Source organism: Grus americana, chromosome 1 (assembly GCF_028858705.1).
Source record: "Grus americana isolate bGruAme1 chromosome 1, bGruAme1.mat, whole genome shotgun sequence".
Lineage (NCBI taxonomy): Eukaryota > Metazoa > Chordata > Aves > Gruiformes > Gruidae > Grus > Grus americana.
This window is the reverse complement of record NC_072852.1, coordinates 17556964-17701142: the sequence shown is the minus strand read 5'-3', so window position 1 is coordinate 17701142 and position 144179 is coordinate 17556964. Positions and strand designations below refer to the sequence as shown.

The following is a 144179-nucleotide window of genomic DNA, read 5'->3' as shown; positions in this document are numbered from 1 at the left end:
GTGATCACAACTGTTTGTGCTCACCCAATAGATTTCATGGCTACAAGGCTTCAAAATGAAACAACCAAGCAATGAGGTGTTTCTCTGGAGAAGACATGTGTTGACTAAACAGTTTAAGATTTTTATTCACAGTAGAAGTAAAATGGATTGTGTGTACCTCCCCAGTCCAAGGCCTGCTCCAGTTCAACAGAAATGCAAAACCAGTGTCCCGTGCAAAAAGGAAGAGACAGAAATCTCACAAAACCCATGAGAGGTAAAAGGTCAGACCCACCAAAAGTTTAGGGCATCAAAGCTGCTGTGAAATCCTGTAGAAGATAGATTCCTACAGTGCAACTTGGAGAAAAGATTACCCTGGTTCTTTGTCAAAGCTGGTGGAAAATGCAGAATAACTTCACTTAGGGCTTAGACCTCTGCAGCACCTAAGAGGATGGATCTGGCCCTGCCATCAGCTCTGCCTGGAAGGTGAGCATGCTGCTCAGTAGCTGTATGAAAACAAGAACTATGAGATGAGGTTGACCAGCAGTAATGGTTCCTGAAATCTTCTCTGAAAACCCTGAGCAGTCTAGCTCCTTCCTAACTGTCCGGACAGGCCAAACCCTGACCCAGGGAGCTTGACACGGGGAAATAAGGAGGTCTTCCCTGCCTGTTCAAGCCAGAATGTATTGTCTGGACCTATCAGCCAGATGAGCAGCCAACAGCATTTGATGAACTTGTCTCTAAGGTTACAGACTGCACCTTGGACATGATGGAGTCTGGTTTTCAGCCTTGAGGTCTTTAAAAGATAGCAATTTCCTGCATGAAGGTAAATGGCAACAGTGACAATTCAAGAAAAAGGAAGATGGGAAACTCGTTCATTGTACTGGAGATGCCTGCTAGTCACACCAAGGCGCCCTTTATATCAACCGGGAAAAAGAGGCAGGTTTAGGGCAGATTGGCATTTAGATCTTTCCAGATCTGCCTTACGTTTCTGGCCATTCAAGTGTCTGTGTGGTCAGATGATTCATGCCTTGCATGTCTAAAGCTTTAAGCAGTGGTCTGTTTTCCTGCTTTGTCCTATGGCTGTAAATCAGGAGTTTCTCCAATGGTCTCCTGGGGGTCCCTTGGCATGGTCAGAGAGGTTAATCAACCCTGTAGCCAGGATCTTGCTAAATTCAGAACAAGGTGCAAGGAAATACAAAACCAGAGCTATACTCATATTTGTCTAGGCAAGATTGGTCTCAACAGGGAAAAACAGGTTTAAAATACAGTAGAAACAGACCAACTGAAAAACATTTAGGAAAAAAACCCCGATGCATTACTTGCACTTGATGTATTTTAAATGTCTAAGAGTAATGAACTGGCACCTCGTTCAAATGGAAACAAAAGAGGAAAAGGTCTCACACGGGGGGAGGGTGTGTGTGGAGGGAATAATCCTGATGCACATGTTGTTCTCTGAATATAAACCTACTTCACACTCCTGTAGGTTAACACAGTCTCCACGCAAACATCATTACTCTGAAAGGGTTTTATTTATGTTCATATAAAAGGAAAACTTCTGTTGCCCGGAAAAGATGAAAGAAAATTAAACCAGATCTGACACAGGCTGCTGGAAATAACAAGAATAGAAAACATAAGGCAGTCTCGGTGATAATTTTACCTTTTCATTACAAGCATTTATCCCCACCTTCCTGGGATGCACATGCTGCATCCGCATCGTGTTTTCTGGGAATGGCTGGGCACGGCCATAGGTTTGAAGGTAGGATCCTAGAAGGTGGGAAGAAGCAAAGGATAACCAGTAAAGAAAAAAACCACTCGTTCATCAAAACCTTCAGCTCACCGCTTAGCAATTTTATCAGCAAAAAGACTACACACAGCTCGTCCTTACAGTGCCTCTGTAACTCAAGAGCGATGGTGGGGATTAGGGAAAAAAAAAGAGTAATCCACTAGATAAATGTTTACTACCTTTTCTCTCTTCTAACCCCTGTGGCCCCAGGCGGTGGGGAGCCCATACAGATCTGTAATGTGAATCGCGCGGTCTCTCGCTCACCCCGGCAGCTCGGTGAGGTTCATCGCTATCTGCTCGTGCAGGTAGCAGCCTGTTTGATATCACTGCTCCCCACCGCACAAAGTGGCCAGGTGCTGCGACAGCTCGTTGGAGCTCTCCAAGTCACTCCGGCAGGGTTTTTTCTACCATTGTCCTCCCACAGCCCCCAGGGATATGATTAATTCATGGAGCATCACCGAAGGCATCTTTCTGTGGCATATGGAGTTAAAGTGTCCTCTTCACAGAGCTGCCTGGGGACAACTGTGGAATTTGTACAGACAATCCCACTAGGTAGTCAATCTTGTAAAAGCACTGATATTACAAAGTAAATACAAGTGATCTATTTGTTTAAGGTTATTACTGTGACCGACAGGGTATTAAAACAATCTTTCTACTGACAAAAGATATCAGGCCTGCACTCCCATTTGATGTTCCTAGGCATGCTTTTTCTTTCTTTCTCAGCCACTGAGCTTTGGGGTGTTCATCAAATTTGACTGATATGGAGATTGGAGTACACTGCACAACCAGTCCATTGAAATTCAATTCAGATATGGGCTTAAATTATAAAAAGAAACCTTAGCTAGTAATAACACTTTGATGTGCAGATGCATAAAAGTTTTAACTTCTACTTTCTTCTGAAACAAATCAGCTTCCAGTCATGCTATTTGATTCATATTTTATCTTTTAATACATCCAAAGCATGAATATTAAACATTGCCCTCTGTGGTCAGGAAAATTACAGTGGGTGCCATATGAAGGCTTCCATTTCATCCTTTTATCAAGGTTGTATACGGACGCTTCCCTGCAACACGAATATAATGCCCAATGTTCAGAGAAAAAAGGTCAGTCCCTTTATATCTGGTCCCTTTTCAAAAGCATACCATTTCTTTTGGAACTGGAAATTTCAGCTAGAAAAGGACATCACCTTCAAAGTTGCATTTTATATTCTGGCAGCAGACAGACCTAAGGAAGAAGTCAGTCCTGGACACAGAGAGGGACCCGGACAGGCTCCCCTCCGCTGCGCTCTTTGCAGCCCATGCCTTGCTCCCCTGGCTACTTTATATTCTGAAGCATGTTGTCCTATGCAACTCCCCGCTTTTCTTATTTATCTATTTTTGCTTTTATTTATGTTTATCCTACATGGGCAGGTCTTGCAAAATCCAATAATGCTCTTACATCTCTGGTCTGCTGTACAAACCCACATCCTCACCCATCCCAGAGAGAGGCACCATTCATTCACCCATACCCATGCCAGCCTCATTTTCTTCCTTGGGATCTGCCAGGATCCAACAGCAGGTGCATAGCCCTTGCTCTCACAATCCCCAAGCCTAGCACTAACCCTAAACTTATCAGAACAATAATTAATTATCACCTAACTATAATCCACACGTCCATGTGAGAATCAAGCTTCATTCTAACTATATGGCTCTTGCAGGGTCCTGTAAATAACCTGTCAAAATTGCACTTTTCTACCTCTAGCCCTCAACCCCAATTCTAGCTTTAAACCCAGCCCAGCAATACCTCTGTGCCCACAGGATTAAACATGAGGGATTCCTTCACACTGGCGCTGACCTTGTTCCTAGCATGATGACTCTTACAGGATCTAGAAATAAACATACCTTATCACTAACCGGAAGACATTTGCCAGGTTTCATCTCTTATTTTAGTATTTCATGCTTCTTCCCATGACGCTAACCCAAACCATGTTTTTAATCCTAAAGGTCTTGTGGTTTGGTCAGAATTAATATGCTAGCATAAGGAAGTGACCGAAGAGCTAGATTTATGTTTCACACATTCAAGGGCTTGGGGTATAGACTTGTGCCCACAGGACTGCTGGTTTCCTGCCTAGCAATACCATATGCACCAGAAATAAACACACAATGGCCCATGCCAGCCCACAGGAGCCTCACAGGGATGCCAGTGCACAACTCTCCTCAGGCCCTTAATTTCTGGTTTTTAAGTTGACCTCAGTTTTAATCCAGACACACAACCTGCAAGAAGGTGCATCCCAAGGGAACCATCCATCACTCTGACCCCTCAGGACCTCCAGCTGTCCCCTCCAGCTCTCTGGTGCTGTGCCCCAAGCTGTGCAGGTGGTGTCTGAGCCAGCGGACTCCATCCATGCCCAGCCAGGGACTGTGCTAACAATTAAACAACACGGTCAATCACATATCCTGGCTCTGTTTAGTTTAGTAGTAAGATATAGCCAGAGATACAGTAATAAATACGACCCTGCAGGCCCCAAGATCAGACAGAATGTTCTTTATCCTGCTCTATCTCTGTCTTAAACGTAATGCCATAAACAATAACTTTGCTTGATAAAATGCAAATCATTTTACCCTCAGGCACCAGTCTTGATCCTAGTATGGAGGATTTGGCAGAGTACAATGCAGATAAACAATAAATTATTCATTTCTCAGGTCCATTTGGTAAATACTAAGTTCTAGGACTGAAAAGATAACTGCAGAACAGTTTAGATGAGAAAGGATGTCCAGCCAGAGGCCTGTGGTCCTACCTCCTGCTCAAAGCAGAGCAGGTTGCTCAGGGCCTTGCTCAAGATGAGACATTTTTATAATTTTATATATATATATATATATATATATATATATATAAAAAAAACAAGTGATGCACAAATGCAATTGCTCACCACCTGCAGAAGAAAAAAAAACCCAAAACCCAATGCCCAGTCTGTTTCTGAGCAGTGATCCTGCCTCCTGGCTAGCTTCCCCAGTTATATACGGGGCATGACATCATATGGTATGGAATATCCCTTGGGTCAGTTGGGGTCAGCTGTCCCGGCTGTGTCCCCTCCCACTTCCTTGAGCCCCCCCAGCCTCCTCGCTGGTGGGGTGGTGTGAGAGGCAGAAAAGGCCTTGGCTCTGTGTAAGCACTGCTCAGCAGTAACGAAACCATCCCTGTGTTACCAGCACTGTTTCCAGCACAAATCCAAACCACAGCCCCACACTAGCTACTGTGAAGAAGATTAACTCTCTCCCAGCCAAAACCAGCACATTCACCCACTTTATGGTCAGTCCCTTCCATGGTCAAAAAGGCCAGATGCCTGCCTGGGACCTGGGCCCCTGCCCGTTGCTTACCCTGCGGCCCTTGATGTGACCTGGGCACAGGTCTCTGAGGTTTGCTCTAGTCATAGCTTTAGAGCAAGGGCTAATGCTCCAGCTAAATCTAGGGCTGAGGGCCCCAGGACATGGACAAGTAGGATTCCTGATGGCTTCTGGGGAGGCTATCAGGGCAAAGGGGAAGGCTGCTATGTGCTGGAATTAACATATACTGGAATTTTTTTTGAGGCAATAACCGCACTTATTGTAACATGTCCAGAGTTAGAATTAGCAGGGTTGTGCAGCTATGGGTTGGTGGGGGTACAATTAAATGCTAGTTGTTAGACTAGGATGAGGACTAGGCTTTTGGTTCAGGTTAGGAGTGGGAACCTCATGAGTTGATGAATTTAGTTTTTCTCCCCTGCCTCTCACAACACATGCTGGATTTGGGCTGGGATAGGCTCCCGTGGACTATTCAGTGTTTTATTTATTTATGGGCTTAACTCCACCAAGTGGTTAAACTTTGTGTTAGATTTTCCTCAGAGGAAAAAGTCTCCTCTGCAGGCAGAAGGAAACAACAAAACATGTCAGACTGATGTGGAAGCTAACGGTGGTGGGACAGATGGAGTCTGTTTAAGGGTAAGGGAGAAGTGGTTCCCTTAGCTTGACTGAAAGCCTGCAGTGACTGCAAGCAGGAATGAAGGTTGGTATGGAATGAGGCCAATAGATCAGAGCTACTTCTAAGCGGTAGTAGCACAGCATGTTGTGCAGTGATCATAAAAAAAAAAATAAATATTTTTCAGCTCCTGATTTCTAAACCCTGCCCCATATCTCTCTATCTCATATCCTAACAAACAAAGAAACACAACCAGCCCTAAAGCAAATCAGTCATCCCAGTGAACACTGCTCCTCATCTCAGCAAACAGGCCTTGCAGGACACAGCAATGGCACAGGCATTTCACTCACAGGAATCCCACGTTTGTTACATGACTCACTATAATGTGCATAATGCCAGTGGCACCAAACTCAAGCAAGGGCTGTATTTTTTTGCAGGGCTCATTACCTACTCATTTTCCAGCCCTGGATTTCACAGGTCCTAAAGTAAACCTAATTGTGAACTAGGTAGCAGCATCTCTAGTTCAATGAACTGCAAGTCACTCAGTCTGTTAGCACCAGTCCTCAGTCCTCCTCAGAGACCCTGACGGCAGAAAGAATCCCTAATTTTTCAACACCTGGTTTCCCATGCCTCACTGAACCATGTAGCTAGGTGAACTATGTGGTATATGATAGGTACCTCAGGGTATGACCTTGAGCAACGTGGTCTAGCTCCGAAGTTGAAGCTAACTTTGAAGCTGGCTGTGCTTTGATCACAGGGTTGAGCCAGGTGCCCCCAGACAATCCTACCACCCTTAATTCTATGAGCCTGCATGTGAACTCAGCTGGCACAAGCCTCTCACCTGAGTTTTGTAATATAAGCCAAGAAATCAATTTATGTGGTCCTTTTGCTACCTGACCATAACGCCAATGCAAGCCTTAGTGAGTGCTGTCTGGTCCAGGTCTGAAGTAGAATTAACCCATACTATTTCCCCAGGGTTCAAAAGTTGCTTAGTAAATTTCTATATCTACATGAAGAAGGAAGGAGAAGCCATCTTTTGCTTTCATGTCATAACCCTCTCATTTACTTTTTCTAGAATTTTTTGAAAGCCCTGCCCATATGCTTCTGTCTTCATAGAGGTTCTTTGACTATGTCTGTTCAACCTTTCCTCCTGCGCTCAATCCATCCCCTATATACTTTTCCACTACTCACAGAGGCAGAGGTGCTGACCGCTCTCCTCTGTGTGATGGCTTGCGTGTGATGGCTCCCTGTCCCCGGCCACTGCACATGCCACGTTCCTCTGAGCCACGCTGCTGCTCTCTGCCTCTTCTCCCTCACCCAAGATACAGAAGCATATACTGCTGGCTTTAGCCTTGTGCCTATCCTTTTTGAGAAAATCAAGGCTTTAATTTTTTCCCCAAAGTCCTCATCTTCTTTTCTTGAGAATGAGAGTAAGGTGAACCTTTGTGACTTTCTAAAAACAAATATCAATTATAGCATTAACATGGCATTTGAAGAACCAGGTGGAAAACTTGGAAGTTAGAGGTCACCTCTAATTTAATAATCAAGTGAGACTGGGATGTCTCTGATTTAATTTGCTCTCTTGGTTCTGCACCTTTTAGTGGAGGAAGAGTTTCCCTTCAGAGCAAACCCAGCTTCTGCATCTGCCAAAATTCAGCCTGACACAGTGCTGGGTCACTGCACCCTTCTCAGCTCCAGGGGAAGGAGGACTTGCACAGTGCCCTTGATGAGGACCCAGGGGCGCAGCACATGGGAAAGCCCAGGAAGGGTTCGGGGCTCCCACGGCCCTGGTGTGTCCCAGGGCACACCCCATCGCAAAGCAGCACGTGGGATAGGGGGATCCCAAATGCATGTTGGTCACAGCAGTTCAGGTCCTTCACCCTCTGCAGCATCATCCCTCATTTACAGCTGAATGTACAAGATCTAAGTTGTCCAGGCGGATGGTCAGTGGCAGGAACCTAACCCACCAGCCACTCGTTCCAAGCTGCAGCTGTGGCTCAGGTTAATTTTCCTGCCAAGTCTTAACTGTAATTTAAATTTCCTACACTATTTAAGCTGAGCAATCTGTACTTCAGATCTCTTGAGCATTAATAAAACTGTTATGAGAAGTTTCAGGATAAAAGGTTAAGCCCATAAAAATATGCAACTCATTTATAAAAAATAACTCCATCAGGTTTTTCACAGACTATAAAGACAAAGGTGTTAATTTCTGCATTTGTAATAACCTTGGGACTGCCAGTGGTAGAAGTCACAGGAGTAGCCCCTCTTTGGGAACCAGCTGCCCCAAACTTTTCAAAATCTGTAGCTAGCCCACGGGCTTTGCAGCACAGTGTCAGTGTGGTATTTTCTACTTCACAGCCAGGGAAGCAACTTGGGAGACAAAGAGACATCCTTGGCCACCTCACGGTGGCTTTTTGGAGTTCACCCTCTTCTACGAGGCTCAGCACATGAACTTCTCCCCCAGCATGACCACAGAGCCTGAATGTCCCAGTGGGATTGTCCCCATTCGCAGGATGGGCCATTTCAAAGAAACCATGTTCTCCATCACCCGGAGATGTTCTTTGCAGGGTCACAGAGACAATCTCCCTGCTTCACCTGACCTGGCAGTGCCACCTGTGGGAGATGCTTCAAGGCATGTCAGACATCCAAAGCAACCTCGATGTCTTCTGTGAGCAGGGATGACTCAGTTTGTGTCCTCTGCGACAGCAGGAACCACTGGGGCTGTCTCAAATACAGCCACTCAGCATTGTGAACAACCTGAGAAGGGTAGGAGGAACCTGTTCTTGTTTCTGTCCTCTCTCAGTGGGGACAACCAAGGCTACCAGTGTTATCAGGTGAATCCAACTGAACACAGTTAAAATATTCCACAGTCATTTATTTTAAGAGTAACTTTGTTATTAGTGGCTCCCATTTGGGCTGAGATTGTGAAAAAGCCGAAGTGTGTTAGCCACCCAGCAGATACACAAAACCAGTGGGGTCTGGAGACGACTTTTTAAGCTATATTAAAAACCCTGATGTTGTGCTATTGCCGTAAAATACTGTGAAAAATGTTTATGTAGTTTCTCAGGAGCTCAGAAATTATTTTAAAATAAATCAGCTTAAAATAAACCCAATAATTCCTTGTTATACGTGATACCATATTCATCCTCATATAAGCAGCTTTTCTCAGTAAGCATTAGCTTGTATTTGCCTATCAATTTTAGAAAGCCTGGTTTCTTTCCACCCAGCAGCCTTTAAAGCCTTTTCCTCTGCAGCGCTTGCTGGACAGTCAGGTAAATGCAAGGCAAGCATACTCCTGGCTCGTTACCGCTGATTACCCGGCTCTGGCCTGTTTTTCTCCCCTGCTTGTTCTGCAGGCCTGGCCTTTTCTGGGAACTGCCATCATTCCTCACGGCAGCACAGCACAGTGAAGCTGTTTAAAAATGCTTCCTTTCAGGGGTGAAAGGATGCTGTGCGGGTGTTGCTCATGGTACGTGATGCCACTCCAGAAGCAGCACGCGGCAGCCCTGGGGTTGGCCGCAAATGCGCGATCCAGGCTCTTTACTAAAAATTATTCAAATTTACATCAAAACTGTGCAAATCTATGTTGCTGTGAGCAGTGTCAACTGCTGCAACAAAACCCAGCAATGGGGGGTTTCTTGCCTGTTTGATGTCTTGGTCAGATGCTGCACCACCACTAAGCTCCAAGCTATTTATTTAGCTTTACTCTGATATAACTAACATCTATGTCTGGTCCAAAGTCTTATTCAGTCTTACTCATCACAAACTACACTTTAGTAGAAATCCCCTCTCAAACCAATAGCTTAATGAAAGGGAAAAGCGCTGTCTCCTCCCCAGCCTGCCTGGGGAGAAGGGGCTGGCATCCATCGCCCACAGCCCCCCCCGGCCGCTGCCCTGGGGATGCAAGTGAGGAGTCGTCAGATGGGAGCAAACGGTGGCTGATGCCAGTGAGAACTTGAGCAGGTCCCAGGAAAACATCACCTCATTCAAACACTCGTAATTTCATATAAGATAGCTCACCATAGGCTGGCCATCCTCCTAGATGTATTTTTTACTTCCTATTTGTGCTAAAAATGAGAGCAGAAGCAGGAAAGTGCTTGAAGCATATACCGTGTGAATAGAAGTAGCAATAATAGTACTTCGCTTTTATGTAGTGGCTTTTCATGTGCAGATTTCAAAGCACTCTCACAAAAGGACATTACTGTCATTCTCCATGTTCTCCTGAAAGGAGAAGGGACATGACCAAGCTCACCAGCACATCCCACCAGCCTCCCACAGCTGCCAGCTCTCATGCTAGCCTCCCCACCACTTGTCCTGGTGTGCCTGGGCTGTGCTGGGTTTCTTCTCACCACCTCCCTCCCCAGGTGCCTACCGGGACAGGGACAAGCGCTAAGCGGGTGGGAGCAGTCTCCAGGTAGGAGATGCTGCCGGGGCACCCAGTGCTGGGTGGTGCAGAGAAAGGGCTCTCTTCAGGCAAGGGCATCTTCCCAGTGCTAAACCAGCTTCTCCAGATGGGCAGCCTGAAGACCTGTTTCTCTACCTCCTACTGGTAAAAAAGGAAACAGTCAATTAGCACCATGCTAATAAAACAGACCTCCAGGATTGTTTGGGTTTTTAAAATTAATGGACAATGCACATACATAATAAAAAAACCTGTACATAGGGGAAAAAGAGTAACCTAGTTGCTCTTTTCTATGTGAGGAGCAAGGGATGCTCTCAGAGCCCTCCTTCATTCATCCCTTCAGCAACCACGCACACTTGCGGGGTGTGCAAATGCTGCTGGGAGAGGGCTGGTCATGTTGCATGAGTTTTGTACCTGCCTGCAGGTCTTTCACATGGACCCGGAATCTCCTGCAAGGTCAGATTCCTTAAAGGTGTTTCAAGACAGCGAAAGGCTGGAGCGCTGATGTTTAAAAACATTTTAAGCCAAGCTGCGGTACTGACTGAGCAAACAGCAGCAGGGAGCCCCCGGCAGCTGCAGGAGGATCTGGGCCTGTTCTTTACAGGGGAAAAATGCACCTTCTGCTTTGCGTCCTCGTGCGCCGCGAATGCTGTACAACACCAGGATTTCCATGGAGATGGAGGCATTGCATATTGTTGAGGCAAGGATGTGAATTTAAAACAGAAATATGATTGATCTCGAAATGCTGCTCAGGGGGCAAGACACTGTTATGCTAAAAAGTATGTTTTCCAGCCCTCTGCCAGAGTGATGGAGGGCTGCCACTGTTAACTTCTTCAGTTCCAAACCCAATAGGCACCTTGACAGTGAGCAGCCTGCCATAGCTTAAAAACTATTCAGAGGTAGCAAGGTACCTGTCTGCCTGATCCCTCAGCTCCAGCTTTCCTGCGATATGACCATTTCCATAGCAGTGTGGCCATAAGTGCTCCGCTGCAAGGTACTGGGAAGCCTCAGTTCCCCGGGGCGTGAGAGGGGAAGCTCAGCATCCTGAAGGATAACACCATCGGGGTTTGGATCTGCAGAAGAAATTAACATGAGGAGTTAACGAAAATGAGAAATATTTTTTTATATGTCAGCCTTCCATTAACTGCCAGAAAATGCAAGGAAAACATATTGTTCAAGCCAAATAAGGATTTGGTGCCAATATTTTCTCCTTTTACATCCCCCGCCTGCAACTCAACACTTAAACTGAACTTGAAACCAGGAGAAAGCAGAAAGAGATAGGAAGGTGACTTGGCAGGTGGTTTCAGTTACTTCTAGCTGAAGAAGGTGTCTCCTCAGATGAAGGTCTTTTAAGCTCTCTCAGGATTAGGCAACCTCAGAAATATCAAAAACAAGGTGAATTGTGCATCTGCAGAAAAAACCTTGGTGTATCAGTGCAGAGGTGCAGTCAGCCTTGCATCAGCCCTCACACGAATGCGGAAGGGTGCTTAGCTAGGAAAGCACGTAGGTGTGATGCTTGGGAGAGAGAGGTGGAGGCAGAGAAGATGGTCACCTCTACAGAAATAAGACAGAAGACTCCCTGCAAGAAGCCACTGAGGGTTTCTGATTCAGCAGGGAGCTAATGTGGTTGCTAAACCTGTCACAAGAAATTCAGCATGGTGGGAGGCAGGAAGCAGCCCCTGCTCCCTGTCCAGGGAAAATGGGCTCTCTGCTTCTCTGGAGGGATGGCTGGGGAAAGGACTCTCTGCTGCCAGCATCCTCCAGCCCCACAGCTCTGCCTGCCACCCAGGACAGGGTCCCCAAGCCCAGGGCTCTGCCATGAACAGGCTACTGCCAGCACCAGGAAAGGCTATAGAGTCTTTGATTTATTTGCAAAGAGCTGAGGACCTTGTGAATATCATTATGAAATTACTTTCTTTTATTTAGGACTATAGGTGGAGGGAGTGGAAGGGGCAATTAGCAACATATCCCGGTGGGCTGCATTTCTGTATATGACGAGTAAAGAAACTCTAGGTCAGAGATCTTTGGGGCTCAGTGTCCTTTGGTCTTCTCAGAGCAGCATGTCTGAAGCTCTACCAGCCCTTTCTGACCTTCAGATTACAACAGCTTTCCCAATCCACTGCCTCCTGCTCCCCAGGCTTCCCCAGCTGCATGGGTCTGTCCACGTGTCGTGGTGTAACCCCAGCCGGCAGCTCAGCCCCATGCAGCCGCTCGCTCACTGCCCCCACATTGGGGTGGGGGAGAGAATCAGAAGAGTTAAAGTGAGAAAACCCATGGGTTGAGATAAAGACAGTTTAATAGGTAAAGCAAAAGCCACACACGTGAGCAAAGCAAGACAAGGAATTCATTCCCCACATCCCATGGGCAGGCAGGTGTTCAGCCATCTCCAGGAAAGCAGGGCTCCATCACATGTAATGGTGACTTGGGAAGACAAACGCCATCACTCCGAATGTCCCCCCCTTCCTTCTTCTTCCCTCAGCTTTATATGCTGAGCCATGACGTCATATGGTATGGGATATCCCTTGGGTCAGTTGGGGTCAGCTGTCCCGGCTGTGTCCCCTCCCACCTCCTTGTGCACCCCCAGCCTCCTCGCTGGTGGGGTGGTGTGAGAGGCAGAAAAGGCCTTGGCTCTGTGTGAGCACTGCTCAGCAGTAATGAAACCATCCCTGTGTTATCAGCACTGTGTCCAGCACAAATCCAAAACGCAGCCCCACACTAGCTACGGTGAAGAAGATTAACTCTATCCCAGCCAAAACCAGCACAGCATGTTTTGCCTGCCCAGTTGCAGATGGAAGATGTCACAGCATTAGTTGTGTGATGACAGGACAAATGCTTCTCTCACTGTTCTTCAGACTCCACAGAAAAAGAAGCATTTTACATGTTCTTGATTAGATTAATGGCCCACCAAAGGCAATCTTCATTAAAATTCCATATACATAAGTATCATTAAAACAGAGCTGGCTTGTCCGCACATACAAATTTCTCAGTGTTAAATCATGGAATTATAACACTTAATGATGTTAGAAACAAAAAAGTTAGTCTGGCAACAAACCATCAGACAAGTACTGCAGGCCTGAAATTCATTGTAAAACTGCTGCTTGGTTGTTGGGATTTATTTTTAACTCTACCCACAATGTCTGGAAACCACAGACTGAAGATTTATTATTGCCGTTGTGAATAAACACAGTGTGTGGGAAGGAGAGAACAGAAAAGCACCAGGGCCACCGTTCGATACGAGAATTTTTGGGGGGCAGGGATCAATCCAGACAAGCGGGTCATGCCAGCTAGAAGCTCAAGGCTGTGGGGGCCTCCCTGTTTGTGGCTTTAGCCATTGCCATCTCAGCAGTTAGGTAGTATGACCTTCATAAGCTGGTCTAGGTCCACCTTAATGTAATTTAGATAATTACATTTCCTCAGCTAGGACACTATTCCCAGATCTTATTCTTCTGATAGGTTGGGATCCTTCTGGTAATTTCCAGCCTGTGTTTATTCAAGACCTGTTTATATCCCATACATAAGTCATCCTTCAGATCAAGTCTCCCGAGGACCATTCCCTGAATATTGTATTTGCAGTGAGCATATCCCCTCTCAGTCCATGTTTTACCAGGCTAAACACAGACCCTTTGCTGTCTTCTTGACTGGCAGCTTCTCCTTTCCACAGCCAGCTGTAAAAACGACCGGGGTTAGCAGGCATGTATCCCAGACACTGGTGATCAGACCTACACATCTGCAGTCCATAGGATGGGTATGGATTTGAAGGTGGTCTAGAAGGTTAATGCTGTCAGTGTAAAAGTAGCCTTACCGGCTTGAGGGACTTCAAGGCTTGAGGTAGATAGCGATTTACCATTCCATTCTCTTTGGCAAAAATTCCCTGGTGGCATTTGCAACTGCAGCCAAGGGAATGTTTTAATAGGACAACCATCATTGTGAGCGTGGGACAGGGTGGGCTGAAAGCACAAGTCCCGGCACACGGCGCTCTACCACCGTCCATGGCTGCGGGCTCTTCCATTTCACACATCCCAGGCCACTGATTAAGTTGGCCTTCATGTGAGCAAAGCTTAGATGCATCCTTGTAATCTGTCTCAGTGAAGATTTGGATGTGACAAAAGAATTCAACATAAAACAAGTTTCAGAGCAAGTGACGGGGGATTAAAATCCAAGCAGAGCATAAACACACAAGGTTAGCATCATCAAAATGAAATTACTTTCTCCTTATTGTTCTTTATAGACTGCATATTGACCATGAAAGTGAACTGTTTTCTGTAGCATGTTCAATTGACTTCGGGAAACTTCCTTAAATCAAATTGGAAATGTTTTGAGATCTCTCAGGAGAATAAATGAGAAATAAATAGCAAAGCAGCATTTTGCTGAAGTGTCTAGTCACCAGTCATCATTAGATCTGACAGACAGAACAAGATGTTTAGAAAACTTATTGAATATGGTCTGTTATCTAGCTATGTACCAAGGCTTTTATCTGATATAACTCTGCTTTTCTTTTATAAAATGAACTCTGTTGTATTTGCAACAAAAATATCTGTTTATCCTAAGGACCTTGTTGTCTACAGTATGTTGTTTCTGAGCACTATACAATTTATTTTATGGCAACATAGTTCTCTCTGTTTTAATATTGCTGTGAAAAATTAGGAACATTGCAGTTTGTCTGGTGAAGGGCAGACAAAAATCTGCTCTTATTTATGCTTGAATAAACCTAAAACAACTGTTGACTTAAGTTGCTCATCTAGATACCCACTGCTGTACTGGAGGAGAAACTCATCCACAGAATGCTCATTTTTTTCCATCATGGCTGTCCCTGCATGGCTGAGCCCAGGGTCCTGATGCATAATGTACAAAGACTTTGAAAAAGTCGTTGTCCTCCAGCCTAGATCTTCATCCTCGCTCTGCCCCCGGCTCCAGCCTTTCTCTGCTACGTTACAGAGTCTCAGAAACCTTTTCCCTGGGTAGGGAGTTATAGGCCATGACCAAGGCACTTAAGCTTCTTCTGGATAAATTATATTGAGCTCTTGGCACTCTCTAAGCTTTTCCAGACTTCAAATCATTCTTGCAGTACTTTTCTGAATCCTTTCCAATTTATCAGCATACTCTTTAAACTGGGGATCCAAGAAGTGGTCAGTTTGTTCCAGTAATGCTTTTGCTAATGCCTCACAGAGTGATAATTTCTCTTCCTGCCTCTCATCAGTATTTTCTTCCCATGCAGCCAAGGATTGCTTTAGCATTTTAGCCACTTGGGTAGACTGGGAGCCCATCAGCAGTCAGCTATCCACCGTGAAACCATTTCTTGGCCATTGCTTGCTGAAATACAGTCCCAAGTCCTATCATTGGTACCTGCATAAAAATATTCCAGCGTACGCAGTTCCGTCTCCAGCATTTCAGCCCACTGTTGAAAGGCACATTATTCAAGGAAGCGCAGACCGCTGTGCCATCAGATAGCTCTGAAGGGCTGCCCTTTATCACCTGCCCCCCTGCTTTTTGCAGCCAGGTCCCCTAGGGTGTATTTGTACCCCGGCTGCAGAGGATGTTGATGAGAACAGGACCATGAGCAGGCACTTTGAGCTCCACTGGGAGACTGGTTTCTCAGATATAATTACTTTCTGAGATCTGTCCATTAGCCGATTTCTGAACCTTTTGATAGGGGTTTGTATTGCCTTGTGTACAGAAATGTGGGAGGTTTTTTTTAACAGAATGTCATGCGTTATCAAACGAAATGCCTTACAGTCTCAAGTTTGGCAATGCTGTTACTTTTATCAGTCAAACTGCATCTCAAAGAAAAAGCAATATCAAGTTCGACAGAAATACTGCTCTGCGCTCATTTGCCTATGCATACAAAAAAGCAATCAATCTGCAAAACCTCAGCAAATAAGAAAATATATCAGTTATTTAAATTTTCAAAGAAAAAAATCTTTAGTTCATCCGCTTTGCAATATTCCTGAAAACAGAAAGGTTTTTACTCCTTCCTGATATTCAGCAACTCCTATAACATCTGAGACAGCTAATTTCACTCTCAAGCCATTTAAAGCAGATGGATTGTAGTCATGCACAAAACTCTCTAATGAATAAGTAAAACTACAGTTACTTATTATATTATATAATAGCCATTTGTAAAGAACTGATCATTGAAGCAGTTGAAGTTTTCAGTTTCTCTCTGCCTTGCTTTATTTAAATGCCTTTGTCTGCCTCGGGTTTGTTGTGCATTTACTGCCATCCAGTGCTTGTGCGAGATATGACTCGAGAGCTAACCCAAAGCAAGAATATTTGGTTCTTAACGAATACGCTGACCTCATTTGCAGAAGAAGTGCTGCAGGTATTTTACAGCAATAAGCCAACGCATCGCTCCGCTGTAGCAGTGTTTTGAAAAGAAGTGGTATCTGACTGTGCTGACAGCTTCGTAATGATGGGACTCCCATTTGCAGACCCTGTGCGTACAGCTCTGTCTGCCCAGCGTTGGAGGGGGCTGATTTGAGCTGCTCTTTTGCAGGTGTTGAAGAGAAGAGGTTTCATGACGAGTACTTTAAATAATGGTTTGCTTTGGTTTTGAGATGTTAATCTTTTGGTTGGGTTTTTGGTTGCTTTTTGTTTTGTTTTTTGTTTTTTTTTTTTAAATTCTCTGCACAGAATTTGCTTTTGCATTTTGTAGTCTGCAAGTATTTGGAGCGTGTGCTACTTCTGCTTCCCGGGAAGATAAAGCTCCTGTTTGAAAAGCATCCATATTATCAGGATTATTTCTTTTTTTTTTTTTTCTTTTTGGACAAAAATCACACTTCATAAGATCCGCACAGGTTTATACAATGTCTAAGAAAGTTGAAGTAGTAAAGATTTCAATTTTAAAAGATCCAAATTCTTCATATTTTCATGAAATGTTGGGTGGGGTTCATAATGAATGGTCCATGTAGCAAAATAACCCCTCTGGTACTCCCACATTTTACTAAGTCAGAACATCTTAATTCTGTGAGGAATAAACCATCTGGGGCTTTGGGAAGACCGAAACTGTTACTTCGGATCTCACGAGGAGATAGGCAGAAGATGGACCAGGTAAAATGAGAAATTTGGGGCTGTGAACTGAGGAGTCAGGCTCAACCCTGATCCTGGCCAAGTCATTCAGACCACATTTTTGAAGCACTGTACGTACTCCTTGATTTGGGTGGGTATGAGATATACCTAAATAGCTTTATGTATCCAGCCATCATCTCTGTATTTTCAGGGTTTACCAGCTAGTAGCATTTTCCTTATTGCAACCATAAAATACATTGTGATGAAAATTTACTTAAGGAGAAATGTGTATTTGTGTATTTAAACCGATGTCTATTTTGGCATTGTATTTAAGGAAGCCAGAACCTGTAGTATAACAGCACTTAACCACTTTTTTTTTAGCGTATGGAAGGTCAAACACTAGAACAGGCTGCCCAGAGAGGTTGTAGGGTCTCCATCCTTGGAGATATTCAAAACTTGACTGGACATGGTCCTGAGCAACCTGCTGTGACTGACGTTGCTCTGAGCAGGGGATGGACTGGATAGACTCCAGAGGTGCTTCCAGCCTCAGCGATTTGTGCTTGCGTGGTACAATATATAGATTTCTCCTGAAACAAAATGTTATATAGACACTGGAAAATATTGTACACCAACCCAAGTCAAAATCATAGCCAAAAAGTTTAATTATGTTCATGAGCTAACTGCTTTTCACTTTCTATTAAGATAATGAACCTTTAATGACATAGCAACTCATAATAGCATTCATAAATATCGCATAATTTAATTTCCAAGATACTAAAATGTTCAAGCCCATGCTTAAGTATCAGAATAATCCTACTGTGATTGATACTCAGATTTAGGCTAAGCATGTGTTAGATGAACACATAAGCTTTACCTCTTTTAACACATCCACTGCTCTGGTGTCTGTATTCCAGACCACAGAGCTGGCTAACAAAGGGCCTCAGCATAGTCCTCATATCCCAGGTGAGTTTGGCCTCAGACTGGAAATACAGGGGATTCGTGCTTCCACAGCTGTATTTAACCAGGAAGGCTGGCATTCAGCTATCCTGATCCAGTTTTCCTGATCACCTGCTCCTTGCCTGGCACAGCACCCCAGAGGTCACCCCCTCCCCAGGAGCACAGCTCCCAGCAGGCACGGCGCTCCACGAGCACCAAAGCCTTCATCTCCCCTTACCACGAATCCACCCCACACGTGCACCTCCTCCAGCCTTCCCTTTCTCCTTGAGCAGAAGGAAAAAAGCCTGCGCAGGTCTCACCTGCGTGCTGTGAATACCCACACCACTGCACGCACCGGAGCAGCAGTGCCGTACTGCCGCTGAATGCTGTTGGCTTAGTTTCTGTCCCGCAGCAGCAGGAGACCGCCAGGAGCTGCTGCATGCAATGTTTCAGTACTTGATTTTGTGCTACAGTGTTATATTTTACTTCTAAAATCATGTTAATTAAAAAGCTTTGCCTCAATTAATCTCCATGGCTTAGAGAATTTCAACTGAACTTTTATAAAAATTCTTTTCCCCTTTATCATTGTTTCTAAATTTGTGTTTCTTTCAGAGTGGTGATTCAAAGAGGTTTAATCTGATTCACTTTGGTTTTTAATTGATTCCAATTCTAGACAGTTTCACATCCTTCAACTGCCTTAAACAGTAATGGCAGGGAAATGCAGATCCTTTCTAGTAACTAAAACTCTCTTGAAGACTTCCACCGGCATCTGAAGCAAAACACCAAAAGCACAAAAATCTCAGACAAGACTTTGCAGAGAAAAAACTTCTTTGCAAAAGAAACCTGAACCCTGGGGAGAAAAACTGCAGTTTTTTAATCCTCAGCAGATAACAAAATAACTTATTACTGGCTACAGCTTAAAAAATATAACAGACGCATAAAAGAAATGGCTTCAGGTTTGGGATTCCTCAGGGCAGGAGGGAGATTGTTTGTTGGTCTGGCTTTTTTTTAAACAAAAGGTAGACTCTGATCCTATCGTTGAATCCACCAGCAGCTCTTCCATCCATGTGAGCCCACGTACATCTCAATGATGCTCTTAATTCTAGCCTGGTCCGAGATTGTCCTGAATGGAATGCTGAGATCCAAATGAGCTTTGATATTGCTCTGCCCGCAGCTCTAAATGGAAAACTGATCATCTAAGCCTATTTAACAATACTAAAAAGAATATGTAACATGCTGAATACTGAAATCACAGTCAAATCACAGAAAATGTTTGCTTTTGAAGAGGCAGGAGAAGACTGGGTTTGGCTTTTCCACAAACCTCTGTGAAATTGGGCAAAGAGAGACCCCTTTGACTTTCCTGAACACATCTTTACAAGACTGTTTGATACGTCATACTTCCAAAGTTTCATCTAACCTGTTCCCAGGTGCCTACACTATTGGTATCTCAGGTCCGTATTTCACCATGGCCTAGTCTGTTATTCATACTGTTAGGTTTGTCACAGTATATCACCTACCTATTCTCACGCTTAGTTGCTTCTCCTACAGTCTCCGAAGAACTCCTGACGTTTGCTGACATGACAGTATTTACAGACTATGACGCTATCCCAGTGACGTCCCTTCCTGTACTGCATCACACCAAGTTCCTTCAGGAGCTCCTCATGTCACCCAGATTTTAAATTCTCCTTGGTTTGTGCTTTTCCTACACATTTAGAAACTCTGTGAATCACATTGATCCCTCTCTCTGCATTTTTAATTTTTTTTCTGGATCTGAAATGAGCATTGGCAGGCAAACATGAATGCTCCACAGCGTTGGCAGACCTGGGCATTAAAACAAGTGAAGGAAAGGAAAAGAAACCTTGCTCTGACTTTAGCCATGAAGAACGTTATCTCTAATGCTTGCTTCCTGTGTGATTGCACCCAGAAATCTCTTTAGTCATTTCACGGTGCCTGATGAGACATAAATCCCACCAAAACTAAAAATATTAATTAGGCCCTGTCTACTGCGAGAGCAATCTGAGAGTCATGAGAAAATGTAGCACAGGTAAATTCATCACATAGAAAAGTGGTAGATTGCATGAATCTCCCTTTTCAAGTTAGGAATTTGATGCCATTACCAAACAAGTTTATAAAGCTCATCAGGACCTTTCTATCAAAAGGGGGGGTTGATTTAGCATGACTGTGGATAACCGATGGGAGACGTAGTTCCACCAAAGAGAGGATCCCCAGGCCCTCAGCCCTTCATATGTTCTCAGGAGGCTGACAAGGACCCACAGAGGTAAGTGAGAGAAAGCAAAGTAGGTTATGCCTAATTGGCATTCCTTCCCCAGGATTTCTGGCTATGAGGTAGCAAAGCCCAAAGACTAATGCCACAGGGGAAAATGGGAGCAAAGAGGACTTAAGCTTGTATCCCCACAGACTGCAGCTTCAGGGACAGGCACATGCTATAGATTGCAGCTTGAAGCAAAAATGTCTAGATGTTTCTGAATTAGACGGTGTTTTTTGAACAATTTGTTCAGATCTTTATGTGCGCTCACATGAATATTCCAGTCTGCATCAGGACAAAACAACAAATGTTGAAGAACTCATTCTTCCCCTTGGGTGAAAAACCTAATTTCTACTTGGCTGTAGAAAACAAACAATCCACAGTAGCTTAGAAGCTTAATTAAAAGCAGACTATACCTGTGGTAAGAACTGGCAAACATCGACTTTTCAATAGCTTCTGTGAGCAATTGAAAAAAAAAAAAAACAACCAAACCTACTTGACTTTGCAGTGTGAGGAGAAATGCAATTCTGAAGAGCAGCTGGGCTTTGGGACCCTGACCTTTGCTGATGGTACCCTTGGAGATAAACAAGACTAAGGCAAGCACTTAAGTGATACGCAAGATAGAAAATATTACCTTAACAAGATGTATTTTATAGAGCTGTGTGTTTTTACTACCGGGCCACGATTAAGACCTAATGAAAAACAGAAATAGAAGTGCTTCTGAGATGGTGGAAACAAAATTTATTACCACCACTGGACGAACAGCAAAGAGATCTAAGCTGGTTTCCCAGCACTTGCTGTGCAGACAGGGAGCTGCTGTGAAGCGATGCAGCTGGCCCCCTCGTGGAAAACGCGGTAATACTCAGCAGAGATTACACGGGCAGGATTTTAAAGAGATGACACTAAAATCTCCAGAGTTTAATTTTATTTTAAAGGATTGTTTACTGTGAACCTTCTAGGAAAGACCCTCACTTGCTCTAAGGGCTGGCTCACAAGTAAATAGAAAGCCATCACTGCAGAGCTGAGCAGGATTCGGCTGTCCGTACTACACGTTCCAATAAGAACAAATAATTAATAGCCTTGAACAGAATAGCAGATGAACAGAATGCAGCTCCTATCAAACTCTCATCCTTGCCACTGCTCTAAAACACACTCTAAGACTCATCCCATTTGTGTGAATGGTTTCTAAATGGCCCATTTGCTAAAAAGTCCCTTTTTGCTGTGCTGAATCTCCCTCCTAGTAAGAGCGCCACATTTCACATTAATAGTAATGCCGCTGCTAGTAGACCCCCTGCAAGCATGGCGCTCATCGCTGCTGCGTTCACTGGCTTGCAATGAAGTTATTCCCATTGATTCATTACGAGGGAGAAGATGCAATAGGAAATTCTTTCAGTCTTGCTGACTTGTTCATCTGTTAGTCAAATAAACCGGGGGGGGGGGGGGGAAGCTTGTTAATTTGGTAACAGGAAGGCTTTCTTCATTGAAACATCACAGGCAATAAATAACCATTCAGTGGGTTTTCGTTTGTTCCCATGAATATTCCATGTCTGTAACAAAGAACTCATCTGGTGTTATGTTTAAATGAAGAAAATATATATATATTCATTTGTACCAAAGTCATATGGGGGAAATCTAAGATGTTTGCAAAGAAAGATTATAATGGAAAATAAAATACATACAATTTATTACTGACTTTAATCCTTTTTCTTCTTTCTTTTAGACAAGCTCATTACAGAAGGAGAACTGAATTTCTGCAGTAGCTGCCTTCGCTCACAGGCCTCTGATGAGCAATCAGCACTGTGCACTGAAGCATGAACTTTATATGTGTACAGAAATTCACAGTTCAACAAATTTCCCAGATCAACCTGGAGATGGAATAACAACAGAATTAGATGTGTTATTACAGATAGTGACCCAACACCTTCATTCTTCATCTTTCATTTACCTTTCCCTTTGCCTGCATCCAAAATGACGAGCTGAGTCTGTCTTTGCTCAGTCACTTCTGTGATGAAGTGTTTGATGAAAATTCTGCAGGCCAAAAATATTATTGCTTTCTTTTTAATTTTGATATTGTTTTTCTTATGTTGCTATTCATGTAGAAGCCACATGTGGATAGTAGAGATAAAGAAAAATGTCACATTGTACAGCATTTGAATTAAAATAAACTTCCTGCATCCCAGTTTTTTAATGTAAGAAAACACATGAAAGATCCTGCATGTCTTCCACTCTTCCAAGAAGAATCACTGGGTGATTTTGTCTTTGCCAGTGAAAGCAGCAACAATTTCAGACTGCAACAGGTGGGATAATTTTAGTATCTGTTGTTGACTGCAGAGCAAACTTCTCATCCAAATATACCTCCTCCCCACAAGCCTGCCACCGTGTCCCTGGTCATCCGAACGGCAGCTCCAGCTCCTCCAGCATGAACCGCAGCAACGGGCGTCTTCGTGACCCCCACAAAGGGCGGCATCTCTGGGCTGACCCAGCACCTGCAGCCAGTGCAGAAGACAACGTACCAGTTCCTGTCAGGGTGATCAGCAATCTGCTGGGGTAGGCAGATATTGCTATTAGTTTAAGGATTTAATTATTGCTAAGGATTTATTAGGTCCAGCATTTTTAGTGTATCTTGGCTTCCCTTCTTCAAACTAGTCTGCAAGGCTTTCAAAGGCATTAACTTCTTTCTGTGGCACTGGGGAAAGGACACCAGTGCTCTTAGGGCAGCGGAAAGCGAACCTGAAATCCGTGGGGGGTTTTTTGACAAGACCCATTCATTTCGTATATGACAAAGTATATTTTATATATATATATTCTGGGGCAAAGTAATGAAAGGGTGGCAGTCTCAATTCTGGATTTACTAAAAGCAGTTCAAGCATGTCTGCTATGGAAGATGGACCCAAGAGCAAGTCTTGCATTAGTGAGGCATTGCTGGGCCACGAGCGACAGCGGAGGGGTTTTCAGGAACGTGCTGCCTGACTGCCAGCTTAGCAGAGCCTGTTTTCTGGAGAGGGACATCTCAACACACATCACATGCTGCCAACCAGGCTGTCAGCACTACGTGTTCATGAACAGCTAACACATTTACCCACAGGTAAAGGGAGGAAGGTCAGGAGAAAACCACCATAAAATCAATAGCTAGCTTTTTTTTCTTTTTCACACCATTTATTACAGCTGGAACAGTGGCAGACAGACCCTAAAGCCAAGTGCTGGGACAGGAGTATTTCCAGTCGTGCCTCCTGCCATGCAAAGGCTGCTGCAGCAGCTCTAAGCAGCAGCCTCCTGCCTCTGAAATTAGAGTTTCCTCACTTGTTGAGTCACCCAGGATATTACAAGATCCCCATTTTGCCTACTTAAGAAGTAAAAAAGAATTTGGCCTTGGAGAACAGGTGATATTTTTATATTTCAGTTCAAACTTTTTTTCTTAGAAGGCAAATGAGAGGGGTTTTAGATTTCAGGTGCCCTAAAAATACTCATAGTAACTTTACCTTAATACCACCCGTCCGTCATATCTGGGACTTCAGACTCCTCTTGCCTCATACAAGTCTTAAGCCAAAGTAACATCAGTGACACTAGCAGAACAGACTCTGCCACTTCATCTTTTTTGTTTTATTTTGTTACCTTAGCTCTTCCCCTTCTTCTTTCCTCCCTCCAGGTCGTCAATACTTTTATGATTCTTGGTCACTAAAATCTCTTTTATATATCCATTAAACAAGAGCTTTTGGAGCCACACCCTTGATGTATGAGCTTAGTAAGGATAAATTTGTAGTGGACCCAATTTGTAGGAAAATGGCACTGCAGGGTGCACCCATCCCAGGGTCAGACCTGTTTTCACATCCCACTTGCGGTTGGCCAAGGGATGATGGCTGTCACCTGCCTGTGCCATCCACATCTCACTGGTACAGCATCCCGTATCATCTGTCCCCATACAAGGCCTGTCAGCAGGGTGGGAGCACCCTTCCAAATGCTGGAGGGCACCACAGCTCCTGCTGGCATCGTAACCAGAACCGCTCTGTGCAATGATTCTTACGGATAAGAAACACATTTACTTCGTTCACTAAAGGGATAAATATGTTATGGTATCTTGAAACAGTCCCCAAAAGACTAAAAAAGAAAGGCAGGACAGTGCCAGCTTCCCTCACTGGTGCTGCTCAAAGGCTCCTGTCCTCTTTCTGCCCCAGTCACCTGCCCAGTGGGTCATCCTCCATGCCCCCTTCTGCAGCCATCGGCCCTGTGGAGCTCACCAGGCACTTCCCACGCCAGCATTAGTGATGCCTTTCATTCATTTAAAGACCCTAGCAAAGGCGTATGTCCGGACAGGCAGAGAGGTGTCCTATGGTGACTCCTGGGGTTCTCTCCCTGTCCGTTCCCCTTTCAAGCCCTGCAGCTGAGGTCTCCTTCTGCCCCCCTTCAGATTCCCAATTAGCTTCCTAATTCAAAGCTACTGGCCCACAAGCACAGCATCACCTGTGCTGTTCTTCAGTTGAAGTGCCGAGGGTGGTGGCACATGGAGTCTCACCACTCAGCTTTATGGCTGTGAGGGCTTGGGGGGCCAAAAGGTTTGGGAACCAGGTTAATACCTTCAGAAGTTTCCCTTCCCTGGTACTGCCACAGCGGGGCCAGATTCCTCACAGAGCACATGTTTGATGTCACACCAGTGATAGAGGATGTCCCTGAAGGTATTTTAATTAGTTCAAACTAGCTCATTCTACCGTAGGGGATCACAAAGGTCCTGTAGCTTTATCATCACAGAGCTCTGAGCAGCCTGCATCAGATCAGTTTGCCATTAAATCATTAGCAGTCCATAAAAATTGAAAATAAATCAGGCTACTATTCACCAGACTTTGGCCATTTTCTGATCTCATGAAACACACAAAAATAGCTATGCTAATGACATTGTTATGAATCTGGTTTTCTTGCTCGTCATTACCATTTTAAAGTGGCTTAAACGGACTAGTAATCACCATAGCAACAAAGCAGCAGCCAGGAGGACTACTATCAAGAGAATTTGGTGTCTTAAAAGGGAATGTGTTTTTTCACATCTTTTCAATGAAACCTGGGTTTCTTCCAATTTTGAACCTGTCAACAGACCAGAAAGAAACAGGAAGAGAATACGAACATTGTCATGATAGCACTGAATATCCCCAAATCTACACTTCTTGTTTACTGAGGCAAAGTTTAAGGGGCATAAATAGAGAAGCAAGTAGGAATTAGTACACCAGGAAGGATCTAAGTATGCATTGGGGTAAATAACTCATTCCAGTAGCAAAAAGGCAACGTTACTCCTGGGAAAGCACATAACTGAGGTCTGGAAGAAGACCACAGCGTCTTGCTGTACCTCTGGCTTCAGGGTTGGTTTTTCCGTAGAATCACAGAATGGTTAGGGTTGGAAGGGACTTTAAAGATCATCTAGTTCCAACCCCCCTGCCATGGGCAGGGACACCCTCCACTAGACCAGGTTGACCAAAGCCCCGTCCAACCTGGCCTTGAACACTTCCAGGGAGGGGGCATCCACAGCTTCTCTGGGAAACCTGTTCCAGGGCCTCACCACCCTCACAGGGAAAAATTTCTTCCTGATATCTAATGTAAATCTCCCCTCCTTCAGCTTAAGGCCATTACCCCTATCACTCCATGCCCTTGTAAACAGTCCCTCTCCAGCTTTCTTGTAGGTCCATTTAGGTAGTGGAAGGCCACAATAAGGTCTCCACAGAGCCTTCTCTTGTCCAGACTGAACAACCCCAACTCTCTCAGCCTGTCTTCATAGGAGAGGTGCTCCAGCCCTCTGATCATCTCCGTGGCCTCCTCTGGACTCGCTCCAACAGCTCCATGTCCTTCTTGTACTGGGGACCCCAGAGCTGGACACAGTACTCAGGTGGGATCTCACCAGAATGGAGTAGAGGGGCAGAATCACCTCCCTCGACCTGCTGGTCACGCTTCTTTTGATGCAGCCCAGGACACGGTTGGCTTTCTGGGCTGCAAGCGCACGTTACCAGATCATGTTGAGCTTCTTGTCCACCCAAGTCCTTCTCCTCAGGGCTGCTCTCAATCCATTCTCCATCCAGCCTGTAGTTGTGCTTGGGATTGCCCCAACCCATGTGCAGGACCTTGCACTTGGCCTTGTTGAACTTCACGAGGTTCTCATGGGCCCACTGCCCAAGTCTGTCAAGGTCCCTCTGCACAGCATCCCTTCCCTCCAGTGTGTCAACCGGACCACACAGCTTTTCATAATGACTTTTTCTGCTTCTGCCTCCTCCTTCCGTTAGTAAACACTCACAGACCCTTAAAATGACCTGTCATGGTATACATCACAGTCTAACATCGTTATTTTAGTGGTTCCTTAGACACTGGCAACTCCAGCCAATTATATTAGAGCTGAAATATAAAAATTAAAAAGAACAGTGTGCTACTGCCTGGCTTAAAAAGTTTAGATCTGTCTACAAAAAATAAAGACATTGAAATGCTATTGTTTATTGTCTCTTTCCTACCCTTCCCTGTTTCTGGAAGACTTCTCAGGGAGAAGCAAATTTAGCCAAAGAGATATAACAAAACTGTTTTAAAACCTTTCTCTCTTTCTCTCTCTCTTTTTAAAAAATATTTTAAATAATTATTCTTTTTCAAATATTGAATCATATCTGCACATATGCCTGACAAACTCTCTGGACAAAAACTCCTCCCATGAAAACCAAGCCAGCTGCAGTTGAGGTTGGAGTGTTGGGATGTTCCTCTGCCACGAGCCCTTCACCAGCACAGGGCAGCAGGCCTGGAGGCCCTGGGTTCTGGGCCGAGAAGCAGGGGGAAGCCAGAGGCCAGTTTCTCGTTGGGCAGATCCTACCCCCTACTGCCTTTATCTTACCAAGCCACTGACCACAGCAGGGATCTGGGTCTCCCAAAAAGAAAGATAGCTCTTCCTCCTCAAAATGCCTGACAGCAGTTGTTGTACTTAGGTGCAAACTAGGCAAAACAGACAGCAGGTACAAGCAAGACCCCTGCCTGCATGCAGGCATCGATTAGCAGCCTTAGAGGACAGGGTTGTGCAGTGCACAGTCCCTTCCGACCCTGTAAAAGGGCAGTGGTGAGTGTTTTGCTCTCTGCAGGGGCTGCCCCTCGGTGTGCCGCAGTGCCACGCAGCACGGGGACTGTGCCCTGACAGCCAAGGCCAGAGGCAGGCGTCCCCTATGGGGTTTGGAGCCCAGGAGTGAGACACAGATGGAGGATGGGCTGGGGGAGCAGTAGACAGCTACTCCCAGCCACGTTGACCAGCCCTGGGCTGTTTCAATTACCGATTAAACACAACAGACATGTCACCCTCGAAGGCAAAGACCTTTTCCCAGCTATTTCCAGTCTGTTCACCTTGCAGGAGCCTGAGGAAGCTGCACACATCCTGCCAGAGATGAAGCCTCTCCATCCCTCCCCACCCTGCCTACAGCTGCCAGGCTTCTGCATCAGGAGGTGCGGGAAATTACATTAGTTCAGCCTTTAGCCTCCACCTTCGTACAACAGCATTTCAGAATTACAGATCACCTGGATTAACCACATTGCTTCTCTTCTTGGAATGTGCAAACATAGTTTTCTTTTTTTAAGGAGCTTGGGTACATGTCAAAAACTTGCATCCAGACACTGCTGTAATCACTAGGTATGGAGATCTTTTCCAAGACCTGCACGCTAATCTGTAGCCAGGGGGTGTTTGCACCTCAGTGCTGACGAGTGTGTGGAAACTGCTGATGAACAGATCTAACGCAGTATGCTTCCTCCGAGTTCCTTTCCTTCATTATTAAATACCAGCAGACGGACTCAGCTTCAGGTTGCACCCAGCCATGCTCAGGGCTCGGGGAGGATGCGGGTCGTCTTCAACCGTGAGCTGAATGCGGTGGGACCCACCGGGTGAGAGCTCCCAGGAAAACACATTGGTTAAAATATCCACCCCAGAGGTCTCAGAGGTGCCCAGCTAAGCAACACTCTGGCCGATGGAGACTTCCAGCTCCAGCACAGCAATCCTTGTACCACATGGGGACAAGCGGCTCTCCCCATCCTCTGCACAGGAGCATGCCACCCTCACAGCTCAACAGGCTCCTGCTCATTACCCTCCGTGGCAGCCGATAGTCAAGTGCTGGGGACAAATGTGCCTGCTGCTGGTTAGAAACATATAAAATTAAACAGACTACAATGTAGCTGTTCCTAAAGAGACCATCAAAACCAACATCTGGTAAATGCACTTTAACTTCATCCCCTGCAACGGCTTCCCTTTATATCTCACCCATCAGCTGTATTTCAGCAACAAATTAACAGAGGGAAAGGGTTTTCGGGTCACCTCAGCCCCATCAATAGCGAAAGGAAAGGGACACCAAGGGTGCCGTGATCTGAGGCCGGCTCCGCACAATGCAGTCCCCCAGCTCTGCTGGCGATGTGTCTGATCTGCAGACTTGGCCTCCAAAAAGGAGAGTCCAGGTAGTTCCTGCACCTCAGCTACACAAAGCAACATAAAACCAGACAGAAAGAGTTACCCTAATAAAAGAGGATAATCAACACAAGACAGGCGAGTGTCTCCTCTGTAACAGTGCCCTTCTCAGTATTACTCTGCTCTCGTGAGACCCCACCTGGAGTACTGTGTCCAGCTCTAGGGTCCCCAACATAAGAAAGACGTGAACTTGTTGGAGCAAGTCCAGAGGAGGGCCACGAAGATGATGAAAGGGCTGGAGCACATCTCCTGTGAGGACAGGCTGAGACAGTTGGGGTTGTTCAGCCTGGACAAGAGAAGGCTCTGGGGAGACCTCAGAGCAGCCTTCCAGTACGTTAAGGGGCCTACAGGAAAGCTGGAGAGGGACTGTTTACAAGGGCATGGAGTGACAGGACAAGGGGTAATGGCCTTGAGCTGAAGGAGGGTCGATTTAGATTAGATATCAGGAAGAAATTCTTCCCTGTGAGGGTGGTGAGGCACTGGAACAGGTTGCCCAGAGAGGTTGTGGACACCCCCTCCCTGGAAGTGTTTAAGACCAGGTTGGATGGGTCTTTGGGCAACGTGGTCTAGTGGAGGGTGTCCCTGCCCGCAGCAGCGGGGTTGGAACTAGGTGATCTTTAAGGTCCCTTCCAACCCAAACCATTCTGTGATTTCATGGTTATGTCTGTTCTCATTACCTTGGCACAAGCCCGGGTGCTTCTGTCACTTGTTCCAACTGGAACAAGCTTGAGTGTGCAGGGATGACGACTCTCCTGGACAAGAGAATGAAGCAGTGACTTGTACCCAGCCAGGAGCTGCAGAGGGACGGCACCACCAACTGCTCTTTGTGCTGGGGGAACATGAGCAGCTCCCCTCCACCTTCCCACAGAGCTGTGGGACTCCACAGGAGCCTGGAGCTCAGAGCAGGCATGTCCAACCAGTTCCTAAAGCCAGCAGAGCAGGGCTTGGAGGAGTCATCAAACCTGTGGGTGCTGTGGGTGTTCTCTGGGCTGAAAAGCTTCACCTAGCTCTGTCCCTTTGGACAACTGCAGGGCTGGATGCCCACCAAAGGAGCTTTAAAGTACCTACACTTGGGATTTAATCCCTCTTGCAGATCCAGCCTTGCCAGAAAACAGAAGTTTGAACGAGGTTGTCACCACTGTGCCCCCCCATCAGTGTCCCATTGCACAGCGTGTGGCATCTTGTGCTGGGTGCTCAGGTGTCCTCTCATCAGCTCCTCTGTTTCTCAGTAATCTAATGTGATTGCCAAAATGACACTGCTGAAAGCAGAGGAAAAGTGTCTCTCATCAGGGCTTTCTTGACAGTATTAGAAAAAAGAAGCTAATTCCTAAAAATGAGAAGTAACTGAAACCAGGCACTTCTATTTTGATTTTATATTCTCCAGCAAAAATGTTACCAGCAAGGAGGATTATAATGCAGAGTTATAAAGTGTCTCAGCCATAGAATAACATAAATAGCTTATAAAGGAACTTGTGTGATACATTTTCACGTGGAGCTTACAGGTCAGGCTCCCGGCGCTGTCACAGGAACCTCTCAACATCAGCAGTGCCTCCACGACTCAGACAGCTGATGCTTTCAAAAAGCTAAGGAGCAAAACCAGAAAGACAGAGGTAAATACAGCGAACGTTGAAATCGCCAGCACCAGTGCAAGGACACGGATTTAGGCGTGTTTTAGCAGTGAGATAGTGTTTTCTTTGCAGACTAAGGGCATAACACGAGCAGGACGTACCCCAACTGAGAATGCAAGTTACTCTTATCTGGGTTTCAGCAGTGTTAGAAGCTGTATTTGCCCGAGAAAAATTCTCATACAGGCTCACGCAGGCAGGGATCTGGGAAGGCAGAGCTTTCCCCCCCGGCAGCGCCACTGCTCCTGCGTCACCTCTGCAGGCAGCTTACAAGTCCAGGATGGCTTTTTTACGAAGATTCAGGACACCAACAACTTCCTTTTCACGCAGGCTGACAACCTGATCCTGTACCTACTTGCATTTTATACCAACCCACGTCTGATCTTCTGAAGCTGGGCGAAGTATAGGTCTGCCCAAGGTGCACTTTAAAGAGATGATGAGCACTGGGAGAGCGTTCTGCTTCCTTGGGGGGGCTGCAAAAAATGAGATAAAATCATTTCTGCTAGTTATTCTCCCCACCCCCTTTTGCTAAAGGAGGCACCACAGCTTCCTTCTGGCAAAAACTCATTCCAGACCCAACAACCCTCTAAAAGCCGAATTTCCCAGCAGATTTAACCGAAGAGTGACGAACCAGCTAAAGCAGGCAGGAGCACCCCCAGCCTTGCAGTACCGCAGATTCAAGGGGATGCCAGAGAAGTCTCCCAGCGACAGGAGCAGCCGAGCGGTGCCACCGCTCCCGAGGCACACGGTGGCCCTTGGCCCCCACGGGAGCGCGGGGCGGCTGGAGGCAGCTTTGGGAACGGGAGTGGGGAGAGCTGCAGGAGCACAATGGCTGGGCACGGGGACCAAGGGGCTGGAAGCAGGCAGCCTACCTTCATGCGAACGCATCTGCTGTGCGCTGAAAGAGAAGGGTTTGGCCCGTCTGTCAGTGCACACAGCTACACGCCCACAGCCGCAAACGCAGAAAAGAGTTGGTAAATATGTTAAAAAAACCCTCAAAACAATAAATCATTTTTTATTTCAACTTTACAACATCCAAGATCCTTACTTGTGATTTTTTGGAGGAGAATGCACTGCCTCGCAGATGACAAGTCTTCTGCTCCTCCCGCATGGGTGCTCCAAGACAGCTGCCCACCCTGCCCAGAAGGACCAGCCTGTCGCAGCCCAGCGCTTCCCCACACTGCTGGCAGAGCCGCAGCCCCAGAGACAACGTGCCCCAACGGAAAGCCCACGACCTCTCCTGGCTCCCCCACTGCCATACCTGCTCTTGGTTGCAACGGTCCAAAAAACTAGATGAGCAACTACCACCCCCTCCTCACCTTCTTTCTGAAAGCTCTGGTTGAAACTTTCAGAGAAGGAGCAGGGGGGAAAGTCAGTGCCTGAAGGAATTGGATTTAGCAGATTAAATGCAGCTCTAACAATGGCACAGTGACTCTAAATATTTGCACAATCAGGCTTTGTGCACAGTTAACTTGCACACATAGATGTTAGTTTTAGCTCAGTTTCTTTGCACTATTCTTTAATATTATAAACTCAGGACCACCCTTTAATGTTTATCCAACTTATATTCAAAAGTTACCTCTGAAATCTTGGACATTGCATAACTGGAAAGGAGAACATTGAGGCAATTTATGTGTCAGCTCCGTTACAGACACCAAAACCATACCTGCAGAGCCCAGGGCAGCTAAGCCAGCCCGTCGCAGCTTGCTGTGCTGGAAAGGGAGACGTGCGCTGTTCTCATTGCTCTCGGGTCCTCTGCTGGGCTCCTGCCACTTTAGGAAGGTCTGGTGAGCCCTAGTGCTGGCACAAGGCGGGTGGCAGAGGCAGAGAGCTCTTAGTTTGGCATGAAACCATTGTCAGCTTAAAACGTTTGCTTGAGCAGAGGCCAGAGTTCGGGCTTTTCAAGAAGGTGTTTACCCAGTTGGACCTGGAGCCTGGCACACCTGTAGAAGCAGGCATTAAAGGGCTCCTGTCATCTACAAGTGAGGAGAAAGCTGCACGGTGCACAGTAAGTCTTCACTAAGCAGTTCAGCTTGTCAGGAATATAAAACAATAAACCTACTCAAATAGTAGGAATAAATTTTAAATATGAGTTAGTAGAGCAGTAAGTCCAGGTTGTTTGCTGAGGCCATATATGATTTTTTTGCGTGTGTTTATTTTCCCCAAAAGTCACCAAATGCAACTGATATTTGCCATACAGTGACCTCGCATGAAGACCATGGTGGTCCTATTTGAAAACAGCTGTTTGGGCAATCCAGTAAATCCACATTCTTCACACAAACGTTCTTTATACACTGTTTGGTATATCTAAAAGCAGAGTCTCAACGAATTTACACATCTTTGAAGACAGCATCTCACCCCCCTTTTCCAAAAGCCCTTCTGAACTCTGCTCAGTCACAGATGGTGGTGGGAGCACCCACAGCCATCACAAGTCCAGTTTTGGACTCAAAGCTGCCTGTCCCCCACATCCCATCTGTCCTCCCTTCCAGCAGATGCCATTTCAGTCCCGCATCACCCGGACCAAGTCCAGGGCTTAGCTCCTCTCCGCTGTGCTTTGCTTTCCTTGGAAAGCGCCCAGAGCCACTCATCTTGCAGAAGGATTTGAGTGCAGAGTTGCCACTGCTCCACGAGCTATGCAATCAGAATCGTTATTTTGGGAAATCGTGGGGGTGAATGCACCATGCGAAACAATGTGAAGCTCCATCTATGAGCAGGAAGATGGCTTTGAGGCACCTCCCCTGCCAGGTGAGCACTGTCAGCAATGACGATGCCCTGTGTAGCTTTGGAAACTTTCCTAGAGTGCTTCCACTAGCCAACACCATTCACACGTTTCCCGCAGGCATCCAAAACACAGGGTATTGCAAGAAAACCCCACCTGAACACAGGAAAGCCCTGCGTTAATATACTAAACCCTACCCTGAGAGTAAGGAAAGGTAAATGCTACCGTTCATACATATATATATACTCCACGAAGAAATGTCCATTTGATTGTTTCCCCCCCGCCCAACCTTTTTTGCAAAGAGCTGCTTTTGTTCCCAAATGCTTCTCAGGCAGCATCTCTGCAAAGTTATAGACTTGCATGCTATTTTTAGGGATTATTTGGTTTAGAAACATCTCATGTGAGTAATTTCTTATTCCTGTTGTGTGGCTGGTTAACATTTGTCAGTGGCTAGTGATGTTTCTGGTCAGAGAAGATGATTTTTCAAAAAGCAAAAATAACAGAGTATAGCTGTTTGATTTACAGACTTTATACCAGGAGCACTCCTTCCCAAATACTTATCTGACCTAAAAACCTAGGGAGAGGATTTTCAGAACTTCTTACTGACTTAGCTGTGAGAGGTTAAAACCTCACCCCTGTGCTCAAGAGTAGCATGGAGACATCTGAGCAAACACTGGCTTAGGTTCAGTCCTTCCCAAATACCATTTTGCAGCAGGCAGCCACTTCTACATTTATTCCTCTACAAACACGTTTCGTTTGACGCAGGCTTGCTCCAGTGAGAAAAGTGGCTTTGTCAAGAAGAGATTGTCTGCTTTGAAGAGCTTGCTCAACGGTTTGAAGCAGCATCCTCTCCCTTCAGTTAGGCAGGTCATCAGGAGCAAAGCCATGGCACATCCGAGTGAGAAAACAGGAGCCACTGAGCAATCCAAACCAGCAGAGATAGTAATTTAGCTCCAATTTACACAAAATGGAAGATGTAACAGGTGTGAGGCAGCTTTAGTGAGCTTGTGACATGTTCGTCAGGACATGGTCAGTCAGTATTTGTAAATAATCAGGACTGCAAGTATTGAGGGTATTTTTGTCAGAGGAAGAAAACTGGAACACTGAAGCAGAAAAACCCAGGTGAGAGGAAAGAGAGGAAAGCTCTCAACTCAAAACAGCAAACCAGAAATTTGGGCAATTTAGGAATGAAAAAAAAGCAACTTCTCTTCGGACAAAATTCAGCTTCAACTTTCAGCTAGACTGTAAGATAAAAGCGAGCCACAAATTACTAAATGAAGTGAGGATGAAGAGAAATTTCTGGTCTACATACGCATGTGCTAGTAGGATTTTATCTGTTCACAAGAGATCATCCAGAGATGAAATAAAGAGCAGGAGATAAAGAAAAAGGATACAGTAGGGCAAATGGGCCAAGTGGTTTTGGAGGAAGGTTTCTATATGCACATGAGGAGAAGCAAGAAAAAAACATAAAGGAAAACAACTCTAGAGAATTAGGGGAGGGTAAAGCATAAGGCAGAAGCTATAGAATAAACAAATTTGGTATTTAACAGAAAAGCAGAGTGAAAAAGGAAGACTGAAGGAAATAATTCTCCACATACAACTATTTTCCATGGAAATTGGTAAAGATGGAGCTTCAGTAAAGGATGCCAAAGCAGAGATTTTGGCTAATTCACATCTCAGGTAGGCCGTGAAGCTCGCAAGGTACAGAGAAGAGCCAGCTATTCAAACACAGAAACCTTGCCCTCATCTTCCCTCTGTCTCCAACCAAATCCAACCTGACCAAATACAGCATCAGTTCAGGCTAAATACATCAAAGACATGTTCAGAACAACTACGTCCTTGAGGCACTGCACTAAGCCAACTTCACTTGTAGAGCATCCACAGCCCAGTGCGGACACGGGGCTGTTGCTTTTGCAATGCCCTGACTTCTCCAACACAGAAAAGGAACACCTCACATCTTCAGTACTTTTTACTCATGATGCAGGAAAAATATTTGAAGGTCTGAGATGATTCCTGGGTAAAACATTTAGCTTATCCTAAATCCGTCTAAACAAGGAATTTAGTGAATCCAGGGATTCAGCACAGGAACTCAGACTTAAAGATTACTTAAAAGTAACAGCAAAGAACCCTCTCTGCTTTTGCTAGCTGAATGCTGTAACTGCCCTTTGCTGTTGATCCAGGTCCCGCACGAGGCCATGCTTTTATCTGCTCGTCTGCATTAAGCCAGGATGTGCTGGTGACAGCCTGCAGAGCCCCAGCACGCCTCCTTTCCATGCACAGGCGTTGGTTACGCGGAGAGCAGGTAACGGCTCATTCAATTCGATTCTATCATTTCCGTGGGCTGTTAAAGCAAACTTGAGAAACAAGTGGCACTTTCAGGACAAACGTCCCCTCCTCCCAAGCGCCACACAGCCTACGGCTGAAATGAGACTTCCAGGCTCCACACCGTCCTTCCAGGCGGCTGCGGGCAGGCAGGGCTGAATCCAATCTCTGTGAGTACTGCTGCAGATGCAACTCATCTTGTACAAATATTTAATGAAATATTCATTAAAGTAGTACAAGTGTGAATTTAAGTATTGTCAGAACACATAAAATACCAGCTTCAAAACACCACTGCATTGCCAGATGCCTTGCTGCATCATGAGAAAACTAAGTATTGAAACAAATAGAGCAGCGTGCATTCAAGACTGGAGGATCTGTCCCAGACTGCTCCGTTCCAGCTGAGCAAGACACAGAAAGGAGTATTGTAAAGGCAAACAAACAGGTCTGGATCAGATGACCAGGCAGCTCACTCCTAGTATTCCATTCCTAACTGTGGAGAAAGGGCCGCGTACCCAGCGCCAGCCAGTGCTGTGCAGCGAGCATCCCTTGAACACACCACGGACAAAGCGGCCCCGCCGTTTATCCCTGACCGCCTTACAGGTTACACGGCTCAGCAATTCGGTACGTGTCGGTGTGACCGATGAGCTGAAGTGACCGCAGATGCTGCAGAAGAACAGCCGTATCCAGATGCAAAATGTCTCTGCTGAGCACACCTCCTGCACACCTCTGGGGTATCTGCCCAAAAGCACTAACTCCCCTCCTTCCAAGAAATCAGGTGTAGTTTTGATAGGTAAGTTATTAAAGTTTGTAAGAACTGTTAGCACAAAGCATTTTTAGGTTTATTTAAATAAAAATTATAATTTATACAAGACTTTTTAAACAAACAAGATTTTCTTAAAAAATGTACAGGGCAAATCATTTCATTATTTCAATTCTTCATACAGTATAAGTCTTTTGTCAAACAAAAGTTACACTGATAATGAATTATTTACAACTTCAAAATATAGACTCAAACTTCAGACATAAAAATTTTAACATCCATTATATTTCAACGATTAGTAGAAATTAAACATCTGCCAAAATGTACAGAATTCAATAAAAACTACCAATGTTTTTAATACAAGTTTAAGTAGCCAAAAAAAAGTACATCCTTTCATCTCTTCAGGATTGAGTAAAATCTCTTTTCTCTTTGTCTGCAGGAACAAGGGTGGGGTTTTGCTGCTGGCGTCCTGTGTGACATTGCTACTAATAAATAGCTTGTTTCAGTCAATCTTGCCTCACAAAAGCTACAGTGCACGGAAAGGCATGATTTCATATTTTGGCTTTTTTGCCTTTTGAATTTAAATGCTCACCAATAACGAATTAAAGCAGTCAGTTTTCATCTCCCTTTTTTTTTTTTCCTCTTTAAAAGGGACTCAAACTAACCAATGCACTTCTAAAGAAGTTAAATCCAATTACACATGAATGATCCAGCAATAAACCACAGACATCAACAGAATTGCAAGTATAAACAGCAAACAGACAGAATGCCAAGAACATCAGTTTCTGCTAGTAGAAAGCAGCACTTTACATTAAGTGGTAGTACCCAGCCTGCTACTGAAGTACAACAGGCTATACTGCAAAACTATGTAGGAAGAATAGAATTTAAGGTGAGAGCTTCAGTGTAGTTATACAAGTCAAGTATGTATTTACTCACTGCCCATCCCCTCCTGCCCTCCAAATCTGGGAGTGTGTAGCAGGAGGAAAAGCGTGAGTAAACACCACCAAGGTTACCTTCTAGTGTCTCTGATGTACGTACGCCACAGGAGCAGTTATGTAGCAGGAACCTGGACAACCCAATGTAAAGTGAACTTTGCAAAATATGTACATAGATGTTTGTCAGTTATATTACAACTCTATTTTGTTAAAAAAATCCAGTCTGTTTTCTATATACTAGAATGAAACAATGTTGCATTGCAGTTTGCACTAGGTTTACTGCTTTAAGAATCGCTAACTTTTAAGTTCACACTGTTAAAGTGCGGATTAATTTCAAACATCAACACATTAGATTTTATAAGAAGTTTCTAATTTCTTTGTCCGGAAAAAAAAAAAAAAAAAAAAAAGAGCATATTGTATGCATGAGGCATTTCAGTCTGGGAAAAGGATGATGATTTCTTTTCTCCCTCTCCAAAGCCTAGGTATGGTTAACTGTCCTGGCAGCATCAGTGTAGGACCTGTAGCTCCTCCAGAAACCAGAATCCAGGACAACCCTATAGCCTAGGGTCAACCAGGGAAGGGTGGGAGGGGGAGGAGGTAAGAAGTGCAAGTCAACTGATTTCCTACTGAAACTGCTGTTATGATCAGAGTGAAGGTAAAAATTACACCTGAAAAATGATATAAAAATAAGAAAAAGAGCGTGCTCTCTGTAAAAAATATAGTTTTCTGTTTCTTCAAAAAAAAGGATAACCTTAAACACATCCAAGGGATTTTTTTCTTAAGACAAAATGAATGAATCTGATTAGGATTTATATAACATTAAGCGATTTTAATGCCTATTTGTTAGCCACACTTAGTATTTAAGGAAGCTTCTAGAAAGGAAAGCCAAATGATAATACAGAGCAACTACAAAAAGAGTTTAATTGATTTTAAAGTAAGTTTGATGAGAAAAATTTAAGATCAAGGATTTTTACTTAAACGTAAAACCTACACGTGTAAAGTGAAGAAACCATAAACTGTCAAGCTACATCCGTATTAGATGGTGGCAAAATGGATTTCCCACCAGCCTCACTCACATTTTAAGTTTTCAGGCCCTGAGTTACACCATACCTAAGGGGGTGTTAGAAACACACCCCTCTCCAGTCATGTAAAGACATGTTCAAGTGGTACTCTAAAGGGAGAACTCAAAAAAAGCATTTTAGCCATTATAGTGGATTTTCCCCCATTCTTGTTCACATTTCTACCCAGGGCACAGAGTTTTACCCCATCAGCTTTTCACTCTACAGAATCCAACCAAATCACAGTATTTCAACAGTATTTCTTCATATCAAGGTCATATTAATTTCTTCATATCACACCTCTTCATGGCCAGACTGAAAGTTTGTACAGTTTGACTGCCACCTTCTTCATTACTGCTGCATTTGTTAAGAGACTTTAATTAAAAACTGTGCTAAGAGTTAAACACCTTTCAGTGTTTGTCTCCCCTCTCCCTCCTTCATTTTACCCCTTTCCCTATAAATAAAGAAAATTCCTGTTTAAAAAAAAGAAAAGAAAAATCCATGAAATTTAAGTCCCATTTTGACATAAGAATTTGCATCTCCATTGATTTTTTTTTAGGGAACATTCATATAATGTCTGGAGACATCCATACTACTCCAACTCAAAAGACACAGCAAAGGAAAAGACGTACTGGAAGGCTTGGCATAACTCCTACTGTGCTTTCATGAAAATGCAAATAAAATTCTAAACCTCTCAGATGGGTGCTATTATATAGAGTATAAAAGCTTTCTAATATTAAAGACAAAGGTCAATATGTGCTTTGCTGCTAGAAAGGCCTGAGAGAGTTTAGAGAAGGAGTGCAGCCTTCCTGTTTTACCTGGCAGTTGGGGTTTAATTGTTACTAAAATTTAATTTTGCAAGGGGAAACACAGCAACATAACAATGTCCCTCAAATTATGCTTTGAAAACAAACTAGTGCTTTCAGCTGCTATATTATAGTGTTATTTTATTACAAGGTAACTCATGAGAAAAGCCAAATTAAAAATAATAATAATAAAGGTCATGTCTCAATTTAGTTTAATTATTCCCACCTCCCCCAACACAAAAAGCCTGCAAGTCTTTAATTTGCATTAACATACAAACAACTTGTACATACAACATGTACAACAGTTGAGCCCTTCTATGACAAGTATCTACAGAAATACAAATATACGATGCCTAACATTTTAGGAACAACATTTTGGTGCCCTCTTTTATAAAAAGTATCTGCCTGCCTTCCTTCCTCTTACTTTGGTTAATTAGGAAAGGAAGATATAGTTTCAAACTTTCTCCTCCAATTCACTGTACAAGCAATTTAAATGTCTATGCAGGAAAAATTGAACCTAACCAAACTGGTAATACATCCTTCTGCAATGAAAGAATTAGCAAGGAGGAGTTATTTTAAGTGCAGTTATAAATATGAAAAAAGATGATAATACTTCCTCGGTGTTGCTATCAGTTTTAATAAAGAACACAATTAAAAACAGTGAGCTGAAGAAAGAGACTTCAAGCTGCTGCAGTTGTCATTCTCACATCTTGGGGAAAAATAACTAAGATAAAGGGACAAATGTATCCCTAGTGATATCAGTGGAGTTAAAGGGATCAATCTCATTCACCTTGTTATTTAGTCAGGTCTCCAAGTATCTTCCCAGCTTTTAATGTCAGTAAATAAACATTAAAAGTGCTTAATGTGCAAGGCTAATAGTGATGATAGCACTTTCACTGTTTTGTTTCATTTTGTTTTTTGTTTTCTTTTTTTTACAAAAACCTTAAAAACAAACATGAAGGCATATATAAAATACACTTGATTTATGTAACAGATAGAATATAAACCACCAGACAAGAAAAATTATTGCAAAATAGATGAGGATGTTCAATTTTTTTCACTACCAAGTTGTAAAATAAGAAAGTTTCCTTTAGATCTTCTAAGATACTAGCTCTCACTGCTTGATGATGCAGAAGTTATTTTCACGTATTGGTTGAAAATTGTCTCAAAAGCTTCATCTCTGTGTACCATGGCACCAAACACCAAAGGCTAAATAACAGAAAAAAAGATCATGTCAGTCTGGAAATGAAAAATCTTCCTCTAGGTAGAGATTTGGCCAAAATAATAGGACCAGGAGATGAACTGTACTCAAAGTGCATTAATAAAGACATAAGAACCTTTTTCTCTACTAAATCCTTGTATATACAGCAGAGTTTCTAAGATTTTTTTCACTTCTCCATCTTCTTCTTAGAACAGCCATGGCACAAAAAGCATCTGCACAAAGTATTAACCACAGAGAACATTTCAACTCTCTTTCCCCTCCGTCCACTCAGTGCATGATTTTTTCCTGATTGACCTTTGCCTCCATTAAAGATTTCTAAAAATTTTCATCAGTGCCTCTTCATTTTGACTCAGAGAATATTTATTTAGATAGATGATCATTTTCAACCTTGTAATTTAGAAGTACTTCTCAAAATCAAACAAGTAGAAAAACTGGTACAATGGTCATGTGACTTGGAGAAAAGTTATTTACAGGTGATTAGTTTAAAATAAGGTTCAGTCATATGTTAAGAAAAGCTTCAGTTGCCCAAAGGGTATTTGCAGCTTAGAGAAACTTCAATCTTTATCATCATAAGACTGAAACAGGAAAACTGCATCTGAGGGTCAGACCCTTCCACCCCAAAGCCTCCTCACCCACAGATACTCTCAACTCATCAGCTTTTCGTTCCAGACTGCACAGCACAGCAGCCCCGTGCTCCTGGTGAAGGATGCTGGGGAACGGTCAATGGAGGTAGTGAAATAATGAAGCAAATCTTTCTGAAGTGTTATAGTATAATAGTCCAGTAGAACAAGCTAAATGTTTAAATTAAAAAGCCAAATATACTGAATAATAGACAAGTGAATAAAATAAAAACAAACAAAATCCCCACCAAAACCCCACTGGGCATAAGGAGAAATAAAAGCCTTTACGTTGGTGCTAGCCAGAGAAGGAAGAGAAAAAGGGCATGAAGTCAAGCACAGCAGTACAGATACAGCCAGCTACTTACTTTTTGTGTAGATGGTGTTGATACAGCAATACCCATCCCTGATCCCGGGAGAACAGACAGCACTTTATACTAAAAAGAAAAAAAACAGACCAAAGATATCTTATGTACTGAACAATTGCAAAAGGTGCTGAGAAGGTTACACAACACATCACTGGTATATCTTCCCAGCCGCAACTAACAGACCTCTATTAAAAACAAGAAGAGGCCAGATGCTGCTCCTTGACCCCAGAGTCAATGGGTACAGCATCGCCCGTACAGTGAGAACCTGCCTCTCTTCCTCCTCCCACGGGCCACAGCAGCACCCAGCCTGCCTGCCGAAACCGGCCCCAAACTGAGCACCCCGGTGCCCCTACAGTGGTGGGAGATGGCCCAGCCATGACACCAGGGACCACCAGGACTGAACTGGGGAATATCCCCAAGGGGGAACAGACTCTGAGTCTGGCCTGTGTTTCCTGCCCCGAAATAAAACCAGGCACAGTAGGTTTTTATGCTTGGCTGCATGCTCCTTGTCTCATCTTCATTAAAAAAAACTACACAGATGCAAAAGGACCTTTATGGCAGTACAGATCTACTAAACAACAAGCCAGCATTACTTCAAGTATGATGTTTAAAATCCATCAACATGAATTATTAATTCCAACAGGAATGTTTAAGTTATGCATAAGATCTTTGCTTTACAGACGTGATATAAATAGAAGGAACTAATTTGAAAATCTGGAGGTACTTAAGCAGTAGACACTGGGCTGAGGGGTTTCTTTGCACAGCATGATTGAATCTGTGGTGCTCATGGCTACAAGATGTAGGAGAAACTGCCTGTGTTTAAGAGTAGGACAAGTCCAGAGAGGGTAACAAAAAGTGACATTAAATGCCATATAGAGTGACACAAGGGACCAGTAAAGCCATTGGTGAGTGCAGGCTGATAAAACTTGACCACAGAAGGATCACACCATACTTGCCGTGCTTCCAGCCATCCACTTCTTGCCTCTGTTAGCGATGGGATCCCAAGTAGATGAAACTCCAGTCTGATCCAGTCTGACTATTCTAATGTTTTACTTTTCTCCACTGACAATAATCCCTCACCTTCTGAAGTACCTACTTTTAAATGGTGCATCTACTGATATCAACACCCAAACTGAAGTTAGTATTACATAGTTTCTGCTAACAATAAATCTTCTTAAAGCCTACACAGCTCCAGTCATAGAATCATAGAATCACAGAATGGTTTGGGTTGGAAGGGACCTTAAAGATCATCTAGTTCCAACCCCCCTGCCATGAGCAGGGACACCCTCCACTAGACCAGGTTGCCCAAAGCCCCATCCAACCTGGTCTTAAACACTTCCAGGGAGGGGGCATCCACAACCTCTCTGGGCAACCTGTTCCAGTGCCTCACCACCCTCACAGGGAAGAATTTCTTTCTAACATCTGATCTAAATCGAACCTCCTTCAGCTTAAACCCATTACCCCTTGTCCTGTCACTACACTCCCTGATAAACAGTCCCTCACCAGCTTTCCTGTAGGCCCCTTCAGGTACTGGTAAGCCACAATTAGATCTCCCCGGAGCCTTCTCTTGTCCAGGCTGAACAACCCCAACTCTCTCAGCCTGTCCTCACAGGAGAGGTGCTCCAGCCCTCTGATCAGCTTCGTGGCCTCCTCTGGACTCGCTCCAACAGCTCCATGTCTCTCCTGTACTGGGGCCCCCAGAGCTGGACGCAGTACTCCAGGTGGGGTCTCACCAGAGCGGAGTAGAGGGGCAGGATCACCTCCCTCGACCTGCTGGTCCCGCCTCTTTTGATGCAGCCCAGGACACGGTTGGCTTTCTGGGCTGCAAGCGCACACTGCCGACTCATGTTGAGCTTCTCATCAGTCAATACCCCCAAGTCCTTCTCCTCGGGGCTGTTTTCAATCCATTCCTCACCCAGCCTGTAGTCGTGCTTGGGATTGTGCCGACCCACATGCAGGACCTTGCACTTGGCCTTGTTGGACTTCATGCGGTTCGCATGGGCCCACCTCTCCAGCCTGTCAAGGTCCCTCTGGATGGCATCCCTTCCCTCCAGCTCATCGACCACACCACACAGCTTGGTGTCGTCAGCAAACTTGCTGAGGGTGCACTCAATCCCACTGTCCATGTCGCTGACAAAGATGTTGAACAGTGCCGGTCCCAGTACCGACCCCTGAGGAACACCACTCATCACCGTTCTCCACTTGGACACTGAGTGTGACCATCCAGCCAATTCCTTATCCACCGAGTGGTCCATCCATCGAATCCACATCTCTCCAATTTAGAGACAAGGATGTCGTGCGGGACAGTGTCAAATGCCTTGCACAAGTCCAGGTAGATGACGTCAGTTGCCCTTCCCTTATCCACTAACGCTGTAACCCCATCATAGAAGGCCACCAAGTTTGTCAGGCACGATTTGCCCTTCGTGAAGCCGTGCTGGCTGTCACCAATCACCTCATCTTCCAGTCAATGAAGGAGTTAAGAAACTACACAACTTTAATTCAGGAGTGTAACAGCTTAGTAAACTACTTTGGTTTTATGCTCATAGTGACTTTGCTTGTGCTGAGTCCAAATGGCTAAACAAGCAGTACTGGGAAATATTCTTGATCAAAGAATTACATTTTACTTATAAAAATCATCAATTGTATGCTTTTTTCAAAATAACATAAACAGAAAAGTAAAACACGACTAGCTGAACAGAAAACCAGCTTTCTCCCCTATTTGCAAGACAAACCAGACATACCTTCTGAATATCTGTTATATCCGTTAGCTTTATAACTTTATTTCTTTTAGATGAGCCGGATTTGGAGCTTTCAAAGCACAAGTAACTGAAGACAAGGAAAGAAAATACTCATATTGATACAGTATTCTAAAACAAAGCTCTCAATATCCCTCCTGTCACTTCTGAAGTCTGAAATCTCACAGGTTAAAATCAGCTTAAAAAAAAGGGGTGGGTGGGAGGACACAATATGCAATTCAATTATGGCATCTAATTTAGAGCAAGCATTTGTAAATTCTAGCAACTGGCTAATGTATCTGAAAGCCCAGAACATACAGTATGCGCACACACACAAAAAAATCATGTATTTATATTACTGCACAGAACGGTTAAACCTGACAAGTGTTTTAAAGACACAGGAAGCACGTATATCCTTAAACAATTGAAATACCAAATCTCGACAGGCTTATAAAGCTTTTACCATCCTAAAAGAAGATTAATGGAAAACACTGTGTTAGTTTCATGTTATTGTGATGCAGACAAAAGCTCAGATTTCTAAACGTTGGTGAGTGCTCTCCATCACTAGGTGACATTGCATACAGATGAGCTTTACTTCCATTCATTACACTCCGAAGGAATGTCAGTGCAAGACCCAAACAGTAGTGACTACAGTTATTCACTCTTGGGAGGCTGGGGGGTAAGTAAGGATTACAAAACAAAAAAAAAATCAGGTACTAGTTTTGAAACCAAGGCTTGAATTTCTATTTTCTTTTTGTTGCACGTTGTTTCAAGGAATCTATACATTCAATTTGCTTTAAAAAAAGAAACAGAGTATTTGCCAAATAACCATTGATCACAACTCTCCAAATACACTTAACTTTTAGGATTCTTTTTTAATATGTTATCCACATCAAGAACTGCAGCTACTAACAACTGACTATGTAGAGCTACTCTCCATTCCTATGCAAGCCTTTCCAAAGCAAAATCACACTTGTTAAGTGTTACCACTCCCCAGATTCAGCTCTCCCTCTTCTATGGTGCTTTCTTGAGGTTTTAAAGCACCATGAAAAGGTGTTTTTGTTTCAAAACATTGTTGAAGGATTACTTTTAGATTCAAATTTTTTAACATCTGGTGATTTCCCTCTTAAGAAATGTGTGGAGTGCCATGACTCACTTTTCCGTCACATAAAGAACTCCATTCCTGATGTAGTCTGTCGGCATCTTCCTATCTCTGTTAATCAAGCAACAGCGCCAGCCATTTTCACACACTGAAAAAGTCATAACAAGAAATCAAACTCTAAGACAGATAGGCATTACCCCCAACAGTTTCCTTATAAAATAGCAAGAACACTTAAAATTGAAATTTAGATACCTAAAACTAGAAGTGTTTACAAAGAAAAGCCTAAATGAAGTGTTGTTAGACATCTGTTTTAACACTGGTTTTAAAAAAATCCCAAAACAAAAACTACCCACACAATTATTACAACTATTCCCTTTTACTTCCATTTGTGTTACCAAACTTGACTCTTCCATCTGCATTCCCACAAAAGGCACACCTGGCTGTGTGTTCTTTCAAAGAACAGCAAGGATGTGGAACACAAGAGACTGTCTCCGAGCAAGTCTTTTGAATCAAAAGCTTATACCTGTACATTGCACCGAAAGGGAATCCAACTTTAACCTATCCTGTGCTTTTTCAGAAACTACTCTGCTAACGTAGTCTTCCTGTTGCGTAATACCTGCCAAAGGACGCTCATTTTCCGACAGGTTAAAAACTTCATGGAAATTCCCCCTCTTTGTGGTATGAAAACGACTTGTGTCTTCATCTTTGCTTATTCCAGTCGGGGTGCTTGAGCCCACATAACTTCTGGATGCTGCTGTTTGAAGCTGCAGAAAAATAAACGCAATTCCAAAATTTGAACAGCAACATTTAAGGTGCGCTCTTAAAAATAACTTGGCTAACTGTTCTTCCTAAAAAAATCTGTAATGCAACAATTTTCATTAACTACTTCAATACAGTTAACTTTGGACTATTGCACTATACTATTACTATAGCACAAAGCTCTCAAGTGCTATGTGAAGATCACCTTTCCAAGTGCTGCGCTTTGACGGATGCCCTTTGCAGGGGTGAAAGCACATGGTACTAAATGCACCTATCTTAAAATACCACTTTTCTACAGTAAAGGGTATATCTAATTAGATACAGCTAAGTCACTGCCCACAGCTCCAATTAATATACTAGTGGGACTACTAACAGTTAATATATTATCAGTAGTTGGCTTGTCTTTAAGAGACAGACCAAACACAAAATATTATTGCACAAAATAAGATTAGAAAGAAAAAAAGAGCAAACAAAGAAAAAGCCACACAAAACTGCATATGCACATTATGAATACAAATGCTGAAATTGAAAGAAAGTTTTCCACGCTACGAACCATACCTTTTCATGCCCTGACAGCTAGCAGGAAAAGAAACAAACAACACAAATGTGACAGTGACAAAAGAAAAAAAGTGAAGTCTATTTAACAGTATAATACATAGAATAAAACATGAACTGAGTGACACTACAAGATCTTGCTCACAAATAAAGAGACTACACACAATGAATGCAATTAGAAAAAAAGAAGAGTTATCAGTGGTTAGAGCACACCAGTTCAATTTATTCAGGTTGTGTTAGAGCCATTGATCTTTGCTTCACTTTGAAGTTGCACTAAATTTTGAGAGTGTTGACACGTGAAATAAAATCAGAATGGTTGTCAGCATCCTTTGCGGGGGGGCGAGGTTGAATGGAGTTCTCAAAACCAAAGTACTTTAGTAAAATCTACTTTTAAACAGAGCTCCTGAACCACTGGAGACTGCCCTAGCAAAGCAGCCTTGCTTCTGGAAGGATGACAGGCAGTTTCTTTTGGAAAGCTTGTCTGCATTTTTCATTTTGGTGGGGCACCACACAATTCCAAAGCCTAGCTTTTGTCTTCGCAGCATTAACAGCTCCGTTCTTAGCCCTACCATACACATGCAGTTAAACAACTGGCAAACTGACAACATGCAAGCTCAGGACTAAGCCCTTCTTCTGTAAAGGCCCAATGCTGTTGCAGGCCAACCAGCCTCCGCTGCTTTTTTCTTTGCACATAAGTTGGCAGCACTCGACACTTCGCGGGATTTAGTGCTAACAAAAGAAATCCAAAGCAAACGAAAAAATGCACACTGCAATTGCTGAATAGAAACCAGACTGACAAAACAGGCACAGCAGAGGGTATTTACCATCCAGCTTTTAGGGTAACTGTAATACAACGATGCCTCGGGGGAAAAGAATAAAGAAAGTTGACATGGAAAGCAAATGGTTGATGATAACCGTACTATTGCTTCAGTTACTGCCCCTCTGCACTGCCCTTAGCAATGATTGAACCCCTGGAACCAAGGAAAATAATAGCTTCTCCAACAATTTGTATGCAAGTAAAGATCAGATAAATTCTTTGAAGGCTTTCTTGGACAAGTTATTTGGCTCTACATGCACGTAACCAGGCAAAGCTCCATGGCTCAAACCATGGAAAAGGTCATGGCAAGAGGTCTAATGCTTTTTGCACTGGAATGAGGATTATTCCTGCTCTCTGCTACACTGCTTCCTACCTACCCGTTATATAAAAAGACTAAACAAAGGTGTTTAAACTTCAGCATGACATCCCATCCGGTGGCTGAAGATGTAAGAAAGTTCTGCCCTTACTTCTAGTCCTTCCTAACACAGCCAAATGTTTCCTCTACCCTTAAAACAAGCAGCTAATTTATCCATAACCACCCAGGCTTGAGACAATTTATGGTCGATTACTAAAAGAAAAGCATTGCATCCAATTTTGACAGGCCTTAAATCTAACTGGAAGTGATTGGATTTGTAATGCTGGAAGAGTCCTGACTATCTAAAAACGTCATCAGCAACCTGGAGGCAGGAATACCTGGAGGTATTCCTTTTCACTTGATCTGTCATCAGCTTTTGACATACAACCTTTACCCATCAGATACTGTTGTCAGGATTGTTCTCTAAGGACACAGGGTCAGAGTGGTGGTACAGGTAATGAATATTGCATTCTGTTCAGGTTTACAGTGTCTTGTATGCTCTTTAATGATAAGAAGCCAAAGCAAATGCACATACGATGGCACTACATGCTTCTGGGCTCTGCCTTTTCTATGAAAAACTTATTTGTTTTTTACGTTTTTGTAAAAAAATAATCTATTTTTTATACCACAAGGTTCCCAGAAATCTCTCAAGGGGTAAGAAAGTTTGTCTAAAATTATTGAGACGAAGCTAATGTTTTCAAAGACATCTGGAAACAGATAATGCAGTCCTGCACATCTGTTCCAGGCAGACAAGCCAAGCCTGGCAAGTCAGACACAGTAGTACTAAAACCCTGGTCTACTTGTCAAAATTTAAGCCATAAGGAAAAGCCAGAAGGGATAATTACTCTCTAAGTTTATGGATTCAAGTTCAGCAACTCAGAGCCTCTCCACCTCTAAGGCAGATTAGAGAAACCCAGCAAGAAGCCACCACAACCACCACGGTATGTGAATGGTAACCTGTAAGCTCGAGAGGCACAGAAACTTTAAGCCCATCTTCTGCAAGCAAGAGAAATACAAGCTATGGATGGCTCTGTCCAAGTGCTCATTCACCTCTCCTCCCTTGGAAAACAGGAGCAAATGACTCACTTTCTGTCAGAGACTCTCTCTTCTACCTCCTTCTGAAATACTCAGATGATGCTGCAGTTATTTTACCACGAACTGCTCCATCACCCCCAGAAAACCACATTTCTTCTTCTTCTTCTTCACAGCTTAACAACCAAGGGTTCATGTGTTTATCCCTTTTACTCTCCAGTTGTGTACCAAGGCTGAATTACTGCTGAGTGCTGCACATTTTAGTCAGGGAGCTTATGACAGTACTCAGGTACTCCATGAATGCAATGAAATATTATGATAAGAGTCATGAAGCAAATCCTAAAAGGGGATTAGACTGAAGTTTTATTACAACTATTATTCTTTTTAAACTAATAAACATTAACAAATTCAGGGATATGGGAAAGCATGATTTGCTTTTCAGTTATCATGTCAGACCCCAAAACAATTTGCAAAGATGCACCAAACACAACGCTTAAAGATTTAACCATGAGATTTTAGCAAAAGAAAAATTTACTGTTGGAGTACCAACACGGTGAAAAGTCATTTATCAGCACTATGTTAAAAGGTCATCTAATACAAACAACCATAAGACATAATGCCTAAATCTGTAAACTACTTTATTACCTCTGTTAATGCTTATCCCACTAGTAAGCTGCATATTACACTCAAGCCTTTTTTTATTTATTTTTTTTTAACTAACTGTTCTTCAATCTATACAAGCAGCTGAATTTCCACTGAAAAAGAATGTCTAAGAACAGAGAAGGGGAATATAAAAAGAAAAAAAATTGACAATAGAATCACACAGAATGTATGTTACAGAAATTTATATGAATATGGATGGTGTTATTTTTTTGCATTTAGCTTCATACAATTTCCAGTATATATCTCCCTCTCTCTCTATACACATTTAGATAATAGATTCCTTTCTTACAAGAAACAGAATCCATATAAAACCTTGGTGAAAATAATAATAAAAAAAAAGAACTAACATTGACTGTTAGGATTTAATTAACCTTCCTTTTAATCCTTTTAATGTGCTCTAGTCACTGGGGAAAAGGGAAAGGAAGAAAGGGATCTGATTTTCAGATGTTGGGAACAGAGGGACAAAAAGATTTATTACCCTTACCCGTCTTGACACTGTAGCATTAGATCTTTCTTTGAGCTGAGGATCTGTTGGGAGACTTGTCCAGATGATATAAGGAGTATCATACTTAGCTCTTAGTCTGGGGCATCGTTTGAAGATAAAATCAATAAGGAAAAACTTGATTCCAGCATAGAGTCCTGAAAAAAATGTCACTTTAGTAGGCATGTTGAAGGGGCATTAAGAACATCACTGTTTTGATCATGTTTTAACAAGTTCATGAATAAAACCAAATTCTGTATTTTCAGTCATAGTGCTAAACCATTTTCTTGGTTTTAATATTTTGATTCTTCTTCCAAAAGCAGGAATTTATCTTTCTTTTCCTCTGTGGCCCAGATTTCTTTCCTCTCCATCCCCAGTTCTTTTAAACCACTTATGTAGCTTCTTATTATGCAGAAGAACATTAAAATAATGCAAACATACATTCCTTATTACCAGAAGCATTCTGAAAACATGATATACTTCCAAAACAGAAAATATGCCAGAGCATTCAACTCTGCAGCTCCTTGCAAGAATTTAAATGGCAACAGAGGGCTCTCACGTACTACATTAAACTCTATCTTCCAGTCCAGTACCTCCTCTTATCTTATACAAGATATTTGCTTGCATACTGCTAGATTAAAAAGGGCTTGAAATATGCTCTCCAAACTTTACTGAGTGCTATCCAGATCTCTCTCTAAAAGTCAGGGTAAAAAAATAATTCCTTGCACATCTAATTCAATTGCCACGTCAAGCAAACCTACGTTTATGTTCAAGCTAACACAGTTTGAAGTTCAGTGCCACAAAAAGTAATACTCATTGTCATCATGCCATTAATTTAAAAAATAAGAGAATTCTTGGTTCACATGATGTGGCTTCATATCTGAGAGAAAAGACGGTCTTGTGCTGCAGTGAAAACACTCTTTTTCCAATTCTCAGTTGAAAGTTTAAGTATCTGCAACTTCCCCCACAGTAATCTGTTCATTTTATCCAGCCTATCCTCCAAGTTTTACAAGTAGTCCCATTAACCCTTTCATTTTTTTCCAACCCTGTCATCTTTGTGCCTTCTACCTGACCCCACATATTTAATTTGCAGGGAAAAAATTTGAGAGAAAAAAACCCAAAATATAGGACTTCCTGGAAGCCTTATTATAGCTGACAGTCTGGAGACCTCTGCTAATAGCTCATCATAAACCTCCCCTCTTCAAGGAGCAAATGCATTATCCAGTCTTTTTCTATTATATTATGCATCCAGAGATGGTTTTCAAAATGCACATGACAAATGATGCCAAGCACAATGAAAATACTTTAAAAACCTGCATTATTTATTAATGCAGGGTTTTCTTTCTTAAATGCTAAAATTCTCCCTCTAAAGATGACATTAAGTTTTAACGCATTAAGTCTAGACTGTAACAGGTCAATTATTTATGGCTTTTACCCATTGCAAGCCCAATAATCCTGTAGGGCAAAAAGCAGGATGCAATAAAAGCTGCCCATAGAGTAATGTAGAGCTTCTGTGTTATTTCTGGCTGGACCCACATGAACAAGCTGGAAACAAAAAAAAGAAACAAAATTTTATTACTAGGGTTCCAGACATTGGTCAAGTCTTGTTTTATGAGGGGAAGAAAAAACAAAAAAAAAAAAAAAAAAAAAAGACTCAGGTCAGATAACTTACTTTTTAATTTTTTCCAGTATGTCTGCCATCTTGCCAAAAAGGTTCTGCATAAGAAGCAAGAGAATTAAAACCAAGTCCTGCATTATTTTGCTTTTTTTGTCCACATAATAGAAACCAGAGTTATCTCACTCTGTTAGTAATAAGCAATTCCCAGGTTTTTTTTAACTAATTTTTAGCCATATATGTACTTCACAATTGAGTAAATACAGAACAGAACAGCAATATTCAATGACTTCCTTCTCACTTAACACCTTGTTCTGTAACTTACGATTGATTGTTAGAAGCTATTTCACCCCGCTGTCACAACTGGAAAGTGTTTACATCCGTGCAAATATTTTTAATTATGCTGTCAATCTAAGAGTTAAGAGATTCTGTTAGTAGGTAACAAAATGGGAAGTTTCTTCACACATTTTGAGCACTGAAATCTCAGGAAGTGGTTACTGAGTTCATCAGATGTTGGACTGTTAGCTTCTTTAGAAACATACCACCAGCAGGTGTTTATGATATACCCTTCGAGTTACTAGATTCCACATAATTCCAACAACTGTTGACACAAACAGCTCAGAACTAAGAGGGTTACTCAGCCATCTTCTCTAACTGATTCTTGCTGTCACAGCACCTGTAAACTTCATCTTTCCAACAAATTTCCAGAAGTGCTCATATAAACATATGCACCACCACCACCAGAAGGAAGGAGATGAGCGTACCCAGTTGGGAAGAGAAAGGTAAGCTACTTTCAGCAGCAACACATCATTAGACATGGCACAAGGCTGCAGTTCCATCAAACTGGCAGAGCTGGGAGAAAACCTTCCCTCACCCTCTCCCACACAAGCAGCAGATTTCAGGACCATGGGGGGGGGCGGTGTTTAAACAGACTATTTCAGAGATGCTGTACAAACTGTTGAATTAACACAGCTAAACAGACAGTTGAAGGAATAGGGTCTCTTACACCAGTTTTGCCACTAGCAGATTTGGGATATACACCCATACTCCAGTACACTGGTAAGATTTGCCACCTGATCTACATTATCAGAAGCTCATTTGCATATATTAGGGGAAAAACTGTCAGAAGCTTCTTCTGTTCCCCTTCAGACCTCAGAGCCGTGACTGAAGAACCTCGATCAGTTCTCTGAAGCATTGTGCCATTCCAGCAGCTCCAGGCATCTCACTGAGATCTCTGTTGCTCATAAGTAAAGATCCCTATGCAAGGAAAGTATTGCTTGTTTAAGTGTTTGTTTCCACATGCTGCGTAACAAAGTACTTTGACCACTTGGACTATGAAGCTCCTTGTTCTAAGGAAGCAGCCGAGAGGTCCAAGAGCAGCACAGTACCTGCGCCTTCTGAGCCACGTCTAGAACAAGCTGAAACTTTTCAGACACCGTCAGGTCCTCTTTTGGGGGTTCCTTGGGCGAGAAAGAGACAATCCATTAATTTTCAGCACAGCTAAAACTGAAATTTTACAAAATTCCTCATGACAATATGATCCCTCAACTTTCTTGGCAGTAGTCCTCTCACTTTAAATAGTCTCTAAATTTGCCAAGTTGCTCCCTTGTTTAGGATCTACTGTTTGCGTCTTTCATTGCTGGTTATCTTCAGTTATCAATGCTTTTCCTCCATAGTATATGCAAACACAGTAATATGAGGCTGTGAAAGACAGAGTAAGTCTTTGAAGCAGCATGGTTACAATGGCTTTCAGTCTATGACCACACATTTAAATTGACCTACTTCTGGTATAGCACAGAAATGTGGTTTTGTTTCGTTTCTTTCTTCTTTTCTTTTTTTCACGTTTTACATCTATAACTTTATTTATTTAAATAGATTTTTGGTCTTTTAAGAATAACAAAATTATCCTGGAAGCAAGGCCTCACTAAGTCTTAGTAAAAAGTATGAAATTCAAAGAAATCCATCTTACATTAATACCTAAAATATACTTCCTGCTTAAAGCAGGATATGCGAATATTTATTTCAAAAATTTTACAGAGAAAACAGAATGCAAGGCTTCTTGAAGATCCCACAGGATCTAACTTGTCCCAAGCTAGCATATTAACATTTATTCCAGAAATGTCATTCAAATTTGGAATATTTTATGGTGAAACACTCAAACCTAGATTTCTAAATTTAAAGAGAAAGAAAAAAAGCTGTAGTGTCCTTATTTGCACCTCATTCTTCTTTCCTTTTACAGCAACCCACATAAACCCAGAGGAAGGTTTTGAAGGTGCAACTTTTAACATCGGTGTACAGGTCAAACCAAAGACCTACCATGGGTTCAGAAACTTCAGGCACAATGCTCCACTGTATTCTCCAACCCCTAGAAGTTATGGAAATAGTTAAAGAGAGCAAGTACTTCTTCTCCACCTGCCAACATGGATTATTTGTAAGAGGTTACAAAGCAGTTTTCTGCAAAGAGCATTTATGGCTTGAGAAAAAAAAATAAAAATCCCCAAATCAACAAAGAACCCACAAACTAACATAAGTGGCCAACCACATGCAGCTTTAAAGGTATATACATCAAAAAAAATTATATTAGCTCAGTAGATACTACACAGAATCACTGCTTGTAGGTTTTACAGCAAAAGTGAACTGTGTGTACAGAGTAAATAATTAGGAATATTTTTTCTTGTCTTTTACGTGAACAAAATTATATCAACTTATTCTGGAGCCTATACACTACTGGTAATTTTCAAATAGAGTGACAGTAAGTATTAATTAAGAAATCAGAAAATTATTTTAAAATATGCACATTAAGATCCTCCCCCCCATTTTAAGAGGAAAACACCATCAAGCATTTTTAAAAGATCCTCTCAGTAGTGAAAATGTACTTTTTAAAAAAAAAAAAAAAGAAAGTCTTTATTTTTAATTGAGACCGAATACACAAATGGAAGATACTTTGGATAAAGTATGCCAAGGGCCACTGAAAAAGGCAAAACTGCAATTTTAGGCCTAGGTGAAAATTCTCTGCAGGGAAAACCAGCAGGTTTAAGGTGATGTTCTCCAACTACTCTAAATACTGCAGAATATTTTTATTTTAGAATTTTAAAGTGTTGAAGGATTCCTCTGAGAACATGCAGCATCATTTATGATGACCCAAGTCACAGGAAAAGAAGATAATTCCTTAGAATAGTCAAAAATTATATAAATTGAACAACAAAATTAAGGATATTGGAGTTTGAATTTCACTTTGTTAAACTTAACTCACAACGTTAGAAAAGGTAACAGTTTATAACTCAGTGCAAAAATAATAAAACATCTTTCAAGCAAAGCATTACAAGAGAATAATCTAGTATTTAAGTAAATACCTGGCTATGAGGTAATTTAGGGACAACCTCAAAATTGCTAAAAATAAGAACATAGGAATGGCCCAGCCATGCCATACAGCATTCATGTAAATCTGCAGATTAAGAAGACAAAAAAAAAAAAAAAAGAGAGATGCGGATTACAAAGTGGGGTACAGTGAGTTGTGTGAAATACTGCTTCCCACTGTACTGTTGGGTTCAGAATCACACAACTCAGACCATAAAAGTTAATAAATTTTAGCCACCCCGTGACAGACAATAGCAGTGCATTCATGAATGTAAAGTTGAAACTCTAAAACTGAACCTAATCTCCAGAGATGACAAATAGTGCTCAGCTCCTTGAGAGAATGAATATTTCCAACACTGCAATTACGTGAAGGTATAGGAAAAAAATAGTAAACCTTAAAGTTTGTGAATCTGCTACAAGACCATGATATGGTCTGACCTCACCTAGATCAGCTGAAGCAATCGTATAGTAGAAGAGTTATAACAATTAGCCCCTTGCAGGGGGCTATTTGATTTGAATTAAAGTGCAGCATAACCCCTACTCAGATATGGCAGTTTCAATGAATTTCAGTAAATAACAAATTTAAAAAGTTCTTACTGCTACTCCTGGAGGAATAGGGTAACTTACAATAAAGGCAATAGCAGAAGTGTAGATAGAATACCAGTCTGATAAGGCAGAAAGATTCTTCACAAAATTAGTAACTGGTTTGGCACCTCTCTCTAAACAGAAGTGGAGAAAAAATACAACTGTTAGAATTAGCTGGCAGTGGTTAAATTGCTTGTAAATGACAAACAATCAAACTGGAAAATTAATAGGAATATTCAAGACATGTAAAGATGAAAAGGCTTATCCAAATTAAGAAAAATGAAACCCATCAATGTAACTGAGCAACTAGTTAAGTAACACATTTCCAAAAAACTAAAGTGTTATTCAAGACAAAGGTTATGTCTATACTCTGAAGTGTAGACAAAAATAATCGATACTCCCTACAAGGGCACCCTGGCTGCTGACAGCAGGCTGTTCTGAGCCCTGTTCACACTACCCTGAAGACCTCTGCACAGGTCAGTTCATCCCACTGTAAAACAAGGTGAATTAGCCTGACTGCACTCCAAGCCACTGAGGAACATCTTGCTGCTACTTGACCAAGCTAGATCTCTCTTGGCTAGGTTTCTGCAGGATTCTATCCATTGGTAGCATTTTGCTGCTTACTCTTCTTAAGCCAAGAGACACAGGACCTTGCTGCCTGAAGAAGTTTGTCTCCCACCTCTGCAGACCTTTGCTCTCGCAGTCACTACACTGGAGACAAACCTGTCACTCCCATGCACAGATGCCCACAGTAGCCAGCCACGACAAGAGGAGCTCTTCCTCCTCTCCCTAAAAAGACTTGTCCTTTACCGTTCCTATTCCTCTAAGCTCTTTTACCACTTGGGCAAACTAGCTAGGGGGGCACAAGCAAACAGGAGGGGGCTGCTGCAGGAAGACCTTTGCTCTCTCTGTTGGAACGCATGGGTTTCACCTTCCCTGATGAGAAGAGGGACGACTCCTCTTGCACAGGGGGCCCCAGAAGCACCCTTGTTTGCGGTACAGCTCACAACTTTCAACAGCTTTCCTCAAGAGAGGAAAGCGACTTGCTGTTCTAGTTTGTTTGGCTTGAAATTCAGCTATCCTTGATACATTCCCTAGAGGAAGTAATTAAACAACTAGGACTGGATTTCCTTGAGCGTCAGCAGCACAACCAAAGCAGCGGATGAAGTAAGCAGAAAGGCATGCTTGAGGCACTGGAGGAGGTCATGGACTCGAGCACTGCTCCACCATCCTACACCAAACCTGCAGGGAAGGTCAACACCTGGAAACTGCTGGCAACAACAAGGGTCTTGAGAACAACCAAGGGTCTTGAGAGCTCTGGGTGATTGTCAGGCACCCCCGGACAACAGGGATCTACATTTTGTGGCTCACCGAGTAGAAGTTAAGAACCACTCAAAATGTAAGCTTAATACTGTATTTTAAAGCTATTGTGAAGGCAATGCATGTCCACCATGGACAACAGGTCAGAAGTATTCTCCCAAATGAAACTAGAATGAATAACAGTACGAGAATAAGGTGAACAAAACTGACCTCACATGGAGATTACAGACCCTTATTTCAGCTTCCCCTTCCCCTCAAAATAATTTAACAATTTGGAGGACAAATCAGCGTTTTGTTTTGTTTTTTTCAGGCTAGCAATTCTTTGCTGCACAGAACTTTTGGAGGGCTTCATTACTTTGTTTAACCTGCCATCTTGCACATTCCACCTTCCGAAATAATTTATCAGCTATCCAAGAAAAAGAAATGCAAGACACACTCGGGGTATGCATCATCCTTCTTTGAAAGCGTAAGCTAACAGACTAGCAAGCAAACAACAAGCAGCTCAGGCATAAGTATGTGAACACTGTTACTTTTACCACTGGACAAATACACTGTTCTCATTCATTACATGTTTACACATTTTAATTACCATTACATTTTTAGTTCAGAGATACCCTCTGTAATTCAAGATCAACAGCAAGTTCCTACCACTGCTCCTCTAAGTTACTTTGCACTCCAAACACTAAGTCAGGATTTCAGAATCATTTCTGCTTATGAAATGGCAGAAGTATTTCAAAACACTGTATTTTAAAATGCAGCAATCCTCCCAATAGGGTTACTAAGAACTATTTTGACTTCCAGAAAGTAAAATACTGCTTAGTACTTACTTAATCTTCTCATATTTTCAGTCAACCTGCAAAATAATGGATAAAAACAACTTGTTAAATAGGCAAGTAGCGCACAGTTGTGTACATTTGGTCCCTGAAATACTGCTCGCAGTTATAAATTAGATGTTTGTGCATAAAGTTCCATTCTTGCCTGTTATGAAATGTGTTTCTAGTAATTAATACAGCCTACCTTGCATCAGACCAAAAGTTGAAAGGTAAAAGCTCTCCAGCCTAACTAAGACTTTGTGCACAGTTTTCACGAGGCATATGACAGAACCTGGTAAATAAGGTAACTCTTATTCTACCTCAGACAGCAGATAAACTTCAAATTTCATGTTTTGACCAAAGCATTCACAAACCTTTTGAGATGGTTCCATACTTTCAGTTTTATTACTTGTTATGCAAACACTTGCTCAAACCATGTAAAAGCTTGTAAAAAAAAGGAAAGAGAAAAAGAAGCAACTTGTAAAGAAGCCAACAATTTCTCACAAACACATTGGAGGTTTACCTTCTAGCACTAAGTGGCTCTTCTGTTTCCACTGTATTCTCTTCTGGCTGAAATCTGAAGTCCTCAACATACTCCCCAAATTTATCACAAAACCACTTCTGGAGTCTCGAACAGACTGTGTGACTACGCTTATCTATAAAAAAGAAGCACTAAGTATCAGGATATTACTAGAAGACATCTTCATACAAAGAGTGCCTCTGTTCCCGCGCACTGTGCTTTGTTGGGAAGCAGGCTTTGTACACCTCTCCTGTCCTTCACCAACGCTCTTCATGGAAACTCACGATGCAGTTTGCTTCTGCCATTGCACAGAAACCCTGACTGCACTAAGCTGGTAAAATAAGACTAGAGGTGACTCCTACTTTGCACTAAATACAGCACATGGAAGCAACTTACAACAGAAGTACAGAGATTACTTAAACATCCTAACAAAAGAGAATTTTTAACAAACGCTGTAAAAACATTTGCTGGTTAAGAGGTTCCTGTAAACAAAAGACTGATGTAAATCTCAGCGTTCCTATTGTGTTGAAGGGTCACCTCGAGAAAAGCAAGTGTAAAGCAAAACACTCTTGAGCAGAGAGCAGGACCACCATCTTGCACCCACATGAATTTGACAGGAAAGGGAGGTGGAAACTTAAGCAAGATTCTGCAAGAGGCATTTTTACTACCACTTTCCAACCATTTATAGGCTGTAAAAAGTGATACTCTGTGTGTGTGTACCTAACATGCGCTTTTTTTCCTAAAGCCAGGCTGCAGAAATTATGCTGTATATGCCACTGTCTATATATGGAATCCATAGTCATAATACTGCCTGGAAAGTATTATTACGTGGCAAAGTAATAAAGCAATGTACACTTTCTGTACATCAGTTTCAGTGGAAAAATAAGATAAATATATGAGTAAATGGAAATAATATAAAGGTAAAAGCAGGCAGACGAGAACAAAACAATCACATTTTCCTTTATCTGTAATTCAGGAAATCACTGTCTAGAAGGAATAGACAGACTGCTCTTTGGAAGGTAGGCCAATACAGCAATGTCACAAAGAGGAGACTGGTCACAACTATTCCAGGACCAAACTCAGTATATAAAATTAAAATATGATTAGCAGAGGCATGAAAGATTAATCAGCCAACTACAGCAGCCAAAATGATGCTTTTAAGCATATGAGAAAAAGCAACAAGTGCTCAGAAAACAGAATCGAACTATTTATTAATGACAGTGATATCTAGAAAAACAAGGAATTTAGTGACAGTTTACAGCTGAGACAACGCTTACATCTGAAAATAAAAAATAAAAAAAATGAAATAGCTTACTACATACTAATACTTCAGACAGTACTGAGAAAGAACTATTGAGCATACAAGACAGAAAAAAATGGCAGGTTGTAGAAATAGAAAGTATTGACATTATGGGAGTACAGGAGGAGCAACTTCAAATTTAGTCCTCACATTAAAAGCCTAAGTGGTTGTCTCAATCAAGAGGCGTGGGGAAGAAAGCTTAAATGTACTGAAAGGTTGAGAGTCTGCCTGTTGCCTTAGTTCTTTCAGAAATCACTATATTATTAAATTCATAATAAGCATCAGCTTGAGAAATGTAGGCAACGGTGGAGGTGTCCAAAAAATGAGTAACTCTTAAGCTTAAAAGATCTTTTGCAGTTGAGAACAAAATAGAACATCTTTTCTATGTGCTACACCTGTTTTCTGGTAAGTCAAATATCAGCAAGGCATGTAAGAATGATGAAGTCAGGCAACAGGTTTCATTACATTCCTAGAGGCTTTACAATAGAAAATAAATTATTTGCTCAGGTGGGCAAGGTCAACTACAAAAAGTAAATGCAGAATCATGTACAGAGAGGTAAGAAGCTGCTCAAATGGTCTTTTACATTTGGCTTCTTCAGAAGCCTGCTTAAGGACCAGCAAGGTTTTATCTTCTAAGGATCAAAAGAAAGGGGTGAAAAAAATCCAACTGAATCAAATTACTAGTAGACATCTGACCAAAATTACCTGTTCCGTTGGCTTGTGTCTGTGGCTTTGCAGGTTGCTGAGCTGCAGGCACCTCTTCCGTCCTACAAAGAAAATGGAAATGATGTGAAATGCTACAGATGAAGTTTTCCCTTTTAGGTAAAGAGAGCACCAGAACCTCCATGGTTTCCATAGCTGAGATAATACAACCACAACAAGAGAAAAATCAAACTTATATCCATTTGCAAGATTCAAAATATCCATTGCACATTGCACTTAGGATCCAGGGAAATACCATCCACTGGAAGGAGAGGTGTGGTTTAGCCATTTCCAGTCACTGACAGCTCAATTTCATTTTATAACTACTACATAATTTAGTAACAAATGCGTTGCTTTACTTATGCCTTTGCCTTGTATATTCGTTGCAATGCCTGCCAGGAAAACTCTTCAGAGCCCCAACTTTTCCCACAGTAATAAATGAAAAGGGATTCCACACTGCATATTGATAACCACAGTACTAGAACAAAATCACAGTTTAATGCATGAACCTTGAATTCCGCCATCATTACAAGAGTCAAACACCACTCGTCTTCACAATGAGAGGAACAGGTGTCAAGAATTATTTAAAACGTTATGTTGTACACTCTTGAAATGCACAGATACCAACCAATTTTAAAAATATATTTTTAAAAACTTGCAAAACTTAAATAAAGGTCTGAAAAACTGAAACAAAAATGTTCTAAAAAAAAATGGCAAATAGTAGGCATCCTTGGTCTTGTCTTTCAAAACGAGTGAAGAATAATATCAGCACCCATTAAAAGTGATCAGATTTTGGAAAACACTAATGCTTTTGCCATTCTGCACATGTGCAAGGCTTCAAACTACATTTGCACTATCCACAGCCTCCAACTGCCAACCAGCCTTGAAAATACTTCAGGGTTCAGTCCAAAATTCTTCAGCCATCCATGTAGATGTCCTATAGAAAGGTTTCTCTAATGAAGCAGCAGCTTTGACAACATAACACCAGCTGCAGCAAGGTTTACTTGACAGGGATTTGTATTATTGAAAAGATTACTGCTTGAAACAAAAATGTGTCGATCGTGCGATTTCATTATAATTTCATTATTATAGAGGGGGAACATAACCCCCATTTTTAAGAAGGGTAAAAAGGAAGACCCAGGGAACTAGAGGCCGGTCAGTCTCACCTCCATGCCTGGCAAGACTATGGAGCAGACCCTCCTGGAGACTATGCTCAGGCACATGGAAAATAAGGAGGTGATTGGTGACAGTCAACACGGCTTCACTAGGGGCAAATCGTGCCTGACAAACCTGGTGACCTTCTGTGATGGGGTTACAGCATTGGTGGATAAGGGAAGGGCAACTGATGTCATCTACCTGGACTTGTGCAAGGCATTTGACACTGTCCCGCACGACATCCTTGTCTCTAAATTGGAGAGATGTGGATTCGATGGATGGAGCACTCGGTGGATAAGGAATTGGCTGGATGGTCGCACTCAAAGAGTTGTGGTCAACGGCTCAATGTCCAAGTGGAGAACGGTGATGAGTGGTGTTCCTCAGGGGTCGGTACTGGGACCGGCACTGTTCAACATCTTTGTCGGCAACATGGACAATGGGATCGAGTGCACCCTCAGCAAGTTTGCTGACGACACCAAGCTGTGTGGTGTGGTCGACATGCTGGAGGGAAAGGATGCCATCCAGAGGGACCTTGACAGGCTGGAGAGGTGGGCCCATGCGAACCGCATGAAGTTCAACAAGGCCAAGTGCAAGGTCCTGCATGTGGGTCGGCGCAATCCCAAGCACGACTATAGGCTGGGCGAGGAATGGATTGAAAACAGCCCAGAGGAGAAGGACTTGGGGGTATTGACTGATGAGAAGCTCAACATGAGCCGGCAGTGTGCGCTTGCAGCCCAGAAAGCCAACCGTGTCCTGGGCTGCATCAAAAGAGGCGGGACCAGCAGGTCGAGGGAGGTGATCCTGCCCCTCTACTCCGCTCTGGTGAGACCCCACCTGGAGTTCTGCGTCCAGCTCTGGGGTCCTCAGTACAGGAGAGACATGGAGCTGTTGGAGAGAGTCCAGAGGAGGGCCACAAAGCTGATCAGAGGGCTGGAGCACCTCTCCTATGAGGACAGGCTGAGAGAGTTGGGATTGTTCAGCCTGGAGAAGAGAAGGCTCCGGGGAGATCTAATTGCGGCTTACCAGTACCTGAAGGGGGCCTACAGGAAAGATGGTGAGGGACTGTTTATCAGGGAGTGTAGTGACAGGACAAGGGGTAATGGGTTTAAGCTGAAGGAGGGTCGATTTAGATTAGGTGTTAGAAAGAAATTCTTTACTGTTAGAGTGCTGAGGCACTGGAACAAGTTGCCCAGAGAGGTTGTGGACACCCCCTCCCTGGAAGTGTTTAAGACCAGGTTGGATGGGGCTTTGGGCAACCTGGTCTAGTGGAGGGTGTCCCTGCTCATGGCAGGGGGGTTGGAACTAGATGATCTTTGAGGTCCCTTCCAACCCAAACCATTCTATGATTCTATGATTATCACTCATTTATCAGACAAGATAGGTGCATTCAAACGTTCCCATCTTTTGCTCCTCAGGAAGGGAACCATGTGGGATGCTGGTCAGCAAACGGAGAGCGGGAAGAGGGATTCCACTGCACCGGACAGACTGCAGCCATACAGGTGGAAACACAGTTCTCTCTCTTGCTGTTCCTCTGGAAAGTGCACCAGGGAAAGATACTGCTGTACTGTCTGCATGTGGAAAAGGCCATTACTAATGCGTGGTGTCTTAACATCAGCATATATCAATGAGTATGATGAGGAAACTAAAGAACTAATTATCTCCCTTCCTAAGCACTCCCCATATTTAATGAACTTTCCATATCCTTGTTCATTTTGAAAAGGAACATTTAGAAATAATTTACTGATTTATAAATTATGACTGGACAGCTATCAGTGTGCAGTAGCTGAATTCAGTGGTTTCTGCTTTTAAAGCCACTTGTTTTCACACCTCTTCAGGACTCTTCCACAGGGCTTCTGTATTTGCAGCAACTCTTCTTTTCAAAAGCCACTTGAAATTCCACCAGTTTGTTTTTCTAGCTAAACTTTAACTTTGGTTTCTGTGCATTTTCCTCAGTTTCTATACAAATCACATGTTCCCCACCTAAAAGCCTCCTCCTCTCCATACTTTCCCCCACACCCTTGCATCTCCTCTATTTCCAGCTCTGTCTCTCTAGAATACAGACAGCAATTAATGATCAAATTTACACAAAATATTATACAGCGGTGTCTTGTTTTTCTCTCTCAGCACATCAGACGGTTATACCATACAGGTGGGCATTTTTATCTGCCATCTGTCACTGCCACCATGTTTCATCAAAGCTGAAGACACATTTAGGTAGAAAGGATTTAGTCATTCACAAGCAGGTTCACACAGGCAGCAGCCAGTTACTCAACCCACTCCAGTCATGCAAAGGCACTGGGGTGGGGGGGTGTCACACCTGAATGGCTCCAGTGACAGAGCCAAGATGGGATCCCACCACTGCCAGCTGTCAGAGCCTTCAGGCTGGGTCTTCCTTTGACATGCTGGGATACATTTTCAGAAGCAGCACAACATCATTACTCTCCATGTTTCTTGGGGAAAAAAATAATAAAAATCTCCTCAGGAAGGAGTTCTGGATAGCAGCCTCACTGGGCTCCATCAGGAGTACATGATCGTTTGGCTTTGGCCCTTCTTGGTGCTTTTTTGTTCTGGTTGTTTTTTCGGCAATGTCTTACTTGCCATCTGCCTGCTACTCCTTCCCTGTGAAGAACCTGACCTTTACGAATCATCAGGTTAATGACAGCTCATTACTGCACCTGTGAATCAGTTTATAATTAGCCACTTAAGACAGATTTGGGCCAGGAAGCTCAGAATTCATTGTTTAGGCTTGCACACCCACTGGGAAGCTCAATCCCAAAACCAGGTCATGTTGAACCTGCCAGTACATCAAGACCACTGACAGAAGGGAGGAATTATCTTTCCTACAGTTTCTGAACCACTCTTCATGCCAGAGATCAGTTAAAAGGCTGGAAAACATAAATGGTCCCCCAGAACAGCACAAAAGGCTGTTTCTGTGAGGGCTTCCTAACTGCAGCCTGCACCAAAGAACACAAGCTGCATGAATTCCTCTGTGACCACCTAGAAAAAGGGTGTGATTGGTAATGCTAACAGATCCCCATCCTGATGCTAGGTCATGTTTAGATACCTAGAGATTACACCCATTTAAAAGCACAAGCTGATTAAAACAGGTAAGAGCAATGATAACCAATGGAGAAGACAAACACAAATGTGCCCTTTTTTTTTTTCAATATGCTGAAGTCAGGGAAGCATGAATGTTAGCTGTTCATGATCAGCACACGTGTAACATTCAAAACTGACAAGCATACACTGATGCAGCATCCACTCAATGCGTTATTTTTGTAGCTGCAAGTATGACACAAAAGGGAGCCTTGACGCTGAAGGCCATATATCTCTAAATAAACATTTTTTTTTGTTTTGTGCATATTTGGCCTCGAACACAATTGCGAGTTGAGGCGTATGTGAATCAACAGACTCCTCCAAAAAACTGCGTGAAGACTGGACTTGCTGCACGCAATAGTTCCGGTCGCCACTGGGATGTTCTCAGTCACATTAAAAGCAATTTTCCTACGGGCTAACTCTAAGTTCACAAGCAACCCATCATCATTCTTTCAACCATGTTGTAGAAGCCAGTCAAAGCTGTTACATCTTTCTTACTGCTCAAAGCAACATGAACGTCTTTGCACCTCCATCAAAAGCACCTTCCAGCCTCAGAAATGCAAAAATAAGCACAGAGGAAGTATTTTCACAGCCCAGTTTAAAACCACATCATTCAAGTATACGTGGCTTCTTAACCTGAGAAGCTGTCACAAAACTGAGTTAAATCATTTTCATATGTTTTGCATGTCCTTCTCATTAAAATACTCCAAACACTTCAGAAGCCTTTGCCTTTCTCACCCACATTTTACATGGCTAGTGTCCTAAATTTGTAGTTTCAGAAACAAAAGGTTTCCAAAGAAATGTCATGAACCCAAAGTTGTACAAATGTTCATTTAAAAAGAAATTCTTGACAGGAGCTATTTTACAAGCAGCCTGTCACCAAATGTACTAAGTTAAAAACGAAGACATGCAGAAGTACTGCCAATCGAGTGTGTCAGCAACCACATACGTATGTCAGCAAGCTCAGCGTAGTGCGGCAGCCAGGTGAGAAACTTTTGATGCAGGCCTCAGGTTCTTGCTACCTGTCCAGAGTCCCAGCCTGACAGGGATCCTTCCAGGAGGGAATGTTTCTAGCCTCCACAGCAATCTCAAGCTGAGGCATCTTCTCAACAGACAAAGTCAGCCATGCTCAAAACATCGCATGTGTGGAAGATGACGTCATTTAACAAGAGGCCAAGAAGAGTTAACCAAGATAAGTGGCACAGAAGGAATAGTGACTTAGGCAGAAGCATTGTTCATTTGCTCCTCTTAAAAATAGCTCACAATGATGCTAATAAAAAGGTTTGCATAAGCCACAGCTTGTTGGTAGGTGGTGTTACAAAACTTTTTTTTTGTTAATTTTTTTTTCTGTGTGATGGAGCTATCTCACAATTTGTAGAATAAGGCAGCAACAGCCCACAATTTACACTAAACAAGCATTGCTCACACAGACTATTCCAAATTTTTTATACATTATTCCACTACTAAAATGTCATAAGCTTCAGCTGTCGTAGCAAGTGGTGGGATGTCCTGAAGTGTGTCTATGGAAAACTTCAGCCACCATGTTTCTGAATACTCAGACATACAATGAACACCATGACAAACAAAACCACTAAAGATCCTCCTCTTCCACTCCTCCCTGTGCACAACTCAATGAAAGAAGTTCATGTTCTTCACTAAAAAAATAGTATTTTAAAATCTAGATTGTTAGCTCATTGTTTTCTTCTTGCTGAACATTTTGCAGCATGTATTTATAGAGCTACATGTACTGATCTACCTCACAAACACTTTTGAATACTGTAACTACTAAAATAATTTCTTCCTTCTTACACCACAGCATCATTTTCATTAGTACTTCACTTCTGTAAGCAAAAAAAGAGTACATGCAAACATGTATATATACATATCTACTTAAAGATTATATGAAAAATTAGCTAGCTGAGAGGCAGGGCAAATTTGGTTTTGTTGACATAAGCAGAGACAATGTTCTGCAGTAACTTTGTTTAATAAAATTAAGTTTCCATCAGGTGTAAATTTGGCTTATTACATATTTGACTGTCAGACAACACTTTGCCTGTAGTCCTAATAAAAGTATTTTAAACAGCGGAGTGCAAAAAGATAAAAAACAGTGAAAAAGAATTTCACACAACAGAGCACAAGTTAAGGAAAAACCGTAGGCAACCCGCTTCTTCTGCGTAGAAACTGAGAAAATCTTCAAAGTCTGTTTTTGTGGTCATCTTATGTATACCTGCCTGTCCCAAAAAGGTTGGAATATTAGCAAGACTAGTTAGAAAAAGACTCGGATAAAGGGGATAAGTGGCTGAATGTAATCCCCAAGTGCAATACCAAAGCTAACAGGGCTAGTGTAATCCCTAGGATATCTAAATGGGAATACAGCATTGAAGCAGACAGGTCATGCTGCCTTAATTTAGCAACAGCACGCCTGCTACAGATTTGCTGTTGTCCACAATCCAACAAGAGACAGATGTTGACAGTAATACTGATAAACAAAGACCTTCAAACTCTTTTTTCTATAAAACGTATACTCACAAGTCACAGTGGGCCATATCAGACCCCAGGCCATTCTCATTACTCTGCTATAGGGCAGGATGGTGGGTAGCTTCCTGCAGAGGAAGGTGGTTCCTCATCCTTCTCTAGGAGTCCCAGCAATGATAGGATCACTCTCCCCCTTCTCTGGAGCATGACCTAAAGTGCAGGCATACCTGCTCTCAGAAGGAAGTCTTAAGGCCTACACCAGTGTTAACAGTATAACCTGTACTGTGCTCAAAGACAAGCATGTGGAAATTGCATCTCAAATGACTTCTTCAAGTCAGCAAGTCAGAGACAGAAGGTATCCTCAAGCGTCAGCTTTATCTAAAAATAGCAGAAAACAATACTCATTGCTCTGTACTGCTGTTATGGAGCTCACAGGTACTCTCAGCATGGGGATGGGTCCAAGTTTGTCCTCTTCCACTGTCCTCAGTAGCCCACTCAACCAGGCAACATCAGTCTAGACACAAAATGGAAGTTACATGTGCATACAGCCAGGCCAACCAGCATAGGCAATAAAAATGCACTCCTACTTCCCAGCTAAGAGCAACTTTAGAATGTCACCAGACAAAAACCTAGATCAGAGCTGTCCAGATCACCTTCCCAGTGCATGGTCACGGGGCTGGCTTGGGAACCAGACTCCTCCACAAGGACCTCATAGAGCTCCTTCCAAGCAAACCTGGCAGCTCAGGTCAAGACTGCATGTGGACCCACCTTGCAGGGAACCAGTGATTTTGGAAAACCATCAGAGCAAAACACCAGCCAAAAAAAACCCCCACTGTACTGAGTTCTGAGGATAAGAGTGAAGGCCTAATTTATCTTCTACAGAAAGCCTTGGTGAACCCACACTTTGAAGAATGGCATCTGAACTACGAAAGGGATAGAGTACTCTTAAGGAGACACTGGAAAAGCTGGAACTCTTCTGTCTGGAGAGGAGAAGAGTAAGAGAGGGAAGGACTGATCAAGGGTGGTAAACAAGCTGAATGCTGAACAGTTATTCACCAAATCTCACAATTCTGTAACTATGGGGCACTTCTCAAAACCGCTAAGAAATCTGTTAAAAAAGAAAGAAAATAAATTGCTGCTTCAGAGTCAAGAGTGGATTTCTGTAATGTATTGCCTCCACAGCTTCCAATGGTAGACAGCACCAGCTCTTTCAAGAGGGGGTTAAACAAATTCATGGGTAACAGGTCTGCAAACAGATACTGAAGTGAAGAGGCAGATATGTGCCTTCTGATACCCCAATACAGTGTTTGTGGATGCTATAGGAGTAGGACGTAAACTGACCAAAGACTCAGGCTCACATGTTTTCTATAAATGGTTCCTATTCCCATTGCTACAGAATACCAGGAGACATGGACCACTGGCCTGACCAGAAAGGCATTTTTACACTCAGGATGAGTACAGAAGGAAGCAGCAAGCTGGGAAGAGTTTGGCATTGGGCAACTTCATATACAAGCAAAAAGTTTTGCCTGTTTGTTCTTGCTTGTCACCTCTAAGTAACTGGCAATGTTTATTGCACGCAATTACCAACTCAGTCTGCACTATCTCCTGATGACAGTAGCTGATGGTGAACCTCAGATCCTACTGCTCAGCCAAGTAACCTTAGGTACTGTTAAGGAAGGTAACACAGGCAGCTACGTATGCAAGAGATCTTAAGATCTAAAGTCCACACAGCTAAGCAGACTAAGGAGAGACAACATCAAATGTGATGCTTTGCATTAACAACATGGGCGTCCTCAAGGCTGAATGGACTTAGGGGTATAGGGAGGCATATTTCCATTTGTCACTGTGGTGGCAAGGCTCAAACTCCAATCAGTCCTGCATATTTAGGGTTGTACTGGGATGTCCTTGCTGCTGCTAGAACAGGAGTAAGAAGGACTGGGCAGTCTGGAGATGACACAGGTTTTGAAGGGCAAAGCATATGCAATGGCATGGCAAAGGCTCCGGCATTAAGTAGCACACAGTGCACACTGACAGCTCCAGGTAGGTGAGACCCCAGAAAGCGGGCATCAGAAAAGGTGAAACGAAGAATATCCCAACTAGACAAGTGTCAGGACACCTCTGTAGCTAGGGCAGTATGTATGGTCAAGTAATTCAGGTGTATGTGGGCGTACCAGATGTACTTTTACAGGAAAACATAGACAGCTTCTCTCTCTGTGAGCTACTGATTTATTTTAAGAGACCTTAGGCTGGAAACAGATGCTTTCACCAGAACTCCTCAGAGACAGAGATCTCGGGTGGCTTTCAGCTTTACAGTGAAGGTATTTACCTTACCTTGTTTTAGATATTTCTCTTACCTTGCTTTAAGTACTTCATTGACTTTTTGTTCTAGTTCTAATCTCCTCTGCCGCTCTTTTTCTAGCTCCTGCCTTAATGTTTCAGCATTTGTTTCTTCTCTCAGCTTCCTGAGCTCCTCCTCTGTTAATTAAGGGAGAAGAAAAAGATTTAGTTATCCTGAAGTATTTCTATAAGAAAATTAAAACCTAATTATGACAGATTAGGTGTTTTGGTTTTTTTTTTTTAAATCTGTGCTATACCAAATATATTTACCAGAAAAAGCAAGTAAACAAGGGCCAGAAAGACTTCATAAAAAGCACACAGTTGTATCATATAGAAAATGTCTAGTTACAAATGTTAAAGAAAGGAGAAAAACAACTCTAAAGTTTTCTTTTCAAAATGCAATGTATCAAAAATAAGTCCTTGGTATAAGCTACCTTTATCTAAATACAAGGTGACATAAGGTGACATACCCTTCATTCCCCAAAGAAACAATCAACAGGAAAGGCTGTATTTTGCTACATTCAGTGGTCTTAACATGAAAAAAAAGTATCTGTTTTCTTCCCCCATGTCTACGGGTAGGAAAAACCCCAAACATACTCTGATAAAGGTATATGATGCCATATAACCCTCTATCCATCAATTTCTGGCAGTTCTGTATTTTTACATGTCAGACGACCCCATTATGGACCCAAGTATCTTACAGTTTTAAGAAGGGATTATGAGAAACTAAGTTCAGATTTTTCCCCTTTTCTGAGGTTACAGTGTGCCCTACTAACTTCCACGTAATAACTTATATATAAATATATATATGTACACACACATATATTTACTTATACAAACATAGATACACACTTTCACAACTTTTTTCATGAGAACTTAGTATCAGCTATGCATAAGGGGGTTTTTTGTGGCTAATTAGCTTTGCTTTTTTGTCACTGGCAGTATCCTTGTTCATGACCTTATTTTACTGTAGAGCTACAACGCAGTCACTATCACTGATCCCTTTTCCGAGATAGGTATACAAGAGACATGACAAAAAGAAGTATTGGAATCTTTTCTTTTTTTTTTTCTTTTCTCTTTTTAAACAAAAAACTTACACTACATTTTGGTCTCTGGGCTGGTTTTTAAGCTCAATTTCTACAATAAATTGTGGAACAACAGGTGTATTTCAAGCTTAAAGCAAACCAGAACAGAAAATACTTGCTAATCCCACTATCAACAGAGACACAGGGGTTCAGACTTTATGTCATTTTACAAGATTTGAATATTATGTTCTACCTTCCAGCAACCTCTTCTGGTTTTTTTTCACATATTGCCTTGTAAATCTTTGATAATCAGATAATTTTGATATCTGAGCCTCTCTGACTCCAATCATCAGGTGTTTGAGAAGGTCTGAAGCCCTAGTGCAAATATTCAGAAGAACTGATAAACTCTCCCCCCTCTGCAGGAGGCCCTTGTGCAGGATCTCAGATCATTTTATCCGCTGTGCAAGTTAGTTGGTGGTAGATTATCTGTATTCCTGCAGCACTGAGAGGTTTACAGCACAGAATGAGGAGAGATGGGAAAAAGATACACGAATCGAGAGGACAGTACAACATGACGGCTTCCACCATGAAGCTATGGGCTGAGGTCTACCAAACTGAAAGGAGTGCTGCCATCTCGCCACTGATGCTTTGTTAGTGACCCCAGAAAGAAGAGTTGCAGCACAGAAACCAAGTTATCCTCCAGCAACTAAAACTGAAATTTATTCCCAAGGGTAAGGTAGGGAACTTTCACTGTTGCAGCAGGTAGTGTCTCTCCTGTAAATAAATGGGAAGAAATGGGCATAAGGGCATACCTATACATGGAGCTGTTCCTAATTATATGTCCACAAGGAATTTTAAATCCAACAAGAAAACTGTGTTTATAATTAGCTTACCCTACTTTCAAGGGCTCGCCTTGTTCCAGAACAAGAGAATGCACACAGCTGAGGGGAAACATCTGTTGCATTTCAAACGCACTAGAGCTTGTGCAATATCATGAAGACATCACAAAAAGTTCCAAAGCTTGATAGGGATGTTATCTTCTCAAGACCATTAAAGGGCAAATATTCTTCATTAAGCACTTTTTTTTTTTAAAGAGGAAGTGACTATGCATTGTGTGTACATAAGAAAACCACAAGTAGTGTAAATTAACCTCCATGCCCTTGAAAGTCTACTCAGATCTTCCAGCTTCCTTAATTCCAGTTGTTCTGTTTGGGCTACATCTTGTTCTGTTAAAAACAAAACAAAACCCCCAGAAACTTGACCACTAGGAGAACAAGCAGTGCCAGAGATGCAGAATGAATTTATACAAAGAGGCAGTTAAAGGGTACACAGCAAACAAGGTAGAACTCCTATAAAACAAAACAAAAAATACAGCATCTCATCATTAAGGATTGTCACAGCTTCACATTGCATGGCATTTCCTAACTTCCAAGTACATGACTTTGCAATTAAAATCCACCCCACGACGACTGCTCTGGCTCCTCCAACTCTTTAAAGCACCTTTTGTTACTACTTTGGCAGCAGTGTGATCTGGCAATGTAAAACCTCTGTGTTTGGTTAAATGCTTTATGTTTGCTAAGCAACAGAAACCACAGAGGGGGGTAGGGGGGTCAGGAAGAGAGAAAAAAAAAAAAAAGACAAAAAAACCCCATGTTCTTCTTTGCACTCTCCTCTGAAACAATCTACAATTTGGCAAAGCTGAACTGAACTTACAGAGGACATTTCTCTAGCCCTGAGGGGTCCTCCTGCCAAACGAGTGAAGCTGGTTACAAAGAGCAGAGGTCACAGACCCTTGAGAAGAGCCTGTAAGAACATTTCACCATGGTATCTATCTACTGAACTTTACAGATGAGTATAATGCTTGACGATGAGAACAGAGCGCTCCTTGGATTTCATCTTCAGTCAAAATTCAAACATCCTCCCCTCTCCGCCCCCACACAAAAGGGTCAAGCTTCAGGTCCAAGATTAATCAGCTTCCATAATTTCTCTCCCAGGTATATCAGTCTCAGCTCCCTATCTCCCACTGGGCAAGAAACTTGAAACAAATATTACAAGAGGCTCAGTGCATGTCTTAACTGGACATGCAGGTGATGTGAGCACCCATAAAGGTGACCTAGTTAGAAGGAGAAAATTACTGAAGAAAACATCTACTGAAATGCTGACAGAGAAAATGCCAGCCAGCTTGGGAACTAGGCCTGGGAACCAGAAGCATCCTTGAGAAGTGCAGCTGCCCTCTTTGAAGTACACAGTTGGGTACCTAGAAACCAGAGACATCCTGAGATATCATTGATAAGGGCAAAAACAAGAAACTGTAACAGCAACTTATCATCTGAAAAGGTAAAATAAAGTCTGAAAAAAGGAGAAAACATCATGAGAAGGTAAGAACTGGTAACTGCCATTGGCTGTTATATCTGCAAGAACAGGAAAACAGTCTGGAAAAATAAAAATTACCCTGAGAGAACAGAAAACATCAACAATTGGCTATTCCGGGTGAAAAATAGAAATTAACAGTATCTACACCTCCTTATTTCTCTATGATATAAAAATTACTTAATTTTTATCCAAAATGAAGCTTCTCTCTCAAAGAACTTCCCGTGCTAAAAGTACTTTTCCTTTCCTAAATAGGTTGAACTCTCCTCACAAACTTTCTAAGAGATCTTAGAGCCTTGCCGGGGAGGGTTTGGTTTGTCCTCCCACTTCTGGGATGGTTGGGTCCCCCTCTGGGACCTGTTTTTCCTCCTCTCTGGGACAATCTTGCACCTTCTGAGATCTAATAAGCTTGATACCAGTATTATTGTGAACTTACATACACATGCGCATATAAGTAATCTATCACAAGTATTTCTGCTGCTATATTATTGATAAGTTGGCTTCACTAGTGATAACTTTGCAGTAACCTGTAATAATACACACCTACTTGGTTGCTGCCATACTATTGACTGCTGCCAATAATTTATAAAAGCTTTATATATATATTATTTTTTCATTCATATATATATATGTATTTGTGTTAGCAATCACCGTTATAGTTGCTAGTGGAGATTTTTGTGGTATTTGTATATTACAGAATCCTACCAACCCAGAGTCACAATCTCTATATACCCGCAGGCTGGGTAACCCTTGAGGTCATGACAGCAAGTGTAACTCTGAAAAAAATGCTTTAAATCTCTCTAACAAAGTCAACTTGTGCAGAAAAGCAGGACAATATCGGGATAATATTGCACTTCTAAAAATGAGAGAAAAGTGTGAGAAAAGGCTGCAACAGTGTTTCAACTACGTTAACTTGCATATTATTGCACTGTAAACCCTTGGAGAGTTGATCCCAGAGGAAAGACCACCATCAGCCATGCATCTCACAAGTTACCAAAAAAATATATCCATTTCAGGTTTTCTACAGCATTTTATCCTCTATTAGGTGTGTGCTGGTTTTGGCTGGGATAGAGTTAATTTTCTTCACAGTAGCTAGTGTGGGGCTGTGGTTTGGATTTGTGCTGGAAACAGTGCTGATAACACAGGGATGGTTTTGTTACTGTTGAGCAGTGCTTACACAGAGCCAAGGCCTTTTCTGCCTCTCACACCACCCCACCAGCGAGGAGGCTGGGGGTGCTCAAGCAGTTGGGAGGGGACACGGCCGGGACAGCTGACCCCAACTGACCACAGGGATATCCCATACCATACGACATCAGGCTCAGCATATAAAACTGGGGGAAGAAGAAGGAAGGGTGGGACATTCGGAGTGATGGCGTTTGTCTTCCCAAGTCACCATTACATGTGATGGAGCCCTGCTTTCCTGGAGATGGCTGAACACCTGCCTGCCCACGGGACGTGAGGAATGAATTCCTTGTCTTGCTTTGCTCACGTGTGTGGCTTTTGCTTTACCTATTAAACTGTCTTTATCTCAACCCATGGGTTTTCTCACTTTTACCCTTCCGATTCTCTCCCTCATCCTGCTGAGTGAGCAAGCAGCTGCGCAGGGCTGAGCTGCCTACTGGGGTTAAACCATGACAAGGTGTAACACAACTGTCACACCTGCACTCTACAGATTTCATCATTTAAATTTAAAAACTTAACAATACAAAAAGTTTAGTTGTTACCACATAATCGTTAAAAGACAAGCTACCCAGCATTTTGTTGCATCATTGTATGTCATCAGCTACCCCAGCAACTGAAAAATTACAGTTTGCTCCACAGAATACACAAGCTTATAAGAAATGTTTTGATTAAAACTCTTAAATACCAAAGTATTTAGTTCAGGCAAGATTGAATAGAATCAGAGTAGTATTTAGAAAAGCATGATACAGCAGGCTGGGAAGGCGTGGCAGCAGGTTGGATTTCTAATTCAATACTGCATGTGCAGTAAAGCGGATGCGTTCCTTAATACGGGGATTGGAGGTGGATTAGGGAGTCTCCTAGTAGCTGTTTTACATAATAGCATACCTTTGTACTCCTACAGGTACGCTGCAAAATCCCCCCCAGGACAAAGCGACCCAAAAAAAAAAAAAAAATTTCAGAGCCTAGCTAGAGCCTGCAGAGCACTGCTTCCAGCTACCACATCAGTTTAGTGTTACATCTAAGGAGACAGAGCTGAAAACTAGAAATGCCAAAAAGCGTACATGCACTCTGTCATATTTACATGGGGAAACACCAGTACTTAACAGGACAGAAATAACCCTTCTATGTCTATGTTAATTATGGCAAATCTCCCTACAACCCTTTGAACATTACCAGAGTTCAAGTACATTATTTAATTGGTACTAAACGTACTAAATCCCAACCACACACCATCAAACTGGATCTCACCAGCCATGCTGACAGAGCCAGACATTGGGCGTTTTCTCCAGTGCAGGCAGCTTCTACCCCTGCCACACTCCCAACTCCCACAGAAAGCTAATATTTAAAGTTTGTCCCAACTAAACCAACTATATGACATTACTAATAAAGTGTTAGGAGTCTGAAAACATGTTTATTTTCATCATCATAAACACTGAAGAGCTTTCAGTCTTTATCTGAAACACCAGTGGCAAATGGCAGTGCTGTGAAAGACACAGAACGGCTCCACCACTTGTAACAAAGCCAAGACACACAAAGAGCATTGTCTGACCAACAAGCAGTGATGGAGGAAGGACCCACAATAGAAATCCCTAACCTGTTTTTCTCCTGTTTACAGTTATTTTGTAATTCATATACTCCTCTGGAGACAAGTTCACAATTCATAGCCGTAACTGGATACAGCTTAATTGAGTACTATTTGTTATCTGTTCTTCTGACCTCTGAGCCTCCTTCCCCCAGGCTTATGTCCTTTCCATCAGTGACTTGAGAACCACAGAGACTGCCAAAGACTTACCACAAATCTATCCAAAAGACTGCAGACAAAACATTAGCCTTTGATCACAGACATTGTAAGACATTCTACTTCTTTGTATGCCAGATGCTTGGGAAAGAACAGGGCTTGTCTAAGCCATCGCTCTACCAGCTCCACTTTATTATCTGTCCTTTCTTCTCGAAGTCACCTCTAAGTTCATGTCCTCTTCCATGCTTGGACTTCTACGCTTCACTTGGGAAGCACAAAGCTCACCTGCTTAGGAGGACTACTCTTAGCATTTTAAGAAGGAAGAACCTAAAAACCTCCCTTCTCAAGCCCTAAAGTCCAGGCTGACCGTCAAACCCTTCCTTTGTCTTGTGTGGTTAGGTGGTCACTTCCAAAATGGATACCAGCCTTCTTGTTCTTCATAGCTCTTCCAGAGCTGGACAATGAGCGGCCTGGAGAGTCACCTCAACAGATAGACAGCAGCAACAGTGGGAAGAGGGTGGGAGATGCAGCCTGACTGTGGCGTTATCCAATGATAGTTTTAGAAATTTCTTCCTACTATAACAATACCAGATACTATTACCAAGATGATTCCGTACAACATTGTAAACTGACCATATTTTAAACAGAAGTTTTTCGTGCTGTTTTTTTTCTGGACACTGGCTTCATATTCTTTGCTGGAAAAGTAGGAATCCACATTATTTTGACTTTAAGTCTAGCAACCCATTTACCACAACAGACTAAAGCCAATCTATGTTCCTACTCTAGATTTTTGTTTTTCTATTCCCTTTAATTCTGAAAAGCCACGAGTGAGCTTGGTGAGGCATAATGATGGGTTTCAGCATCACTGATCCCTCTTTTGCCAAGTGCTTCCTCAGAATTTGTTTGGGTAATGGTATGTTTTATGTGGACTCCATACTACATCACTTAGTTTTAAAAAAGAAGTAGATTAAGGGGAGGTCCTGTTAAACTGAAGGCAGAAGCTCTCAGACTTTTTCTAACTCAGAGGTGGTTCTTTATGACAACTCAGGCACAAAGACAAGAATAATTTATTTTTTTTCTTTATGTTGCCTTAAGTATTTTGTGAAGCAACACTGAGGAGGCTAAGTGTCGTATACGGACATTGAGAAACTACATCAAGTGAAATGAGAGAGTTACTGAGCCAAGCATCCCATTTGGCAATGGTCAGGAAGAGGTACTCTCCCACCAGCACAGAGGGACTTGTGGCAGCTTCCTCTGAACCAACACCTGCCTGCAGTGCAGGGACTTCCTCTGCCAGGGAAGCTGCACAGTGCTAAGGAGTGGAACAGCAGCCAACGTTCCCACATCACAGAAAGAACTACACAAAAACTATTCCCAATACATTGTGATTACAGTTTCCTCTTTCTAAGAGCACAGTTTAAAGTGCCAGTGAAAGCATTATCTACTTAGAGGGAACAGAGCTATCTACAATCCCTGATTCACCTCCATAACCCTTAGCAGTTAGCATCATAGTGAAATTCCCCACAGCAAGAGTGAACTTCTGTCAGATTTTTTGTATCATTGAACAACTTATTTATTCAATGAGGAGCAGTCCTAGGTGAGAAAAGAAACCCCCACATGGAAAAATCAAGAATAAGTAAAAAAACCCCAAAAAACAAAAAACCCCACCAAAAACACCCCAACCAAACCACACCAAATCCAACACCTCACATGATCTACTACTACATAGTGATCAAAACATGTTGTTCACACATTCAGCTACACAACTATTCTTCAATGAACTCTCATTTCTTCTTCATCAAAAACTTCTTTTCCTATTGTTCCAAAAGACTCATTCTGAACTACTTTATCTTCAGCTGATCTTTGCTCAGCCACACTGTGTAGAAGTGGTGGGTTGACCTTGGCTGCAGGCCAGGTGCCCACCAAAGCTGCTTTGTCACTCCCCTATTCAGATGGACAAGGGAGACAAAACAGAATGAAAGGTTCATGGGTCGAGATAAGGACAGGGAGAGATCACTCACCAATTACTGTTACAGGCAAAAAAGACTCAATTCGGGAAAATTAATTTAATTTATTACCAATCAAATCAGAGTCAAGTAATAAGAAATAAAACTAAATCTTAAAACACCTCCTCCACCCCTCTGGTCTTCCCGGGCTCAACTTCACTCCCAATTTCTCTCCCTCCTCCCTGCCAGAAGCACAGGGGGACAGGGAATGGGGGTTGTGGTCAATTCATCACACATTGTCTTTGCCGCTCCCCCTTCCTCGGGGTAGGGGCGGGGACGGGACTTCTCACACTCTTCCCCCACTCCAGTGTGAGCTCCCTCTCATGGGAGACAGTCCTCCATGAACTTCTCCAATGTCAGTCCTTCCCACGGGCTGCAGTTCTTCACCAACTGCTCCAGCATGGGTCCCTTCCACGAGGAGCAGACCTTCAGGAACAGACTGCTCCAGCGTGGGTCCCCCACGGGCTCACAAGTCCTGCCAGCAAGCCTGCTCCAGCGTGGGCTCCTCTCTCCACAGGGCCACAGGTCCTGCCAGGAGCCTGCTCCAGCGTGGGCTTCCCATGGGGTCACAGCCTCCTTTGGGGGCACCCACCTGTTCCAGCGTGGGGTCCTCCATAGGCTGCAGGTGGATATCTGCTCCACCATCATCCTCCATGGGCTGCAGGGGGACAGCCTGCCTCACCACGGTCTTCTCCGGGGGCTGCAGGGGAATCTCTGCTCCGGCACCTGGAGCACCTTCTCCCCCTCCTTCTGCACTGACCTTGGTGTCTGCAAAGCTGTTCCTCTCACATCTTCTCAGTCCTCTCTCTGGCTGCAATTGCTCTTGGTATTTCCCCCCCACTTCTTAACTCTGTTATCCCAGAGGCACTACCACCATTGCTGATGGGCTCGGCCTTGGTCAGCAGCAGGTCCATCTTGGAGCTGGCTGGCATTGGCTCTGTTGGACAGGGGGAAACCTTCTAGCAGCTTCTCACAGAAGCCACCCTCGTAGCCCCCTCGCTACCAAAACCTTGCCACGCAAACCCAATACAGAAGGAAATAATGCTAAAAACATAGGAAGATTTTTTTTAACCCAACCAGTCTATGGATGGGGACAAAAAGACATCCAAAAGCTAATCAGATAAGAGGGAAGAAAAAAAAAAAACCAAACCAAAACCAAGTCGGCAAAGAAGGAAAACTGAAGGAAGAACTATTCAGGGTTTTTTTTGCATTTGAGAACACTCTGCTTTCTCAGTGTAATGGTTTTCCCTTATGGTCAAGCCTCTTGCTTGTTTGACTCTTTCATACAGGAAAAAAAGGGGGAAAAAAGATTTTGTAACAGGAATATCTGTGTCATAAAAAGCCAAAAAAGCAGACAGAAACACTAAAGATTAACTACATTTATTGAGTGCATATCCGTTCCTCCTCCCTACCTCGTTTTATATAGGTATTTTTGTAGAGTGGAGAAATGAAACAGTTAAATATAAAAAACACATTTTCACTATAACCTTTCTCCAGCTCAACCTGGTTTACCTGCACATATCAAAACACACAAGTGACCCATCACATTCGGAAACAGTCATGCCAATTTGCCTTCAAAAACCCTTAATGCAGGTTTGGCAGTTAAACAATCCCTCTTTTTACTTTGTTTTTGTTTCCATCATTCTGTTGTGCCTCTCTTTGCTCTTTCAAAAGCAGAGCTCCTGCTCCAGTACTTACAATAAGCATAGCTTTTGAGAACCAATTTTTGAGTCTCTTTGCATACGCCTACAGTGCAGGGGGCAGCACGGGCTCTCTCTCCATGGATGGGAAATAAGCCAACTCTGATCCAGAAGCAGTGGAGGGAAGACTGAGTCTGAACCACCATCCTGCTTCTTAGTGCAATTAACAGTCCCCGGTACTATTTTCCTCACCTCAATAGCAGAGTTTCACATGAAGTGTTCTTCTGTTTCATGTGACAAGAAAGACTGATTTACAAAGCACATCATATTTGACAAGATACTCTTCCTCTCTGCAAACTGGCCTCGTCTCCTTTCCTACCATTCCTGTTATGTCCCACTTCAAGTGGGTGAGGTTAGAAAGAATTAAAATGTCATTACTATGGTATGTATGAAATAGTTATGCTAACAAGCAATTAGTAACTCTACAGTTACATATAGTGTTTTCAGTGGAGCTTTATTGTGTTATAACAGACGCAGGATCATTTCCCCTTCATTACGGAGAGATTTTAAATTAAGCTTCCTGAAAATATCTGATCTTAAAAATCAATAGCTTACTGAGCCAGATCCCCTTCTCAAAACATCAAGTGGGAAGTTTTCTATTGCTAGATACACTTTTGCCAGCTTAAAAGTCAGGAAAAGTACTGCTGCTCTACGAATTTTCAGAAATTTCAGAGACTAGAAATGCCACAAGAGTTGCAGAATCTAAAATGAACTGCAAAAATTTTGTCATTATTGCAGGAACTGTTTTCACTCCCTGTTTTTGGCAGAAGTGAAAGTGGTTATAAACATTTCAACGTCTGGCTCCAGAATAGCAGCAGGCTCTTCCAAGGCTTTTATGTTACTAAGCCGGGAAGGGCAGGTTCCACATGGGGCTCCTGAAATCTCCAGCCCAGTTATACAAAAGGGACAGGCACAGCAGTGCTGACCGCTGCCCTGCCTGAGTTTTCACAGCAACTCCACAATTCACGAAGCCAAGTTGGGCACCCAGAAAAAGGCAGAAGCAAGAGCACACCCCACCTACATAATGCGATACGTAGGCGGCATCTGGTTGAGCCGGTGGAGGAGTTGAAACAATCAATCTGTCAGTGCAGTGCTGCACTTTGGTTAATCAGTCCCATGAAAAGGCGGCGTGATGGCACATGATCCTCCTGGGTTGGGTCCTCCAGCATTCTCGCATCTTCACACCAACACCATTCACATGCTTTGCTCAATGATGAGGGCAGATTGCACAAGCTGGGCCCCGGAACAAGGACTAGCCCAGGACTAGCTGCTGCTGCGCTGGGCTGGGGTCACAGCCTTTCCCTCTCCACTGGTCTCGGGAAGCTTGTGCTCTTGGAAGCCAACTCGAGAGTGAGCAAGAGCACAACCCATCATCCACCAGTCAGAGCAGAATGCTTGCAGGTGAGAAATGGAGATCTGAATCCTCCTTCACCTGTACTGAGGCCTCCTAAGCCCCAGACAAGTGCTCTAACCTGCTCATGATTTGCCTCTTCAAACAATGTTTCCAGGAAAACTGAGCCAGAGCTTTGGAGAGTTGGGTTTTTTTGTCCAGGGAGGCTAGACATGAACTCAGTATACATGGTGCATCATGTAAGCATCTCTGGGTATAAGCAAAACCTTTCCTACACCTCTTAAGAAACTTCTCCTAGTTTTTTGAGGAGCCACTCAATCAGAAGTCAGACCTAGAAAAACTTCTGTACAAATTTGTTAGTACAAAGCAAATGAGAGCAGCTCTGGTGAACAGACAGCTCTGCAGCAAAGCCTGGACTTACGTCTTTTTCCTGCGGCTTCTCTGGAAGAGATTCAAGAGGATTCCCACCAGTTGCCATACTTAAACCACATTCCTCATCAGAGGAACTCCACAAGGGTGAGAGACACATGCAGATCTCCCAGGAACACCCTGTTAGCATCTGGGAGTCCAGGATTTTAAGCTGAAAGAAAGGAGGTTTAGGGGAAGGAGTAAAGGGTGGGAAAAGCCCGGGGTAAGCTCCACTGCCACAGCAGCCTCAGTGCTCACCAGCATCAGCACACTTTAGGAGGCCGTTCTGCAGCATCAGGATCCCTTGTCCAGGATGGACCATCTAGCAAGGAATGGCTACTATACCCACAGCTAGTTTTTGAGTGCCTCAGATGAACATAGCAGCTACTTACTCTCTTACCAGGGTCTTCACCTGCTACACAAATCAACTCTTTATTCTGCTTCAAGATTTCTGAACCAAAGGTGACTACAGGCTACCAGGTCACTAAGACGACAGCAAAACCAATGCAGTGAAACTATTCCTCTGCTCTTGTCTAGCTCTGCCACTGCAGCAGATGTTTGACCCTTACAGCAAGGGTGTTCTGACATAGTTGGTAATTGGACTCTGACTCAGCTTCATAGTCAATTTGTTATATACAATTACTACTGCTGTTTAAGCAGGCATTGGCATTTCTGTACAGAACAGGACTTGTAGTACAGGTCTTTTGCTGGTCATAACCACCACCTACACGCTTTGCCTCTAAGGTTTACCACTTTCTAACATCCCAGATGTGCCCAAGGACCACGTATGGTTTTCTAGAGCTTCTACTTTTGTGAGATCTACATTCTGCTAGGTAGCTCTTCTTACAAAGTATCATTGGGTCATTTATACCAAAAAGCGGAAGCCAGAGAAAACACTGTGGAGTTAGTCACATAACAAGGTTTAAAAAGGCACATGAGAAAGAAGTGTGGGGAAGCAGAAATTTCAATGGGGAAGAAGCATAATCCCAACTTCTTTTGTAATGTTGGTATAAAAACAGTAACTGAAACCAGCAGTTTGATAAGCCCATAGAGACTCCTGCCACAGCCTGCTGTACAGAGTGGAATGAAAACCCTTGTGGGAGAGGACTTTATTTCCTCCTAAAGCTCTTCATTCTCACATGACATTTCTTCGATTTACCAATTCATGACTAACCCTTTTCCCTAACAGTCACCTGGTTTGTTTACTCTTAGCTGCTGCTACACCACCTCCTCTTCCCAGAGCTGCTAAAATTAACACTGCAAAAGGTTGAATATCCTTGAATGAGAATTAGCTAATACTTCAGGTAAACCATAGGATGCACGTGTGCTTACAAAGCACCTCGTAGCACAAGAACCAGAGTGATGACACCTGCAAAAGTGCCTTCCATAAGCAGGCACAGACAGTAACACAAAGAAAAGTAGAATATTTACCTAAAGGAGGTGCAAACCCAGAAGGATATTACCTATTATTTTGTCTTTCAAATGCAAGAGCAGCAAGCACGTTTTTATTTCTTGTTTAGATACAACTAGGTTTTGAAATGGAAGCACTAAAACCACTACTAACCTTAGCATATCAATCTAGCTGCCCCAGTTCAGTAGTTTTCTTCCAAATCTGAACCCTCAGCTAGCACCAAGGCAGTGTTCACATGTATTAAAAACAAGGTTATAGAAATACACAAAGTCCTTTAGAAATGGATGACTCTGATGGCAACGACTCCAAGACAAAGGTTTTTCCACCCACGCACACTCAGAGGTCCAGTAAACTAAGCTCTTTGCACTTTTCATTCAGCTGGCGTCCGAGCCTTGTTCTGCAGGAACCCACCCTGATACAGCAGTCTTGCCAGACCCAACAAGCATTGAATGTTTTCAGCATTCCTGTACTAAGGCTCAGGAGAAGCCATTAGATTACAGAGATTAAGACCATTCCCGCACAGACAAGAAAAGCAACTTTAGCCCTTTTGGCTGGAAGAGTCAGATGATCCCTCCCTTAAGACGTCATTATCCAAGATCCCTTCTTCTGCTGTGCCTCATCCTCCTGTCAGTCTGCAGCTTAAACCCCTCGCATTTCCAGTCACATTTTATTTGCATTTACAGCTATGCAACACGCTAAAGCAATTCCTCTCCATCATCACCTCTTCGGATGTTTAGATTATCTCTTTGCTAAAGAAGAGATTCATCTGGCATCCTAGATGAAGATGCTTTCCCTTTACAGACAACTGTGTGTCTCCAGCAACTATTTGCTCCAGCTTTCCTCTGCAGCTTGTAGAGGCTAGTTAGGTTCACGATGTGTTTCGCTGAAAATACTACTGAGCCAAACTGCGCCTTTTACTTGTGCCTACTGATGGCTGAATGGAGTTTAAAGCAGACTGGCAGTTTGCTCTTCCTTTAGCCAGGCACTTGCAACTACAAAACCACACTGACTTGTAGCTGTGGTGTGTATGTGTACATTATACACAACATATAGCTGGGAGGAAATCTCTCCTCTGTAAACCTCCTGGCTAACCACACACCTATAGAAATAACAGGTACAGAAGAGGCAAAAATAAATTTACAGGATCAGGCTGATGGATAATAGAAACCCAACACATTAAAAAGCAAATCCAGGGAACTTTAAATATTTCCCCCACATACTAGCAGTAACTTTGATTTTTGCCCACCTAGCTGGAAGAAACAGAGTAAGAGGAAGGGGCAAACCATTTATGTAAAAATACAATTATAGCAAGGTGTCCTTAAGGAATTCTGTAATTAAAAATAGTATGCAAATACAGCTAAGTGACTAGCCTTCTTTAAAACACACCTACTGCAGCAATAGGATTTTAAAAAAAACAATGATCAGGCTTTCTTCCAAGGGCAAATTAAAGTAAACAAACTGTACATTTCAGGAATGTTTTTCTGCTCACCATCAGTTCACTTCTGGGAAGAAAAAAACAACAAAGCATTTCTAGTATTAAAAAAATACCCAAAACAACATTAACTCAAAAAGAAGAAGGAAGAAAATAGAAGAATGCAGGAACCATATCCAAAAAGTGAGCTCCTACTTCACTCCAACTGACATACACAGTTATATATTTCAGCCCAAAATTTTGAATGGGGTATTATAGAGTAATAAGAGATAAGCTTTACTGTGCTTATTTCTCTACCAGTTCATCATTCTTTCTCTTCTTTTACATACAGAGTTACAACCAATTTGCCAACACAACGCTGTAATTGCAGCTACAGCAAACCTCACTTTGGTGAAGAGCTCTTGACCTAGCGGAAAGGGCTGGAGACACCCAGGACTGACCCACGCCACTCAGCTGAACTGCCCTGTTGGACTGAACGTCCAACCATCTGCTCAAAGTTTACCTGGAAAGGTGAGCTTCATTACCCTTTACCTTGGGGTTTGTACAAAGGTCTGTGCAAAGGAAAAAGATTCAGCTAAGAGTGGTAAAATAGTTGATCAGAAGGTTTTAAAACTACAGCAAGAACCTGAAGCCTAAAAATATTCACAAATATTCACAAAAATGCGTGCCCCATGTAAATACTGTAAGCACGTTCTAAGGACTGAGAATGGATTCACCAGCCCTGGAAGTATTTAGGAAGCATATCATGTTTTTATAGCAAAAAGCACATCCTAATTCAAGCCAGAAATCAGTTCTGGGAAGTCCTACTGTTTCTGTTATACATCAGATTACATCAGGAAATCACAAATGTCCCATCTAGTTTAAAGAACAGTTGGTAACTGGAGCTTAAGCAGTATGTCTTTGGGGATGGAAGGAGTATGTGGTAATTCTGTACTGCACAGTTAAATAAGAATTCAAATAAATCACTGAAACCAGCAAGGCAAGTCAAACAGAGCTTTCAGTTTTCGCTTGATATTCCAATCATGATACCTCTTCCAGGTATCAGTGGAAGCTGATAGCAGCTCGCTATAAATTCCTGCCCAGTCTCCTTTATCAGGCCTCCCTCTCATACACACAGGGGAAAAATATCAAAGAAATATTGCCAAATGATAAACAAGTCACAGAAAATTAATTCCAAATCCTTGAGAATATTCTGAAGGTAAACCACAAGTCTTGTTGTTAGATTATAATCTAGAAATTGATTAGAATTGATAGCCTTGTTATTTCTACCCCTTAGAAAATATCTGACAAGCTTTGAACATATCAAAACAACCTTCATATTCTGAGGTTCAAAAATAATCCATTAAAATGACCATTTTTGGAAGCAACTGAGCCACAACTCTCGTTGATTTATTACAGAGATCTGTACTTCTACCAAGGTAAAGGAATGCTTGTCTTCCATTTTTCTCATTTTAACTATCCTGTCTTACAGGTCAGCGGTTCAGATCTGCTGAGAAAAAAATCCCAAAAGTCTTATGGGTGCCACGAATGACAGTTTTGTCTCATATACACACACACACACACACACAGATGCACATAAACTCAAACAAGTAAGATGCTCTTATCTTTATTTCTTACACTACTTACCAGTAATTCATATACTGTTAAGAGATGTGTTTTAAGACATATTACTTGTTGAAACATACTTGTTGAAACAGCTGCCAAGGAACTGTATCAGTCACCCCTTCAGAAATCTCTTCTCTACAATTACTACTAGACAAAATCAACCTATTGCAACCACATTCAGGTGGGGTTAATTCTAAGATAACCTGCAGATGTCATCATCAAGACTTCAACTAAACAGCTTTTGTCATGTAGTAAGGTACATTGTGAGGAATGCAATGGGGGAAAAAATACCCAAGTGACCCAGAAACCCTGGGAATGCTTTTAATTCCTCCTAGGAAAGCATCAGCCCACATGCTATCCGCACATCAGTGCATCTCAAAATTCTGATGCCAACTTTTGCAGTTTAGAGAAGTCTTATTTCAGCAGGCTTAAGCCATTCCTTTCCACAGACCATTAATGTTATACTTACGTAAAAAGTGTTTTTCCAGTAAGGCTATTTCCAGGTGACCTTTGATCTCATTCAGTCTGTCAGACTCCGTTCTGTTAAAATCCTGGACTCCTGAAGCCATGATGATGGTCCCTGGACCAGCCTATAAGAAAGCCAGAACACACTGACAGCTCAGAGGCACTTTTTTTTTTTCCCTGTCATTTAAATACATCAACTTACTTCTGGGGCAGTAAAGAAACAGCCACGTGAGAAACATGCAAGTATCAACAACTCTGCATGCCTCTTATTCAGCATTAAATTACCAAAATAAATGAGTGAAAGCTAATCAAATGCACAGCATCTCTCCCTTGTGAGTTTACAAAACGCAGTTCTGCAGACCTCAGGGAACTACAGAAAACAAATATATTTTTCCCCCCTTACCAGTTCTGCCGCATCATCAGTTAGCCTTTCTTCTTCTGCTGATTTAAAAGGCATATTCATACTATCCCTCTCCTCCTCCTATTAAATTAACAATCAATGCAACATACTTTACATATAAAATTGTGAAGCTAGCAAAAATAATACTTTTCTAGATATTTATCGAGCTACTAGAAAACACATATTGTATATTTTAATATCCATTTGTGGAATATGTAATTCTGAAGACCACGGTCTCTCTGCAAGGAAGGGGTTCCCCCGCTCCACCTCCAGCACATCCCAGTTACTGCTGAAGGGTGTCGCTGGTGCCCAGAAGCTCCTCCTGGCAGGCCAGCAGAGAGGGGAGTCAGGGGATTGTGTGTCTTGGCAGATTTACCAGCACCCCTTGAATGAACCTGGCACTGGAAATACTGCAGAACGCAGGCATTGAAGAGCAATTTGATTAGTTAGGAAGAGCAGTGACAACCTACCACCTCCACAAAGTGAGCCCAGAAAAACCCCAAGCCCACACAGCAGAAGGCAGGAGATGCTGCCTTTCTCTCAAAGTGGGCATTTTCAGACAACAGGGGAAAGGATGGGCGAGGGCATCTCCTGGATAATGCTTGTTCGGGCACTGTGTGCAGTACCCACCAGGTACAAAATGTCTGTCAATGAGAATTACAGGAGCTTCTCCAACAGCTTATACTCAAAACCGATTACAGAAGCCCACATCTAAGAAATGATCTCAAGACAAAAAGGGATTTATTTATCTATCCTAAGCATTCCCCCACCCCTTGTTCGAGCCCAGAAAACATATAGGAACTGTATTGCTTTCCAAAGTCAGCTTGCATACATTTAACTATGACACCTTAAATTATATACATATATAAAATCAACTAATCTACAAGAGAGTTAATTAAAAGACATCTTCTATGTTTTAGGAAAGATGTGCAGAAAGCTCACTGACAGCAAAGTACTTTCACTGTTGGGAATGATTTGCACTTTTCAGATAAAACAGTGTGGAGATACCTATTAAACATCTGTTTTCTTGCTTGAGCTGAACAGATGCTGAGTTTAAGCCTCAGAATTTGTCTGTACAGGCAAATTAGCACTCTACAGGCGTATACTGCACGGCATTTACCTAGCACCAACTCCCCACCTGGGCTTGCTCAACACAGTGCCAAGCAGAGATGCTATTTCCAGTCCCAAAAGCAACACACACCCACACAGCACTCTGCCAACACTGCTGGCTCTGATGAGAAGCAAAAGCCCTTAGCTTAGCAGCAGCCCTGTGCTGCTTCCCATTTTGGAGCCAGCACAAACCATGCCATAGCGGAGACGGACAGAGGCCAGGGCAGTCCTCACACAGGAAGCTGCAGCACAGCATCCTCCTCCCCATGCTCCACGTGTCCCATTCACACCTGCCTTTAGACAGAGAGGTGCAGTAAGACGTGCCATTTGCAACCGCTCCTGACACTGCTGAAGAGTAACAGCTGCCTATTTTCAGATGAGCATGGGATGGCAATTAACCTCTGTGTTGATTTCTTATCCATACAACTAGGTTGTATTTATTTACACCAGAAGATTAAGTGTTATCACTTGCCCGACACTTGGAGAGCCCCAAGAAGGAAGGTGTGGCTGAAGTCGAACAGCAGCACCCTTACAACACGCTCTAAAGACAGGCAAAAGGAAAGGTTATTAAAATACAGATCACTGCCTAGGCAGTGGCTTTCTATACTGTATATATCATGGCTTTCTATACTGTATATCCACATCTGGTACCAAAGGACAATCTCTGCTACTAGCATGCAGGAGATCATATGGAGCTGTCTAAAGAAACAGTGCCACTGCTTAGGAATGCTCCCGGGCTCTGCGCATGTATTGGGTTTGCGTGGCAAGGTTTTGGTAGCGAGGGGGCTACGAGGGTGGCTTCTGTGAGAAGCTGCTAGAAGGTTTCCCCCTGTCCAACAGAGCCAATGCCAGCCAGCTCCAAGATGGACCTGCTGCTGACCAAGGCCAAGCCCATCAGCAATGGTGGTAGCACCTCTGGGATAACAGAGTTAAGAAGTGGGGGGGAAATACCAAGAGCAATTGCAGCCAGAGAGAGGACTGAGAAGATGTGAGAGGAACAGCTTTGCAGACACCAAGGTCAGTGCAGAAGGAGGGGGAGAAGGTGCTCCAGGTGCCGGAGCACAGATTCCCCTGCAGCCCCCGGAGAAGACCGTGGTGAGGCAGGCTGTCCCCCTGCAGCCCATGGAGGATGATGGTGGAGCAGATATCCACCTGCAGCCTATGGAGGACCCCACGCTGGAACAGGTGGGTGCCCCCAAAGGAGGCTGTGACCCCGTGGGAAGCCCACGCTGGAGCAGGCTCCTGGCAGGACCTGTGGCCCTGTGGAGAGAGGAGCCCACGCTGGAGCAGGCTTGCTGGCAGGACTTGTGAGCCCGTGGAGGACCCACGCTGGAGCAGTCTGTTCCTGAAGGTCTGCTCCTCGTGGAAGGGACCCATGCTGGAGCAGTTGGTGAAGAACTGCAGCCCGTGGGAAGGACTGACATTGGAGAAGTTCATGGAGGACCGTCTCCCATGAGAGGGAGCTCACACCGGAGTGGGGGAAGAGTGTGAGAAGTCCCGTCCCCGCCCCTACCCCGAGGAAGGGGGAGCGGCAAAGACAATGTGTGATGAATCGACCACAATCCAAGACAGCACCTGGCTCCTGCCCAACCAGTCCCTGGTCTCCAACCCCACACGTTGCAGTGGGGACAGGAACACAGAGACTGGGGTGAGGGAGAAGAGGAAGAAGAAAGGGGCTAGCACATATCTAAGCATTTTCAAGTTTTCATCCTCATTGAAGATACTCAAAGTATTTCACCAAGAGATGAGCTGCATTTCAGAAATCCATCTAGAGAGAGAACCAGCTCCACTTCTGTTTCTTCAGAGATGTTAAGTCATTAATTAAAGCCCAGGATACCTTGACTGTGCCTCTTAGGAAACAGGAAAAAGCCAAAGATGCCTAGGACTGGGGACTGAGTGATATGAGTGAACAGAACTCTTTCTGAAAGTTTCCAAATGTGTATCTGCTAAAGCACTGGACTCAAGAAGTCTAACATCTGTTAATGGGCTAAAAATCAGCAGGTACAAATCATTAAACTAACCCCAAATGGTTACAATGACCTTCTAAGTTAGAGAAGAAAGGAAAAAAAAACCCACTAAGGTAAAACATATGGCTGCTTGCTAAGAATCTAGGAGGAAGACCACGCAATTATCATGTAATGAAATGACCTAACCAGAGTAATAAGATATAGCAATACAAGTTTTGTGGAAAACAAAGCACGCAATTTCCAAAATCAGTGACACCATAATGCATTAATGAATACAAGTTAGAAGTGTTCAGAAAACTGAGCATGTCCAGGACAGTGATATGGGAGATATTTAAGCAAATGTTTCTCGTTCCAGAAGATTTTTCCCCACGCCAATACACCTCGTTGTGTCAAGAGGTGTTAACAGGCTAAAAATATAAGAAATAAGGTCTATACGTTTGCTGGAGGTCAACTGCCTGCCCTTGAATTCAAAAAGTACCTCCGTCTGAAGTCAGCATAACTGATTCAACCCACAAGTTAACAAAAAAATTATCTTGTATTAATTCCAGAGTTAACTGGGTAATGCTTCTTTCTTCTGTTGCCTCTGCAGGCTAGTTCTGGGACTTGGGCTGGATTAACTACACTTTTAACTTAACTACAGATGCCTTTTCTTGCTTCTGACTCACAGTAAAAGCCTTGAAGCCTTCCACAGATTTCTGCTTTTCCTTCTGCCTCTCTAGCTTTGACAGTATTTGACACAGGAGCCCTCTTAAAATGTTGGCAATCACTGCTACTTAGCCAAGACTGCGGCACAAGGCTTGGCGGTGCTTAGGAAGCCAGCGAAATGCCAGAGTTGAGCACGCAGAGTCAGAGCCAGAGGGGTTAAAGGAAGATTTCTGATGACGACAAATTGCCTCTAACCCACTATCAGAGTTCAGAGTTGCTGATCCAAGCCACATCCAGCTCCGGATCTGAAAAACCACATCTACCCACAAATTTTTTTTCAAGCCATTTGCAGTTCAGGCTTTTCATAACAGCACCTCCCAACCTGAGAGCTCTCTGCCTTCCCTCCCCAAAACCCCTTCATCCAGCGAGCTCCGGGATTTTGTTTTGTGCACCGAGCACCAACGTCACCTTCACTGTACAGCCACAGAAAAGGTCTAAGTCACTTCTTAACTGAGCAGATACAGATCTGTCCTCTCCATCTGCAGCACAATACATCTTCAGCATGATACACAAATTAACTGGCCAACTCCTTTTTTTTATTTTACTTGCACAACATCATACACAAATTATTTTTCTCTAGAAATATCTAACAAAATGCTGGTCTCATTCCTAGGTTTTTATTAAATAAAAGGGGAGCAGTTCTCCAACACTGACGATGGATAGCAGTGAGGACATGGTGTCCCAAGCCCAGGGACATAACCATCCAGTCACTCTTCAGGGCCTGGCAGTGGCCGGGACACTACACAGGGAGGAGGTTTTAACATACATTCATTTGAGCAGCAAAGGCAGAAAAGAGTCAAGTAGGGCCTCTAGCAATAGGACAAGGGGTAATGGTTTTAAACTAAAAGAAGGTAGATTCAGACTAGATCGAAGGAAGAATTTTTTTTACAATGAGGGTGGTAAAACGTTGGAACAGGTTGCCCAGAGATGTGGTAGATGCCCCATCCCTGGAAACGTTCAGGGTCAGGTTGGATTGAGGTCTGAGCAACCCGATCTAGTTGAAGATGTCTCTGCTCATGGCAGGGGGGTCAGACTAGATAACCTTTACAGGTCCCTTCCAACCCAAACTATGTTGTATTACTGAAGAATCACAGAAAACTACATAGCTTGCCTAGAGAGGTCAGTCTCCCGCGTTTCTCAACTGACACTTCATGTGCATTTTCTTACTTCAAATTATGAAAGGCTTCCCCGTGGCTGTTGCATTTACCTGCTGTAAGGAAGGGGAAACCCAACAACACTGCTCAAGAACGAAAGCATCTGCATGAAGAGTTAGTTAATCCTTAGTAGCAATTCTGGGAAGCATATCCATATTGGCAAGCTCCTAAAATACAGATACATTTTACATAGATTTTAAGAAAAATCTAGTCCTAGCCAGGTTTAGAGACTTTAATATCTTATCTGGAATGTTTGCATCATGCTTTACACCTTCCAATCATTGTAAATGAGGGGACCGATATAGAAGTGTTTAAGGTTTTAATGGACATGTTTCAGGAAAAGCCAAACTGTAATGGAACAGCAATTAAATTAATGTTTTCTGTATCACAATAACTCAGATTTAATCCTAGCACACTGGCAGGGAGCTTGCATAAGTAGATTAGACTGGTTTCAGCATAGTGTGCCAGGTATGACAGTGCTTCAACTCGCAATGCTCACTGCCAGGTTAGTGCAGAACCTCCACAGGTTTAAACACAAATTTGTTCTTTTCCCTTCTCTGCCGAAAGGGACATGATCCTCCTCTGCACTGAGTTCATCCATATGCCTGTAGATAGTACTGAACATTTTCTCCCTTTTATAAAAACGGGACATTTGTCACATTAAGAGTACATAAATTCATCTATAATACAAAATGATGAGACATAAGTTAAACTGAGGCAAATCAAGCCAGAACTGGCGAATACCAGGGTGATCTATGATTTTCAGGGCACAGTCCCCCTCCCTGAACACTTGCATCTTAGCAAATCAACTTGCCAGAGCAGTGTTGTAAAGCTTTTTTTAGGTACAGAATTGCGATCTAGCAGGAAGGAACCCACGTTGCATCTACAGAATAGGAAACCATGATGGCACTGAATAAAGGGGACTTTAATTACCAAGCAAGCAACATTACCTGAGCTTCCAATGTCACAAAAAGACAAATCCTAGTAAGTTCACAATTAAGAAATAGGAACGGACCAGGTTACCCCCTCCACCTATTTTGTGATTGTGGTGTTTTTACAAAACAATGTAGAAATAACATTGCTGCATACAGTGCTGAATGCCCTTGCTTTAAAAAAAAAAAAAAAAAAAAAACCAAAACAGTCAACCACCTATGGTAAATAGGAAAGGGAGGAAGAAATCTGGGAAGCCATTCAGGAATTGAAAGAGATTCTTAGCAAAGAGATTGTTAACCAACACAGCTGTCTTGGCAATGATCTGATTATCACAGTGTCCAAGCACACACAGAGACCTAAGAAAGTACCTGCTATCCAAGACATACCTGGTAGTCAGGGCACTTAAATGAGAGGGGGGGGAAAATACCCACACAAACAGCCAGCCTGTAAATTGAGACCAAACTAGCTCAAATTAAGACTAAGATACCTTTTGAACAAGAAGTCTCAGAAACCACTGAGGAGAATTCAAAGGAAAATAACAAATCCTTCCAACCTCAGGGCTCTTCTACCAGGAGCTGGCCGTGTGCTTTACCCAAACACAAGTCAGGACATTTATTATTGAACTAAATAGGTACAGCTCACAGTTTTAAGATAAAGAATACACAATGACCTCATCTGCCCATACTTTCTGTCCTTCCACCAGGTATAAATTTTGCATGTGCTGCTTCAGTAAAACATGTGAAGTGTTGGGACTAAGTCCCACTGCTGTATCTGCAGCCCAGGACTGAACGTTCACTTGACTTGTTGGAGGTGTGCAACACAGGATACTCTTTGCAGATGGTCAGGGCTCTGCAATCACAAGCTTTTATGACAAGGCTTTTTACTCTAAAAAATCTCCATTTGTGGCAAGTTTTTGCATACGCTTGTCAAGTTCAGACACATACATAAAGAAGAGGCACCTAACACATTTCTAAGTGCATTACTTACCCTGGAGGCACAGTACAGAAGGGCCTTTCATTCATATGACTGTGCTGTACTGTTCTGATAGACAGAGATCTTTCTTTAATGGCTCTGTATTGATTAATACAACACAAAGGCGGGGGTGGGGTGGGGTGGGGGAAGAAGTAGAGAGGGGCAGAGAAGAAGTCTTTGTCAAGTGAATGGCTGACAGTGGAGTCAGACACATCTACATATTGCAGATGCAATAAGGGGACCAGGACTCAAATTCTGCATGACTATGCTCAGTTCCAAGCCACCAATCTTGATCTTTCAAGCCCATGAGTTCTGTACTCAGATTTTAATAGAAACAGTGAAGTAACAGAAGCAGAAGCACAGTACAGCTCACATCTATCTGAAAAGCCACGCAGACTAACTTCAATTCATGCACAAGAAGCACACTGACTTTTGCATGCTTTCATCAGCTTCCAAAGGTATTAAACAGGAAGAAACCAACAAGACTTGGTCTTCTCATGATCAGTGTAATGCAAGTATAATGCTAAGTTGCTTACAAAGCCTATAAAAGAAAACCACCCTATATAAGTCATTTAAGATTTCAGTTTTAGTCACTGAATTAAAAACAATTCAGGCACAATTCAACCATATGATCTCAATAAAAAACAGGAGAGAGAATTCAAAATCGCCCTGTTCATACAATCTCAGCCACTATTTTAATGCTGACTTAAATATACAAGCATTACTTTCTTTACTACCAGCACCTCTCCAGCACAGGGGATTATTTCTTCTCCCTTCATTTTATAGATGGGCAGCAGCGCTTAGCAGGCAGATGTCTGTGAGGGCCAAGAGCTAATCCCCCAAACTTCCCATCTGAAATTTATCCCCTTATACGTCAGACCTCTTTCCTCATAGAATTCTGCTTATTTTGCTCATATCTTTAACACAGCTGCTGCTCCAAGGCTGTTCCAGCATCACTCTGGGTTTGGAGCTCCCAAACATCAGAGGTAGGGCAAAACAAGTCTGATGCTGTTGCTGCTTTCCTCTCTCCCTTTCTCCCTGTTTTTAAAGAACTATACTCAACTGTATTACAAGGACTTGGATCACGACAGCCTACTTGTAACAGTACATAACCAGCCAGAAAGCAGAGTGTTTCTCTTCAAATTACTTTCTCAGCACACAGAGCTCAACAATTTGAGAAAACAGAGACCATCACCGCAGATGTGTAGCCGTAAGACTTTATAACTAGCCAAAACTGTAGATTTACCTCGCTATTCCCTCAGGAATACCATCCTGGAGCTATTATCCTCCTGCAGAAATACAGAAAATAGTATCTAGGGTTTAAGACAGATCTTTCTGTAGTCTCTAGCTCTGCCATCCAGATCCTTCTGATTAGATACAAAGGGTATTCCCTGCTCTCCACACATAAGTATACTGCCTTAAGTTTAAAGAAAATAAGCCAGTATTTACCTACAAAAAACTCTGAAAATACCATGTTGGAAGGGCAGCAGCACAGATTAGTCCCAGTATACACAATACATAAGTCTTAACAAATGACAGATGTCTTCAGCAGAATAGGAGCAAAGGAAAGGCATTCAACAGACCTTCCTTGTCTGAGGAGCTTGAGGATTTGCAAACAATAGACTTTTTATGATTGAAAAATGCTCTGTCATTACCACTTGTTTGTTCCATGATCATAGGAAAAAAATTCTGGCAAAAGAGTTCCATATAAGCAGGACTGTATGTGATAGCATACAAGCCCACTTAAATTAAAGAAACCTAATAGCTACAGAACAGGATACAAGCTGCCAACCCCAAAGGAGATGCTTAAGCATATACAGTTTGAAGTCTTTTCATTTAACACTTGTGGTGAGCAAGCCCTGTGCTTCTAAAAATGAGGTTTCAGACAACTGCCTGACCACATTTTGGGGATAAAAACTGCACAGTGAGTTTCCAAAGTCAGTGGCACAAATTCTGAGTTCCAAGTCACATAATTTAGACTGTAGCACTCCTAGCTCAAGGATCCACAGCCATTTGTAACAGTTAAAGCAGGATTTATTTATTTTTTAACCCAATATTTAACTTTTCCTGAAACAATGTCTTTTTAAAAGGTAGGTCTGTTCGAGTGCTTCTGCTTACAAGCACCAAAAGTTTTAGCACATGAAGAGTCTTGCTCACCTCTTGCATAGGTTTAAACCAGCTCTATAAGGATAGATACATTACTGGATATAAACAGTGCTGTGAAGAACAAGGTGGTGTGACCCTCTAACTTTAATGAAGCCACCAGAAGTCTTATCCCCGCAGTCCTGGCCAGTGCCATTTGAGCAGATCTGAGCTGCTCAGACTGAAAATAAGTTTTTCCTTCAGATCCGTTCATTAGTAATTCAACAAAACAAATAAAAACCAGACAGCATTCAGAAGCACATCCAAGATTAACAAACCTGTGAACACACAACATCTAAAATCAATAGTAGGGACAGGGAAACCTAATACTAAGAAATTAATTTGATCTTTCCACAAAAGGGAAGCCTAGTATCAGAAGCTTACTTTCTAGTCCACAAATCTTCAAGTGTTAAATCCAAAATATGGGGAGAAGGAATTATTAATTTCTGTTATTTTTCTGCCTGACAACTGTATAACATAATATAACGATACTTTAACCAAGTACTTACAGGGTCTCTCAGCTCTTCATTGTCTCGAGTTGACGTTCGAGGTATTTTCACCGGGATTTCATCTCCACATTCAGTGTCTGAAGCATTTGGAGACTCTGCTAAATCAAGGAACTCATCTCTCTTGTGACCTCTGAACCTTATTTTGTCCAACTTCTTTAGCATGTTCAGCACTGCACTTTTCTGCTTTACCTTAACATGACGGTTGGAGTCTCTGCAAGAAACAAGACATCAAGAGTATTTAGAAAGCTTGCAGTAAACCTCAATACATGCATTCTAATCGCTAACTACTTCTAACAATCTTTCAAAGGCCCTCCTGCCACTGGAGGAAAAACATGCTGCAGCTTAGCTTTTTAACAGGCATTTTTTTCCACAGTGTAAAAGATGCATGGTTTGTTTTTCAGTAGTTGATGATTTACCATCTTCCCACACTATTATGGCCTCTTTCTCACGGCTATTTTTAAAGTCAGAATGAGCACAAACTAACAACCTGCACTCCCCAGAAAGACTAGGAAGTCAGTTCCTAACAGGTTACTTGAAACAAAAACAAGTTTAACTGATAAGTCCACATCCTTCAACTTTCTGATACTTCTAATGAAAGACATGAAAATCCACTAAACTTCACAATCAATCTTTAAATGCCCAGGAAAACTGGAAGCTATCACATCTCCCTACTACTTCAGGCTAAGAAAACAGAAAGTACCAAGGGTTTAATGAAGAAAGCCACCAGAGAGATCCATGCAGAAGATCCCAACAAAAAATAGAGATTATTGAAATCAACCATAAACCACATTCCAATGCACTGCCAAGATCCTTAAAATTACCACTACTGACAATCTTGTATGCCTTTTGCTAGATTTCTATTACTCCCTTTGAGACGCAAAGAAGAATACCTTTATTAATGATGCTTCCACATTTTTTAAAACTAGCATGACTAAAACTTTACTGTAAGAGAAACAGTGCAGCCAGTATTGTTGAACGTGCAGGTGCCACAGCATCTGGAGCAACAAGAAATGCCCAGAGCATTTCACTTCCAGAGACAGTATTTGACATGAGCAAAACTTAAATTATAAATCATAAATCATACTGGGAGAAGCATTTTGCTTTTAAAAGACAATAGAAGAAAGCTTAATTAATGTATGTAAACTCATTGTAATGGTAGCTTTCCAAGACACTGTATCGTATGAGTTCTGGTTTAAACCAGACCTGCTGAATCAGTCTGATTCAATGCTCTACATGTATCTCACACTGTACCAAAAGGTCCCAAGGCTCCATCTTTCGGGGGGGGGGGGGGGGGGGGGGGGGGGGGGGGGAAGTTAGTTCCTTGGTCCTGCCACCCCAGCAAGCTACCGCTCTGGCAGTTTATAACAAACCACACACAATTTTCTCTCCTGCAAACTCTGTTCCTCAGCTCAGAGCGTTCCATTTGGAGGGTGCCGCAACGCTCTCCCAAATGGACTTCTGGAGTGGTAAAGATACTGTTACTTGATACTGTTACTATCCTTTTTTCCCCTACGGTCAGCATTGCTCTCTCTTCATTAAAAAACATACTCAGCTTCATGGCACATCACCCCAGGCCCTGGTGTGAGATGAGAAAGCTAAAGGCAGGTTTAGACATGCGCCACTTCCGGTGTATAAATAAGGAGCAAGACAAGAGCCTTTTGCTACTGACTCCCACAGCCTTTGCACCTGAGGCAATTCTCACCTCCTAACACAAACCTCTTTTTAACAGAGCTCTCCATCTTTCCCTGTGAATTCTCCGCTTACCCTAACACTTTGGCAGTGACTACTCACACCAAGTTCAAACCAGATCGTTCCCTTCAAAATCTGCCTTAGTTTGCATCTCTGCCAAGGTTTATTAGCACCCTTCACTTAAACACAGAAGTTTGAAACTAATACAAATCCCCTGTAGTGCAGCTCACAAAAAAACCCCACAAAACTCTTCCTTTACCAGAGATGCTTAAAGTTGCAGCCCTGTATTTAATATTTCACTTAAAGAGAATCACTTGTGGTAACTCACACAAAGGTTATTCTCTATGAACAGCTTTTCTTTGAAGTTCTATTACTTGTCAAAGCTAAGTTTAAAATAGAAACACTTCTTGCTCATTCATTGACTATTTGATGAAGAAACTTGTCAGTTATCACATCCAGAAATATCTCCAGGCCTTACTATTAATAGTAACTAGAGAACAAATGCTATCAGGGAAGTTTAAACCTCCGATAAGCACCAGCACAATTGTATCACGCTCCCTCCCATCTCAAAGATCTCCATCTATGTTCAACTAGTTTTGCATACCATGTAAGTCAGACCTACAGCAAAGCAGTTGTAACCCAAACCTTGTTTGTTTCAACATACATGCTGTCACTGCTAATGACACAGCTATACGAAGAAATAGTAAGGATGGTAGAGTGCTATACCTTTTCCAGTCGGCACTTATCAGCCCGCAGCAACAGAGAACAAGTGTGCATCCCAAGCCTTCTCCATCCCTCTTACAGATGGAGCAGTTAACTCAAGGCTGCAGATGAGCATCGCTGTCCTGGGCAGAATGAGGAGTCCTCAGCGTTCTCCTGTTAAAGCCACATTTATCCACCACTCCCCAAAGACCAGGGCTCGATGTGGACCTCTTTAGTAACCTGGCATATAGAGCACTTCAATGGAAGTTTCAAGATCTGAATTCAGTTTTCCCCTTAGAGAGGATTCACATTTGCTTAGCACACCAAAGAAGCAAGAGGCAACAAAAACATCTTGAGACAGAGCAATCTCCAACCCTTCTCTTCAGGCTTTGCCTTCAGGCAACGAAGAATGAAAGACCCACAAGGCCAGTGAAAAGGCCCAACGGTGTTACTACCTGGGCTGGACTCTGGGAACGTGAAGTCTTAAACTCCAGCCTCCTCTAAGGATGATACATGTATTTCAGCCCTAGGTCACAGAATAATGTGGCCAACAGATGTACCCATGAACACATTCACAGTATTTTTCACTAGTAAAACAGATGTGCATACCCTTAAGTGTGTTACCACCTGGTCTTTTAAACATACAAACCTTTCTTTAAAGCACTAACAGATACTCCACTGAACAGTCAGCTTAAATTCTGTGACAGAGGCTAGCAAAAAGAGATGTCATCAGTGTTAATACTTTTAAAGCATTATTCAGTACATTGACCATTAAAAGAGGAAATAGTAAAGAATCATGTTCCTAGGCATTTTTTAAGTGCTTTAAATACAAGAAGCTGTTATATAAAAATATCTGCTCAGTTATAATTTAAAAATAATAAGATCATTTTGTCTAAAAATGGTTTTGAGTGTACCAGGCTCCCAGATTACTTACAGTTACATTAGATTAACCTAAGCAAAAACCTAAGCTTGCCAACAAGCTCCTATAGAAACTCATTATCTGGCCTCCAGCCAAATGCACAATCTAAGACAGGCTTTTTATGTCAGCAGCCTGTTCTTGCAACTAGCAACTTTTTTTTTTTTTAGCTAAAGATCAATAAATATGGCGACATTTCAGCAGTTTCAAGCTCACTAGAAAAAAAGCTTCTCAGAGACATTGTATTCCAAGTGGCTTGGGACAAATTTAGATAAGCTTGAGGAAGCTTTTGTAAAACCCAAGACCAGAATCTGATCTAGAATTAGCTTTATTGTAAAACAGCGTAGCTAAATGTCAAAAACACTTGCTTCACCATCATCGCTATTCATCCTCTCTCCCAACTACCTATCCACACCCTGGCCTCAGCTGGTTCGGCTCTAAGTTTCAGGCTGTTTCTAGTATCTCCCCGTACCAGCAACATCAAAACCAACACAGTTTTGCACATGCGGAGCTCAGAGCACGAACGTAGACCCACATCTCCTTCTGCTTTCAAACTAACCATAAACAAATATTATGAAATTATAATAAAAATACTACTTTAACTGCATGCGTTGTAAACACTCTCCCAACACTGTCATACATGTGACAATAATTGTTCTCACTACCATACAACAAACAAGCTATAAATAATAATTAAGACCGGTATCACGCTTGCAAATTATTAACTTGAGCACAATAAAATCAAATCCATGCTCCCTAATCAAGTTTACCTCTGCATACAAACACCCTACCATTAATGTAAGCAACAGGAGATCTTTCCCACATTCAATGCTGTAACAGAAAGTGCTGCAGAGCACAGTAAGGCAGACACTGACTCTGCAAGACTGATTTAGGTCCAACTTCGTTGCACCTCAGCCAGATCTAATAATACTAGCAGGTCCTCTGTCGTAATATAGTAAGGGTATCTTACATTAACATGCTTACAAACAAGGCTATTTGGGCACCCAGGTTTTTAAGAAGGTGGCTTTTATTTCTCTTGTTGCAGTAGCAGAGGTCGAACGAGCAAAATTAAACACCAGCCTGTAAAAATTATCCTGAAGTCCCAATCCAGTAAAAAACTAGGCAACAGTTTATGTATACAGGGCTTGATTAGTGACAAAGGTGTATATTTTCCACACTTAAAAAAAAAAAACCCAACAAACTAAAATAAACTTTAAAGGCTTTTTTATTAATTGCCATTAATATCTAGTTGCTAAAGCAAATCCTTCAAGGCTGAGGTTTTATTCCTTTTACAGAGGGCCGGAGAACAGATGACTTTATTTGGACCTAACATGAAAACCCTCAATTAACCCCCAAATAACTGTCAGACATTCAGTTTAAGCGAATAATTCAAGACTCAAAACCCCAAACCAACACCTGCACACATTCCAAACTTATGCTAAGTAGAGAAAAATCAAGTTTTCCCAAACTTTCACATAAAAATCATAAGGAGATCTAGCACAGCATTTTCTGCCTATGTTTACAGAGAGGCTTCAGCAAGGGGACAACCAGCTGCTGGGGAATGACAAGAGCCAGCCTGCCAGCGTAGTCCAGAGAGGTATCAGTTACGGGGCTCGCTCCTATGGACATCCCACCACCCCTTCGTGCCACTGCTCCCCCCTGCTCTGCTCCTGCATGAACCTGGAAGAGGTTGGGATGCAGAAGGGAAGAGGGAACTCAGGGAAAGGCAGCACTCAGTGGACCACTGCTGTCTGAAATCCACCTTAACTTGCCCCAGAGCCTCCTATAAGTGGCTTACAGGTTTTGGTTTTCTGTTGTTGCATCTGGGTTTTTTTTAGAGAAGATGCTGAATTAGCCTGGTAGACTGGGCAGAGATTGAACTGCTAAATCTTCACATGTGCTTTGCCGGAGACTCTGCTTTGCAACACAGCAATTCAGTTTTCCATAGCTGTTAAAAATGCAAACCCAACATACAAAGTCAAACAGCATCGCCTCAGCAAGCATTCATCTGGAGCCTGGGGGGAAAAACAATGACAAACCCCACTAAAACATCATGGATGAAAAGGCCATACAAGACCATGACACAGCAAAGTAACCTCTAAAGCACCTGTGTTCCTTTTGCTAGAAAAATGGCATTTCAGAGAGCTGAAGATGACATTGGAGTTTAAGCAAACCTAGCATACCACTAGTTCTCATCTTTACACCCCATCTCCTTCACATTCTCCTTTCAATCTCAAAATATCTTTCTGCAGAAGTCTGAGGGAAGAGCTCTGGTATCCAAGAAAAGCCAGGCTGTGTGTGGATGAACAAATACAGACATGGTGTCAACACCAGGATGTTTCAGTCTTATCATGACTGGGAGGGACATGCAAATTGAGGGAGTGGAAAGTATCAGGGTTACGTTAGGTATTCATTACTTCTTCACTGAAATGCTCCTGCGTATCATCCTGAAAGAGTTGACAGGAGAGCAGGAACACAAGAAGATACACTCATGCCATCCACATACCAACTGATACTGAAAACAAAGCTTGGCGTGTTTTTTTCTGACATGTCTAACTAGAACTGGAAACCTCAGTGAGTACGTCTCAGCCTACACAACAGATCCACGGTCCAGCTCTATATACTGCTCTGTGCAAAAAAATTCCCTCTTGCTACATTATTTTTCCCTCCCAATTTCTCATTTTAATGGACAGAATCTCGTCTCAAGTCACTGTCTGAACATTTTGTACTTATTAATATTTAAGAAACTAACCAAAGAAAGATCAACTGACTGCACTTGAGAGCTCCTTGTCTGCTCAGCTTTTCTTTCCACTGTGCACACACTTCTCCCAAATTGCTCTCCAGAAGGCTCACATCTATGAAGAAAGCCAAACCCTACCCACAGCATCTCTTCTTGAGCAACAGAGAGCGGTTTTGTATAGACAAAGTTGGCATCTTTCAAGAAAATTTTATATTAAGCTCAACTCAACGAGACACTTAAGCACATAGAATGGACAAAAACCTCACTCAACGCAGCCCTTTCACAAATGGTGCCCATGTGAGACTTACGTCTCCCAGGACTACGCAATACGCTAAGCTCTCTGTACAGAATGATGTCATCATTTCCCATTGGAAACCAAGAAACGGCAACACTTCGGGCCAAACATCCAGTTGGACTGGCCAAGAGCAGCTCACAAACACCCTCCAAAAGTTACAAGCATTGTGCAAGTGCTCTCAATTTCCGACTTCAATAAACACGCAGAGCTTGACCTTCAGAGCTGAGCTTTCCCCATGCTCAACCCATCACAGGTTCATCCTGAAATTAGTCACTGCCTTAGCGTCACAGTCTGCTAAAGTCTCCCTGCAATTGTGTCACCCGTGGCCCCAGGGTCATAACATGATGTAATGCATATACAGAGCAAACTGCTTTCTGGTTTGAGTATCACCTACTAAAAGTTCCTAATCCTTTCAGAGTCAGGGGTCCTTAAAACTCTAGGGATAGACTAGATAGGGGTAGACTTGGGGACAGACTTGGTTGGGGTTTTTTGCAGGAGAGATGAAGTTATCTGTTAGGCTACCTATGGTGTGGAGAAATATTACATTTAGTAATTCAGGTTTACTTTTCCCTTGAGTTTAAAGGGAGATAAACAAAGAAAATCCCACCAGAATCATCTCTCTTCTCTGTATTATGAACTGCTGGCAGAAGCAACACTCAGTTAACGTGGGTCGGAAATGAGCAGGAAGTTGTGCTTCAGTGTCGCAGGATTAATTAGATGCAGCTATTAATTAAGCATCAACTCAATTTAAATTGTCCACTGACTGGGGGGAGGAAAGGAGGAAAAAAAAAGTGGAAAGCCATGTAACATGCGCTACGGTACAGCACAGGGACTGGCAACAGAAGATCAACACACCGATCCTGCCTGCCAGTGGTGAGGTTGTCACAGCAACCATAATGCAGCTTCATGAATATGCATTATGCTAAAATCTGTTTTTTTCCAAAAGAGACTAACATGTCATTCAGCTCACAACATGAAGCTGCCTGGGAGACGAAGTGAGGTTGTACAATAAAAGCGACTTGTATTTAACACCTCCAGCTCGGCTGCTGCAGACAGGAGGGGTTGGAGGAAGAGGGGAGGCACAGCACATGGCCGCAGGGCTCTATTCTGTACCTGCCTCAGCCAGACGGTACTTCAGACATATCTGGCAAGTGTTTTCAGCCAGAGGTTCCCAAAATGAGCTGTACAGCCACTGCAAAGTTTCAGGCCTGTGCAAGGCACCAGCCGTAATCCCTCAGCCACCTGGGGACAGGCCCTTCAGCAGGCCAGAGCAGGAGGCACCTCCAGGGACTCTCCACAGGAGGGCTGGGAAGGGGGAGCTGCTACTCCCGCTGCTAGGAACAGTGCCCAAGCCACCGCAAGTGTGGGGCCTTGGCTTGATCATCACTGGAAAACTGTGGGTGCTGAGGAGGGAGGCACCAAAAAACTCCAAATCACACACACGTAGCCATACAGGTCACACACATACCCATACAGGTCACACACCAGTGTGTCAAGAAAGAAATGAATGACAGTGACTACTTCAGCTGAGTAGCTGTGGGAGTTGTACTTTGTGGTTAATCCCTCACTAAACATCACACTGGAAACATCACACCTCCAAAAACACACCCCTTCCACAAACACGTTGACACCCTACACACCTCTGTGTCTCTTTCATCATGAAACCTAAAATTAACAAGCTTTGTTAAATTAATTCCTCTGTAAATTGGGAATTTTAACTCCTAAAATAGGAAGATAAAGCTCATTTTTTTCCTCAAGACACAACATTTACTGTGCCATCTGAAGAGCACCACCAAAAACCCTGCAAGAAAAGGACTTTGCCCGCGGAGAGGAGCTCAAGCAGCATGCACGGACAGGAGAGGCCACCAGTTCAAGCCATGGGGCAGCAAGTAGCTGCTCAGCACTTGTGATTGCCAGCTACTCTGCCCGGTGAGCACGGCAGATACCCTGCAAAAGGAGTAGCATGTTGTGATAGTATTAGAAGCCTATCACCCTCCAGGTGAAACCCTCCCTTCCCGATCACCCATCACATCCCCCCCTCGCCGCCCCCGTACCCCTACTGCGTACCTATCCCCATCCCAAATTAGCCAAGCCAAGCCTGAAGCTGACTTGATCACAGGCTGACACCAAGGGAGCAACCCTCGTTTCTGCCATGGCCTTTATGTCACTTGACCACTCATGCAGTTTAGCAGCTCATTGCTGATACAACTAATTTTTGTGTTTGTTTTCTGGCAAGGTCAGTCTAATCAGAGCAGACAGCTATGCAGCCTCACTCGTGGTTGCACAAGCAATTAGAGCTCTTGTGCCTCCCTCACAGAAAATGCTTCTGGTCGTGGGCAGAGGGAGAAAGCATCCTTTTACAGCAGCCACCTGCGCTTAAATCAGGTTAAACGACCGCAAAGCCTCATCCTAAAGACAGTGTTTATGAAGCTGCCATGAGGCACATTTTAGAAATCAGTCCCACGCCAGAGCTTCAATCCCTCCTCTGAAGGATGAGGAAAGAGATTGTCACAGCTCAGCATTGACTAAAGGCTTTTTTCTGCTTCCTCACTCTGAATTTTGTCTACTAGTCAGGGGAGCCAAGGGCAAAGATGGGAATATGAACTTCACCAGCTCAGCAAGAGCCTCTGTGTTGAAGAAGGCTGAAGCAGCTCAGGTCTGGCTGGTCTTCAAGCAAGAAGCTGGGAAGCAGGGGAAGCACTGCCATAAGCAAGCACCACAACTTCTGCCTATAAAACCAAAGGGACATAGGGGTGATGGATGGGGGGGCAGGATGCAACACAAGTAACACAGGGTAAGATTAGACTATCCCTGCATATATCTCCTCTTCCCCTGTTCAAATGGAAGTGCAAGCAGCCAAGCTTGACATAGCACTCAGAATAAAGTTGGCCTTTTACAATCTGCTTTACAATAAACATTTAAAGTCAGAAGTACACACACTAGCATGGAACATCTTATTCAGATTAATAAGTACATTATGGAAAGTGATCACTAAAGTGTTTAGAAAGCATGAGCCCTGCCAGCCCTGAAGAAGAATTTTAATTCTATCCTTTCAAGTAAAAAAAAGTGCAAGTTATTGAGACCAATGCAGTTCTACCTGTCCAATGCTGACTGCATTTTTCATATTCTAAACTGCACGTTCATCATCTCTGGATACAGATAAATCAGAGAATGGGGGTACTGCTAAAAATAAAGCACACTGTGGAAACAAACGATAATCTAGGCTTCTAGAAAGACACTTCGAGAGCAGCCTTCCAAGGTCTATGCTGAATGGCTTGGGCCTGCCGTGCTGTGCTGGTTTTGGCTGGGATAGAGTTAATTTTCTTCACAGTAGCTAGTGTGGGGTTGCATTTTGGATTTGTACTAGAAACAGTGCTGATAACACAGGGATGGTTTCGTTACTGCTGAGCAGTGCTCACACAGAGCCAAGGCCTTTTCTGCCTCTCACACCACCCCACCAGCGAGGAGGCTGGGGGTGCACAAGGAGGTGGGAGGGGACACAGCCGGGACAGCTGACCCCAACTGACCAAAGGGATATCCCATACCATATGACGTCATGGCTCAGCATATAAAGCTGGGGGAAGAAGAAGGAAGGGGGGGACATTCGGAGTGATGGCGTTTGTCTTCCCAAGTCACCATTACATGTGATGGAGCCCTGCTTTCCTGGAGATGGCTGAACACCTGCCTGCCCATGGGACGTGAGGAATGAATTCCTTGTCTTGCTTTGCTCACGTGTGTGGCTTTTGCTTTACCTGTTAAACTGTCTTTATCTCAACCCATGTTTTTGCTCACTTTTACCCTTCCAATTCTCCCCCCGATCCCACCAGAGGGGGACTGAGCGAGCGGCTGCATGGGGCTGAGCTGCCAGCTGGGGTTAAACCATGACGCATGTATTTCTTGGAGAGGTCTCTCAGCAGCAGGCAAGCATTTCATCTGCTCAGGGTGACTGCTCATAGATCACCCAGCAATCTTCAGAAACAGAACACAAGTATAAAATATGGTCTAGTTTTGAAGAATGACTACATATTCTTTTTTTTGATAAACAAAGATTTCACCTTGGTATTCATAAAAAAAAAAAAAGGAAAAAAAGATGTACACATTTGAATCAGGACGTGATTCACAGTAACAACTGCAGCTTGACTGATCTCTGCTGACCTCCACGCAGTGCAGGGAACGTAGCTGAGAGCGTGCAATCCATGGCTGAAAGAGAAGCCTGCCCCAGCCCTCACCAACACACAGCTGCAGTGCCATGCGTAGACAGCTTCCAAGTTTGAACAACACTTCACATGTGCTACAGTGCCAAGCCACCTATGCATTATGTTCTCACTCATGGCAAGACCATACAGAGGAAGTTACTAAAGCTATCAGGCAAGAGACCACAGACCTACAACTGCTGTGTTACATGTGCGATGATAATGGTTTTTGTTCACAAACCAACCACAGGGCCACATTCATAGTCCCCAAATCATTCAGCTATCAGGACACCTCATTGAGAACAAGGCTAATAGCCAGAGTACAGCAAGATGGTCTATCTTGAGGGGCTTCCTTCAATTTAGGTAGACAATTCAGCAGAAGCCAACGTTAACAGCTCTGTAAGCAAGAAACAAAAGTTAGCATGAAACCACCTAGATGTGAGTTTTCAGAGGAAGATTCCCAGGATGCAGTGATTTTGTGTAAACACTTCATAATTTGCTTCTGCAAGCTTTAACTATTCTACTGCTGGTTTGAGAATCCATTAAGGCTCCAAAATATCTATGTTGCAAAAATAAGCCACAAAAACCCAGGTGTTTGAGATGTCTGTCATTGATTTCTGTAGTCAGCACAGAGCCAAAGGAATTGAGTCTTTTACCAAACCCAGCAGCTCTCCAACCATCATACAGTCATAAAAATAATTTTAATAAATCAACATTTTTTAACTTTTCCCCTCATGAGTAAAGAAGTCCAACATTTTTGGTCCATGAAGAAGAACTACAAAGACATAGCTAGCTCATACCAAATTACAACCACTACTATAATTAAGAATCTTTAATTTCCTTCCTATATACTGGCATTGAGCTTATAAAGAACGTCTGTAATCCCCAAATCCCGCACATTTCCATGCAAGAAGCAGTGCTGCTGCTTATTCTGTTCCTTCTCCCTTCCTTCCAAGAAAAACCTGAAAATGCTCCTGAAGTTGGTGCTACAGGCACAGAAGGGATAGGGCAGGAAAAAAAATAAAAATAAAATCACTCTGTGGATTATGCAAATTTGTAGTGTTGTAATTCCTCATCGTTCAACTTGTAAATGAAGGGGCATGAAGGACTGTGTAAAAATTTGCATAGGTAACATGTAAAAGGACACTGTGTGAAGGACTGCTATGCTACACAACACATGAAGGAGTAATGGAGAAACAGCAAGTTTCATACAGTAAGTCTGGCTTCAGGCATCAGCTTCATTTCTGGCACTGTCTGTACTACACAGCCACTTGTAAAAGTCATGTAAACTATTCTTTGAAATCTTATCAGAGTAAAAAACTCAAGGTCAAGCTCCCACCAGACCGACAGAAATGCGAACAGCAGCTCCATCGGAAAGCAGCACCCTGGAAAAGAGCCTCCTCCATTCTCACCCACACAGCTTGTCAAAAGATGAGAGGGATATTTTCCTCCACATAGGAGAGTTTGGAAATAGCAGAGGATGTTGCGTAACTCAGGAAAGCACCAAAGTCATCTTCTAGGTACTGCAGACCCCTCCTCCATTTCTTCCGAGTGCAACCCTTTACACAAGTCCATCTGCATTGTTGGCACGTTTGCTATGAACAGGACCGGATCACAGTACCCAAAAGAGAGTTTTGATTTATGGAGTTCAATTAGTTGTTTAATAATGTGGCTAGTTAACTGGCTTCTCTTAACATAGTGAAATGGCAGGCTTAAGGTTGAAAGGCCTTGCTGTTCAAGGTAATCTCTCTTACGGGAGCAAACGCCAATTCCCTCACATTTCAGATGGCATCATTCCTACAGTAGGCAGAGTATCTGCTCTTTGTCCTCACACTTACAATAGTAATCCTGAATTATTATTTTTTTTTTAAAAGGAATATAATCACAATCCTGCAAGTTAATTCTTCTGTTTAGTAAGCTGCCTGGTTATTCTGCCGTAACTGCATATCTTTCATTTCACATGATGATTTTAACATGCTTTGGCTAGCCAAAATAAGTGGAATTCTTTGCTAGTAAACCTAATTCTTCCAAGAGGCACGTGTAGTCTGGGCATCTCCTTCACACTCTTTCCCAATAACCTGTGTACACAGTATCAACTCCTGATAAAAAAGCCAATTTTGGTGATATCTCTAACTGTAGAGGACAGAAGATGGACACCAGCCCAGCCCAGGAAAAGGCTTCCATACACGCTTAGCAGTTGTGACTGGTGAAATAGGCAACTGGTGAAGTACGAAGGTGAGGCTGAGCAGAGGTTGTCCCCTCGCCCCACCAGCAGTTATAGATGGGGGATGACAGCGTGGGTCTATGACAAGAAGTGAAATAACCTCAGAAAGAAAGACAGGTAAGTCAGATACTTGTAAGGAAATACACAGGAGGAAAAGAAAAGAAAGGAAAGAAAAAAAAAAAAAAGAGACAGACATTATTTTAGTTAAGTTTCCCATGCATTCTTGCCTTTTCTCCCAAATTTTATTGGTTCATGAAACCAATTTCATTTTGCAAACAAAACAACTCATCACTCAACACTGCCACAAATGAAGTCCGGACACTTGTAACCCACTTGTCTCCAGACACACATGAAGCAGCTGGGTGGTCCTTCTTCAGCAGCTTGGCATACGTGGCTGTATGCGTGACCAATGCAGCAAAGGGGAGGAAAGATGGAGAAATGCAGACATATTCTATGAGCAAGTTTGAGGCTTCCTTAAAGCATGTGTAGAGTTGAGGAAAACTAAACAAAAAATTGCATCATTTCAAGAAAACACAGAAATTAAGCCTGACGTAAGTCTGCAAGGAAGGTACAAAGCTTCTTCCTAACAAGTAAACCAACCAGCTGAGGCTATTACCATAAACTAGCCCAGTTCTTACTAATTTGGCCTTATTTGTAGGAAATTAACATTTTAATGGTGCTTGTTATATCCTATTGCCTCATCACTGCAGATGACCAAAAAAAATTATACACAGGAGTCAACAACTACATTTTTGAAGCTGCTTGAAACAACTGGAACAAGCTATCTTAGAGCAAGTCTTTAAATAAACCAGGGCACATTGACATACCCACCTGCCATCCTCTACCAAAGGGGAGCCTGCTGTTGGCAGCATCACTGAAACGTAGATACATGCTCGTGGCATTTCTCCCAAGAGAAGCCAGCTCCTCTCTTGATAGAGCCATATTAGCAAGGTTTCTACCGTGTTTCAACACGAGAGGTACTGGGCACAAGGAGGAAACAGAAAAAACCCAAACCTTTGCTAGTGTGTTCTTTTGATCCCAAACATGGGTTAACCTATGAATCCAATGGTGTTTGCACTTAATGGAGCAGCTCTTCGGTTTATTAACCAAGCCTGTACAAGCACTCTGATCTACCATGCTTTTTGCACGCTCTATTTCAAAACAAAGTATTTTCTCATCTCAAAATGTCACAAATACACCGTGAAGCCTGTCAGGCTGCTAAAATGATACAAACCCAATGACAGTAAATAGCAACCTGGCACATCGTTGAGCCTTCAGACTTGAAATAGATTTAAATTAACACAAAGATAGCAGGATGGAGAGTTTAGTAACAAAGTGAAGAAACCAAGGGCGAAGAAATAAGATTATTTCAGTCATTGTTTCAATCAGACCAAGCAACTTAAAAGCCAGCTACAGGATGGCATTTACGTCTGCCTGTAAGACTGGGATGAGGGCCAGAAGTACACTACTTGAGCCGATGGGTTTATTTATGCCATGATGACACTTCACTTAGCAATGATAAAGGTCCAAAGGTCAAAGTACTTTAAGAAAAAGAGCCATATACACACAGTATATCTTTCTGAGCAGTTGGGGTGGGAAAGGAAGGAGCAGAGAGCGTTATTCCTTGCACGCACCCCTCCTGCCCCACAAGCCACCATAAAACCACTTCAGCTGGGCCCATTTCAAAGCTTCCTGAGATCATAAAGGAGATTTCTGTGGAGATCCCACCTTTCTTCATCCAACCACTCCTAACAAATGCTTTGTTTTTCCAAGCCAAAGCCAGAGAGAAGCCAGTGGTGCCTCATGACAAAATTGAGAGGCCATGTTACCAGCTGAAGTCCAGAGATTCCAAAAGAACTCCCTAAAAAATCTGGGGGAAAGAGTAGAAACAAAGGCAGAGAGCAACATTTTTGACACTTCTGTCAGTCTCTTAACCAGGACTTCTTCCAGCTCTAACTTATTCCCAATTACTTCATTAATATTCACTTATTTAATTCTTGGAATTTTAAAAACAGAAGTATGGATTTCACTTTCAAGAACGATCCTAAAAGTTTAATTACCTATCAGGCTCAAAGTCTGGTTTGGGGATATCAAACCTTTTGTTTACACTACATATATGTTTTAACAGATGCAGTTTCTCAAAGTCATGGAAACTTGGAATTCCAAGACTTTTTGCATTAATGACAGAAGCGTACTGAAGACTGCACGACATGATTGAACCACCAGCTAGCGCTGAACTCCCACTAACCTCTAACTGGCCTATATAACTGTAAAAAAAAAAAAAAAAAAAAAAAAAAGAAAGATTACATCTTTGGATTTCTTTGTTGTAGGCATCTGGGGCCTTCACCCAGCTGCAGGATCTCGGCAAGATGACTAAACTTGAGCAGGGACTTGGATGGCTGTAATTAGGAATCTGTTATAAGCAAGACCTAAGTCATACAATCATAGAAGATAAGATGACAAAAAACAGGGACAGGCTGGTTTTAGGGTGAAAAGAAAAGCTGTAAATACACAATAAAGGGATAGTTCATATCCTACTAATACTCCTGCCAAACCCTTCTATTTCTTGGACAATACAAAATCTTCAGAAACAAAACAGCAGTTTTAATCAAGGACTGTTCTGGGGGCTTATTGCTGCCCTCAACATCGTTGCCCCACAGCATGCCAGAGGTGCCAGGCCTCTGAGAGCTGTACTGCAAGAAGCATACTAAAACACACACCCTGCTACCACCTCCCCTTCAGAAGAGGCAGCCACACAACCCAGAAGATGTGAAAGTAAGTTTTTCTGAGCTAGAAGACTGTTTTCCAGTAAGAGGAAAGGTTTCTGGGTGCCCAGGAAAAACGACAAACAGTAAGATGGAAAAGTTGGGTCCAATTTGTGTATAACCAGCCTTAAAACCTTTGACTAAGAGCTCACACATGTACTGAAAAAAGTTTTTGGATTTGGTATATAAGTTAACAAGGCTACAGAAGAGGTCAGACCACTTCATACTGGTGTTCTGCACAAGGGTACGTACAAGAGCACATGGGGGACAGAAGCAGCTGTCTCCCTTCAGGAATGACAGGAGTACTGAACCTCATGCAATTAAATACCTTTAAATAAAGGTGTTTTCTTTACTGGATTGGCTACCAGGCAAGCTTTCCTTGCCACCTGGCCAGGCAGAGCACTTTGTTCTTCTCCACGGCCCAGTGACAATACTCACATTACTAGTTATGACTGCATTTGGCAAAAAACTTTTGCTTTAAGAGTTGAATCTACTGGTTAATCTTGGTTTTTTTTTTTTAAAGAAAAAAGTTATTTCAAATTATTATCATTTTGTAAAAAAGAAAATCTGCATGTTTGTAGCTAATCTACTTCAAGAGTTGGCGTCTGGCATTTCCTCCACCATTCGGAAACACCAGTGATGCATCTGCTTCCTAAACACGGTTTCTCATCTCCCATTTCAGATAACAGCAATCTGTGGTCAGACAGTCATCTTCAAGGTCCAACCCCTTCTTAGCGTTTCCAGTAAGTATATCTCTCTTTGACTACTCTTCTTGTGACTTTTAAAAGAATGCAGTATTAACTTCATAGCAATTAAATCATTGAATTAAAAAAGCTCTAGAAAATGCCAGTCTATGTAACACTTGGTTCAGCTGGAGCTTTTGAAAAGGGAGAAGAAAGTAAAAAAGCAAATCACCGCCTTTAAAGAAAACAGACACTCTTTTTTGTGTCAATCCATGTACTGTTTCCAAAACCAATCTAACATAATCGTTCAACAGTTAAATACGCACATGAATTTTTTTGTGCAATGAGTAAGGTCTGCTGTACTTTCATATTAGCTCTCAGATTTTATGATGAACTTTTAGCCGGCTGAGAAGAAAGCCACCTTCAGGGTAAAATAAACAGATGTAGTTTGCTTCAGACAATAAGGAATGCAAACTGCATGGAAAGATTTTCCATTATTTAACAAAGACAATAAATTGTCACCAACAGTAGACTAATGAGTCACAGACAACAGCTTAATACTTAAAGCTTATCTCTAAAGAAAAAAATATTTATGCAATTTCAAAGTATTAACAACAAAACAGAAAATTAGTTTTGAATAGATCCCACAGACTCCAAGCAGGATAGCTGTATGCATCCAAGTGAAATCCAAAGCAGACACTGCACACAGCCAGGCTTGCATTCCTCCAGGAAAACCAGACTGAAAATGCCGGTCATTGTTTCTCATTCAAAAAAGCATACGCTGTCCCTGCTCTGCTTTAACAGAGGACTGCCGAGGGCCAGAGGGGTTCACCAGGCACATTCAAACTGCTAAGCAAAGTGAGCTCCACACTCCTCCTGTAAAACATTCCAAGAAATTGTGTTTGTGCCTCACTTGTTCTCAACGTGCGTTGTAGAGGGAGAAGTGATCCAGCGTTAGAGGAAATAGCTGTTGGCAGAGCCCTCAAACTGGGGAAAGGTTGCTACTAGAAGAAACAGGAAAGAAGCAGAAGTAGCTTTAGAAGCAGTGTATTTGCTGTAAAAATGTTTCCTAATACAGTTTTCTGAGGAAGTCAGAACTATCTCAATTTGGCTAGCTATTCCTATAAGTGAAAGTAAAAATAAGGGCTGTTCAATGAGTGTACATACATCAGTCCCATCACCAACTCTGCTGGGGAGGGAAGGCAAAATCCTTCCAAATAGGCCCAGACCCTTTTATAAGCATCATAAGCTTTATATTCAGAATGTTTATCTGAAACAAAACAGGGTTACCTCCAGATAATCTGGAAGAGACCACAGTCCTCATTTCTGCAGTGTTTTGCAAACTCCTGACATTAGCTTTAATTACTGCAAGTTTCCAGGAAGCTCTTACAGCTGAAGAAAGTCTTGGGAGCACAGCACCCTGTAGCAGCTGGCAGTTCTCTTAAAGGATCAGTGTGTCCATGGTTTGTTGGGAAGGTCATTCCTCATTGCACAATCCTAGGTCATCCTGTAGAGGTGCTGAGACTGTGCAGTGCTTTACACAAAACCAAGTCACTCTACATTTTCGCACAAAAGGCGATCTCAGACACTTGGCGATATCTTTTGGGTTGCTGCGTAGATTAGCCTTGAAGAAGAGTGTGAAGAACTTGGATAAAAGCACGGCAGAAGTGCAAACAATTATAGAGTTAATCAAACTGGAATAATGCCTAGAAGTGGTTTAATGCTTTGAAAAGTCAGACTACATGAAGAGCAGAGTTATAGAGACTCCACTTATTCCTTCTCATTCCAATGACGTGATCCTTACAAGCTGATGCAAGACTTAGTAGTCTACGGAGCTGGTTTTTACTATTATCTGATAATCACAGTCCAAAGTCACCCTAACATTAGTCACACGAGGATGCTTTGGACATTTTGCTGCTCTCAGGTCCCACGCTTCACAGCTACCTTTGCCCCACACAAACAGGATGGCAGCAGCTGGGAATCAAACCTCTTGGCTACACGCAGCAAGAAGCGGCAGCCAGGATCTTCAAGGATGGTACATGCAGTCAACTCCCTTGGCATTACTCCCTGTCCCAAAAGGAAAAAGGTGAGGAAGAGGGAACATGAAAAAAGCCCCAAACCCAAAACTAAGTTCAGAGTTAGGATCCCAGACTACAGATAATCTTGCAGCTTGGTTTTGAATAGGGCAGCTAAAGTTGTGTTCGTTGAGGGCTGTGTAAGTGCAAAGAACACCACACCAAAGGTGCACAGCATTTCATCGAGTGCTGAACAGCTATTTTTTTCCCATTGCAATGTGGTATCTTGTTGCAATAGTTGTGCATCTTACAAACTACTCAGAGCCCAGGCTCCTGGTCCCTTCATCCCCAGAACAAGGTTATGGATATTTTCAGACTGGTCTCTTCTCGCTACTCAGACCTCTAAGACTTGAATTAGGCATGCCACCCTTTCCAGCCAACTCAGAAAGCATAAACTCATCCAGTTTCTGGCAGCACATTATCCCTGGAACAAACTCTAATACGGGTAGAGGTCACACTACTACAGGAGTCTCTGGGAAAACAACTTGTGCCCAAAGCACACAATTATATGGCTCCCTAGGCTCAGATCTGGAGTAAATTACAGAGGTTAGACACCCACATCAGTCTTAACACAGGAGGGACCCTGAACCCGCACAGCTACAGACATCAGCTGGCTCTACAAAAAGCAAGATGGAAAAAAGATATCTTTGTCAGGCTCATAATGCAGTATCATGGACTATACATGGCCTCCAAACTACATTTTAACAGAACCTTCTCTAGAGGCTTCGCATTTCCCCCACCTTATGCCTGTGACACTGCTTAAATACTGCTGACAGTTATAAATCCACACACCTGTCTGTAGCCCTGCTACGTTTCCCCAGGAATTACAACGTGTTGTTAACCTTGAAAAGTGCATCAAGTTATTTTAAAATGCAGTTACTGTGCACACCTGGGAATGCAGAGATGAGATCCAGAGAGACGGAACGAAAAACACACAAACCCTTTCCTGACTGTAGAGGGAACTTGGAGCCTTAGGTAGTAAAATGAACAGTGAGAGGCTGGAGGACTTTTTACTGAAGGTATCTCTAGAGCTAAAGCTCTTCCAATAAATTCTCTTTTGCATACACATTTCTAACTTGAAGAAGCCACTTTTCAAAATTTAAGCTAACAATAAACTTTAGGTTATGAAATAAACCTGCTCTGAGCATCTAAAGATGCTTGTGTATCCTTCATTGAAAAACCTGGTACTTATTTTCAGTCTCTGAGAACTGGTTGGTTTCCAAAACAGTGAATTTGAAGTGTTCTGTATATAAGTAACCTGACACCTGAAATGAGTATTGAAGGAACAAGTGGCTTTTACAACATGGTAAAAAATGCCAAGCATTAGTAATGCCAGATACTAATGCAAACTGCTGACAGTCCTATCAAGAGCTCTGATAAGACAGTTCTAGCAGTTGGAAACTAATTGCACTCAGTCACTAATTGCATACATCAGGCCAGCATGGAGTGCATGGCTTTGGTCTCTTTAATTAAGATAAGTATAGACCTCTCATGTTGTGCAGTTACTTTCAGGGGAGTACTTTGGAAATTTTAAAATGCATCTATTAACCATTGTATTTGGACATAGAGAAGGCAAGCAACTGCTAACTACTTTTTTCACATAATTTTGCCGTGTTCTTGAAGAACCTTAAAAAAACCACCTTAACCAGCTCCACACCTAGATATACAGGAGGGGAAGCTCAATGGCCAAGAAACAAGAGTCTCCCCTCCCACAGTTTGATGAGAATCCCAAGGATAAAGTGCTATTTCATGCTTTATTCCTTTTTATTGTTCTCCTCTCTCCCTCCTGTCCATCAACAGTGTTACTGGCATTACACTAACAGTTTTATTCTGCACCTGAAGTGTTGACCTAAAAATGAAAACCCTGTTTACAAATTCTATATTTAACATCGACTACAGAGTTACCCATATAAGCGTACAAAACAGATGTGGCAGAATAAGGAAGCATCCGAACTTCACTTGGTTTAGTTTATAAGACAGATGCTCACCTTCAGGCACATCACAAGGGAAATGCAGTAATATAGAAAGCACCCATGGAGCAGGCAGGTCAGCCCCGATGGAGTACAACACAGCATGGGATAGCTGCTGGAGAACCAAACCAGCCCACAGCGAGGATGTGCCCTCACAAACATAAGCAAGCATTCACTCAAAACTGAAATGAGCTGTTTCAGACAGCGATCTGTATGACCGCGCATACTCATGTGACTCAACATCTAATGATTACACTTATTAGGCATGTGTAGCCAGCAAACCTAGTCATAAATCCCTTAATCACAAGTCAAAAGACTTTGTCAAAGCCTGCATTGATGAGATCAGGAAAATGCTGAAGTGCTTGGGTTTTTTTAACAAGGAACATCAGCTCCTGTGGAAGAGCGGAAGTACTCAGAGAAGCTGCATCACTGACTTACAGCACCAAAGTGATCTCTTGGACCTGCATCCTAAAAAAGCACACACAAAATTTACTCTAGAAGTTTCTTATTTTTACAGCATCCTGGGAAATGTGAGGCCATGACTGGAGTGCTGAGTCCAGTTCTGGGCTCCCCAGTACAAGAAAGACATGGACGCACTGGAGAGAGTCCAGCAAAGGGCCACAAAGGACTGGAACATCTCTCCTGTGAGGAAAGGCTGAGAGAGCTGGGACTGTTCAGCCTGGAGAAGAGAAGGCTCAAGGGGATCTCACCAATGTACACAAATACCTGATGGGAGGGTGCAAAGATGACGGAGCCAGGCTCTTCTCAGTGGTGCCCAGTGACAGGACCAGAGGCCATGGGCACAAACTGAAACCCAGGAGGTTGCCTCTGAATATCAGGAAATGCTTTTTTACTGTGAGGGTGACCAAGCACTGGCACAGGTTGCCCAGGGAGGTTGTGGAGTCTCCATCCTTGGAGATATTCAAAAGCCATCTGGCCATGAGCCTGGGCAACCTGCTCAAGGTGGCCCTGCTTGAGCAGGGGGTTGGACCAGATGATCTCCAGAGGTCCCTTCCAACCTCAATCACTCTGTGATTCTGTGAAATAAAAAGACTAGTTCTCTTCCCACTGATGAGACACCTAGAACAAGTTTTACAGTAAGTTTGATGCACTCTTGTTAACAGGTGTCTAGAACGGGTGATGTGTTCTTCACAGACCGCCACAAAGAACTGGCTGCATTAACTCGGGATTTGCAAGAAGCTGCAACTAAATGGAATTTCAGTTTCCATTAAGAAGCAGACGTAGCTTTTAAACTAAAAGAGACAAATTTAAGTATTCTCAAAGCATGTTTAGAAAATACTGCCAGCAGGTTTTTTTCCTCATTAACACAGGCAAGTATTAAGCACTTATGATGACCCAAGATGCAAATAGGAAGGATTTTTCAACTGAACACATTGGGAATCTTTACTTTTCACTACTCTCAGAAGCAAAAAAAATAGCATCTTCAATCACTTGAGCACCTCTGAAGATCTTCTGGTCTTGTAAGTATTGGAATTTAATTTACTGCTAACAGAGCATGCACCAGGAGAAAGGACTGGGTGCTAAAGAGAGGAGGGGAAAAACACCAAGAGTGCTCCTAACCACAAACAGAGCATTTTTTGTTTGCATCCGATAACTGCTCTTTCAGTTTAGTCAAGGCAAGAAGATTTACTGTGCAAAAGAAACTGTACCATAAAGGTGAAGAAAATAACATCCAGAACTTACTCTCTGTGAAGACTGCAGAGTCTGTTAATATTTATGAAGTCTGAAGTGGCTTCAAAGACTCCTTACTTCATTTTCTTATGTCATAGAAAAAAGCAGCACTAACACATTAAATTTTAAGGTGAATTTACCACTAAACTATAACTGTTTTAATAAATTCTGACCTCCTAGGAAAAGGCCTAACTTCTTTGTTCTGTGTGTGTCCCATATAAATGACAATGACCGCAAGATGAAAAGAGAAAACTTGTATTTGTTCAGAAACTTGAAAGGTTAAAACACATAAACCCTGGAAGTACCCAACGTTATGACCCAAAAGCTACCTTTGACGGTTGTGTTTCTGCGCACAGATTATTTCATGGATTAACCTGCCACTGTGCACAGCCAGGACAGTGGGCTGAGAGAGAATCTCTTCTGGAAGACCCTGATTAAGCACTTACTGTCAAAAGCTTTCCCTCTGATCAAGCTGTCATAAAAAAAACACATTAGAGGAAGTCATCTCTCCTCCTAGCATGGATGCTGCCATGCAGATATTATTTAGCTGAGAAAAAAAAAATCTATGTAGGAAAGAAAAAGAACAGTGTTACAGGATCAAGCCAGAAAATTGTGTACTTTATTTGGGCCTGACACGGTCAGGTTTGGACAATTTGGGATGGCAGATTTTTCTGCACATAATACTGGAGTATTTTGGTAATAACTAGGACTTTAGGGACTTCAAAGTTAGAGAACATCACTGCTAAGCCTGGTAAGTACTGAGGGTAAGGAGAGGGAGGAAGAGACCAGGACAAACCATTGAATAGGTACATAGCTTAAACCCAAAAAATTCAGCAAGGGACATGTTGCATTTGACTCAAGCATTCCTCAATAGCATTTCTTTTCCAGACCTAGAAGAAACAAAACATCAGGAAGTGTGATCTATTACTCCTTAAACAAAAATATATTCACCATAAAACTTAACAGGACCATATGTTACACAAAACACCGTCTCATATCTTCAAGAATCCCTATGGATTTGGTGGTGACTGAGTCAAAAAACAAAGCGTGACTTTTCAGCAGACAAAAATGAGGTAAAATGGGGTGTTTGTTAATTTTTCAACAGATCTGTCATCACTTTGGGGGTTAAACAGTTAACACTCCTCCTTAGCTTTGAAGTCTCTGTATTAAGGAGTGAGTACTCAAGTATCAGAACAATGCTGAAGACACAACACATATGCAGTATCGCATGTATGTGCATATTATGCAGCCACAGACAATATTCCACACCCCAGAAGTACATCTGGCCTTTAACAGCAGCACTAATCACTTCTCAGATACTGCAGAAGTTCCTTTACCAAAATAAAATATTAAAGTTGGGTTTCTCCCCAGGTCTCAAACAATATTGAATCTCCTTGGCATCCGACATTGCCCCAGTCATTCACTCTTGTAATGAACCTCAGTTCCTACAAGCTTTGAATATCACATGCCAGGAGGAGGAGAAGGGGTAGGGCCAGGGAACAGCTTTTGCATTGGCAACCTGCAGTAAATCACTGGGAATTAGTGAGACAGCAGGGCTGTGCGTCAGCCCCCTGATTTCGCCTCCTCAATTGGGATCTCCCCTCTGCCAGTCCCTCCGAAACCAGGTCCCACTGAAGACTGGAGCCAGGACAGGCTTTTCCCAGCTGCTGCCCTTAATTCCTCCCTCCCCGACAGGCGCTGACGTCAGGTCACCAGGCCACAGCAATGCTGCCAAGGCAGGCCAGGAGGGAGGTCAAAGCCTGGGTGATGCCTTCACCCAGAGCAGAAGCCATACCGTGCCAAGCAGCGGCACACGTACATTCAAGCAGCAGCAGCTTCCCCCGTGCCGCTCGACAGTCACACCCTGACCCAGGACGTGCTGAGCAGACCGGGTCTCACTAGTGCCACAGTTAAAAGAGAAAAAAACCCAAACCCATCAGTCTGACACTTTAGTTCAGGTTAGTCCCACCTGCCACCAGCCACAACCATCTCTGAGAACTTACCTGCAGAGCTGGAAACACGACATGGCTCATCTTCAATTCAGTCTGACATCTCAGCCCAAAACCACCTTTATTATGGCAGAGGGATGAGCCAAACATACTTGTGGACACCGTATGAAAAACGGTGAAACATAACTCAGGCTTTCAGGGATTTTTACACAATTTGGTGTCATAACACCATCAATTAATTTTATATTTTATCAGTTTCACAGCTAGTAGCTTAAATGTCAGCTTCAGGAGAGCACAAAACAGGACTAAAAAAAGTCTCCCCTTCTTGAATAACTAGATATGGCATTTGATAACTAGAGATGGCATTTAAAAAAAAAAGGTTTAAGACAGCTCACACCTCTAATTCTGAGGAATGAAACTACTTATCACGTGATAAAAACAAAGGCAGGATACTGTCAGATAACACAGAGCACAGGCACACGGGATCCCAACTTTATTAAATATTTCCCCTCCCCACCCACATCTCAACCACGACTGGAAACATGATACCTGAGAACTTGGCCATCATTCATTCCACATTCACACAAGCTTAACAGTACCACATCTACTCAATCCAAACCGCTGCAGTAACGAAGCACAACATGAAAACATGACAAAAAGCTGTCATTTTCCCATTTGCCCCATAGGTGTGTTTACACCCAGTGGTGACCCAGAGAAGCAGGCAGGAGGGCCATGAAATACACACACTCCTATTGAACCTTTACTGAGGGAGTCCAGGTCAACAGCTTGGGCTGTAAAACAGCCATTTACCGGCACCACAGCTCTGCCATCCTCTCAGTCTCCTTGAAAGTAGACTGAGACCCTCCAGCAGCAGTTCTCTGCTCCTGCTCCTCCAACACTCCCATGCCTCATCGCTCCACATCAGGATGCATCCAGACACTGCACGCTTTGAAGGATCGGTACGTTGCTGGCTACTATTTATTACAAACGTGTGGCCAGCCCCTAATTCAGCCAGGCTCAGCTAAAGCTCAAGAAGCAAACCTCACAAGAGAAACAAGGTTCCCAGGTCTCATTTCCAAATCAGATGCCACCCAGCTGCCACCCCAGTCAGGGGGTGGGAAGAGGTAGAGGAGAGGTGCGATGCAGCTTGCACTGCTCCCCCTCACCAAGGGAGATCCCTGCAAGCAGCTGTAGAAAATGCTACCACGATCGAAGCCAACTGCACAGTAGGGTGAAGACGAGGAGCAGGTCTGGCAGGGACAGCGTACCAGCAGCCACAACACAGTCCCCAAGACAACAACAACTCGGGAGACCAACTAGGACGAGCTGCGTTTGTACATGAAGATATGACCTTTACCAGGTTCACCGCCACCCCGTGTTTACTACAGCCTCTGGCTCCTGGCTCCGCGTTTCATCTGGATGGCGGCGGTGATACACACCTGTCCCCGCAGCCCAGGACGGATCCTCCGTGCTGGAGGGTGCAGGGAGGAGGGCAGAGCTACTCCCCCGCACCAGGAGGAAGGGAGGGGGGCAGCCAGACACCCCCAGCGCCCACGGGGACGGTCTCTCGTTTCCCGCAAACGGATGAAGAGGCTCAGCCACCAGCCGAGCTCCCCGGTGGCTCCCCCCACACCCTCCCGGTCCACCCCCCACCGCCCCCTTTCCCTCCACCCCCAGGAAAGCCAAACAAAAGGCGACGGAGGGAACAGGGGCAGCAACCCCCTCCCGGGGGTCCCCCGTCCCCGGGGGGCGGCGGGCTCTGCCCTGCCCGGCGGGAGGCACCGCGCCCCACATGCAGCCCTGCCCCAGGGTGAGGGGGCGCGTCTATCCCGCAGCCTGCGGGGCGCGGGGCCACCGGGTCCCCGCCGCCCCGGCCCGGGGAGGTCGGCGCCGAGCTGGGGGTAGAAACGCTCAGGAAAAAAAATAAAATAAAAAATTATTATTCCCCCCCCCCCCCAGAGGCGGCCCGACGCGGCACTCACCCTGCTCGTAAATCGGAGCAAACTCTCATTCACGCTCCCCGCGGTGCCCAGGCCGCCGGAACCAGGCGACGCCCCGAAAGCCGCCGGTCGCTGGGCTGCGCTGGGCCGGGCCGGGCGCCGCCGGGGCCGGGCACGCCCGCTCAGCCCCGGACAAAGCGCGGCGCCCCTGCCCGCTGCGGGCGAGGGCGGCAGCAGGTGCCCGTCCGCCACCGAGGCCGTGCCGAGCGCCCTGCGCAGCCGCCGCCGCCGCAGCGCCCCAGCCGCTCGCCCGCCCCGCCCCCGGCCGCCAGCGGCCCCGCGGCGGGAGCCCGCAGAGGCGGGGGCGGGCGGGGCGGCCTATGGGCGGCCGCAGGGGCGGTACGGCCCGGCCCGGCCCGGCCCGGCTCGGCCCCGCCCGGCCCGCAGGAGCGCGGCGGCGGCGGCGCAGAGCGAGGCGCCCCGCCGGCCGTAGCCCGGCCCCAGCTCCCGCGGCCGTCGGCGGGTTCCGCGGTCCGCCCGGCGCGGCGTCCGCAGGCTCAGCGCGGAGCGGCAACGAGCAGCCCCCCAGCCCCGCCGCCGCGCCCGGCGTGCACCTGCCCTGCGCCGCGCCGGCGCCTGGAGCTCGCCTGCGAAGGAGTCCAGACGCCTAGCAGGCAAGATCCTCCATACTGTGCTGGCTGTTTATGGTGCAGTGTGTGCTGCCCTCCGCTATATGCATTGCACACCGGAATAGTCTGCAGCGGGGGTTGCGCTGTCTAAGTATGCTATTTGTTACAGCCTATACCGTCATGCTGTGTATGGGTAGCGGTAGCGTGCATTGCGGCCGGATCCTGAGCCCCGCAGGATCCGGGCTTCGTTGTGCTCCGGGCTTGACAAACACAGAGACACGGCGGCAGCCTTGCCTGTGCTTTGCTGTAATCGTTAGGAGTCGTATCGCCGCGCTCCGGTTAACCGAGGGCTGGAGGCGAAGCAGGTGCCCGAGCCTGGGCAAGGCGGCGGCAGGGCTGGGGGCTGCAGTCCTGCCCGGGGTACCTGCTCCGGGCCGCTCTCCGGTACCGGCTGCAGGGGCCGGCGGTGCGGCGGGCCGGGCTGGCCGGCTGCAGCCTCACCACACACACGCGGGGGAAACCAGGCCCGCAGGGAAGGGGTCGTTCCTGTGTATGGACGCCTCTGTGTCAACGCTCTGTATGTTTGTTAATTATTTAGTAAACGTGCAGGGCTGTACACCATTGCTCGTGCACCGCTTGTTGCCTTTTGCGCTGCTTGTTGTTAACCCTGATCTCTTTTTCGTAGCTTTAGAAATGCAGGGAGTATATGACATAAGAAACCCCTTTATTTGTCATTCTTCTCATGTCCCATCTTCTGGGTTTGGCGATGCAGGGACTGCCTAACAGAGCAGCTGCTGTGCAGCGTAAGCAATATTATACAATTTTGTAATAGGTTTGTCTACCTCAGCGCGTGCCTCTAGCGCAACAGAGGCGAGCTGTGGTTTGTTGCGCGGCGTCCTCCGGCGAGCGCCCGGAGCGGGTGGCCCTGGCTCCGCTGCTTTTCTCCAGCAGATTTGTCCATTTCCACACTGGTGACTGACGGCCCGTTCCACACTCACAAGCATCCTCGTATTTCACGTCATCTCGTGCCCTTTGCATGCTGGCTTTGTAACTCTTTATTTTTTGCGATCAAGAATTTATGAATCAAAAAATGGGGGAGTGGAGCCATGTGGAGGCTGAGTCAGATCGTGAAAAAGGAAAGCCAAGCGAGAGTGTGCAATTGCATATCACATTTGCAAACACGGTTTCATTCATCTCCATATGTTGCTCCTGTTACTACTAATAAAGCTCTGGTTTCTCAGACTGGTGCTACCCTGGAAACACTATTTGATCTTCCTGGGGGTTTTACTCTATAGCCTCCATGGTATTTTTGTCAGAGTATGTTATTTTACTGATTATTTTTTATTACATTGAACACATGTTCATAACAGAAAGAATCTGATAATATAAATGTACTTCCCACACCCTCTTCTTTTGTTCCTATTATTCAGTCTGCAAAGGAGTGATAGTTTATTTACCAGCAGCAATTTTATCCCTCTATACTGGTAAGATTTCCTAATTATAAAAACAAAACAAAAAAAGCCTTTTCCCTGAGTGGGCACCTGTTTTCTTCTTCTTTCTTTCCTCATCCTGCTAATTATATCCAACTCCATCATGGTAATTTTGGAGCTACAGGAAATCTAGCTTTGTCTACTGAAATATTTCTACAGAAGCCTCTATATGCAAAGGGAGCCAGAGAGCAAGGTCTGCTCTAGGCGTAATGGTGTCTGGGGTTTTCTTCCCTGGCAGGGAGTTGTAACTGTGGAGTGTACAGTAATTAATTTTACCCAACCTTGGGAGAGAAGAAGGAGGAAGAAGGATTGTACTGGAAAAAATAAGGGGTTTTTTAAAGTTTCAAAGGGAGGATCTAAGTGGCAATTTCAATGACCTTCATGATTTCTATTTTAGACAAAAGGCAGCAACCTAGTACAGTGGTATCGTTTGTCTTCTCCTGGCCTCATCCTTTGTTCTCCTTGGGTTTAGCCTGTCGCTTCCCAGGGCTTGATTCTGTCCCTCGCTGGGGCAGCAGCACCTCTCACCCGTGACTCTGAGAAGTGCTGTTCTGGCAGGTGATTTTTTTCTACCAACTGCTTATTTGACATCTTCTTTGCTGTGCAAGATCTTTCCTTCTTCTTGTGACCCTCCACGTCTCTCTTCTCTGCGTGTTATTTATGCTTCAGTATTTCCGTCTTGCCAAACATTGTGATGGTAGCTTTACCTTCCCCCTTCTCTCCGCTTTTTGTCCGCTCACAACTTCTCTCTCATTTTTGTGAGCTTTCATATATCCTCTCCTTCCTTTTATTTCTCCTCTTCTCTCCCAGTTTTTATACCCTGTCATTCTCTCTCCTTTCTGACATCTCATTTCAGTTCACTGCCTTACTCTACCTTCCTCTTGACGTTTTTTCACCACCCTGTTCCTTTGGTCATTGTCCTTCTCCATCCTTTCTCTGGACTTATATTTACATATAGAGTTATATATATATGTGTATACATATATCTCTACTCCACTCCAGATCTTCCGTTCTCCAGCTGAAACAAAAAGAAATGAGTCATGCTGATAGTCTGCATCCCTTTCTCAGCACCTGAAATACGCTGCTCCCGCCCATCCTCAACTCATGCATTGTATAGACTGAAGAATTAAGTATGTGGGAAATGTTCCTCAGTTCAGAAGGAACTTGAGAAAGCAGCTCGCTCAGGCTGCTCTGTGAACAGAGCAGTTATTGTGCTCCCACCGACAGTACCAGAGGAGGACTGTAAGCCCCCTGAACCCAAGGAACTAATGGCATTTTCTTCACGTTTCTAAATTTCTGACTTTTGGTAATGAAAAGTCTATAATTTTAGATAAGGGATGCTGAATTTGAATTATCCCTTGAATCCTGGACTGATCCAAAATTAGACCCCACAAAATGCTTTTCTTTTTTTGCTAATTGTTCTGTTTTATATATTTGTTAGGCCACTTTTGTGCAGCTGTTGGGACAGAAATGCTTTTCTTCCCATCAGAGCTAAGCTCTGCCTCTGAAAGGGCTCTGTGTGGGGTGAGGCTGGGATCTGGGCTCAGCAGCTTCCCTTTTTTTCTGGAGCCAGAGGGAAAGGAAAGAGCTGTGACTGTAGGATCAGAGGCATTGGGTGGGAGATGGAAGAATAGGTGCATAACCCAAAAATGCTACGTTAACCTCAGGGGGTGGGGTTGTTTAATAATATTTCCCCTTGACTATCACAGACTACATACAGCATCATTGGGGATGAAGGGCAAGTGTTAGATTTTGCTATTTAAATAAGACTCTTAGTTTTAAAAAAAAATATGATTTAATGATTAAACTATTTTTTTTTTGTCTTTCAAAAAGCATACTACTAACTGGCTGGAATGAAAACAGCTCCATCCCACAGATTCCACCTCCACTTTCTGGCAGCTTACCTGACTCATAAAGAGAGTGGGGGATTTTATATGCCACCTACATGAACTCAACATTTTCCTTTGTGGCGAGAGTTAATCACCACCCTTGGTGATTATTTCACCGACCATCTTGAAGATACGGGGGGGGGGGGGGATTATTTATCTTTCAAACCAGCCTTAAAACTTCATATAGAATAGAGGGGTTTTTTTCTGAATTTGGTGAAAATACACAGGCAGTTTGTAGCAATAAGATCTTCCATGTTATTTGTTGAAAACTGGTGTTTACCCCAGGATCAGGGAAGAGAGAGTTTCCGTTTGCAGAGGACTCATCTCTGACATGAGATGTGCCACCTGGAGAGTCGAGATGCGTCAGCCAAAGGTTGAGGACCATTCCCCAGGTAATCATTGCAGGAGGTGTCTGCTGAGGAGGAAACTGTGGGGTTGTAGCCACAATGATCAAGAATTTAAGAGGGCGACGTTTTGTCAGCAGAGGCAATGTTTATGTTAGACCAACAGACAGAGTCAGGTAAAATGGACGTGCTTTTAGGCATATAAAATCTCCCCTTATAACCTGTTTGTGTAACCAATGTGGCCCTGTCTCTTGTGAGGAGAGAGATTGTATGTAGTAGACTGATACTTGTCAAGCAGAAAATACTGCATGAAAGAAGACAGGAAGATAGGAATGAGACGAAAACACAACAGAGTAAATACAGTGTGTGCAGGAGGCAATGGAAGAAGGGGTAGGAGGAACTGAAAGCGCGCCTCCAGGAAGGTTATTGGGACTTAAAAAGAGGATGTGAGTTGCCCTGGAAAGCGAGAGGAAGCTTAGGCGGAAAAGCATGTGACGCTTTTGCAGAAGAAATTCTTGCAATGAGGTGCAGGGAGGGCAGAGAGGAAGGAATGTCTGAGACCACTTTGGAGCTCAGCACTTAAAGAGAAATCTTAGAGTGAAGGAGAGCCAGGGAAAGCATCTGATAAGTCTCTTCATTTCTCTGTCACAAGGGCAGGCAGAATCAAGGAATGGGAAGGAAAGGGGAAAACCAAAAGAACTGAACTGAACTGTTAACATATGTGGATGAAGGAAGGGTAGGGAAGCTGCTGCCACGTTGACGGAAAGGGGGAAGTCATCTTTGGGTCCTCTGTGGGACTGGGAAAATGACTGAGTAACAAGTGGGGTGCTACAGGACGGGAGGCAGGGAGCATCCCATCAGGATCGAGCTGTCTGAACCCGATATAAATATGGCTTATTTCCATTCTTGATGTATATAAGCCTTAAAATGCATTGCAGATACAGCAACTCTGCCATGCAGCTGCCTCACCCTTCCTGTCACACCGTCCTCCTTCTCTCATGCCACAATTGATCCCATATTCTCTCCTGCACTGTGGGTCCTCAGCCCAGCTCTAGTTGTCCTTCTTATCGATCGTGCCTGCCTAATAACTGGGGCAGCACTCAAGATAAGGACTCGGGAGTCACCCACACTGATGTACTTCTTGAAGCAGAGGCACTGGTGAGGTCTGCGGAGAGTGCGTACTGAGAGAGGCACCAGCAGGGAGGAGGAAGAGCAAAGGGCGAGCAGTTCCTCTGATGAAGAAACGGGTTGGGAGACCATAGCTGTGGGGAAACTAAAGGTGTGGAAGCCTCAAGAGGAAAGTGAGTATAGGGGGATGCAGCCATGGGTGGTTAAAAATAACAGTATAGTAGAGAAAATGTGGCATTCCACTGGCAATTTAAACCTGCTGCCTTCAAAAACCATTCTGTGTTTTGAAAAGCAAGCCTTACATTTAATTATTCTAATTGCTACTGACCAGCGAGAGCCGCTGGCATTTTGAGGCTGTCACTTAATCCAGCAACCCCCATTTTCTTCACTGCTGATATACTGGTTGCAACCAAGTCTTCAGCAGAGAGCTCTTTGCACCCCTGCCTGACCTAAATATCGATGTATCCCTAATTACGCTTTGATTTCTCTGGAAGGGAGATGTCCTTTTTTAGCTTGTGTCAGTATAGTGACTAGCACATTAAGTCCACGTGATAATGATGCTACCACAAATTATAACTCCATTCACGGGCAGTTTGTGTGGTGTGGAGTTTGGGCACAGGCTAACCTGGCCTGAAACATTTTTTTCAATGTTTCTGGAGAACTGCAAGCTTTTCAACCCTATGGCTGGTCATTCAAAGTAATGTGTCACACTGTACAAATATCACATGTTGGACGGGACCAAGTGGCAGCAAACCTCCTGGGGCTTTGAACCTCCTGGCACTTGTAATGGGTGTGAGAGAAAGAAGGAAGGAACAACAAAGAAAAGAATAAAGGAAAGAGAAATGCAAAGCGAATGACTTCTGTGTGTTTTGATAACAATTCTTCAGTGGCACAGCAACCTGGAACAGAAAGGCACTGTCTGGTTAGTCACAGAATCCTAGAATGGTTTGGGTTGGAAGGGACCTTAAAGACAATCCAGTTCCAACCCCCTGCCATGGGCAGGGACACCCTCCACTAGACGAGGTTGCCCAAAGCCCCATCCAGCCTGGCCTTGAACACTTCCAGGGAGGGGGCATCCACAGCTTCTCTGGGCAGCCTGTTCCAGTGCCTCACCACCCTCACAGGGAAGAATTTCTTCCTAATATCTAATCTAAATCTCCCCTCCTTCAGTTTAAGGCCATTACCCCTTGTCCTATCACTCCATGCCCTTGTAAACAGTCCCTCTCCAGCTTTCCTGTAACCCCCTTTAGGTACTGGAAGGCTGCTCTAAGGTCTCCCCAGAGCCTTCTCTTGTCCAGGCTGAACAATCCCAACTCTCTCAGCCTGTCCTCATAGGAGAGGTGCTCCAGCCCTATGAGCATCTTTATGGCCCTCCTCTGGACTCACTCCAACAGCCCCATGTCCCTCTTGTACTGGGGCCCCCAGAGCTGGACACAGTACTGCGGGGATCTCTCGAGAATGGAGTAGAGGGGCAGGATCACCTCCCTCGACCTGCTGGTCACTCTTCTTTTGATGCAGCCCAGGACACAGTTGGCTTTCTGGGCTGCAAGCGCACACTGCTGGCTCATGTTGAGCTTCCCATCCACCAACACCCCAAAGTCCTTCTCCTTAGGGCTGCTCTCAACCCATTCCTCGCCCAGCCTATAACTGTGCTTGGGATTGCCCCGACCCACATGCAGGACCTTGCACTTGGCCTTGTTGAACTTCATGAGGTTCGCACAGGCCCACTTCTCAAGCCTGTCAAGGTCCCTCTGGATGGCATCCCTTCCCTCCAGCGTGTTGACCACACCACACAGCTTGGTGTCGTCAGCAAACTTGCTGAGGGTGCACTTGATCCCACTGTCCATGTTGCTGACAAAGATGTTAAACAGCACCGGTCCCAGTACCGACCCCTGAGGAACACCACTCATCACCGTTCTCCACTTGGACATCAAGCCACTGACTGCAACTTTTTGATTGTGACTATCCAGCCAATTCAATGCAGAGCAGTTACTTGCTATTGCTGGAGCCATAGCCTAGAAATCTGTTTGGTGGTGGGTTTTTTGTTTGTTTTTTTTTTTTTTTTAAATAATCAGGTTTTGTCTTTGAACTATGGAAAATACGGGTTTCTTCATCTTTCTCCCCTACTCTGTTGCTCTCATCCTCCCACTTCCAAGTAAGGATGTGAGGTTCCTTCTTCTCATCTCCAGCATAAATTTATCCATGAACATTTTATACCGGTTTATTGTCAGTTCTTATGACAGAGTTTACTCTTATCTTCAATAACTCTTGTGTCCTTAGTGCTCACCCCTCATCTGTTTCTGAAGAGCAGCCAGCTCCCCTCTTCAGTGGAGCTTTGCCGCGCTGTCCCAGCCATGCTTTTCTCCTCTTCTTCCATATACCAGGCTCTCCATTTTCCTGCTTCGTACAGATGATGACCTCTAACGCTCGGAGGACTCTCTGCCTGTGGTAATGTGATCTAGTGGCTGCAGCAGAGAGAGGTGTCAGCAGTCCTGGATTCTATTCCCAATCCAGTTATTGGATGATGTGAGATCTGGAGAAGGACATTTATCTTTGTTTCCCCGCAGGCTCCAGTAATAGTCACACATCTCCATTTTACAGTAAAATTGCTATCACTGTGCCAAATTAATTATTAATACACATATTACAATATTTTCAGTATTCTGTAGCAATGAAATCTGACTCTGTGCCACTCGCTGCCCTTTAGCTTGTGGCCTGGCACGCCGTCCTTTTGGAGGTCCCTCTGTGGCACCCACGGCTCCTGCATCTACACTCTGCATTCCCAGGCACCCATGCTTTATAGCCATGATAAAGCAGCTTTCACTTATTCCTGACTTTTTCATTAATCGCTTGCTTTCCAATCATTTTATTAAATCATTTTCAGGACTTGCTGAAATGTGGGTAATGTAACTGGGACTCTCATTTAGAAGGAATGTCGGACATGATTGATTACAGCTGCGCACGTCATGCCGTCGCCTGGCTTTCTCCCCACGCAGGGGGACAGTTGGTGATACTGCCCAGGTCTGTTGAGCATACGTGCATTAGACCCATATACGTCGCATGAAGGTTGTTAAAAAGATTTGTTGGGCTTATTTCATCCATGCCATTGGAGGATATGTGGTAATACTTACGTTGTGATGTACCCACCACATCACTCTTAAAAGCCTTAATGACCTCAGTCTGATCTTCAGCCTAATTTGAGAACACAGCTTTCCACTTTGGCATGGTTTTATATCCATATGTGTTATTCCCAGTCAACATGGTATGGCCAGAGTAAACGTTTGGGGGTACTGCTTTTATTTCTTTTTGCTACACAAATTATCCATAGCACTGGAAAAGCTCACGGAAACCTACTGAAACCTGGGGATGGGGCATGTGGGAGGAAGAGGTGCGACACGTCTGCCTTGGTTCCCACGTAACTCCTGCTTTAACTCCGAAGCCGCTCTCATCTCCTGGGGCTGCTGCGTCTCCCTCTCCCACCCACTCTCCCCTTATGGCCTCCAGGTGCTGGGCTGTAGCTTCTCTCATATTTTTGGCCATGGCTGAATTAGCACATTTTTAATGGATGCCTTTTTCAGCACCAGTGAAAATAGTCTAGAGTTTTGATAATTCTCTGTTACTCCATATAAATAGTTTGCTTAAATGCCATAGCAGTTCTTTAGGCTTATTATCATTACTGGTTTAGAGACCATGGCTCCATTGTAGGAGTTACTTAGATATAGCAGACTCAGTGAGTTTATGGTCTTCTGCTTTTCCAGAGAAATTGAAATGATGAGGTCAAAGATCAACTGATTTTCATTTTTTATGCAGCACAGAGCAATTTCTTTTGAATCTGCACTTTTTATTTTCAATAGCATAGGGTGTCATGGAATAAATAAAGCACCTTTGTGATGTGTAATGAGTTGTTAGTATTACAGACCCCAGTCACCTATGATTTTTGTTCTGACACCCATCTCCAGTAGCCTGTACTTTGTACATCACCAAGAAGATAGGTAGAGCTCGTGATGCTGCCAACTAGCTGAGCTGCTGTGATGTCTTGCTTGCTTCTCCTGCCCAGCAGGACTCCAGGTGGGCTGGAGATCATCTGCCTGTACATAGTGAGCCAGCTTTGACCTGTCCCTGCCTTCAGAGCAACTTTGCTGAGTTAGTCTAAGGACAGGAGCTAAATCCTGCACCAAGACACGGAGTTGCTGCTGACAGGTTGACTCCCAGTGGGTCCAGCTAGTTGTAGTGGGATGTGAAGGGAACAGAAGCCTCTTGCTTCAGGAAAGGCTTCGTGGCAGAGGCAGCAAATCCTGATGACTGTAAAACTCCGAGAGGAAGCTTGTGCTGAAGTTTATGTTGTGTTAAGGTTTTGACTTATTGATTAAACCCCAGGAAAGGAGTGACCCTGGTTGTGTTCTCTGTTGAGCTGTGTTAGTGCTGAGGGCTTTCTGAGGATGGCTGCGGTAATACAGGTTTCTCTTAAACCCAGGCACTCTGTGGGAAAGCTGGCTGGAGTGTAATTGTAGCAGATGCTGGTACTGGGTGTGCTCTTGTAAACGTTTAACGGGTATCGATCTATAGAAAACATCATTTCTCCTTTTTGCCTTATTAGATCCTGTTGGTCAAACGTGTAGATCAGAGATATTCCAAAGCAGGCAGATAATGAGTGCTCTTATAAAGAGCAGATAAAAGTCACGCTAAAGCTTTTTAAGTACTCATTTATTCACAGTAACAAAACCTTGATAAAATGCAGAGTCTGATTTTTACAAAGTACTGAGCCTCCTGGATTCCGGTGGAAATCAATGTTGGCTGTTGGTGCTAAGCATCTCTAAACATTGTATTTGTAGTTTCAGACCCAGGCTAAACCCCCGTTGACTTCAGGCACTCCTTTAATCAGAGTAAGGACAGCAGTATTTAGCCTCCTGACAGTCATTCTTCTTGCAGCACTGTGTGTCTCTGTTGCTCTGCTTGACTCACGGATAAGATTTTCTTCTCTTTAAAAATTCAATGTATCTTCTGTGCACAGAGCTCTGATCTAGGGTCCTGCTCCTTACTTTGTACATAAGCATCTCTGATTGATTGATACCCCCACAACCCCAAGAAGTACTTGCAGTTTGGGCAGAAGTAGCACAAGAAATTACAGCTGTTGCTGGTGATTAAAAATGTGTTTTCTAAAATCATAAATGGAAATGCAAGAAAAGAAGGGAAAGGGAAAGGGAAAGGGAAAGGGAAAGGGAAAGGGAAAGGGAAAGGAAAAGGAAAAGGAAAAGGAAAAGGAAAAGGAAAAGGAAAAGGAAAAGGAAAAGGAAAAGGAAAAAGGAAAAGGAAAAAGGAAAAGGTTACTGTAGGGAGTTTCCTGTACTGAACTCCCAGGCAATGTTTTAGCACAAGCAATGGTAAGGATCAGTCAAGAGCTTGGACGCCAGTGTATCCCAGTGCTCTGTTCTGCGTGTACTTCTAAAGAAATCTAAAGATCACTTTGAACATAGTGTATCTGTGCCAGGGAGTGAGTTTGTAGCATTTATTTCTATGTTAAGGAGGAGGGGGCATCTTCAGGTTTAACATATTTTCGTGGTCCAATGCGCAAGCAAGAATCTTTTCAGTAAAAGAATTGCATGTGTGTGTATCCAAGGTTAAAAGTTAGACATTTAAATGATAACTTTACAGGAGCAATCATATCAAATGCAACAGAGCATGTGGGATTGGGGATGAGGCCTTATTATTGATACTGGATTACCCAGGATGAGACCTGGGATCCCAAAACTGATCTCTGCGCCCCTCCACCACTGGAAGAAATCAGGCATTTCAGTCTAGTTTATCTTCTTCTAGGAAATTCTCCTCATTACTTCAAAGCAAATATTACCTCATTGTCACATGCCATACAACATACCAAGAGAAAAATTCTTTCCAGTCCAAAATATGACTATCAGTTTTTGCACATGAGGCAGCATCACCGATGTCTCATGGTGACTCATCACGCTCCTGATCTGCTTTACTAACTAAGGCAGAGCTTGCTACCAAATAACCATAAAATATCTGCTTGTTTTCTCAGCTATTACTATTTAATGGCACCTGTCAGGTGAGAAAATTCTTCTTTAATAACTTGCAGGTAGATGGCCGTACATTATGAAAGGGAGGGGATTTGCAGTTTGCAGAAATACGCTGTACCAACAGCAGTCACTTGCTGACATCTGGTAATTTGTAAACTGTATTTACCAGATCTGCTGCCTGGGCTCTTACAAGCGTTTCAGAGCAGATGAAGCCATTAGAATTCCTTTCAGTGGAAACATCCCCTAATTTGTTGCCCTTCTTTGCGTTTCAGAGAGATTAAAACAAAAAGCAGCAGCAAATTTCACTTTACATTTCTTGACATGTAGGATTAAAGCCAAGTTTTCTTTACTTTATACAGCAAAGGAAACCAAGGAAAGGGACAGTAATTGGACAGAACTCACAGGACGTTCCTATTTAAGGGGCAGAATAAACAGCAAGCGTCTGTTGGCTCTCATTTACTCTAGTAAGGATTAAAATAGATCATCATCAGATTAGCAAATATCAGAATATCAGATGTCCAAAAGAGACGAGCTTGACTTTTTCCTGCAAGTGTTTAATTTTTCACCAAAACCTCCTAAGAACAAAGTGCTGATTCTAGAAATGTAACTTTTATGGTTGATTAGGAAATGATAGCAAGGGAGCAGCCCGGTGGGCATGGGGATTTACAGTGGATGCCACAGAGCTCATCACAGCAAGGACAGCTTTTAATAGGAAAAAAAAGGAAAAAATCCAGGTGCTGTTTCCACCCCTGCATGAGGAGAGTTCCAAAAGGCCAGCTAATAGTCCACCCGTGGTCACTCATGCACACTGCTAGCACCAAACTGGCACTGGTCCTACAGACTCAGCAGCAAGACCAAAAATGAACACAAATGCTGCGGGAGCTTCCGTGCCTGTCTCTCTCTCCATCAGTGTATCAGGCCTGGGGAAAACAGAGACAGCGTCAGGCTTCACGTGGGATTTCTCAGCAGGGCTCCTCTCGCATCTCAGATCTGAGAGACTGCGGTGATTTGTATCTTTGAATATGTTTTCAGTTCATTTTCCTTTTAATGATGCTGAAGAAAGGGGTGTCAACACAAAGGAAGATGTATCTGTCACTCCGCACTGCTCTGGTTTCTAGCAGCAGGCAGGCTGCTGCTTGGAGCTGGCTAGAAAAAACGCTGTGGTTGGTTTTGTGGTTGGTGTTCTGAGAAAGGAAACAAATGCCAGCACTGCTAACTGATTGACTCGGAGCATACAAAGCCGTAAAAAAAAAAAATGTGTCCAGAGATCTTCCTTCAGAGTGCCTCCTCTTGCATGGCCATACCCTGTGTCCCAGGGACCTCGGTGGCTTGGAGCTGGAGATAAGCACCATCTCCCCTCCTTAGGGGTCCTTGTGGGAGACTCTGGCTGCAGTATCCCATGGGAAACGTCCATCGGGGGAACGCAGCTCATAAAGCATGTTCTAGGCAAGAGGTACCCAGCTTCAGCCTCCAAGAGTCACAGAATGGCTGAGGCTGGAGGTGCCTCTGGAGAACATCTAGTCCAGCCCACGCTCAGCGCAGGATTGGCTGCTGTGGGTTGCTCAGAGCCACGTCCAGTTGGATTTTGAGTATCTCCAAGGATGGAGACCCTGCGACCTCTCTGAGCAACCTGTGCCAGTGCTTGGTCATCCCCACAGTAGAGAAGTCATTCATGATGGCAACACTTCCAAACAAAACAACTAGTAATTATTAACCTCTTCAGATTTTCTGTTTTGTTTTTTTTTTTTTAAAGGAAAAAGAAAATGCAACTATTTTCATAAAAAGAAACCATTTTTTTTAAATGTGTTCCCTCAAGAAATTCTCCACATGGACACTTCGGGAATAATCCCACTGCTTCTGCCTTCATACCAGAGCAGCACCTGCCTGTGAACTGCATTGCACTGTTGACAGAAGGGTTGGTGATACAGTCAACCATTATTAACATTATTTATTTAGCACCTGGCAAACGCAATCAGGCTCTTTGTGCTAGGCACTGCCCAAACAAACTGGAAGGAAGACAACCTGTTCCCAAATAAGTTGTTATTTACCTGTTAAACAGTAGGCTGCAAAGAAACGGGTGGAGGGAAGCAAGGACACCGAAGCTTTTTTGTTAATTTCTGAACTTTAGCATCATTGCTTCCCTCATCGCAGCCATACATGGGAGAAGAATGAGATCCCGGCCATGCTACCCAACGGCGTTAGCCAGTCAAGTGGATGGAGATGTCCTGTAGGTGTGACCTTTTCTGGAGACATATGAAATCACTCTGGTGCCTGCTGGGCACTGTATTCGTTTTTTAAAAGCTGCAGTACAAGTGCACTTAACAATTAATACATATTTTAGAAGGACACAATTTTTAAAAAGCCTAAGAAATAGTCATTTAGATTTTCCAGTCGTGGTATTTTTTAATCAGGAAATTAGCTCAAGAGAAAAAGAAGTAAGCACACAGTTATTTCTTCTCTTGGAAAAATGCCTTTCCATTGAAAAGTCATATTTTCAAGTCTGCGAACAAGAGCAGTAGAGGATTTATTTTCCTGTATTCCCTCCCAAGTAGAGGAAGAAAGGAAGAAAAATTATGGTTTCATCAGAAGAAGAAAATGTGCTTAAGGGGGCAGGTGTCAGACTTTTGAAGGGTGTCCAGGACTTTTGGGACAGTCCAGCACTTGCCCTTCCAAATGTCTCCACTGAGAAGAACACCTGGGAAAATTAAGAAAGGGGATGAGGTGTCAGAGTCAAGCACATAGCACGAGGAAATCATGTCTTTGGAGATTTTAAAGGAAAGGTAAGAAAATAAACGAGGAGGGCATGCCTCGTACCCCACCCTTGAAGCAAGGCGTGGAGCTCTGGAGACTCATTCCAGCTGCACATTTCTGCCATTTCTGTGACACTCTTTGCTCGTATGCTCAAACTGAGCATTTTTCCATGCCCAGTCTCAGAGTCCACTTTGGTCAGAACCATCCCGCATGTCTCTGGGCATGGTCTTTGTCTATAGTTTTCCACCTAGCTCAGCTCACTTGGCCATGAAGCTTTGCCAGAGGGTGCAAAGCTGCTCCTGAAGGAGAGCTACTCTCACAATGTGCCCATCTCCTTCCTCTTTCATTGAAACTGCTTTTCCTTTAACTTCAGAGAGTCAGCAAAATATGTCACTTTATGATTGCCAGGTGGTATGACCGCATATGTTATAACTACAAGTTTCCTGAAACTAGGAAAAGAGATTAATGTTCATAAACCGAAGCCAATTAGAAGAAAGCATCAACAGTTTTCAATACATTTGTTTGGTTTATTTCTTTTTCTTCCTATCATCCATACCTGATTTGAGAGAGATTTATATGTATTTACCCAGCTTTGGTGGGGTTTTTTAAATATTTTTATGCTGTAGTCATGAGAAGTTTGAGGTTCTGGTGCAGCAAGGAGTTGGTGGTGTGCTTGCAGCTTGTCACATGACATTTTCCTGTACCCTGGCCTTTTCCACCTAGTTGGACAATATCCCATTTTGGAGTGACAAAATACTTCTGGCAAGGTGAAGCAAAGGAGACTTGAACGGGCCTCTCAGGCCTCACAAAGGCAAAACTCCCGTTAGTGGCAAGGAAGAAACTGCTTTGCTTGAGCAAAATCTCAGTGCTAAGGTCACTGGTGCCAGCTTTTGCTTCTAGCCAGGTGGGCGTTTTGGAGGGCTGTGGTGGAGACGTTGCGTCCCTGCTCCCTGGCATCCCGAGCAGTGCCAGCCCGCCCTTGCAGCTGGGTGTACTCCACTTGAAATGCTCAGCATTGCCCTTTGCCCAACACCTCCCAGACCACGCGCTGGCCAGAGCCCAGTGTCGGTGCCTCGTAGGGTAAAGCAGCCAGCAGCAGCCATGGTGCTTGCTGCAGGCAGAAGGTGGCATCTCATGCACTGAGGACTTGGAGCTGTGGAGGTTTCTCGCATGGTGTGGATGCAGGAGCTGGTACGTGGGCACGTAAATCCAGCCTCAGCATTGAAGGTATCTGCTCCCACAAGGAGCATCTGGGAATTTCTTATAGACTTGGTTGCAACACAGTTGCTGTGTTTGGCTTGGATTGCAGACGGAGGCCACAGTGGAGAAACCAGGCCAGGGTGGAGGGCAGCATCTCGTTCCTTCCCAAGGAGGAGAGGCCGGGCTGAGCGTGCAGCTGTTGCTTTGGCACAGGCACCGCTTAGGTCTCTCTCTGATGCTCTGTGTGTGCAGCCCATATGTTACATCCCAGCTTTCTCTCTCCTGTTTACTTCTATTCATTTTCCCATGTGCCACCAGCCCTGAAGCTCTTTTTTCTCTTCTAGGCTCTCTTGGCCAGCAGACCATAATTCCTAGGGCATCTTCAGAAGAGGCGCAGAGCAGTAAAAGCCCAAGCCCTGGGGTGATGCTGGAAGCTGATCCTCCAGCAAAGCCTGGAGAAGCCTTGCCTTTCAAGCGAGCACTCAAAGTGTCCTCTGAAACACAAAACCATTTACCAGGTTACGACACAGTTGTTCCCTTGACCCACGTAGTAAAGCACATGTAAATTTGTAGTGTAGGGGAGGCACCCAGTTTTATGACAGGTTTACGTAGTGTCTTTTACTGCGCTTCTGGATGACAGCAGTCAGCTGCAGGTCAGGGCTCTGCAGGTTGTGGCCTGATGAAGAAAAACTCAGAGAAAAACTGGCCAGTGGAGGTTCCCTCTCTCAAAAGCAGAAAGCACCAAATAGCAGGAAACGATTTCAGTCCAAGTAGCTTCTCTCCATCAACACGTAGCCCAAAAGCACTTTTACTTTTTTCCTCCTATCCACATTCCTGTTTCTCTGCCAGGTGATTCCTGCCACCTCTTCTGAGCTTTTCTGCTCTCTGGTATTTTTACTAGCTAACATGAATGCTGAAAAGTTCCTGTAGCTCAGCTCCCTAGCTTAATACTGTATGATTTTTATATTCCACTGGAATACATGGTGTAAAACAATAGCCACAGAAATGAAAGCACCCTCAAAATAAACTTTTACCTACATACAAAGAAAAAGGGATCTATTGGCGATTGTAATAACCATATAAATCATTTTCCCAGTCTCATATAAAGGTGGCTTCAGTGATATCTTGCAACAGTCTCCAGCCCATTCCAGCAAGATTTAATTCATTTCATGCTGCAGTTAGTGTTTTCTTTGGAACTGCAATGTTCTTCTCAGAAATATGTTCACCCTCCAGCTCATATTTACCAAGTAGATGGCAACTAGGCCTGGGTTCAGCAATGTTTACAAGGCCAGTGTTATGGGGATTTAAACAGAAAACAGCAAAAAACCATACACAAACCAGAGCGGTTCTCACTGGCAGTTCAAAAATGCTTGCACAGGGTCATGGGGTGTTTGTCTCAGATTCAGAGATGTCGCTTGTGTCTGACTCAGACTCTCTCATCTTTCAGTAAAAATGTACTGTAGGAGAACAAATAAGAGCTTGATTTTTTTGATGTTCTTTCCAAGCAGCTCCAAGACCCAGAGAAATAGTTCTCAGGATGCCAGAGCCAGCAAAGTCCACTTCTGCCCCCAAAAAGGGCTCCAAGAAAGCTGTGACAAAGACTCAGAAGAAGGGTGATAAGAAGCGGCACAAGAGCAGGAAAGAGAGCTACTCCATCTACGTCTACAAGGTGCTGAAGCAGGTTCACCCCGACACTGGCATCTCCTCCAAGGCCATGGGCATCATGAACTCCTTCGTCAACGACATCTTTGAGCGCATTGCTGGAGAAGCCTCCCGCCTGGCCCATTACAACAAGCGTTCCACCATCACTTCCCGGGAAATTCAGACGGCTGTGCGCCTGCTGCTCCCAGGAGAACTGGCCAAGCATGCTGTCTCGGAGGGCACCAAAGCCGTCACCAAGTACACGAGCTCCAAGTAGCTGGACACCACCTCTCCAATGGGACCATCAAGCACCGAACCCTCCGCACAAGCACAGGTAGGCAGCCACGGTCCGGATAAACGTCACAGCTATTATCCACAGCAATTTACAGCCTTGGGATGGGCATGAGAAGCTGTCTGGTGGAAGAGGAGACAGTGATCTGGATGTCAGCTGATTTTCATAGTCTGTTCGGGACGTGCGACAGGTTCTGCAGGGCTGGTGGAGGAGGCCTCTGCTTTCACATCTCATCCGAAGGACTGACCGACTGCAGTATATCCAAACTCTCCTCTGCGCTTGGCAAACATGCATGTTTGGCGCTGGCGGGGGAGTCTGGCAGCGGTGACACAGAGATGCCATCTCTGAAGTCTTCCTGTTTGGCTGCTTTCTCACAGTCATCCAAGACGGGCAACGAGGAGTCAGCACTGGTATCCTCTCCCTCGTAGCCCGTGTCCGTCCTGGTGTATGGCGACACAGCCCACCCCGTGCCAGCAGAAGTGGCATCGACAGCTACGAGGCAGGGGCTGTAGAATAAAATCCATATTGATACAATAACTGTCTGTGTGTGACAGCCTGTTTTAAAGAGCAAGCCTGGCAGGCAGATGTCCGGGATGATACCAGGCGCTATTCCTCCTCGTTGTTCCTGATGGATGAGCCATCGAGCAGGCTGAGGGTGCCGGCGCTGGAGCTGCCCGCTGCCTCCCACCTCGTGCCAAGGCGGACGGATGGACAAGGGGGGATATTGGGGCTGGGTCACTACCTTGCCCGGCTGCTGCTTTGCCTGCTTTAGGACTTGCTTTGGTGTTCAAGATGTTGCTAATTCTGCTGCTTTTCAGAGACTTTTCCTGCCTCAACGCTGCCTGGGCGCTCCCTTCCATCGTAAGCGTGGGCGAGATGGGGTGGTGCCCATGGGGGTCCCTTCTCCTGCAAGCGCTGGGGTGGTGCAGGACAAACAGCACAAAGGTGTCGGGAGGGGACTGAGGATTTGGGAAAGCATCTGGCGTGGGAGCAGAGGTGGTTAATGCAGTCTGGGGGAGAAGCAGGCTCCCCGCAGAGATCGCTCCAGGCAGCTCACCTGGCCCTGCCTTCGCTGCTTTATTCACCTGTTAGAAAGCAAAAGCAAGAACTGGGTCTGGGTGGATCTGTAGGGACACTTGCCTTCATCCCAGAGATATTTTAAAGATTAAATAATTTTAAACTACTTCGGATACTCCCCACGTCTTCTCAAAGTCCACAGTAAGGTGAGCAATAATAAAATCCTGATTAAAGCCATAAAAATTAGTGGAAGGATGTCTTGGTTACAGGTTTATCTTGCCCGAACTGCTGGATAGCAGAAGAAGAGCATGTGTAGAACTGGTGTGAAGTTGAAGCTTCCTACTCAAAACGCAAAATTAGCCAGCATTTTAAAAAAAATCAAAATCTCTGGTAGGCAGTAGTGCTCAGATAAAAAATATTCATGTCTTTAAAATAACAGCTTATTCTGTAAATAAAAAGGGCAGTAAAGACAGGATCCAGAGCTAAGTGCAGGTTCTCCGCAAACTCCAAGACCTTGTTTTTAATGAAAAGGTAAATTCATACCCCAAAATAGCAGCCTTGCAGTACACCTCTCGCTTTCCCCTAGGTTTATCTCTATCTTTTTTCTTTGCACTTTGAGAGTGTGGGGACCCTTGACAAATTTATGTTGCTTTTGGAGCTACATGTAGGACTCTGCAGCTCCAGAAGATCCAGTTATTTCTTGGGGTTTTTAACAGCGTTGCAGTCATTTTCCACTTGGTCTGAGGACTTAGACCTACTCAGCCAAGAGCAGCTCAGACACCCGAGGGCAGCGCGGGGTCCCTGTGCAAGAGCAAAGGACAAGCGACGGTTGCTTACAGGCTGCTCCCATCCCCCTGCTGCAGCTTGGAATTTGAACACCCCCCACCCAAAAAGGGGCTTTCCTACCCTATTTTGCTCAGTGCTAGCACACTCCAGCCACATTTCATACCGCAATGCCAGCAGGAATCCCCAGAGATACCTTTCAGAAGATATCCCCAGCTGTCAGCGCGCACAAGGAGCAGCTCCAGCAGCGGTACCTGTACTCAGTAGCATTGGTAACCTGGACCCCTTGGCCAGGACACTTTGGAGGTGACAGCTTCACACTTCCTTTTGTTTTCCACTCAAATAGTCAAAATCAGCTACCAAAGATGAAAATGTACCTGCAGTGGGCCTAGAACCACCATCCTTGGCCCTTCTCCTACCAGAAATCAGACAGCGGATGATGCAGAAGGGGAATGCAGGGAGTGAAGGGCTGGCCGGCAGTGCCAGCATCATTCCTGAAGGCAGGAATTCAGGGTGGAATAAATCCGCTTCAGTTCAAGCAGTGTGTGCGAGCCAGGACACACACCTTCCAGGATTACCCGGCACTGCCTCTAAATCCTCACTCTTTTGAGCAGAGCAGAGTCCTACTCCAGTCTCTGCAGACTGCAAGAAGTCAGGAAAATAAAATGAGATGGTCATTTGGATGGGTGTCCAGGGTCTCCTGGGCAGCTCGGGGAGCTGGGGACGAGGCTGGGTGCTTGGGCGAGAGCTGCTGGCCCCACGCACATACAGTACTGGTCTCATGTTCTTCTCTGGGATGTGTCACTGTTGCCACTCTCCGTTTTTGGAGATTGTTTCAGAGAGAGAGGAAACAGCGATTTAAGGCTATAAAAATACTTGAAGGCCTGAAGAGGATTTTTATATTGTCTAAAGCCGAGTGACTGAGTCTGGTCATCTCCATCCATTTATAGTTTAGGCTGTCGTTTCACACATCATTTGCTCTTCACTCTCCCGTTGTATCACTTTTTTACTTGTCCCTGACAATGTGGAGCACAGGATTGAGAAACTGATCCAGGTTAAAATGAACCCTTTGGGTTTTTTTCTTCAAGCTTCATTTTAACCCAGTTCTGGTGGCTGCTCCAATCTGTCACTGTCGTACAGACACTGTCGATGACACTGTCGGCCAAGGGAAGGGCCGATCCAGAAAAGGCAGGACTGGCGTAAACTAGGACTGCCACAGAAAGCAGTTGGGAAATTAATGGCCTTGGTGTCAAAGGAGAAATGAAGAAATGAAACCTGTGTCTCCTGGAATGGTCCAGTTAGCAGAAAAGATGTGGTTTTTAAATATACCGCTATGGGTGTTGCCCTTGCAGTGTCCCACAAGCAGTTTCTCTAACAGTCCTGACACTGGATATCAGACACATCCCATTTCTGCAGATCCCGCAGGACATCAAGCGTTACACGAGGGAAAGCGAGCACATTGGGAAGGGGACTCTGTTCCCACGCAGCCACCCAGCTGTAGCAGTTGGAGGCTCCTTGTTCAGCAGACAAACAGCACGCAAGGCAGTCTGCCCTTCCCGCAGCTGCCTGCTGCTGTACAGGCAATAGAAAATGGTCTAAACGTTCAGGCATCGATTGTCCACTCAATACATCGAGGTGTGACATGTATCACAGTTCCCTGCTAAGGGGATCTGCTGCAGAAAAGGGGTTCTACACTTCAGGACTTTTAAAAAATACGTATTTTCAGCTCTGTAATTGATAAAACATTTTAAAAATGAAGATAATATACCGAGCCCCACTGTCCCTACCTGATTCCTACTGCAATCCCAGAAGTGCCTCTGGGACGTTCCTGTGTTTTGCCAAAAAAAAATAATCAACTGCAGATTGAAAGTTGGAGAAGGAAGCTGAAAAAGAGTAATACAGCCTTGATATTAACTTCAAAGTAACTCCATGGATGTCACTGTACTGAGTTATTTGTTTTCATGTACAATTTAAGAGATAAAATTAGCAGCTATAGATCTACTCCTCATTTTTCACCCTGCTTCCCTAGAAGGGCTTAAAGTCCGCTCGCCCCTCACAGCAGACCTCAACCTACAAAAGACCCGAGTGGCCACGTGCACGGAGGTTTGCTCCTGCTCGGGACAGACAGGTCTTTAGTCAAACACGGGGAAACCAAGAGTAAACACAAGTGTGCGGGATGAGTGCCTGTCCTGGATGCTGCTGCATGTCCTAGGAGGGGATGCCTGGACTGAGACCACTGAAGAGCCTTGCACAGAGGAGCCCCGTGGCTGCATGCCCTTCCGCCCTGGCAACCGGCAACGGTGTGGAGGTAGCTCCAGGTCCCGGTCACCCCTGGAGCCAAGCTTGCCATGGCCTCTGCACAGCCCTGAGCATTTGTCCCATCATAGCATTTCCTGACAGTTTACATCCAGACCAAGTTGTTTACAGGGAAAGGAAGACTGTGAACTAAACCATAAAAATCACTTGCTGCCAGAATTTTGGGAGTTCCCCGGGAGCAGCACCTGGGGAGCAATCTCGTGCTTACTCTCCATGCATGGTGTCTTGTAGGCTTATGTACACAGAGTTTTTTTCTGACAATAAGTGTTACATTAAGTATGATCTATGTTATATTACTGCTGTTTTATGACCTATCTTACAGCTAATTACTTGTTTTCTGTTAAATGTATAAATAAAATGTAAATGCAGACCTGTTGAAAGTCAGGTGAGACCCAGCTGTCAGAATGTTTTTGCTTCTGCTGTATCACCAGGGCCTCCCCAAGCCCAACATTTCTCTTTCTCCATCATATTTCTTCCAGACCCGGGGTGACAGCAGCCACCCTTCCAGCAGAGATGGAGCCCGGCTGGTCCTGCCAGAGGGTCAGTCAAAAACCAGAGCAGCCCTGGACTGAGGGGATGTCACAGGCTGCCACTGTGACTCCTTTTGCGGTGTCACTTACCCCAAACATGAGTGCAACATGGGCATGCATGTGTTTTCAAGCCATTCCAGGGAGCTTGCCCCGGGCAGAGCCAAGCCTGCAACCCATCCTTGCCACAGTCCTGCTTGGGGTGCGCTCTGCCTGGCACCCATCATTTAACCCCCGCGGGGCAACACTTTGGACTTGCACAGACTGAATCACTGAGGTTCTGTGGTTGGAAAAGTGATTTATGCACGCTCAGAATTTCTGTTTATCTGAATTAATGATTGCTGCCACTAGAAACATCTTTCCTTGGACTGTGAGAAGTTTATAGGCAACAAACATAAAATAAGATGTTGCATCTGAAAACCCCAGGAAGAAAAAGATCTTCTTTTTAAAGAATGATTGGTAAATACACTCAGGTGAATCACTTACCTGCTGGACATCAGCATCATAATGCACCCACTGGAGTGGGAAATGCATGTGCCGTGCTAGATGCTGTGTGCTGGAGAAACAAGCTAAGACTTCAGATATCACATATAGCAGAAATCAGAGATAAAAAGATTTAGACTCTCTCTAAAAACAAACTCATGAACTTAACATAATGGGGGAAAAGCAGTATTTGGAGAAAAAACCCCTTATAACTAACTGATCTGAAGTATTTATTTACAAATAAATAAATTATGCTACTTCTAATGCTGATTTCCATTTTG

General features: G+C 43.6%; 2 protein-coding genes across 4 annotated transcripts; one reads left to right on the top strand and one right to left on the bottom strand.

Moving 5' to 3' along the window:
- Positions 1-36236: 36236 nt before the first annotated feature.
- GRAMD4 (GRAM domain containing 4) lies at positions 36237-121685 on the bottom strand. Its single transcript, XM_054825857.1, has 19 exons — positions 121416-121685; positions 95541-95751; positions 85653-85773; positions 68973-69093; positions 59896-59957; positions 57894-58026; positions 57386-57411; positions 55281-55372; positions 54650-54741; positions 53613-53661; positions 52685-52756; positions 51354-51397; positions 51117-51226; positions 49685-49839; positions 45636-45783; positions 45074-45167; positions 43924-44008; positions 41183-41251; positions 36237-40184 (listed from the first exon to the last, which is right to left on the bottom strand). The coding sequence occupies exons 1-19, from the start codon at positions 121442-121444 to the stop codon at positions 40083-40085; spliced, it is 1815 nt and encodes a 604-aa protein (XP_054681832.1). The 5' UTR covers positions 121445-121685; the 3' UTR covers positions 36237-40082.
- Positions 121686-121805: 120 nt separating this feature from the next.
- On the top strand, positions 121806-143272 carry LOC129206535 (histone H2B 5-like). 3 transcript variants are annotated; one of them, XM_054825882.1, is made up of 2 exons: positions 121806-122047; positions 138348-143272. In XM_054825882.1, exon 2 carries the CDS (start codon positions 138377-138379, stop codon positions 138755-138757), a length of 381 nt encoding a protein of 126 aa, XP_054681857.1. In that variant the 5' UTR covers positions 121806-122047; positions 138348-138376; the 3' UTR covers positions 138758-143272. The 3 variants fall into 3 exon arrangements, with proteins under 3 accessions (XP_054681857.1, XP_054681868.1, XP_054681846.1); XM_054825893.1 differs by lacking the exon at positions 121806-122047 and adding an exon at positions 134418-135668; XM_054825871.1 differs by lacking the exon at positions 121806-122047 and adding an exon at positions 136806-137357.
- The last annotated feature ends 907 nt before the right edge of the window (positions 143273-144179 follow it).

Excerpts from the sequence above, each read along its gene's own strand:
- GRAMD4 (XM_054825857.1), bottom strand. The coding sequence starts at position 121,444 with ATGAGAGTTTGCTCCGATTTACGAGCAGG. Across the intron at positions 51,398-52,684 it reads ACGTGGCTCAGAAGGCGCAG|AACCTTTTTGGCAAGATGGC; the intron begins GTACTGTGCTGC and ends CTTCTTATGCAG. Across the intron at positions 45,784-49,684 it reads ATGCTACAGTGTCAAGACGG|CTTCAAACAGCAGCATCCAG; the intron begins GTAAGGGTAATA and ends ATTTTTCTGCAG.
- LOC129206535 (XM_054825871.1), top strand. The coding sequence starts at position 137,075 with ATGCTCTGTGTGTGCAGCCCATATGTTACATCCCAGCTTTCTCTCTCC. Across the intron at positions 137,358-138,347 it reads AACACAAAACCATTTACCAG|CTCCAAGACCCAGAGAAATA; the intron begins GTTACGACACAG and ends CTTTCCAAGCAG.